Source organism: Taudactylus pleione, unplaced genomic scaffold, assembly GCF_031769625.1.
Source record: "Taudactylus pleione unplaced genomic scaffold, aTauple2 ptg000130l, whole genome shotgun sequence".
NCBI lineage: Eukaryota > Metazoa > Chordata > Amphibia > Anura > Myobatrachidae > Taudactylus > Taudactylus pleione.
The window spans coordinates 7,320,237-7,464,415 of NW_028284532.1; the positions used below are offsets into that span (position 1 = coordinate 7,320,237).

Sequence of the window (144,179 nt, forward strand, 5' to 3'; positions counted from 1 at the left end):
CAAGGTCCTGCTGCCCCAAAATTGTCGTTTATCATTCAATAGTCTCCCAATCGTTATCTTTATGGGATTATACTAACAGAAAATTTAAATTGGCCCCTAGCCTTCACCTGTTATCCTGATTCTCTATAACCCATATTTCCCTCCAGGTAGGAATAACTCCTCTTTACCTGAATAACATCACTAGAGATGCTAATTTTTCTCAATTCTCTCAGATTCAGAAAGACACAGCTCTCCCTTCTAGGTATTTTTTCCAATTTTTACAGCTCAGACATTTTCATTTTGAAGTGAAACATCTCCTCTAAGGTAGATCCCTTTCCACCTTCGAGGCTCTATATATGAGACATTCCTCAACTAAAGGTTTGATCTCTCTTTTGTCAACGCTGCTTGTAGAGGAGTCTTCTTCTCCAAATTGAACCTCATGAAAGGGCCTGGGAGATGGATCTGGGTACCGCTTTAGAAGATGAGGAGTGGGCTGAGGTCTGGGATAATGCTGCCTCTTGCTCTAACTGTGTCAGAATTAAGGAGAATACCTATAAGCTATTATATAGATTGCACTATGTGCCCTCCTGACTGCACAGATTATATCCTGACACACCAGATAGATGCTGGAGAGCATGTGCCAATGAGGGCACCTTTTTTCATATATGGAGGTCCTGTCCAAAGATAGCAAATCTTTGGAAGGAAGCAATTGGTCTTATAACTCGCATACTTAATGTGTCTATTCCCTACTATCCTAAATATCTCCCTCTAGACTTGCCTATGTTGACTAGGCATCAAAATAAATGAATGCACCACATAATTACTGCTACGACTTGCCAGTTGGCGGCTGACTGGAAACAATCAATGCAGTCTATCATATCCCGATTACGGTATTTCTGTCTAATGGAATTCATGACTAGTATTATTAATCGCTCTTCTAAATCATGGGACAAAGTATGGAGCCCTTGGTTAGCCTTTCAAAATACCCCTTCCCCTTTTGTCTTGTAATAGCCACCTATAATTAGTAATGTTTTATGTTTCTATCCTTAGAACCCACCCCAGAGGTTAATTTATCTTTTCTTCTCTCTTTCTCCTTGTTTTCCTTTTCTTTTTTTAGATTTGTCTTTCTCCTATATGACTTCACCTTTTGTCGTACAGTACATGCTGAAATATGTCTTTCTGATTTCAATGAGTGGTTGCCACCATTGACTTCAATGGTGGGAACTGCTAAGTTATAATAAGTTATCTAGTGGGTCCCACCTTTGAAGTCAATGGTGGGAACTGCTCATTGGCTGAGAAAGGCGGAGGCCCGCCTCTCTCTGCCAATGAACACTCAGTCCATGCATTTCTATGTGAAATGCTGTGGCTGAGTCCTCAATAGCAAGGTACCTTTTTTTTTTTTTCTTCCGAAAACATGGATGTCTACATGGACTGAAGAAGACCAAAACCAAGGGGAAGGTGAGTATGGATTTTTTTTACATGTGTCATGGATGTCACTTGACAAGTGGACATGAATGGCTACAGGGTTTATAGGTGAGTGTGAATGTGAGTGTGCATGTATGTTTTAATAAAATTATACTGTCACAGTGTGTGTGTCCTGTGTTTGTTTTAATATTTATTTTGCTGGTGAATTAGAGGTACCAGTGGGCTCTTAAGGCCCCGCATGCTGGTACTTGTGGTTCTCCAAGTATCAACATGCAGGGGAAGGCTTGCTGGGACCACTAGTTCTACTGTGAAAAACAATATTATTGAACCTATTTTTTAATACAATGAACCCAGCACCCACAATCCAGGGATGCTGCGCATAGCCCGGGGCTATCAGCCTAAGCCTGGGTGCCCCGGAGGGGGGAAACCATTTATTGAGGGGTCCCCACCTCCCCAGGGATCCCTGGCCTGGGCTGGCTAGCGATTAGGTGTGAATGCTTTGGCTGGGGAACCCGGTGAAAGCGTACCCCGGCTGTGGCATTACACCCCCGCTAGATAGTCTGTAGCTGGTTATGAAAACTACAGGGGACCCCTACTCATTTTGGGCTCTATTTATCAATCTTTTTTTTTACAAAAATAATGTGAAAAAGGGTGTTTTCACACCAGTTTAGTTTCACTGAAATGTATTAAATGGCAATGAGTACTTTCCATGAAAAACGACTCCAATCCCTTTAATTCACATTCCCATACTTGCAATGGGAAATGTGATCTGCCTGAAATCTACTAAGGAGGAATTGTGAAAAAATAACAGGTGAGAGCCCTGCTATAATATCGCCATCTGGAGATGGCATTAATCAGGGTTTAGGTGAAATTATCATACTACAATTCGCATTTGATTGTATATGTGGGCCTCTGTCCACTGTATTTCCACAAACTGGACCGGCTCAGATAAGCCTAGTTCTGGTTGTGCTTTTATGGGGGAACCTCACGTAATATTTTGTTTTTTCCATTTAAATATTTCTTTAAACGGACAGATCTGTGCATGTTTCCTGTAACTCAGACCTGCTCAGGATATATGCGCTAGTCTGAAGCATGTCTGTTTTTTTAACAGTTGAGTTTTAAGTCAGTAATAGTGTGGAAGTGAAACAATCACACTCTATTACAGTGCTTCTCAAACTCAGTCCTCAGGATCCCCCACAGGTCACGTTTTCCAGGTTACCTAGCAGGTGCACGGGTGTATTCATTACTCACTGACAAATTTTAAAAGATACACAGGTGGAGCTAATTATTTCACTTGTGATTCTGTGAGGAACCCTGGAAAACATGCTCTGTTTGGGGTCCTGAAGACCGAGTTTGAGAACCTGTGCTCTATTACATTGCCCTAGTTGTATCCTTACAATGGCAAAACATCTTGATGCCATTTTTTTGACTTGCAAGTTACGGGGGTGTGAGAAACAAGCAAGTTTACAAGTTCTTGCACCCTATTACATAAGGTGAGTTCTAAAACTGTGTGATTATAGCTCTATACTGGCACATTTTCAAAACTCGAACCCTATTACATCTCGCCCCTAGCATCCAAAATGGAATGGGATTGAAATACCGATGGCTCAACAGCCGCCGGTTCAAATCCCGACAGTGGAAGGCCGACAGTAGGAGATCCCGACGTCCGGAGGTAAGTATCCTAACCCTTCCCTCTTCCCCTAACCCTCCCTTAGGGGTGCCTAACCCTAACCTCCCCCCCTAATGCCTAACCCTAACCTCCCTCAAGGGGTACCTAAAGCTAACCCCCCCCTCCACGCTCCGTAAACCTAACCCTCCAGGGGGGGTTGCCTAGCCCTAACTTCCCCCGGTGGTGCCTGACCCAAACCCCCCCTTCCCCTAGTCTATCGCTAACATTCCCCGGGGGATGCCTAACCATAAGTCCCCCCCGGGGGTCCCTAACCATAAGTCCCCCCCGGGGGGTCCCTAGATCTAACCTCCCCATCCCCGGGCTAATTGTTATACTTACCCAGCACACGACGATTGGGATGGCGGGGGTTGGTCTTCCAGCGTTGGGATTATGATAGGCATCGGTATTTCGACACCTATCTTAAGTCCCGTGTCGGGCCGGTAGTGTCGGGATTTAGACCGGCAGCATTGCATCCGCCGGTCTATTAACTGCATGCCATTTAAAATGCCCAGCACATTATTAGAGAGGTAGTTCCTCCTGGAGGGTTTGAACATTTGCATACCTCGGATGCATTTGGGTTTTTGGACTTTAAACTGTGTGTTGCAAAGCTGTTTAATACATTCCTTAACTAAAGTCTATCTCACAATGGCAGTTTGCAAATGTACATACAATGAGGAATCATTTGATCTCACCCAGGGCCCCATTTAAGAATGAACCTAAACACCTGTGGCATATTTTGCTTAGTATTGCAGTGATACAAATGATACAAATATGCCACTGGTATTCAGCATTACTTATCTTGCCGGAAAGGTCCAGTGAGATCTTCCTCATCACCGGCGTCCTCTGCTTAGCTGCTCACAGCCTAACACTGCCAGCAACGAGCTTCTATGTCATGCGCATGTGTGACAGTCAGTCTGCGCTTTTGCATGACAGTTTCACTCGGAAAGGACCCAACAGTGCCTGGAAGGCTTCACTGAAGCTGGAAAAGCTGCTGCCGAGTCCCCATTGCCAACAATGGGGACCATATCGCTCTCGCCATATAAAGATGGCGAGAGTGATGCAGTGACAAACAGCAGTAATCTTAGATGACCGCTGTTTGTTAAATATTGAAACAATGACATAACCCCTTTAGCAAGTGCTAAAGGGGTTATGTATCGCTATTAAATGGGGCACTCAAACTGGAACTCAGTAAAGGTCTGGCTTTTCATCCTTATGGTAGATACAGCTTACACTGGAACAAGGGAACTTGGTGGTGGTACTATAGGTCTCAGGAACACTTTGTCTCTGGCAGCTTGTCCTTAAAGCTTCTGTACACATGGGCTTACTTACACTCATTAACCTGGTTCTCTCTCAACAAATGTCTCTTCTCCACCACCTGACTACTGAACAACATGTGAATGGCTACTTATTTATTATTATTTATTTATTATTTATTAACAGTTTCTTATATAGCGCAAAATATTCCGTTGCGCTTTACAATTGTATGCATTAATAGAACAAAACTGGGTAATAACAGACACATATATAGGTAGGAAGGCCCTGCTCGCAAGCTTACAATCTATAGGTCATCAATTAGAATGACACTTGCCAGCAAATAACTGACCAGTCAGTAGCCAGACATTTAAAAGAGATGAATTAGCATCACTGAAATATATGACTATTGATCAAGTGTCACCAAGACCCCAAGGCGTAGATACAAGCAGGGAATTATCAAGACTGGAGGCTCCCTGGATTGTTTGATTGGAGACACTGCAACGTTGTGTCTTTCTTGGGAATTGTTGAGCACCATGCCTGCTAGCTGGGAGTGTATTTTCATCACAGAAGGGATGAAGACATTCTTTTTTCTTCCCAACAGACACAAAATCCGTGAGGCAGAGGGAAGTGACTCAGCCGCTGCTTTCTTTGAACCCGGGGAGGGAGCATCCTTATCAGCGCCCGTGGCCATATTAGGACCGGTGCAGCGTTTCTCCTGACGCGGCTGCTGGGATTTTGCCGGTGGCGTAGAGGGGAAATATTTGTCCATCCCCAGACAGGTAAGTTAGGGACTATAGCGGGTGATGGGAGACCCAAATGGAGGATTTAAATATGATGAATGAATAAAGTTCAGAGTATGATTGCAGGAGGGTGGATATCACATACCTGAGAGATGAGAAAAGAAGATGGTTAGATCCAGATAAATGTAATTTGGTTTTTAACTGTTCATTTTGATACTTTATGCATAGGATACTTCATGCATGGGATGCCCAGCTCAATCGAGCCCAGCTCTCTACTTTCTTCCACTCTGTGCAGCGGGTTTGTTCTCTAACACCAAATGGTCATTTGTCAGTCTAAATAGTCTTCTCATACCATATACTAGAAAACTTTATAGGGATAAAGCTTGGATCTGTCTGGCAGGATGTTTAACTCCTTGCATGCCTTCCAACTGCACATAATGGTGGCACACACCTCCATCTCCTCCCCAGCTTCTCTTCTGCCAGCTCCTTCTTTCAATCAGCTCCCCAGGTGTACTCCTTCAGTCTGCTGCTGCACTGCTCTCCTCCTTTTCCCTCTCTGCACTGCACTTTGCCCCTAATCGTTGCAGGCTTTTCACTCCCATTGGCGAGCTCTCACCTGGCCTCTGCACTGCTCCATTGCACTCAAGGATGTGCAAGTCACAAAGCAGTCACCCCACTGCCACCAGGCACAGCTGCATAGGAGCAATCAAAGTGAAACTCCTACATTTGCACACAAATAACCTGTCTCTTCTCTGCTTTTGCAAGAGAAAGGGCTTATCACCACTTCCTTCTATTTAACATAAGGCATACCGCAGAGAAAACACGGAATTCTATTGTAGCCCCTTATTTTTGTTTGTTTCTGCTCTTCCACAGCCTGCTATGGAGACTGCCATGTATGCCTTATTTATCTATCAGCAGAAAGCTTCACCTACACTCTCCACACTTGTATGAGGGATCTGCGAAGATGGAGATACTTCTCTGGTTCCCCTCCAGTTTAAATGTCTATGCACATGGCTGTGCACCATATATTGCCTGAACTCCTTACCGGCAGCATTAGGTTTGCACATATTGTAATGCCTTAACTTTTTGCCAGGAGCCCGGCAGTATTAGACCAGGGCCATAACTAGGGGTGTGCAAGCAGCGCAATCGATCAGGGTGCAGGGCCTTGGTTGCAGCACCACCTCTACCCCAGAGCCCCAGCATCTGGACAGGGCCGTAGAGAACCAGCACGGGCCCTATTACTATAGGGGGGCATGGTCTAATTGTGGGAGGCATGGCCACGCCCCCTTCAAAAAATGTAATCAAAAAGCCAATTTGCAGTGCTGCGCAGTGGCGCTGTGCACTGATGAGGGAGCACGATCAGTGTGATCGTTCCCCCATACAGGTAGAGTAGAGGTGACTGCTGCTGCTGCTCAGTGACAGCAGTCTTCCTCCCCCTCCCCTGGAACAACACCCTGCAGTCAGTATCGCTGCTGCAGTGCCACCTGGAGCATGCTGTAGCTACAAGGAGCATCCCAAGTACGCTCTGGACAGTGCCGTACTTCCTGATTCTAGCATCCCCACCCCCTCAGCACAACATCATGTGCTCAGAGGGTGGGAGCGGCAGAGAGGACACTGCCACCCTGTTACAGCACTGTATTATACCCATTTTTCACCAAAAACCCTGATCTGATCTGTGTTTTCGGACATGGGAGCTCATTCAGACCTGCTCACTAGATGCATGCGCTTGCTCACAGCGTATGCAAATTGCACTAAGTGACGGCATGGCATGTGATTGCACGGCAAGGCATTAGCACGCCCACTATGTTTTGGTGTGCGATCACTTTGTGTATGTAGACGCCCACCAGCCTGTCTTAAAACGCCCACTAGTTTACATCATCTCCAGAAAGTGCTTGAAAACATTGGTACCTCAAGCACCATCGGATGCGATTGCAGCACTTAAGGTTGCCTTTAGCCTCCCGCAAGCACAGCGATCACTTCAGAGTGAAATCCCACCAAGTGACGTGTACTATGATGCTGCCTTTTAATTATGCACGCCTCTGAAACGGCATTGAGACACTCAGGCATGCCTGCGTTCGCACCTCCACTCCCCCGTTTCCAGTGGTCAGCCCATCACCACACACAAACAGCCTCTCCTGTCAATCATTCTACTGGGCAGTCTCTCACATAGGTTTCTATGTTCCCACGCATTTCAATCTCTCGCATTATTTTGCGCCTGCGCATTGCGATGCGTACGCATGCGCAGATAGCGACTATCAGACAGCTATGAGCATTCGCATCATAGTGAATGGGTCTGAATCAGCCCCATGGTTCCAACCCAGGTCAGGCCCCTTTTACACTCCACCTGGGTTAGAGCATCCGGGTTATTCCTGGGTCAGCCCCGTTCACACTGAACCCCGGTCTGCCCTGCTAAACTTGTGAGGTCATAAAAAGTGGGAGGTGACTGCTCCACAGCCACCAATCAGCTCATTTTAGGCATGATCCAGGTCGGATAACCTGGGTCATGCCATTTAAACTGTACCATTACACATGTTCATCCTGGGTCCAAGCCTGGTAGCTACCAGAGTTGGATTCCCAGGTCACTTGACCCATGTTATTTTCTAAGGACTCTTTTCCACTGAGCTGCTACCAGGGAAGACCCAGCAATTATCTGGGTTATTGCAGCAGTGGAAAAGTATTAGACTGCCAGTGAGGGGGAGAAAACCAAGAGGGATTGATTGATTGACTGATTGATTGATTGATAAATAGATTGGAGGCAAACTGCATTCTGTATTTCTGCAGTATGCAGCGATATAGAACATAACTGCTGTATCACCAAGGGCAAATAGGACCGTAAATGTTAGTGCAGCTGGTAACTTAGTCAGTGTATTACCATAGGGATAGCCCAGTGATTTGACCAAAATTAGTCACAGAGAATAGATCTCTCATACTGCTTTTATATCGAAATTCTGGGTCTGACCCGGAGGTTGGAACAGGGTTCCTATCCGGCTCAGACCCGGAATTTCCCCAGCGCCGACCCAGGATATAGCTGAGTTGGCACCGTTCACACCGGAGCCGGGTCTGCAGAGACTCGGCTTTTCCGACACTGAAGTGACCGCTTGGAGATGATGTCATCTCCAAGCACCACTGAAGCCGTCACTCGACCTGGCAATCCAACCCTTTCCCCTTTTACACCAAGGAGCTACCCGGGTTAACGCTGCAGTAACCCGGGTTTTAGCTCTGGTGTAAAAGGGGTATCAGATTATTAGACTGCACATTTGCCAGCTGCTGTGGAACTCTCTGTTGAACATGCATAAAACAGTAAAGGGAAAATCAGTGGCAAATACAAGATTTCTAGAGGGATGTTTCCAAATGCTTGGAAAAGTTAGCGTGGCCAATTCAGGAATTAGCACTTATCCACTTAACTGACGATTTTTTTCCCCAAAAAATGCTCCAAAATTGTCGGGTTTTTCTATGAGTGAATTAGGTGAGGAACATCCATTTTAACTTATCCAAAATGGTTTCATAAAATAAAAAAAGATTTGTAAAAAAAAATAGTTTTTTTAAAATAACTGAACATTGTAACCACCATCAGAACATCGGAAGCATTGCGACCATCGCGACATTCAATTAGACACCGGATACAGGAACCAGGTATGTCAGGGGCTTTAGGGGGGAGGTTAAACTTACTTTTCCCCAGCGGCTGCTCTGTTCTGCAGGCGCTGAGTTGGGGGTCCTGCTTTGACGACCAATCAGTAGTGACCAGCAGCACAGCAGACAGAGGGGAAGAGGGTGCTGGCAAGCAGAGGGACTGGAAGGTCCTTCTGACAGCAGCAGCTGCGGGAAGATTCTCTTCCTGCAGCCGCCCTCATGTTTATCTGTCTGGACGAAATTTTACATCCAATACAGATAAAGAGCTGCCTGGTGTGGACAGAAAATTACCTCTATGCCAGGCAAGTGGTTAACCAGATTTTATATGTGTCATACAAAGTGTATTGTGTGTCATAATTCCAGCATATACAGGACCAGCTATCACAGTTATACCCCTTTTACACCAGAGCTAAAACCCAGGTTATTGCAGGGTTAACCCAGGTAGCTCCTTGGTGTAAAAGGGGAAAGGGTTGGATTGCCAGGTCGAGTGACCCGGCAATCCCACCCAGGTAACTAGAGGGTTTAACACAGGAATAACCTGTGACACCCTGCAGTGTAAATGGCGCGATCCAGGTCACAGTGACCTGGATCATGCCGCATGTCTGCTGATTGGCCGGCCTCAGTGGCACTTGGAGATGACATCATCTCCAAGCGTCCACTTCCATACCGGAAAAGCCGGGTCTATGAAGATCCGGCTCCGGTGTGAACGGCGCCAGCTCAAGAAAATCCTGGGTTGGCGCAGCCTAAATTCCGGTTCTGATCCGGAATTGATTACATCATCCATTGATTGATTACATCATTAGTATGTAGGGCTGTTTCAGGAGACAAAATTTAACTGATATGTTATGAGGCATATTTAACAGTATAGAAAAATGAAGCATACGGTAGATATTTCTTTTTTATTCTTGGTCTTCTTTTTCTTTACCATAGAACTTATTTAAAGCAGCCTTACCAAATTACAGTCGATTAACGGCTCTTTTGACTAAAATGTTACAAATTATTTCTTTAGAGCAATATGAGTTATGGTCCAACTCCATACTGTATTTCCATACTAATTTTCTATATTGAAAAAATGTGCAGGTGCAATCTCATTGGTGGGAAGCACTCATTCTGATTCCCATTTGTTACATAGGAACCAGTGGCTGCCAGTGACAGCATGGTTCCTGTACAAGCAGAGCTTCCAAAGTGTAGTGCCCAAAAATAAACAGGACATCATTGTACTGCCAAGTGCACAAAGGCACCTCACAGCAGGACATGCAGTTATATCCTGTTGTGCAAAGGGGTTACAAAATTCAGAGGACTACGAGGTTGTTTGACATTCATGTGTCACCTCTGTCAATTTTAATCTTTCAATTGTATTATAAAAACACTTAAATCCGTCTATTTAACCCTAGAAAGCTAACCATGGGTCTGACGCACCCGGCCATTTCTAAATTTCCAATAAAGAACATTGAAGTTCGCTCAGTTAAGATGTTGTTACAGGACATTCTGCAAAAAAATGCACCAGTAGTTGGAAGCAATATAGTTGTACCAAATCCCAAGAGATGGTGAATGTGTCCATCGAAAAAAGACCAAAAGCAGATGCCCATGGACATTAAAAGAGAAAGTAAGATAACCAATAGTGGCGCTTTCTCTGCAAAACAAAAAATTACTGGTTGCCGCTGCCCCTAAAAAAGGATGTGTATAAACCTTCAAAACATATACAAATAACAGGGCTGCGCAATCCGAATTTAATGGTTATGTTATCAGAAAAATATATATCAACAAATAACATATGTCTGAAGACGCTTTTGGTATTTATATAAAAAATTCTGCAGTTTTAATATCACCAATACAAAATATGCAATAAAAATCTACAAAGAAAAAATATGCATGAATTAATCAGTAAATAATATACAGAACAAATGTAACAACAACAAAAAGGTTTGTTAAAAAACTTCTAGCTGCTGCTACAAAGTTGTCAAATGGCATATATTGTAACCAATTATGGCCCTCATTCAGAGCCGTACGCTCTGAGCAGAGCGCACGCTCTGCATGAGGGCCGGGCTCCATTTTCATGGAGCGTCCTCCTGGACGCTCGTATAGCTGTGGGTCACCACCCACAGGCTATACGAGCGTGCATTTTGATGGCCGCGATGGTCGTGACCATCGCGACCATCGAAATTGCGAGCCAGAGCCTGCGGTTGAGGTTTTCAACCGCAAGCTCCGGAGTGATTTTGGCTCTATCAGAGCCAAAATCACTCCCACTGACATCACTAGTGATGTCAGTGGGCCGGCTTCTGACGGGAGGCGTTCCCGTGGGAACGCCCCCGTCAGGGAGGCACGCCCCCGGCACGCCCACCAAAGGGGGCGTGCTGTCAATCAACATTGACAGCACGCCCCCTTTGATCGGACACAACGAGCGAAGGAAAGTCCTTCGCTCGTCGTGTCTGGCGCATGCGCACGACGGAGCTCCCTCCGTCGTGCGCATGCTCAGTGCAGACCATCGACCCACTTGCGAGCGGACAGCCGCTCGCGAGTGGGTCTGAATCAGGCCCTATGTCTCAGCTGTTATATGTTCAGCCTCATTCAATTCCACCAGTTTAATATAGTTAAAAAGAACTGTTTTTTTTTGTCCCTTTGGCGTACATATAGTGTGGTTGCCAAAACTTGGTATGTCAAAAAATGCAACAGTCTACAATAAAGGGCTGCACAGTGTAGATAGAAAATAGTCACTTCTATGGTGCAGTGTCCCGTGTGCAACTGGAGCAATAAAATGAAAACAATACCATTATTGGGCCCACAGCTTAGGCTGAGGTCCCTGGCTTAGGCTGATCGGCTTGGGGTGATAATGCTTTGGCTGGGGGGACCTGGTGATAGGGTCCCCTGGCTGTGGCATTACACCCCGGTCAGTTTTGGTCCAGAGCTGGTTTTAAATATAGGGGGAGCCCTACACAATTTTTTTTCTCCCGATTTTTAAAACCAGCTGGCCAGCAGCCAGGTGCTGGTTCCTAAAATACGGGAGAAACCTACTAGTTTTTCCCCCTGCATTACAGTATATTTCACTGATATGTGCAGTCTGCTTTCTCGGGAGGGAAACTTGGGCAGTAAACTCGGGGCTTTAACACAGACAGGATTGAAAAAATACACCATCATACAACACGATCCTGACCAACACGGGAGGTTGATAAATTCCAGATTTTTTTGTGTGAAAAAAAATGGCAGTTTTTGATCGATCCTATCTGTGTCTAAAAATGGATCAAATCGAGACCAACTCAAATCTTAGTAAATTTACTCCTAAGTGTCAATCTAGGTGATGAAATATACTAGAACATTGTTTACAGTAAATTTACAGATAAGAACATGTTGATGCTTGCAAGCAGATTTCATCCTAAACCCTTGAAAAAGGAACTCCCCTACTCACAAATGGTCAGAGTGGCACACATAACATCAGATCCAGAGCTTTTGCCAAAAGCATGTCACGGCTATAGGGCTTGTTAATTCAGGGCAGCACACACTTGCTTCTGAAGAAACTGAAGAGTATACCTTAGTGAAATGATTTGTATGTTTTACCGCCGGACCCCTGGCCGGTGGTTCAAATCCCGACAATGGCAGCCCGACAAGGATGAAAATCCTGATCATCCCTAGGTAAGTATTCACTAACATATTCTACCCCCTAACCCTAATCCTCACTTAGGGGTGCCTAACCCTAACCTTCCTCCCCAGTGCCTAACCCTAATCCCCCCTCTAAGTGCATAAACCTAACCCCCCCTTCCCCGCTGCCTAAACCTAAGAGTCCCCCCCAGGGGTGCCTAACCCTAACCCTCCCTCCACCTAGCCTGACCCTAACCTCCCGCGGGGGTACCTAACCCTAAATCCCCCCGGGAGCCCTAAACCTTTCCCCGCAGCTGTCGGCGCCCGGCATCACTTCGATCAGGATGCCGGGCGCCGGTCTCCCAGCGTCAGTAAAATGAAAGGCGTCTAAATTTAGATGCCTGTCATTTAACCCTCGGGATTAAGCAGTCGGGATGCCGGCTGCCGGGATTAGGACCGCCGGCTTCCCGACTGCATACCACACCACTGGAACGGTTGTATACTAATGTGCCTAAATTCATCCATATAAGCAGAAGAACTTTTTACTATCTAAGGAATACCAACAGTCAGCGATACTGTGAGGGCTCCTTGCTAACTAGGACTGTGTGGATTAACTTTCAATGAACTGGTAATATAATATAACCTTAAGTATAAATTTATATATCTGGATTGGCTTAATATATTTTTACCATCTCTACTCCATGCTGTATATGGCAGAATAAGATACTTTATTAGAATTTGATGGTATACAGTATATGCAATTTTTATTCATATTGTCCAAATGTTGTTATATGTATGGTTATATTTGATTATTCTTATTTTGCAACCATTGAGATACATGTTTTTATGTATATATGTTTTATGGTTAAAAAATTAAGTCTTAATATCAATCTGCACTATAGACTACTTATTAATACCTGTATGTATTAGCGCTGTTATATCTTGTTTTTTACACTGACCTTTGTGCTAGCTGCATTGGCTGGAGTGTAGATGAAATTGGGAGGCTTAACAATTTTATTCCTCATGCAGGTTAATACAGCAGTATGTCACAAACCCTAAGGGAAAACCCAGGGGGTTAGGGTGGCTAGGGAACAAGCAGCTGAGTGATAGTTCTAGGTCTCCCTATTGCAGCCAAACCCAGGTTTGGGCTGCCCAAAGGTGTGGAGTCTAACTCACTTGGTGGTCTTCACCATTGACCCCTCCAGTTGGGATATGGGTTTTGATGCACCAAGTGAGCAGGTCGCTAGCCCTCTGGACAGGTACAGTACCTGGGAGTGGCAGGAAGACCAGAACTATGTTAGAATGAATACTTGAACACGGGAGATCAGAGTGAACTGAATACTTGAGCACAGGAGATCAGGGTATGAAATGAATACTTGAACACAGAAGATCGGCAAATGAACTGAATACTTGAGCACAGGAGATCAGGGTATGAACTAAATACATGAGCACAGGAGATTAGGGTATGCACTGAATAATTGAACACAGGAGATCAGCAAATGAACTGAATAATTGAGCACAGGAGATCAGGGTATGAACTGAATACTTGAATACAAGAGATCAGCAAATGAACTGAATACTTGAATACAGGAGATTGGCAAATGACCTGAATACTTGAACACTGGAGGTCAGCAAAATAACTGAATACTTGAGCATAGGAGGTCAGCAAATGAACTGCAATCTTGAATACAGGAGATCAGCAAATGAACAGAATACTTGAACACAGGAGATCGGCAAATTAACTGAATACTTGAACACAGGAGATCAGCAATGAACTGAATACTTGACCGCAGGAGATCAAGGTGCTGACTTGCACAGAGAAACAGAGAAATGCGGATACAGGCATGTACTGAGAATTGCTAGAGATCCAGCTGAGGCCTAACTGGTAATCAGCATGAAAGCTGACACCACAGGAACACAGGGAGGTGGTTAGAGAGCTGAGCAGCACACTAAAAGACAGCACAAGGATTTACAAAAAACACTGGACTGGAGTACTGGAGAGCTGAAGTAACTCACTGGGAATTAGCATGAGAGCAAAGATAAGTAACACTGGTGGTCAGAGTGAGGGCTGAAACAACACACTGTAGATTCTTCATGGAAGACATCGGGGAGAAAAATAATCACTGTAACAGTGAAGTTGAACAGCAGTTTTCTGTTCCTGGAGTCAGACTAAAACCCCTGGGTAGCTGGTTACTGGATCAGAGGATCAGCTGAGTGACCACAGGACTACCGTTGGGAGAGACTAGTCAGGTGATAAGGACCAACATGGCTGTGCCCATGCTCTGCACCCTGGGAACCAGGACGCAAGCACGGAAGCCTTAGTATACACCAGAGTGAAAACTCAGTCATCATTTACTTCCACTCCCAGTAACCGAACACCCAAGCCCAAGGATGCCGGTGTGGAGGTGAGTAGCGGCCTATTCCAGGCCACATTCTGACACAGTATATTGGTAAATCTGGAGCAGACTGCAATAACACACTGGAGCCAGGTGCCTGAAGCACAACTGGAGCAGGCTGTTAGACATACTGGAACTGGGTGCTATAGTACAATGGAAACAGGCTGCAGAAACTTTAGAATTAAGTTCTGGGAGCACAATCGAAGCAGGTTGCAGGAGTGTATCAGAACTGAATGCAGGGAAACAATACTGCAGGAAATTGGAACAGGCTGGAGCAGAATTCTGCAAGCAATACTGATTAGGTAACTAGAACAGGTGCAGAATGCTGTGAAGCAAATACTGGGGCATTGGAACAGGTGCCAAATGCTTTGAAGCAAATACCGGAGCATGTAATTGGAACAGCTGCAGTATGCTGTGAAGAAAATATTGGATCAGGTAATTGGAATAGGTGCAGAATGCTGTGAAGCAATACTGAAGCAGGTAACTGGAACAGATTGCAGGAATGCAAAACAGGACCAGGAGCCAGAATACTGATCCTCAGGGAGAGATGTTGTACATGCAATATACTGTCAGCAGTTTCTGGTTTAAATAGTGTTCCCTTAGAAGTGAAAGACTGGCTGAATCATGTCACTGGAGTTGCTGGACACTGGTTTGTCAGGGGGGATCATGAGATACTGTCCAAGATGGAGACACCAATGATGCAGAACAGCAGGAACTGCACATTTGGGGATGAGTGACCACAGGTCCCAGGAATACTGCAGGCGGCCAGCAGAGACTCAAATGGCAGTAAGGGGACAATGCCGGACCCGGTAACAGGGACCCAGACCCAGATGTGTGACACAGCACTGGAAGAGATGTATAGTAAATTCAAGGAGATAGGATACATGTATGCAAGAGATCAAATAAGACATCACAAAATGCCTACAACTGGATTGACAACAGCTGTTGAATCCCAAGGTTTACGGACTGATTTTCACAAGCATATATTCAATTGGCACATACTGTAATCCAGACAGACCTGTATTTCATCCATAATATGCCAGCAGGTTCCAATGTTTTGTTATAAAAGAAGCTTTAAAATTTAGGATGTTGTGATGTACAGTACTCAGATGTCAGTCCAAATAACCCTGTGGGATGACTCGCACTTAAACTAGGAGCTATCCAATGTAACGGCTGCATTAAATGTCAGAACTTAATTACTGATGATATATTTTGTGATCCTCAAGCAGGCCTCTGTGAACGCAGCCGCTTGCATTGACACTCCCACAATACGCCCAGTAAACAGACCATGTTTACGTGCTCGACTAGCCACCACCCAGTCACCGTCCATTACTTGTCTGCCACCTTTCTAATACCGTCTGAATCAATCCCAACAGCACCTTTGTGCATTCACTCTGTGTAACGCACGTGCTGCAGGGTTTTCAGAAAATTTAGCGCATTCGCAGTTGCAAATAATCACCCCACTACATGAACATCAGCATTGCGTGCGGCTCTCAATCAGGCCCTACATGTCCTTATAATGTAGTTTATAATGGAAATCTGTAAGGTTGTGGAAGGAAAAGATTGCGTTGCACCGCTTCTCCATAGGCAAAGCTTATGCAGCCGTTAATTAAAGGAATCCTCTCATTGCATGACATTTTGTTAAATAGGGGACACAAACTCATGCACTTTAAGTTTATGCCCCTTGAACACATTCTACTTTTAAGTGAGGGGGAGATGGGAATAGAATACTTTTACAGAGAGAATCACAATAGATTCATAGGGATAAATGTAATAGGCAACGCGTTTGGTGCCATTCAGAACCCGCGGGGAAACTGCTGTCAACAGCGATTTCAATGTCAAATTGCTTCATTTACTAAAGGTCATTTTTATGCCTTAACAGAAACCCCCATCTATCCCCGGCAGTTTTTAAATGACAACCCAATGTGGTGTGTTCTATTCCACAGTGGTCTATATCGAGATCAATGTGGAATAGAAGCTAAACAATATACAAGCACTACACAGATTACTAATATCTATGCAGGCTTTGTTCTGTTTAAAAGTATAGAAATAGATAAAAACAAATAAAAAATTTTTTGGGGGGTCTCCCCCACACCAATACATAACCAGTCCTGGACCTTTGAGCCTTATTTGCTATTGAAAAATAGGGGGGGGGGAGGTGTGGGTTTCCCCCTATTTTCAAATAACCATGTCAGGTTGTGGCCATTACTCATCTCAGCGCCGGCTTTCCCTGACCACTCGAGCGGTCAGACGCCAGGTGCAGCTGCGAGTGACTCTGAGGTTTATGCCTGGGGTCTGCTAGGACATCCATGTGCTGCTCCTTTCATTCCTGCGGTTACCATTATGGACGCAGCCTACATCACCTGATTAACCCTTTACCCAACAGTAGCATTGGTTGCTGTCAGCTGACATAATCATCCATTGGAATACTACCATAGGGTATTTAGCCGGGCTGTGGACAACAATAAGTCACCTGTACAATATCATTACTTCCAGTGAATACTTGCTGTTGCAGCATTTCAGGTTCCAAGCTCATTTATTCTAGTGCTATATTCCAAGGGTAAATTTACTAAGATTCGATTTGGTCCCGATTTGTCCCATTTTTCAACTCGGATAGGATCGTTCAAACAAAAAAATCGAGAATTTACGAAGGTCCCAGTTTTGACAGGATCGTTTTGATTGATGGTGTATTTGGTCGCTCCCGTCCGTTTTGAAGTCCCAATTTCACCGGCCGAATTTCTCTCCCGAACAAGCAGCCTGCACATATCAGTGAAATATGTGCAGACTGCTTGTTTATTTATTTTTATTTTTAGGGTTAATTTTATTGAAAAAAAATTGATGTGGGGTCCCCCCCAAAAGCCTAACCAGCCCCGATCTTGTCAGCCAGTCCTGGTACCTAAAATTATGGGGAACAAAATGAGTAGGGTTCCACCGTAATTTAGGTACCAGCACCAGGCTGCAGGGCCAGTCCTGGTTTTAATTATAGGGGGAAAAATTGCGTAGGAGTCCCCCTAGAATTAAAACCAGCACCGAACCCTTTCTAGCAGGGGGCTGAAGCCACAGCAAGGGGAGCCCTTTCACCGGGCCCCCCAGCCACAGCATCAGTCCGGACTGCTAGTCAGCCCAGGCCAGGGATCTCTGGGGAGTTGAGGACCCTCAAAAAAGGGGTCCCCTCTCCAAGGCACCCCTAGCCTAGGCTGAAAGTCAATGGAGAGCCGCAGCTTACTAAAGTTTATTCTGCGGTTCCCACCATTGACTTCAATGGAAGAGCGGTGTATTGGATGAGAGAGGCGGGGGTTCACCTCTCTCAGCCAATTAATTCTCTGATACGGCTCTATAAAGGCAGAAGCTGCATCTGAGCGTTTTATTCAGGAGATACACTACCTTTCAAAAGTTTGGGGTCACTTCGAAATTTCCTTATTTTTGAAAGAAAATCACTGTTTTTTCAATGAAGATAACATTAAATGAATCAGAAATACACTCTATAGATTGTTAATGTGGTAAATGACTATACTAGCTGCAAATGTCTGTTTTGTAAAGGAATATCTATATAGGTGTATAGAGGCCCATTTCCAGCAACCATCACTCCAGTGTTCTAATGGTACATTGTTTGCTAAGTGCATTAGAAGACTAATGGATGATTAGAAAACCCTTGAAAACCCTTGTGCAGTAATGTTAGCACAGATGAAAATGGGTTTGCTCGTTAGAGAAACTATAAAACTGGCCTTCCTTTGAGCTAGTTGAGTATCTGGAGCATCACATTTGTGGGTTCGATTATACTCTCCAAATGGCCAGAAAAAGAGAACTTTCATGTGAAACTCGACAGTCTATTCTTGTTCTTAGAAATGAAGGAAATTCCATGCGAGAAATTGCCAAGAAACTGAACATTTCCTACAACGGTGTGTACTACTCCCTTCAGAGACCAGCACAAAGGCTATAACCAGAGTATAAAGAGAAGTGGGAGGCCCTGGTGCACAACTGTGCAAGAAGACAAGTACATTAGAGTCTCGAGTTTGAGAAATAGATGCTTCACAAGTCCTCAACTGGCAGCTTCATTAAATGGTACCTGCAAAAAGCCAGTGCCAATGTCTACAGTGAAGAGGCAACTCCGGGATGCTGGGCTTCTAGGCAGATTGACAAAGAAGAAGCCATATCTGAGACTGGCCAATAATAGAAAAATATTAATATGGGCAAAAGAACACAGATATTGGACAGAGGAAGATTGGAAAAAAGTGTTATGGACAAACTAATCGAAGTTTGAGGTGTTTGGATCACACAGAAGAACACTTGCGAGACGCAGTACAAGTGAAAAGATGCTGGAAGAGTGCCTGACGCCATATGTCAAGCATGGTGGAGGTAAAGTGATGGTCTGGGGCTGCTTTGGTGCTGGTAAAGTAGGAGATTTGCACAAGGTAAAAGGGATTTTGAATAAGGAAGGTTATCACTCCATTTTGCAATGCCATGCCATACCCTGTGGACAGCGCTTGATTGGAGCCAATATCCTCCTCCAACAGGACAATGACCCAAAGCACACCTCCAAATTATGCAAGAACTATTTAGGGAAGAAGCAGGCAGCTAGTATTCTGTCTGTAATGGAGTGGCCAGCGCAGTCACCAAATCTCAACCCCATTGAGCTGTTGTGGGAGCAGCTTGACCGTATGGTACGCAAGAAGTGCCCATCAAGCCAATCCAACTTGTGGGAGGTGATTCAGGAAGTGTGGGGTGAAATTTCTTCAGATTACCTCAACAAATTAACAGCTAGAATGCCAAAGGTCTGCAATGCTGTTGACGAAAGCAAAGTTTGAAGGACAAAATTATTATTTCAAATAAAAATCATTATTTCTAGCCTTGCCAATGTCTTGACTATATTTTCTATTAATTTTGCAACTCATTTGATAAATAAAAGTCAGTTTTCATGTAAAACACGAAATTGTCTGGGCAACCCCAAACTTTTGAACAGTAGTGTATCAACCATCCTGGTTGGTATCTGTTGCATGGATCGGGATTTTCATTCTTTTATTTTAAGAAGACCTTAGATGCCTACTTTGGACAAGGGGACCACTCCTGGTAATGTAGGTGAGTATGTGTGTGTGTATGTATGTAATAAAACTGTACTTTCACGGTGTGTTTTTTTTTTTTACACATTTCTTTACAGGTGAACTACAGGTACCAGTGACCCATTAATGTCCCGCATGCTGGTACTTGTGGTTCTCCAAGTACCAGCATGCGGGGATGCTTGCTGGGACCTGCAGTTCAACTGTAAAGACAATGTTGATACAGTACTTCTATTTTTTACACACCACATACATTATAAACACACCACCCACCGCCCAGGGTTGGTGGGGATAGTCCCGGTCTATTAGCCTAGGCCAGGGGTGCCCTGGAGAGGGGGATCCCTGGCCTGGGCTGACTAGCGGTCATGACTGATGCTGCAGCTGGGGGGCCCGATGAAAGGGCCCCCCTGGCTGTGGCATCAGTCCCCCGCTAGATAGGGTCCGGTGCTGGTTCTGGGAATTACAGAGGGACCCTATGCATTTTTTTCCCCTGTAATTCCAGAACCAGGACTGGTTCCCAGAGCCCAGTGCTGGTTGAAGTAAGTACAGTGGAACCCTACGCATTTTTTTTCCCTGTTCTTAGACAACCAGGACTGGCTATTAAAAGTCCAGGGTTGGTTCTGTTTTAGGGGTGGACCTCACGTAAATTTTTTCTTTAAAATTAACCCTTACAACACACTAGCCATTCATAAACATACACAAATCACACAAATTGTTGGAATGCAACTCGCAGCTCTGGAGGTGGTGCATTTAAAACTTCTGTTGAGTCCCCGATTTGAGTGTAAATGGCCGAATTGAGCAAAACAAAAAATGGTAAATTCCCGATTTAGCCAGAAATAAGTCAAAAGTACTTTCGAATTGAGCCGACGGTGATATAATTTCTATTGTTCAAAACGCCTGAATTTGCAGCATTAAACCACCCGATTTCAACCTGAAAAGTTGAACAAATCACCCGACTTTAATGATAGTAAATTCCCAATTTGCAAAAAAGTGATATTACCACCCGATAATGCAAATCTGGTCCAACACAAATCTTAGTAAATTTACTCCCTAGTGTTAATCAACGGTGTGTGTTATGTCATCCGAGTACTATCTGCTAAGTGTCATTATCCTGTGCCAGTTCTGCGTCTAGATCCACAGTGTGCATACTCATATCATAATCATATGAGTACTACTCAGTACATCATACAAGTGCCAGTTCTGCATTTATATCCACAGTGTACGTACTCAGGGCCTGACCAAAGCCCTCACCCAAATGGGATGCCACAGGACATGACATCATCACCCATCAAACAGGATACATAATATGTTCAAGAGAAAAAACTAGTAAATCCATAGAAAACAAATAGATAATGCAGCCAGAACACTGCCAAATACAGAAGCCACCTCCTAAAGAGATAATAGATATTGTGGTGCATGAGGGCTGATGACACTTCACTTCCTGTATATGTGTATATATATATATATATATATATATATACTTTGAGACTGATTTGCAGTTGGACATAAGTCAATTTTATGACAAGTCTCCCATATGGAGGAGTTTGCTGATTTCACAATCTCCCTTAACTTTATTAAAAATAGGAAATGAACTCTGAGATGGAGTTAAGGGCGGAGTTGTAAAGTGGGAGAGTTTTCTTGGGACAGGAGAGGGTGAAGATAGGGTGGGGGAGTGTCTAGTGAGGAGGAGATAAGGACAGTGAACAGTAGGACAGTCTCTTGGTAAGTATAACATTAAGAGTGGTTGGAAGATGAGGCAGTCTATTGAAAAAAAGATCAAAGGAGTATGTGAGGGAAAGCAGCTTGGAAGCAGCAGCATCCATGGGATTGTCCAGTAGAAGGTTGGAGGAGAAGTGGGAAAGCCAAGCAGCAAAATTATCCAACAGATGACTGCAAAAAGTAGGTGAAAAGGAAGAAATGGATAGACTAAACCTGAAAAGTTAGATGGATAGACAAAGCCTGAAAATAGGAGGGGTAAGACGGTGCAGCAAAGGGAGAAAAGGACTCTCATGTCCCCACCTTGTCTGTCCCAAGGATGAAGGGTGTAGGAGAGAAAGCTGCACTTACAGTAACTAAGAGGAGCAGGAGATGTGGTAGCAGACAGGGAGAGCCAACTTTCGGTAATAGTGAGGAAGATAACACAGTCATGAATGAAAGTCAGTTTGTTACAGTCCAATCTGGCATGCCAGAAGGTGCAGTAGAAATAGAGGAATGGTGGGTGTGATGAGGGGGGATGGAGAATAAGAATGAGGATAGCATGGTTAATGATGTTCTGGGAAAGTTCAGGGGAGTGGTGGGGTTAGTGAGAGGTGGAGAGAATGGGGATAGGACAGGAGGCAAGGGCAGAGTTGATAGGGGAATGGAGATGGACCACGGGAAAGTGATGATGTGAGCAAGGAGGTATGGGAGGCAGGAAGAGAGGGGAGGCATATTTGTTAATTATGGGTGAACTAATTATTTGCCGTGTCTAATTTTAATTAATACTCTTTTTGGGACAATACTAATTTATACTTTTTTTAAAAGGATATCATTAATCAGGAGTGAAGCTAGGCTTTCTGTCACCTTGGGCCAAGACTCAGCTTGGCGCCAAACAAATTTCCACTACAACCCCCATCCCCCCCACCCTGTGTAGATAGTAGTCACCCTCTAACTATATGACCATCATATAATACAGTATAATTCAGGGTGCATCATACACCACCATCTGAGGATTTTACTTAAGAGCGGTAGGGCTTCCCCAGTAAAATCCACCACCTCCAGTAAGCCCGCAGTCCATCCTCTGTGTTTTCTTCCCCTGCGACTGCCAATCCTGACTGCCATTAGCAGAAAGCACTTCCAATGAAATGTCACTTCTGCTTCTAGTACACCAGTGTTAGATCAATGCAGTCCCGAGTAGATACTCGCTCTCACATGTCCCTGCTGATGGAGATCAAAGAGAACAACCCCGACGACTACTGCAACGACCTGCGCATGGATGACGCCACCTTCCAAGAGTTGCTGAGTATGGAGACCCCCCACATCCGGAGGCAGGACACAAGGCTGCGGAGGGCAATCTCTGCTGAAGAGAGGCTGGTGGCTACCCTGAGGCTACAGGAAGGTCACTGGAAGACCTGAAGTTTGGGTCCCTCATCTCACCTCAGTCCTTGGGCATCATCATTCCGGAGACCTGCAAGGCTATCATTAAAGTGCTGCAGTACCAGTATTGCAAGGTAAGAAAAAAAATCACACTACACATTTATTTCTTGTGAAAGAAAAAAAGTTTTTTTTTCCGTGTTTTTTAAACTCTTTATATAACTGTGTTGTCAGCCAATAAAACTGCATTAATAAAACTGTGCCAACAACACTGCACAGAATTAAATAACATTTTTTGTGTTTTTTTTAATATATAAATTTTAAATTATGCATATAAAATGTAGAAAACACCATTATCACCAAATTTTATCAATCCCAATAGGTGCTGCTGTATGCTATGGTGGGTCAGACGCCAGATTGAACAGGCCAATACACACATGGCACAAGTACAAATTGTGGCCCCGGCTTCCATCTATCTGTACTTGCGCCATGTGTGTAGTGACCTTGTCCAATCAGCATCATCACCACCGTATAGCATACAGGACCTCATTCAGAGTCGGTTGAAGCGGCCGCATGGTCGTATGCGAAAAGGGGCCGTATATGCAAATGGTTCCCTCGCAAGTTGCGTCCCTAAGTTCGGATTGGTAGTTGGCCGACCAAGGGGAGGAAGCAGTCGGAAGACAAAAAATACGCCCCCTTCTCGTACGCATTGCACGTAATCTCCGGGCATATAAGGATTAATTGAGACCATCGGCAACCATCGAAACTGGTCGTAGAGCTTAAGGTTGACCATACCCTCTCTTAAGCTCTATGATCATGTCAGTGTAAAAACCTCCCATATCACATGTGCCATGATGCTACTTTGTTAATTATGCACTCCCATAAACCGTATGCACTCCCACAAAACGCCGTCCGCATAATTAGGCACGCCTGCGTTCGGATCTCCACTCCCCCGTTTTCAAGCACCTTCCCCTGTTACCACCCACAAACGCCTCAATCTGTCACTCAAACTACCGACCTGGCTGTGTTCAAGGAGAGAGAAATTTCTGATCGTATCGGCTAGTTTGCGCATGCGCATTGCGAACTGTACGCATGCGCAGTATAGCGTACATCGGTGGCGTACGACCGTGCGGCCGCTTCGACCGACTCTGAATGAGGTCCACAGTACCTATTGGGAGTGATAACGTTTTTTTTTTAGTACAGGCAAAAATAATACAAAAAAAAAACATTACATGTTAAAAAAATGGGGCATAGCATCTTCTGTCTCCAGCATGGAAGTGTAAACAGCCTGGTATATGTATGGGGTACTGGGTGGGGGAGTGGCCTCCAACTGGGCTGTGGGGGGACCTCACAGATGTGGTTGGGGCAGCTGAGCACATAAGTGGGTCTGTTATATATGTGGAATTATGCAGATTAGAATTAAGTGACCTTATTAAGAGCTCATATACCAGCCTCTGGAAATTATTTTTTTGTTGGGTCATCCATTTTACGCATTGCGCTATTGATATTAGCTGTGAAATCATCGATGTTGTCCGGCTGTTTTTGCAGGATACGTTCCGCCTGTTCCAGAATGATGTCCTCCTGCTCTGTGTAGTCCTGCTGCTGCTAATTTTTCCCCTGCCATTTTCTTTTTCTTTGGGGAAGTGCGGAAGATTATGGGGGGTTGAATGGTCGTTGGCAATGGGAATGAAGTATCCATCTTGCTGTCCCCCAACACACTGAAGTCCAGAGTACAAATCCGGCTCTTGGGTGGTAGTCTATATAGGGAAAAAATGGAGAAAAAAAATACTAGTCATGTTTGAACCAATTGTTTACTATTTTTCTAGTTTCCAAACATCATGGAGGAGTGGAAGAGCATTACTGAAGAGTTTGAACAACGTTGGAATTTCCCTAACTGCGGAGGAGCCATCGATGGAGAACATATACGTATCAACCCACCTGCCAACACCGGAACATATTACTACAACTACAGAGGCTTCTTCAGCATCGTTATGGCAGTGGTGAATGCCAACTACGAATTTGTGTTTGTGGATGTTGGCAAGAATGGCCGTGCTTTGGATGGTGGGTCCTTCAAACATATGGCATTCTACCAGAAACTCACCAACAAAACCCTCAACTTGCCATCACTGGACCAGACAAAGCACGGCCTAAATTACATTTTCCTCGCAGATGAGGCTTTTGCTTTGCATGAACATGTGATGAAGCCATTTCCACAGAGAGGCCTGACCAGTGAGGCCTGACCAGTGAGATCTACAGTTATCGTCTATCCCGGGCATGGGGCATTGTGGAAAATGCGTTTGGGATACTGAGTAACTGGTTCCGCATTTTCCACACCACCATAAACCTATGTGTGGACAAGATAGACTGGGTCGTGATGGCGTGCTGTGTGCTACATAACTTTCTGAGAAGGAAAACAACACAACGGGGACCAGTCTCAGCTAGACCTGAAGATGCAGGACATCTTCATGTGTAATAGATACAATGCCTGACCCCATTCTGGAGGAGATTGCCCAATTTACATCAGCGTTTGCACCTCCAATTCAAACCACATCAACTGCACGTGCCAAAGAAGTGAGGGAGGAGTATGTGGCCTATTTATATGGACCAGGTGCAGGTGGACTGTCTGTGAGATAACTGACTATAGTGGACAATTGGAATTGATGAACTGTCTCTACTTATCAAAACTTCCTCAGACGGTCCACTCACTTCAGCGGCCTCCTCTTCTCCCTCTCGCTCAGCCATCAGGACAACAGACTGGCGTTGTAGCTCCTGCTCGCTGATGAAGCTTATTAAGTTATAGTACCACAGCATTGGATGAAACACATCGTTGGTGCCCGCTCCGGACCTTTTGGACTCATCCACTTTTTTCTTCTCCTTTATGTACACTGTCCGCAAGTTCTGGATTTTCAGGCAGACTGTTTTGAGGGTTGCATCCACAATAAACTTTTTGGTGTACTCCAACAACACCTCCAAAGCTGCCAATATGTGAGACTTATTATGGTATTGTCTACAGCTTATCTGCCATAGACATTCTTTGGACTGTAGGATCTTGAGGAATCCAGTCACAAACTTTCGCTCGCTATCCATAGACATTCCTAGGAAGAAAAATATAAACAAATACATTTTTAGCTATAATTGTAAATTGTTTTGTGATTTTTAAAGTTGTTAATGTTAAATGTTTTAATGTTGTTTTAATGTGTTTTTTTTACAGGATTTTAATGTTTGCAATGGTATTTTAATATATATTTTTTTACAGGATTTTAATATGTTTGTTATGGTATTTTAATGATTTTTTAAAGGTTTTTAATATGTTTGTTTATGCTGATGTATTACATTTGTTTATGTTGTTGAAATGTATTTGTTTATGCTGTAAAAATATATTCGTTTATGTTGTTGCAATATATTTCTTCATGGTGTTATATTACAACACCATAAACAAATATATGACAGCACCATAAACCAATAAATTACATTTTTTTATGTTGTCGAAATGTATTTGTTTATGCTGTAAAATTATATTCGTTTATGTTGTTGCAATATATTTCTTCATGGTGTTATATCACAACACCATAAACAAATATAGGACAGCAACATAAACCAATATATTACATTTGTTTTATGTTGTTGAAATGTAATTGTTTATGCTGTTGAAATATATTTGTTTTAATATATTTGGAATATTTTCATATTTTCTAACTATTTATTAGGTGGCCCGTGACATTGGTGGGCAGTCAGTGGGTAGGTGGGTGGCTCCCATTGGTGGACAGGGTATATAATGCATTATCCAGCCACCACCCACCTCATTTCGGTGGGTGGTTGCTGGGTCATGCATTTATATGGTGGGTAGGTGGGTGGCTGGCACACATTGGTGGGTAGGTGGCTGACACACATTGGTGGACAAGGTGTATAATGCATGACCCAGCCACCGCCCGCCTCATTTTGGTGAGTGGTGGGTGAGTCATGCATTTATATGGTGGATAGATGGGTGGCTGGCACGCATTGGTGGGTAGGTGGCTGGCATACATTGGTGGGCAGGTGGGTTGCACACATTGGTGGACAGGGTGTATAATGCATGACCCAGCCACCACCCACCTCATTTCAGTGGGCAGTGGCTAGGTCATGCATTTATATGGTGGATAGGTGGGTGGCACATTGGTGGACAGTGGTGGTGCATTAACAGCAGCAATATACTCACCAAATAGATTTCCAGACTTGGGTGTGCAGGCTCAGTCACGTCCTTCCTTCTCCTTGCAATCACGATTCAGCACAAGATGGCGATTTGGGCATGTACAGGCTCCTGTCTGTCAAATTCTGCATAGTACGATGTATTGTGCGATAGATCGTGATTGAAAATACTCACAATCTGCCCAACACCGTGTACGAGATTGGCAAATCTGCCCTACAGCATGGCAGATCTGAAGATGTGATGTACGACTTGCAGGGACGCGCATCGTGATCGTGAGTGGACACTCACGATTTGGCCATATTTTACACAATTTGTCGTCACAATTTATCTAAATCGGGCAAATTGTGTAAAAAATCGCCAAAGGTGTAGGCACCTTTTACTGTATATGAGAAATGCGGTCAAACTTGCATTTGTGGGGTTTGACCGCATTTTTCCCATTGATGCATCTCGCCACCTGACTAAACTGTTGAATAGCTCATCTGCAGTCACACAGCAGTGTTCAGAGAAGCAGCAGCAGTCCCGTCATGCAAAGACTAACAAGGGAGACAAGGGCCACAAAATATTAAATATTATTTACATCAGAAATTATTATTTCCAATTTTATTAATCACATGGTTATGCCCTCATATGAAAAAAAAAAGAATAAACCTCACTTAAGAAATTTATATAATAATAGTGGCCCCCTTAAAATAAATTAGCTTTTCCTACTTAATAAAAAAATAATGATTGCACCAATAAGTAATATCAAATTTGCCTCCCCACTGTTCCAGCAATCTCGCTGATCAGAGCCAGGTCTAAAAATGTGTCTACTTGTGTGAGATTTTGTAAGCCTCAGCTTCATACATAGGGCCTGATTCAGAGATGGTCACAAATGCCGTCACAGCTGCGATCCCGCAGAAGATGTGCGAAAATATGCAAATGCAGCAGCAGCCAGGATTTGTATTGAGAGGCATCTCAGATCTGTGCAGAAAGGCACAACCATCGGATGCACATTGGTTGATCATCAAACTTCTGAGTAACTCTATGGTTAGGTTGACTGACCATCAGAAGTAAGAAGGAGTCATTTTTATTTTTACTACATATATGATTGCAGTCACCAGCTGTGACACTTCCCCAAAATGGACAAGACCAGCAGAGTACCTGCCCTCTTACCTGAGGGGCAGGCGCGTAACTACCGTGGGTGCAGGGGGTGCGGTTGCTATGGGGCCCGCAGCACCTCTGGGACCCGCCTTCCACAGCAGCCAGCTCACCTCAGCAGCAGTAATGTTGTTGCCTGGACATGGTGGAAAGTGTCCTCCCCACTCTGTGATTGGCTGGTCACATTCCTGGCAGAGGCTGCCCTGCTCCCTGGCTGGCTGTGTGCAGTGGAGTGCAGCAAGAGGCTGCCCTGTTTTGTGATTGGCTGGTCATGTTGCAGGAAGATGCCCCCTTGGCCTGTGGTTGGTTGCGCTATGCTGCCGGTCACCACGCGTGGCATGTTCTGTGTGTGGTGATGGCGGTGGAATAGCCGGAGATCCAGCAGGTGGAGCAGGAAAGGTCGCTGGACCTGGTGCTGCAGGCGGTGGTTGAGTGCCTCCTGCTGTGCGTGGGACAACTACTGGCCGGCCTCCTCAACTACCTGGAGTTGAGCGGCTGCGCGGAGCTGTGGGAGGTTCCGGCCGGCCAGGGCATCCTCTTCTACCTGTAGAGCCTCATCCTCTGCCGGAACACGCTGCTGAGCCCCCTCTCCCCCAGTTTGGGGCAGCTACTCGGCATGCGGAAGCTGGACCTTTCTGGGAACCAGCTAGAGGAGCTGCTGGCACAGGTGAGTCATCTGCTCAAGCTCTGCAGCCTGAAAGTTGGCCATGCTCAACCTGTCATAGAACCTGGTGGGGCAACGGGGTGCCTAGATAGACCTATGGGGGCGCCCGTAAATTTTGCTATGGGGCACCCATACCTCTGGTTACACCCCTGCTGAGGGGGGCTGCCGTTGCTGCTTGACAGGGTCACAGCATCTGCTCATTGAATCTGGCAGGGGCAGGCGCATGCGCATAAGCGGTGGTGGCACTGCGCATGCGCATAACACCAGCTTCTCTTCGTTGCATTGTTTGCAGCCACGAGATGCTCTGTAGGGCTGCCCGAAAGGCCACTGGAAGCCGCATTCTTGTGATCGCAGCCCGGACTGGCAGTCCCAGGGGGAGGAGACATGCCTGCGATTGTGTCGCCACCGCCCCCAGTTGCCACCCACATATGGTTCCTGCTTGTCAATCACTTTGAGAATAAATTCTCACTGCGACCATTGTCACATGACTATCGCTGCACATGTGCATTGAGACCTTTACGCATGAGCAGTAGAAAATGCCCATTTGCGAATATATTGGCATTGCGACCGTCTCTGAATCCAGCCCATAGAATGATTTCACAAAGAAAAAAGGGAAAGGATTTGCATTTTTTTCATGAAAAAAACAGACGTGCTTTAAAATCATGGATTATGCTGTAGTTTTGCCTTTACCACACATAAAACCTCCTAAAAATGGCCAGTTTTTTAGAATTGCACTTTAGTAAATCTCTGCTCTTGACTTATAATACTGCTATCTTCAGAAGGTGCAAAATGTTGCAACCCTGTCAATGCCCTCACAGAAATGTAATTTTCCATAAAACAGAATGCACAAATGAAACAATAGGCTCACCATGTTATGCAATGGTATTTGACCTGTGGCCAGGCCTACATTTATTTGCAGCTTAGTAATCACCTTTTTTTAAGTGATTTGTTTGGAAAATGTACCAGACGACAAACACATTTATGTGTATAAGCTCTAATTCTCTAGTGACCTGAAAACTAGTAGTGTGCATGATAGGAGCATACTTGTAACCCCTTCATTTACTGTGTACAATGTTTTTATTTCCTAGCTGAGAAAAGAAGAGCTGGAAGCAGTCATCCTTTGTATCTCTTACTTCATTACCTCCTGCTGTGACTTTTTGAACAGGACTGAAGATCAAAGAGAAATGGCTGAATCCAAAATAGACTGTCCCTCTAATGCTGGCCATAGACTAGTACGACCAGTATAAGATGTGATTCATAATACCTTTTCTCTTGAACTCCCCGGCAGCTCCCTGGCAGTCCCGGCCGCATGATTTGGTGCTTTTTTCACACACGATGACCATACGATCTGACGTACGATCACTCACCCCTATACAACTGGCCATGATATGATCGATCGTGTGCCTCACCAAAAACATGCTGTCATAATAGATTTAAATTATGCCACTCAGATGGTCAAAAGCATGATGCATTGCATGCGCAAAAACACGGCACAATCTGCACCATGGATAATATGGGCTGCACTTCTGATCATAAGATACGATAGAACAGCGACAGGAGCACCCATCGGATCATATTCTGACCTAAACACTTAACGATTTTCAAACAATTCATCGTACGATGCGTCTAAAATTGTGTAATCGTCCCGAAATCGCACTAGTGTATGGTTATCATATGACAGGGGTGAGCAAGCACTTTAGATGTATTTATTTATGCTTACAGTGAAGAGATACTCCTGGCTCAACTGAATAAGTAGTAATATTAGACCAGTGGTTCCCAACTGCGCTCCTCAAGTACCCTAACAGGTCATGTTTTCTGGATTGCTTTAATCATGCACAGGTGAGTTAAACTAGTTTGCTGGGTCAGTAATTATCCTAACTGCTTCCACAGACAGAAATCCACAAACATGACCTGTTGGGGGTACTTGAGGACTGCAGTTGAGAACCACTATATTAAACAACAACCTACCTACAGCAGAAGGTGCCAAAAGCGGTCCTCAAGGCTACCCAACAGGTCAGGTTTTAGAGATATCCATGGTTAGATGCAGGAGTTCTATGTTATGTTTTGTCCATCTTACTAATACCCCTTTTACACCGGAGCTAAAACTCGGATTATTGCAGTGTCAACCCGGGCAAACTCCTTGGTGTAAAAGGGGTGAGGGTTGGATCGCCGGGTCAAGTGACCCGGCAATCCAACCCTGGTAAATAGTAGGGTTTAACACGGGCGTAGCCCGTGAAACCCTGCTGTGTGTTCGGCACACTCCGGGTCTTGATGACCTGGAGTGAGCCACATGCCGGCCGAAGTCCGGCTTCAGTGGTACTTGGAGATGACGTCATCTCCAAGCATCCACTTTCACGTTGGAAAATCTGGGTTTATGCAGACCCAATTGCGGAGTGAGCGGCACCGACTTGGGAATATCCAGCGCCGGCTAAATTCCGGGTCTGATCCGGATAGGAACCCTGTTCCAACTGAGACCCGGAATTTTGGTGAAAAGGGGTAATATTAGACACGATTCAGTATCCCATTATATGGGGGGATCTCAGCTGGAAGTGGCAAGTTGTGTTCAATAACTTGATGCGATTTTCTGTTAGATTTCATCCAAATGTATAACCAAAGTAAATATCACCAGCTCTTATTCTTATGTGCTGGACTTCGTCATTTCTAACCCTGGTCTTATTTTTCCTCTGCCCATTATTTCTATTTACTGTGAATAATGTACAGCTGCTCGCACATGCACACACACACAACTTTATTATACATAATAAAAACACTCTAAATATAAAAGAAGCAATTAAATAATTTTCAAGCAATTACAATGAAAATATGATATTTGTATGATCACATTTCTATTAGATTGAGTCATTTTAGTTTAATGTGGTACACATGGGGTCTGATTCTGAGACGGACACAAGAACAAAAGGAAACGCTTCTCACGACTATCAGCATGGACAGCAAGAAGCAATCTCAGACTGCGCAAACACTGCACTATGGGAACGCACCTTCACGAGAACAGATGTTTTTCTCCGTACGTGGCCAGATCTCTCTGTTCAGGAAACATGCGTTTCTGGGTGGCAAGTGAATGGTTACCAATTATTATTACTATTATCCTTTATTTAGATGGCACCACAGGGGTTCCACAGCACCTCACAAAGTACATTAACAAATTAAAACAGTGACTTACAGTACAAGACAATACAGAATAAGAATGTAACACCCTGTGTTAAATAATTAATTATTTTACAAAACACTGAAGACCCACACACACACACACATATATACTATAAAGTTTATGTAATAATAACCTATGTGTGTTGAAATGTAATATATGATTGTGATTACGACAGGTTTATTAATACACCGTTATGGAAGGCAATAGTGATCCTGGACACCCTTGATATAATGAAAATGTATATGGGGTTGTTAAATCTATGAGTGAAGGCAATTCTCCTATATGGTTACTCATGACACCACACGGCCATATAGGTTATTATGGTGCCAAAGTTAGTAAGGATCCTGAAAGGTTCCAGAAATGGCATGCACTAAGTACAGAGGGGAGGGGCTTGAGTGGTACCCCAGAACCTGGGAGTACCTCATGTTGTGTACCCTTATATATGTGTTGCTGGACATTTGAATGTATTCATTGGTGACAGTGGACAAGGTAGCCAGCTTCAGGAGCTGGCGTGCAGCTGGAGAGACTGGACCTCCAATGCAATAGAGAAACAGTGCCCCGTGACCAGAGGGGCTTGTACTGACAGTTGGGCTGCAGTTGTTGTGTGCAGTTGGTAGGTGAGCGGTGAAGGGGAAGCTGCGCTGCAGAGGGCCGCTGATGGAGCTGCTGGAGAGTGCCGGGAGCTCAGTGAACTGAGTGCTGGCAGCCATTAGAGCCTTCTGACCCACCTCCCTTAGTGAGGAACAGCAGCCGGAGGTGTTCCTGGGGAGCCACAGTTTGATGACAGTGACTGGAGGCTGTATCGGACCCTGCAGGCACAGAAAGGAGTTGTGGTTATCGTGGGGGGTAAGACGCTTGGCCACACACACTCTTCTACAACTACCCGCTAACAGTGGCCCGCAGCTAGCTGGCAGCTACAGCCCTATGTATAGTGCCCAACAATAACTTCCCCAGACACCAGTGCAGAAAAGGAGTTATAATTAATAAGTGTCTACAGCCTGAAACTTTATTAGCTGCATAAGCCGCACAGAGTCTTAGACTTGGTCCTTGGGACTTGTGGGCAGGAGAGTCCCCGTAAGGAGCTGCAGGAGTTGCGTATAATAAATCCCATCTAAGCAGCTCTGTGTGCAGTAGGAGAGGCAGAGCCATCTAACTGTCACAGTAATCCATTTGTAGCAACAAGGTTGCAGAACTATTAACATTAACATTGTCGCAGAGTCTGTCAGCCTGGATTAAAAAGAGAAACAATTGCACTTAGGAGCAACACAGCTTTACATTAACCCACAGTGGAGCTATTTCTGCTTAAGCAGGATACAGTCAGACCTTCCAGCTAATAACCCGGGCAACGCAATGTACACTCAGGAATATTTAATACAGTATTAATTCATGAACTAATAGCTTCTGGCCAGTAAAGTTTAGGAAAATAATCTGCAAACTAAGAGACTAATTTAAGGACTGTTAGTTGTTGTCTTACTGTTTAGTTACAGAGTTTAAGATAATCTGTGGTAGGGAAAGTATTGCATACATTAACCTCTTAAAACCAACAGGAGAGGAATCCCTATAGATTGCGAGGGAGCTGTGTTCCTGAATAATAAAACCTGAATTGTTGTTGTTTTTCTCATGTGAACTGTAACTGTATCTGTTATCTTAATTGAACTTGTAACTTTTACTACAAAAGTGTAATCTTGCTCACCGTGTGCATCACTTATAAATTTATTGTAAAACTATTATCTGTTGACATTGCATGATCTTATCTTATTTACTTGTTTGTCTCATGTTAGCCCTTACCTCTCTGTATAAAAAGCAAGAACCTATCCTCGATATTATCTGAGACTTCTTCGTGGTACCATATTTTACTAGGGTGTTACACTTGTGGCAGGCTGAGGGGAAGGCCATAAATAGGAGAGAGCTAGTGTCAGTTGGCAGACTGGAGTTCCCCTTCGTGAGCCCTCTGATCTACGGCCGCAGCGCTGCGCTTAGGTAACCTAAGGAGGGCGGCAGTAGCGGTGAGACTGGACTAGAGGAGCCAGTGAGGTCTAAGTAAGGCAGGAAACCCCTGGTGAGGAGGGTACCTGCTGAGAGGAGAAGTAGCTGTGTGTGGTCCCGGCAATGGTCCGGACGGCATTCCGGAAGCGTGGCTGTGCCTGATAAGCAGTGGAAGCCCTCAGTCGGCTGAGAGGGGCGGGCTGCTGTGACACACCCCAGAGACTGAGAGGATCAGCTGGGGAGGAGGCGGGCTTTGTAGCAGTATCGCTTCACCAGCAGTCAGTGAGTTCCCAGCTTACAGGAGGTGGTGAGCCCTTTTTGAAGCATTATCATTCCTATTATTATTGCTGACCCCAGCACACCCAGCACCTAGTATTCTCCTCAAACAGAGGGGCATATATTAGTCAAACCAAGTACTGGTAACATCAGCATTAAAGAAGCCCCGAAGCCCAGTCTGCAATAATTTATACTTCAGTGAGGTAGAGAAATCACTTGTATTGGAGTAACATGAACCAGCAAACTACTGATATCTAAATAAATCACCCCTACTCTGGAAGTCAGTAAATGTGCATATGCATTTGTGTATCAACATAGTGCACCTATTAAATTTCCTCTGAGACTTAATTTGAGGGGAAACAAAGCTCATAGTCCAAAGTGAGAGAAACACAGAGCAGTTGGCATACAGGAGGATTGCCTTCATTTTAAAGTATTTTTGAGGAATGCCTTATTTAAATGCGTTGGAGGTATTTTTCTACAATAGGGAAGAAAGGTCAATCTATTAACCCATCATCCATGACTGTTCATCATATAATCCAAAATATTATAGCACATCAGGAACAGGAATTTTAACAGCTAGCAAAGTCATAAACTATGTGAGTACTATCAGATTCAAAACTCTTCGACCGTAGTTACCAGGAGAACATACTCTATAGTACAGTTTGCAGTCCAGGAGTTTATGCCAGCAAAACTGATATCGTTTTCTAAGTGACATATGTTAGTTGGTTATTTACATACCATCGTCAGTTCACTTTCAAAAGACTTTTAGTGTTGAGAACTCATTCAAGTGACCACCATCACACAGTGACATTATACGAGATACCCTACAAAGGAAAAGGAACATATCTTCCGCTGAATGTCTTTTAATTAGAGAACAGTATCTTTGTATTATTCTACAAAACCTGATTGCAGTGAAATACCAGTGTTAACATTGTATTCTCTATGTCGGTTTCACTATTGTATATTATTGTATGAGGTCTGTATACATTGTTATACTTAAAAGGAAAAAGAAAAAAACATACCATCTGTGTATTGATACTTATCTATCTTTTCTGAAGAATTGCGGTATACGAAGCAAACCCTGGAGGGAACAAAATCGAGAAAAGTGTGAGTTACTAACATTGCTGGGGAGATATACAAACACATGTTGGTTTTATATTTAGTACACTGCATTATCATTTGGGTTTTCCCAAGTAGACCCACACACATCATAAATACTTGGGTGGAGGCACTGATCAGAATGAGAGTCATACCATTTACTAGACATTGTGGGGTTGGTAACCTAGTGTCCCTTTCACAAGGGGAAATAAAAGGGGGTTACAAGAACATGGTATATAAACATTGCTGCAGCGATCATAACACTCAAAAAAGCAGTAGGGCGTCAGCTACCTAGTGTAAAGTGCCCTTGTGGAGAGTTATGAGTAGACGATCGTATGAGTGAGGGAAGGAAAAGCACATAAGGGTGGAGGACCCTGCTCGTGAGAGCTTACATTCAATAGGGGAGGGAGACAGACAGGGGTGACACAGATAGGGTAGACAGTCAGGAAGAAGCAAGTAAGCAGCAGGTTAGGATGAGAGCTGGAAGGCTTTGAAGTAGTGCATCTTGAGACCCCATTTGAAGATTTGTAGAGAGGTGGAGAGTTGGAGAGGGAGAGAGTACCAGAGGTAAGGAGCAGCACGGGCAAGATCATGGAGGCAGGAGTGGAAAGAAGTTATCAATAGGCAAGAGAGGTGGGATGCATTTGTAGGAAAGGGAGGGAGATTAGTGTGATGTAGATGAAGGTGTGGTGAAGTGATAGGGATAGGGATTGGACACAAGGAAAAGATCCATCTTATGGGAGTATCATGCTATTGTCATGGGCATGTAGACAGATTTCAGTGCTCATTTCAGGCATGCGTACAGAGCAGGGACACCATTTCTCAGACTGATCTTTTGCACTGGGCATGGAGTGGGTGTAAAAATGGGTGCACACCATAAGACAATGCGACCCAACAATTTGGCAACTGATGTAACAATGCATCACGCACAGGGGTGTATCTATAATGGGTGCACACCCTGCACATATATTACTTAAAACTTACCTCTCCGAGGTCCCGCATCAGGTGTCAGCGCTGTACAAAAAGCCAGAAAAATGGGCGCCGCAGCCATTTTACCATCGTTTTGCGCATGTGCAGTATACTCAGGGCACACTCTAGTGCCCAGAGTCTACTAATGCTCCAGTGGCCGGCCAGCCATGTCAGTCAGCTGCCGGCCACCGGAAAGAGAGGAGGGGGCCCCGGACGGGGAATGCACACGGGCCTCCTCCTCTCTAATGATGCCCCTGATCACGCACACTGTACTCATTACACAATCCATGGTACGATGGTATCATTTCATGCTGCATGTAACTAACTTGCATAGTCCATTACATCGCCCCATCGTACGTACAGGAAAGCAGAAGGGACGAAGTAATGAATGATGGATGGGAATGACGGGTGTGCACACTACATTATGTCCACGATATATCACTTTGATCCACACCAGAACAATCTATCTTACGATACATGATAAAGTGTTTGCCTAAGTTCTGAAACTAATGATGGCAATTAGGACTGTGGGCCTGATTCAGACCCGCTCGCGAGCGCTGAGTCCTCGCAAGCGGGTCGATGTTGGCCAAGTGCGCATGTGCACGAGGGAGCCGGCTCCGTCGTGCGCATGAGCGAGACCTGCATAGTGACGGGCAAGCCGTCACTATGGGTCTCGCTACAAAGGGGGCGTGCTGTCAATGTTGAGTGACAGCACACCCCCTTTGGTGGGCGTGCTGGGGGCGTTGCTGCCCAGAAGGAGGCGTTCCCATGGGAACACCTACCGTCTGGGGCCGGCCCCACTGACATCACAAGCGATAGAGCCAAAAGCACTCCAGGGCTTGCGGCAGTTGAGACACTCCCACAAGTGTCTCGTCGCAAGCCCGATGGTCTTGACCATCGCGACCATCTTTTTGGCCGCACGCTATAGCTGTGGGTGGTCACCCACAGCTATACGAGCGGCCAGGAGGCCGCTCTAAAAAAAGAGAGGGAGGGCACTGATTCAGAGCGAGCACTCTGAAAGAGCGTCCGGCTCTGAATCAGGCCCTGTGTCTGGAAATACAGTGCGTGGTGCATTACATACACATGAAGATGGCCAGATACTCCCATAGAAAGATACTTGCATAAACATATGGTAGTGACGCTGGCGGACGTCCATGTATACTGGCATTTTGTGTCAGACTCAGAATCAGAGTCTTAGACCTATTCTGGGGTGTAAACCAAGCCTCCCATGATTTAAGCCTGTACTCATCTCAACACCCATCAGAATGCATACACCGCCATCTCGAAGAGATGAAAATACAGACATCGGCATCCCAACCACCAGCATCCCAATGGTAAGTGTGCCGGTTAGGTTTGGGCCAGGGGATGGGGGGTTAGGTTTAGGGACCTCCCAGGGTGGGTTAGAGAGGTAACCACCAGGGAGGGTTAGGCTTCAGGGAGGGCGGGTTATGGTTAGGCACCATCTGGGAGGGGTTAGGGGGGGAGAGGGGGAGTGGCTGTCGATCTTTTGCCAGTCAATCATATGTATTCCATCTCAATTACTAGAGAGGGTTTATCTTAAACACACAGCCATGTTATAGCAATATTATAGCATACCTCTAAGGATACTGGATTTCAACCTCTATATGCACCTACTTATACCTTCGAAAAACACTCCCTGTAAACCTCTAAAATTTACGCTATTTGCGTACGCAGTCATACAGTAAAATAAAGACTTTAGATCTTGAACATGTGTTTCCAAAGCACAAAGTATTATTCAAGTAAAGTACAGTCAGTTACATGCTGTGATTTAAGTACAATTTAGTGCAAAGAATTATACAGACCCAAGATACAGTCATACATACGCACGCGCTCTGGACCAGATACCAGCATCAGCAAGAAACCTCCGTCAATCAGCAATCAGCAAGAAGACTCTAGACTGGGGTCACAACACACACATTTATACCCTTACAGAAACAGACAACACAATAGAAAGGTTTGTTGCTGATCCCATTGGTTCCCAGTGCGGATGCATCTGTTACAGGATATTTAACAGGTTGATTCAAATAGACACAGAACAGCCTCTAACAGCTTGTTGCCTCCTCTATTCCCCCTGCATGCAAATCTAGGCTGTTGGTTTCACAAAATACATTTTGGTGCTTTATATCTCTACGGTCCATAAGTTGTGAATACATGTTGCAAACTTCACACCAATGATACCGGGAAGCTGTTGAGAAAGTGCAGATCAGTATAATACCATACACGGCTTACTTATCATGTATTAAACCTTAGATACCAAAATAGTCTTTATTTCACAGCATTTGTAAAAAATGAATAAAACTTGGATCTTATACTTTAAAGCTATGGAACCTTTTATGTGAGTGTGCATTATGTAAGTATTAGGGGTTTGGGAAAAGACGCTAGTTAGGTTTATCTAATTTGGTGCAGATGTGCACGCATGCAGATAATAAAAAGCGTTCGCATGCAGGATATTGTGCATGCGCTAATGAGCGTCATGTTAGCAGCGCAACTGTGCGTAATGTGCGGTGTTTATGCATGAAATTCTATTTATGATGGATTTAATATATATATTATATAATTTCTTACTAACATTTTCAAACTGCAATGCAAATGTGTTATGGGCAGTGAGCTTCACTCTCAAACAGGGTGGAGACCCCCAGCTTTGAAGCTGGGGCCATTCTGTCTGATAGTGAGACTAAAACCTGTTTAGGATTCAGACAAATTCAATTGTGTGAAAAGGATGTAGGTGGAATGGCGCTAAATACACATATCAGAATGAAAACAATTTAATAATGATGAATAGTTTTATAGAATGCAAAAAATTGGTTGAACAGTGCTGTTAGGCAAACAATGTATTGTAACAATAAAAACTGATACAAGTAAAACAATGTCTCTACGACAGTGAGTAAATCAAGGAAAAAATATCCTAAAACAACTGCAACAATATAGACACAATATTGTAACTGTATGAATGTCCATGCGAATAGACAATGTCTCAGAAAATTATTTTTGTTTATGGATATTGATACCGGTAGACAGTCATGAATGGACCAAAAAGAATTGGGAGCACCCTATAATGACAACTGTCAACGACCTGAATGGTGAATAAGCCGCTCAAGAAAATAATGTCTCACGTATAGTGTGCTCACCTCTCGGTCACAGTATGTCGTTTTTCCAGGAGTGGATGCGGCACCAGTCTGGAGGGAGAAACAGACTGGCTCGCGGCTGGAGGTGCCGAGGGCATGATGGAAGTGCTGATGCACATGCGGGAGCACTGGAATGTGCTGTGACGATCCCAAGATGCGGCAGTGAGTGTTCGCCGGCGGTGAACAACCGGACTCGGCATTGAGGAGACTCTCTCCGGCGAGGGACAGCCAGGCTCCCCGCAATTTGTAGCTCTCTCCAGAGAGATGTGAGCGGCGTGTATGATGAGCTCACAATCCTGAGCCGCAGTAAGTGGTCCAATCCAGTGTAGGCTCAATCAGAACTGGAGGTGTGGAGAAATCCGGGCGGCGTGTATGATCGCTGGCTGGATGTGTCGAGTAATAGTAAAATATTGAAGCAGTTGGGTAAAATAGAAGTGGTCTCTGTATCCTTAACGCGTTTCACTGCATTAAGCAGCTTCTTCAAAAAGGCAGAATAAATGATTGTACCATGGGCGGCTATATATAGCCATTTTCATTAATGAACCACCTGTAATTAACACCTGTCAGGCATCAGTAACTAGTAGATGTATATAGGAATTGATCTAATTACTCACAATATAGATACTATATAGAAAAGCCATACATATCTAATAAAAATGCAAATATATATGTAACAATATATAGAAATACCACAACAGCACTGTATACAATCGCACTGTACACAATCAATAATAAAAACTAATATATAAAAGTAAATATAAATATAAATAACAAAATGTTTTGAAAACATAAGATCTTTTTGGCGTGTTACAATAAATAGACATATTGAATTAGTTAATATTAGACACATCAACTAATACCCATGAAAAATCATCATCATGAGAACCAGAGCGCAGCGGCAAACTCATAACTATAACATGATATAAACAACTGACATACACCATATACATACAAACACAAAACTAACTATTCTTACGGGGCACATATAGATAAACAAATAATAATTCAACATTAAAAGAAAATGCAATAATGGAATCGGTCTAATCATATTATAAGTCATAATTATCCCATAGAGTACTAATGGATAAACCCAATAAATAAAAATACTATATAGAAAAGACACAATACCAAATACTGGAAATTACCCAACATAGGACTGGATACACTAATGTCAAAACAGGAAGAAAAAAGATGGAAAAAGGAAAGGGACCTAAGTTGGTGCAGCTAGAATCTATATGGAATCCAAATCCAATGCAAACCAAAGGACAGGTGAGAACACTAAAATAAAGCATAATATAAAACAGGGCCATTATGCAAAAAGTGCTATAGACCAAACACAGTATATGGTGTCCAAAGGTAAATTAGATGAATTCTAGATCGATGTTTTCATTGAGGCCCTTAGGACTAAGGGTCTGCATTTTCAAGATCCAGGCTGCTTCTTGTTTGCACAGAACTCTAAATCTATTACCTCCTCTGGTCATATGTGGTATATGCTTTACACCGACCACTGTCAGACCATTAGGATCACCATTATGGTGGTCCAAAAAGTGCCTAGAGACACTATGCTTGATTGATTTGTTCACAATATTACGTCTATGTTCCAAAAAACGCTGTTTTAACGGGCGTATCGTGCGGCCGATGTAGAGCAAATTACATGGACATGATAGCATATAAATTACATAATGCGAAGTACAATTAATAAAATAATTTATATTAAATCTTTTTTGATCTACATAGGAAAATACAGATTTTGTCTTGTTCAAAATATGTGCACATGTTATACATTTGTTATGGTTACACTTATAGCAGCCTGTAATTTTAAGGCCACTCAAAGTCCTCTTGGAGAAAGTATTAGAAACTCCCATATCAGATTTAAAGAAACTTGGAGCCAGAATGTTGCCAAGATTTTTGGCTTTCTTAAAGACTAGTCGAGGTCTGGGGCCTAAGTGTGTTTTCAAAACAGGATCAGTCAACAACAATTTATAGTTATTTCTCATAATTCCAGAAATTTTATTCGCAGATAAATTATATCTGGAGATGAACATGGGTTCCCCTTCTTTATGTTCTTTTAATTTTTTAGTATGTCTTTTTTTATGTAAAGTATTGGTATCAAAAAACGTAGCCCTGTCTAATGATATAGATGTGTGTAATGCCTCATCTAAAATTTGTGAGGGATAATCTTTCTCAGAGAAATCTTTGATCAGCACTTGAGCTTGTTCCTTAAACTTATTAATAGATGTACAATTTCTATGAATCCAAAATAGTTGACTTTTAGGGACGTTATTCAACCATTTTCTTTTATGGTTACTAGAGTATGGTATAAAGCTACAGACGTCGACAGATTTCCTGTAGTTGGAAACATGAATACGATCATCTAAAATATCCAAAGAAATGTCCAAAAAATTAATGTGATGCTGGTGATAGGAGTGAGTGAAAGTGAGTTCATAAGTGTTGGTGTTCAAATACTTAAAAAACCTTTGTTATGGTTACAGCCTTGGGAGATTGGGAGATTGCGGGGAGCCCGGCTGTCCCTCGCCGGAGAGAGTCTCCTCAACGCCGAGTCCGGTTGTTCACCGCCGGCGAACACTCACTGCCGCATCTTGGGATCGTCACAGCACATTCCAGTGCTCCCGCATGTGCATCAGCAGTTCCATCAAGCCCTCGGTACCTCCAGCCGCGAGCCAGTCTGTTTCTCCCTCCAGCACACTTGATGAAAATGATAGCACAAGTCTAAAAATTCTTAATGAATTATTATTAGAAAATATGGATGGAGCTACCGATACATCTCAGGTTGAGATCCCTCTCTTTGACTTAGGGCTCCACCAGAAACATATATTTAAAGCTAAATCCAACTTTTTTCCTATACAACACAAGACCAGTGCGATTGAAACCTTTTACTATACTACGTTGGAACAATTTCATGTTTCCAACTACAGGAAATCTGTCGACGTCTGTAGCTTTATACCATACTCTAGTAACCATAAAAGAAAATGGTTGAATAACGTCCCTAACAGTCAACTATTTTGGATTCATAGAAATTGTACATCTATTAATAAGTTTAAGGAACAAGCTCAAGTGCTGATCAAAGATTTCTCTGAGAAAGATTATCCCTCACAAATTTTAGATGAGGCATTACACACATCTATATCATTAGACAGGGCTACGTTTTTTGATACCAATACTTTACATAAAAAAAGACATACTAAAAAATTAAAAGAACATAAAGAAGGGGAACCCATGTTCATCTCCAGATATAATTTATCTGCGAATAAAATTTCTGGAATTATGAGAAATAACTATAAATTGTTATTGACTGATCCTGTTTTGAAAACACACTTAGGCCCCAGACCTCGACTAGTCTTTAAGAAAGCCAAAAATCTTGGCAACATTCTGGCTCCAAGTTTCTTTAAATCTGATATGGGAGTTTCTAATACTTTCTCCAAGAGGACTTTGAGTGGCCTTAAAATTACAGGCTGCTATAAGTGTAACCATAACAAATGTATAACATGTGCACATATTTTGAACAAGACAAAATCTGTATTTTCCTATGTAGCTCAAAAAAGATTTAATATAAATTATTTTATTAATTGTACTTCGCATTATGTAATTTATATGCTATCATGTCCATGTAATTTGCTCTACATCGGCCACACGATACGCCCGTTAAAACAGCGTTTTTTGGAACATAGACGTAATATTGTGAACAAATCAATCAAGCATAGTGTCTCTAGGCACTTTTTGGACCACCATAATGGTGATCCTAATGGTCTGACAGTGGTCGGTGTAGAGCAAATACCACATATGACCAGAGGAGGTAATAGATTTAGAGTTCTGTGCAAACAAGAAGCAGCCTGGATCTTGAAAATGCAGACCCTTAGTCCTAAGGGCCTCAATGAAAACATCGATCTAGAATTCATCTAATTTACCTTTGGACACCATATACTGTGTTTGGTCTATAGCACTTTTTGCATAATGGCCCTGTTTTATATTATGCTTTATTTTAGTGTTCTCACCAGTCCTTTGGTTTGCATTGGATCTAGATTCCATATAGATTCTAGCTGCACCAACTTAGGTCCCTTTCCTTTTTCCATCTTTTTTCTTCCTGTTTTGACATTAGTGTATCCAGTCCTATGTTGGGTCATTTCCAGTATTTGGTATTGTGTCTTTTCTATATAGTATTTTTATTTATTGGGTTTATCCATTAGTACTCTATGGGATAATTATGACTTATAATATGATTAGACCGATTCCATTATTGCATTTTCTTTTAATGTTGAATTATTATTTGTTTATCTATATGTGCCCCGTAAGAATAGTTAGTTTTGTGTTTGTATGTATATGGTGTATGTCAGTTGTTTATGTCATGTTATAGTTATGAGTTTGCCGCTGCTCTCTGGTTCTCATGATGATGATTTTTCATGGGTATAAGTTGATGTGTCTAATATTAACTAATTCAGAGGGCCAAATGTAATAGGGTGTCAGTTTAGAAAATGTGAGAGTTCATCAGTAAACTCTCACATTGGTTGAGTTTTATCTTCAAAATGGGAAAACATCTGAATGAGATTTTAAATCTTGAGAGTTTTTTAAGTCTAAAAAAACATGCAAGTTCGCTCTGTTACTTTGTTTTTGGACTCTATTACATTGGAAAAATTTAAAAAGTGTCAGAAACTCTCACTTTTCTAAACTCTCACCCTATTACATTTGGTCCAATATGTCTATTTATTGTAACACGCCAAAAAGATCTTATGTTTTCAAAACATTTTATGTTATTTATATTTATATTTACTATTATATATTAGTTTTTATTATTGATTGTGTACAGTGCGATTGTATACAGTGCTGTTGTGGTATTTCTATATATTGTTACGTATATATTTGCATTTTTATTAGATATGTATGGCTTTTCTATATAGTATCTGTATTGTGAGTAATTAGATCAATTCCTATATACATCTACTAGTTACTGATGCCTGACAGGTGTTAATTACAGGTGGTTCATTAATGAAAATGGCTATATATAGCCGCCCATGGTACAATCATTTATTCTGCCTTTTTGAAGAAGCTGCTTAATGCAGTGAAACGTGTTAAGGCTACAGAGACCACTTTTTTTTATCCAACTGCTTCAATATTTTACTATTACTCGACACATCCAGCCAGCGATCATACACGCCGCCCGGATTTCTCCACACCTCCAGTTCTGATTGAGCCTACACTGGATTGGACCACTTACTGCGGCTCAGGATTGTGAGCTCATCATACACGCCGCTCACATCTCTCTGGAGAGAGCTACAGATTGCGGGGAGCCCGGCTGTCCCTCGCCAGAGAGAGTCTCCTCAACACCGAGTCCGGTTGTTCACCGCCGGCGAACACTCACTGCCGCATCTTGGGATCTTCACAGCACATTCCAGTGCTCCCGCATGTGCATCAGCACTTCCATCAAGCCCTCGGCACCTCCAGCCGCGAGCCAGTCTGTTTCTCCCTCCAGACTGGTGCCGCATCCACTCATGGAAAAACTACATACTGTGACCGAGAGGTGAGCACACTATACGTGAGACATTATTTTCTTGAGCGGCTTATTCACCATTCAGGTCGTTGACAGTTGTCATTATAGGGTGCTCCCAATTCTTTTTGGTCCATTCATGACTGTCTACCGGTATCAATATCCATAAACAAAAATAATTTTCTGAGACATTGTCTATTCGCATGGACATTCATGCAGTTACAATATTGTGTCTATATTGTTGCAGTTGTTTTAGGATATTTTTTCCTTCATTTACTCACTGTCGTAGAGACATTGTTTTACTTGTATAAGTTTTTATTGTTACAATACATTGTTTGCCTAACAGCACTGTTCAACCAATTTTTTGCATTCTATAAAACTATTCATCATTATTAAATTGTTTTCATTCTGATATGTGTATTTAGCGCCATTCCACCTACATCCTTTTCTTACAGTTCCTTGGCATTGTATTGTGCCAATTGGGATTGGTGGCTTACTCCAAGGTGGAGGGCAGCTTTTTACACATTTGTTATTTATCTTCATTACTGAACTACATCCCCTCGTGGCGCTTTGTTTTTCTGTATAAATTCAATTGTGTAGATCAATGTCTGGATTATATTACAATTGCCACAGCTCATACACTCTATATGTAAAATGCTCACAGTATTCTGGTGTATTGTTAGTTGTTTTCCTAGTATACTGTGTTTGTTATGGTATCAAGGTTGTCCCCAGAATGGGCTTTGTGTACATCATGGCATGATTTCTGGAAGGATTACTAAAAAGTGTTCTAATGCTAATAAGTCATTTTTTATGTATGTTAAACACTGTCGGTATATGTTTGGGGAAGATTGTTACTCTGTGGTTTTGACAAAATTACGTTGTGTGATCTATTTCTAAGATGGAGTCTTGTCGCCATTCGTGAGATGGCATCGCGCAGATTCCGATTGTAAACAGATTCTGTCTCAGCTGATTATCCGGCTTTGACAGTTCCACCCTTTGATAGCCAATCAGACGCTATCACAAACTATTTTGAATCTGTTTAGCCATGCATGAGAATATACCGTTTAATGTTACTATGGTATGACACAGTTTGGTAATTTGAACCATTTAGATAATGCGTCTCCAAGAAGGGTAAAACAACCCTTATACACCATCTGCGGATCCTCAAGGGATCCTTGGCAGGATGTGGGAACTCATCTAGCCTATAAAGGAAGTTTGGAAAGGAGATTAGGACTACGTTACCTAAGATGACCTAATATAACCTAAATGATATATTTATGCACAACTATTCATATTCAGATTACATTGTCATACATTACATTATAACTCAGGATTGTAATACAGTTCTTCCTTATTATTGGTATCCATATCTCACAAACAATTTACTGTACTAAAATTGGCCAGACACTCCCCTGATTTGGTATAACACTCCTCCTCTCGGTTCCACTCCATTAACAGTAGCATCAGCTTCCATCTCTTCTATCTATCCTCTGTCACAGGAACTGGAAATCCCCAGACAAACCAAGATGACGGAAACTCTGGAAAAAGAATACAAAAATGAACACAGCAGAACAATCCCTTGCTGCGACACTGATCTACAGTTTTCTTTCAGCTCAGGTTTCTCACTGTCACCTTTTTAATCCTCCCGGCACAAGCTCACGATCGACAGGTCCACATTATCGGCCTTGTCTCCGCCTTGTATCTCCACCAGTTGTTTAACCTCCCTATAGTGAGTGGAATGGACCCACGTATCTTTCCTGGCCACCCTTTGAGGATGTGGTACTTTGTCAACAACGTCAGATACTGACCTTTCCACCGATCAGTCAGGCAACCTGAACATAAGAAATTATTGGATCATAACGGGTTCTCCAGGTTTAACATCATGAGAGTTTGCTTCAGTCATGTTAGTTAATAAAACTTTCAATTCCTGTTGTTCTTACTCATCTTCGTGAGACACTGCACAGTAACCTCATTATCATATTTTCACATGAGGCTGCCTGTTAAACAGTATCTCAAAGGGGGACAGGTAGACAGATGGTCTGGGATGGTCTTGATATTAATACCCATCACATTACACAGGTTTTAAAAGACATTACTTGTGAAATGAGTATCCCTCCTACATTCAATTATTCTAGGGATACTGTATTTGTACACAAATTCCTGCAATTTAAATTCTGTTATCAATATCTACTGCTCTAAATATTGCCTGGGCCCCTGGATTGGACAGTATTCCGAGTATTTGACCTCAGCCTGGCATGGCTGCCGTTTGTCCTTAGTGACCTTGTGTCCTGTGTGTGAGAGATAAATATCATGATGACAATGTAATATCATTTAAACATGACCTAAATACAACAATAAATTGTCCACATTTTACATTAGAACAGATCCATTGGCAGGTTGAAAAGATTGTAAACAGTCATATAAGGCCTGGGAGAAGATACTGGGGTTGTCTATGAACCCATGGGACACTCGTGTCCATGTGTATTGTACACCTCCCCCTACGTGGGAAAAGAAATATACTGACAGTCAGGGTGTTAGGGCACAGGGAAGAAAGGATTGTTGTGGGAGTAGAGCAAGAGGGAAAGGTGGTGGGTATGGGTAAGGATATTGAGGGAAACGTTATTGTGGGGGGTATGGAGTTTGTGGGTAGTATGGGACTTGTGGCTGTGTGTGATAAGTGGGGTAGGGCTGTGTGTGCAGTGGTCTGGGATTGGTGAGGACGTGTAACTGTTCAGGTGCAGGTGCAGGTGTGGGTGCAGGTGTGTCTTCTGGCTGTGATGTTACCGTCATTCCTTCTAGAGCTTAAATACTGACAGCCATTAGTTTCTCACTCTGGATCTCTCTCTTCTTTGAGATGTTTTTGTCATGTTCTATGGCGGATTCTATGAGTGTATCTATTGTGACTCCCCTCCAGCCAGGCTGTGAGGTCTGAACCCGGGTCTTTAGGTCTTCTTTAAGGCCATCCATGAGTATAATGACAATCATTCCCCTGTGGTGAGTGCTATCTTAATATCTTCTAACCCAGTGTACTGGGTGATAGCCTGCAGAGCCCGGTCGCAATAGTCTTCTGCAGATTCACGCTCTTTTTGTTTTATAGTGAAAATGTTGTTCCAGTTAACTGCTACTGGAAAATATACACCCAATTGAGTTATAATACGGGTAATGTTACCTTGGTTCACTTGGTCTGTTAAGGGAACGTCACCATCCAATACACAATCCGTGATAAATTTTGTCACGTCGATATTGTGTGGTAGACAAGCCCTTAACACCACACGCCAATCTTTGTTAGTTGGCTCGTGAGAACTACCCAAATTTCTCAAAAATCTTTGACATTTGGCTAATTCCTTTTTTGGATCGGGGAAATCATTCATGATTGAATTTAGTTCCGCTCTTGTCCAAAGACAAAGCATTACCACTTCCCTCATGGGCACTACTCCATTCGCATCCGCATTTCCATTCGGAACAGTTATTGTCCGAATGGGATGCAGACCGGCAGCGCTGCTACCTTTGACCTTATTACCTGGCTGGGGGTTTAGTCTGTTGCTGCAACATATAGTATTAACAACTTCCTCTACGGGGCCAGAAGGTGTTAGCACTTCCCGTGCTGTTACTGACGGAGATGGCGGCACCACTCGTGATTGTCGTGGTGCAGCATCTAACATGTGTACAGCATGGGAAATGGCAGACATTACAACAGGCTCATCATCCACATCTTAAACATTTTCTTTATGGTGACTTAAGAGAGGGTACAAACTACTTGTTAAATTTTTATGGGTTTTTTCGACAACTGTACCTGCACCCCCATCCACATAAGGTGGTGGTGGTGCGCGTGAACTGCTGGCAATACCTTCCGCAATGCTACCATGCTGTATGTGCATGCCATTTTGCGGCTCGCACGCATTGCAATCTAGCACCGCAGGTGTATTTTCTGGCAATGTGTTTGCAATGCTAGTTTGTGTCGCTTGCACATTTTTAAGCCATGCATCCTCTTCATGCTGCCACAATTTTAAGCATTCATAATATTTTACTTTTTTCACTCAAGAATGCACCAAACAGATGTGGACTCGGACATTATTCAATATCTCCTTATCAAAACTACCAATTCTGGGAAACGGGCTAACACTCTTCCCCGTCATATTAAACCATAAATCACACACCTGGTTGCATTGGCACTGTACTTAATATGCATAATATGTCGTGCCGACCCCAGTGGCGTTTCCAACAGCAGCAAATCATTTAACATCTCTACCGTTTGCTTGGCCTCCATCCTGGGAGAACCCTAAGTTTTTCAATAAAGATTTAAATTGGGGAAAGAAAGTCTAGATACTCTCACTTACCTATGGAAGTTATTTCTAGATGCTCCCGCTCACCTATGGAAGTTATTTCTAGATGCTCCCGCTCACCTATGGAAGTTATTTCTAGATGCTCCCGCTCACCTATTATCTCTCAGTTTACAATCACAAGTTTCCAGTGCGGCTCAATTACAATGCTCCAGTAACCAAACCTAATTACTAAACACTGCAATCACACTGAGAGCCGGTCCCTACAACAAAGACAACATGTACACCTGCTGATATGTATAGAACGGTTGCTACTACCGAGCAGCTAGGCTAACTCCTGCACCTAGCCCTTAAGGATCATACAATACACTTAACATTTAGGACCCTTGTTACCCCCTAAACAAATACTCACAATCACACACTCTTTTCCTGTGCAGAAAAATACACGTTAACCCAGTTATTGGCAACAATTGAAAAATGTAAACTCAACGGCTTTGTTTAAACCTCGTGGCAGCACTACCAGAAGTACGTATACGCTATTGTGCGACTAGTCGCATACACAATAATGCGACTACTACACAACTGTATGACTTAACGTTAGCTGCGTATGCAAGAGTGCATCTCTATTACGAGCGCAAAAATGCGACTCAGCCGCGTGCGCAATACTGTTGCGCCTTTTTAGCGTAAAATACTATCAAGAAAGGAAAAACAAACTTTTTCCTTTCTTGTCCCTGGATTCTAGTCAGCGTACCTTGGCTCACATGATAATGGATAGCGATCTCTCAGCATAGAGTGGTTGCAGGGAATACTGCGTGTGGCCACTGTCCACCCTTTGGTGAGATATCGATAACCGTATTTTATCGTGTGAACAGGTAAGTGACCTCACACTATGAGCCCCCATCTAAGGATACTGGATTTCAACCTCTATACGCACCTACCTATACCTTCTAAACCCTGCCTATAAACCTCTAAAATTGACGCTATTTGCATACGCAGTCATATAGTAAAATAAAGACTTTAGACCTTGAACATGTGTTTCCAAAGCACAAAGTATTATTCAGGTACAGTACAGTCAGTTACATGCTGTTATCTAAGTACAATTTAGCGCAAAGAATTATACAGACCCAAGATACAGTCATACATACGCACGCGCTCTGGACCAGATACCGACATCAGCAAGAAACCTCTGTCAATCAGCAATCAGCAAGAAGACTCCAGACTGGGGTCACAACACACACATTTATACCCTTACAGAAACAGACAACACAATAGAGAGGTTTGTTGCTGATCCCATTGGTTCCCAGTGCGGGTGCATCTGTTACAGGATATTTAGCAGGTTGAATCAAATGGACACAGAACAGCCTCTAACAGCTTTTTGCCTCCTCTATTCCCCCTGCATGCAAATCTAGGCTGTTGGTTTCACAAAATACATTTTGGTGCTTTATATCTCTACGGTCCATAAGTTGAGAATGCATGTTGCAATCTTCACACCGATGATACCGGGAAGCTGTTGAGAAAGTGCAGATCAGTATAATACCATACACGGCTTACTTATCATGTATTAAACCTTAGATACCTAAATAGTCTTTATTTCACAGCATTTGTAATAAGTGAATAAAACTTGGATCTTATACATTAAAGCTATGGAACCTTTTATGTGAGTGTGCATTATGTAAGTATTAGGGGTTTGGGAAAAGACACTAGTTAGGTTTATCTGATTTGGGGCAGATGTGCACGCATGTAGCTAATAAACAGCGTTCGCATGCAGGATATTGTGCATTCGCTAATGTGCATCATGTTAGCAGTGCAACTGTACGTAATGTGCGGTGTTTATGCATGAGATTCTATTTATGATGGATTTAATATATATATACATTTCTTACTAACATTTTCAAACTGCAATGCAAGCGTGTTATGGGCAGTGAGCTTCACTTTCAAACAGGGTGGAGACCCCCAGCTGTGAAGCTGGGGCCATTCTGTCTGATAGTGAGACTAAAACCTGTTAGGATTCAGACAAATTCAATTGTGTAGATCAATGTCTGGGTTATATTACAATTGCCACAGCTCATACACTCTATATGTAAAATGCTCACAGTATTCTGGTGTATTGTTAGTTGTTTTCCTAGTATACTGTGTTTGTTATGGTATCAAGGTTGTCCCCAGAATGGGCTTTGTGTACATCAGGGCATGATTTCTGGAAGGATTACTAAAAAGTGTTCTAATGCTAATAAGTCATTTTTTATGTATGCTAAACACTGTCGGTATGTGTTTGGGGAAGAGTGTTACTCTGTGGTTTTGACAAAATGGCGTTGTGTGATCTATTTCTAAGATGGAGTCTTGTCACCATTCGTGAGATGGCGTCGTGCAGATTCTGATTGTAAACAGATTCTGTCTCAGCTGATTATCCGGCTTTGACACCTCACTAAAGGCTCTATTTACTACAATCCGCATTGGTAATGCAGATTGTAGTGTGATATTACCGAGTGAATTCGCATTGCGAATTCAGGCAATATCACAGGGATTTACTACAAATCACTTGCAGGGACAGAGCTTGCAAGAAAGCTCTGTCCCTGCGCATCCCCTCCACACACTAGTCACCGTATTTTTGCAAAAAAATTCCATGACAAGTGCCCTGCGCATGCGCCGACCAGCCACCACTGCTACTCCCCCGGCGCTAAACCCTGCCCCCATTGCCAAGCTCCGCCCCCCAAGATCGCGGATCCCACACAACCCCCCCTCTCCCTTAATTACACTTACCTGCATGATCCGGGCTCCGGTGATGTCCTCCGGTCAACTGATATCCCATACTGCACTGGGACCCGGTCACCTGATGACCAGGCCACAGTGCAATATGGGAGACCAGCTGACTGGAGGGAGGACATCACCGGAGCCCCGAACTCCGGTCCCTGGAGTCAGGTAAGTAAATCTTTTTTCACTATTTTTTATTAGTATTTTTGCAGTGTATCAGCATCACACAGCTGATCACTGGGGCCGGCTCCGGGCTCTCCCCGTCAGAGCGGAGCAGTAGTCCGGTAAGGTGGCGTTATTATCACAGGGCTTTCCCTGGTATTTTTGCACAATTTATTTTTAATAACTTTGGCCAGATCACATTTCCCATTACAATTATGTGAAATGCGATCTGCTTACTAAAAATAAATGATACTTAGGGGTTGGAGTAGAATTTTATGAAGTCTACTCCAATTGCCCTGTAATAACTATAGCAGATACTAAAATAATGTGAAAAGGGTGTGAAAACACCCTTTTTCATTTTATTTTAGTAAAAATAATGTTAATAAATACAGCCCTAAGCCTGACCCAAACATGAATAACTAGTGGAATACTTCTTTAAGTGTGAACTAATGGAGACTACACAATCATTGTAAAAATGTTGCTGCTAAATCAGGAACTTAAAGTGGCAATTGCCATTTGAAGAGTGTTACACATTAAATACAATTCTGGATAATGCATGCATATAAAAGAGAAATATATTTCTCCCAAAATATTGATTGTGGTCTGCAAATACAGTCCTAATATGTTCCATGTTCAAAATTCTGTGCTCTTTGAAATATCTAGTAAAATATTTGTACTGCAGAATAGGGTAATTATCACAGCTTGAAAACTCAAGCCAACGTGTTAATCACACGTGTAAGCTATAGAAAGAATGAAAATAAATAAGCCCAGTCTCTTTATGTGCGCCATAGGAGAAAGGAAAGACTTATTTATTCAGGGATTCTTTTTAGTTACATTAATGGTAACTGGACAAAGGGACCAATCCACTTGGTGGCTCAGAGAATCTTAGAAGGTGTTTGCCTTTGCATAAGAGGATATCCTGGGTAGCAAGAACCTCAGCGATAATTGCAGCTTCAGGATACACAGGATCATTTCCTGCGAGTGCTGCTACAAAGTGTAAAATAGCCCATGTCACTTGCTGCAGAGAATCTCCGCAAAGAGCTGGGAATAGGAGCTAACCAGATCATAGGCAACTTCTACAGATTATTTCAGGTAAGAAATGACTTCAATCACATCCTGGAAATTACACACTACACATAACTGTAACCCTTATATAAAGAATGTAAGATTGTTAGGCAACAGGTGGAAATATATGGTGCAATCCTCATTGTGTATATATATATATATATATATATATAATATATATATAGTATATACTGTAATTGTGTTAGAGGTGCCAAGTTATATACCTATGTCATTCAGAGACCCATCGCTTTTCTTTTTTTTAATAATGGTGTATATGTTACCAGATGACTAAACTCTGGAAATATGCAAACTATTGTACAGTAACACATACCCATTCATCTAAATATGTAACTTAAATTGTCCAAAAACAGGTTTCTATTCATCCCTTACTTCCCAAGTCCTTAGAATTGTAAATGAATTGTGTTACTGCTATAACTTTGTGTAGCAATTTCTTTTCTGCCTGTAAATCTGAGTTTTGGTAATAAATGATGACATTTTGCACTGTAAATACAGTGTTTGTGTGTGTGTTTTATTTTAGGTAATTTCTGTGTTTGCTTGTGCTAAAAAAATTGCGTAAGCACCGCAAAGTACTAGAATGCACATTGGTGTCTAAACATGCAGCTCATGAAAGTTTATGTTGCTCTTTGTGTAGTTTTTATGTGTCTGCACCAAGACTAGTGCCATTTGCTGTGTTTTTTTAATGTTTGGAATGTCCTAATTTTGTTTATTGTTGAATTATTTTAATAATTTTAATCACAGCTACTACCGTTCCATCTGCAGCATTTGCACACTGCCGTTTTATGTCGGTTACAAACCTGCAAATGCAACAAACTAGAAATTAATATGTTAAACTGTCTATTTTAATCTTGTCTCAAGATAGTTTGCAACTCACTACAGTAATAAAAAGGGGGGAAGAATGTATTTTATTCATTTAAATCTCTATACTTTCTATATAATATTTCACAACAAAGAGAAAAAGTGAAAGGGGTTAGGGTTCAATACATTTGTAATGGCCACCTATAGATCACCTATGACCTAACATGCTCTGCCAAACTGTAGCTGAGCAACACATGGAAACCATGGGATGTAGTTAAGATGCCGGCGGTTGAAATCCTGGCGCCAGAATCCCGACCCACAGCTTGAATACCGGCGCCGGAATCCTGACATCATTTGAGATGCCGACGCCGGAATCCTGACAGCCGGCATCCCGAATGTAAGCATAGTGGGGTGGGTTAGGTTTACGGCGTGAGGGGGGAGGGTTAGGGTTAGGCTGCGGGCAGGGGGGGTTAGGTTTAGGCACCACTAGGGGGGGAGGTTATGGTTAGATACAGGAAGGGAGGGTTAGGGGGTGAAGGGGGGACGGTTAGTAAGGAGAAGGAGAGAGAACCCCTGTTGGGATTCTGAGCATCGGGATGCCGCTGTAGGTCTCACGTATGTATTACGGAAACCACAGGCTGCCCATCCTATCCTATGAACAGTGCTATGGAATCCTTGTGGCAACTTATAAATAAAATATAGTAAGAGAATTAGTGCAGAAATGAGTTATGGCCCCTCAGAGCAAAGTGATATAACAAGCATGCTACAAAGAGACACAGTTTTCACAATTAATCTGAGACATCAGCCATATTATTAGTGCATATTTTACATATTGTATTATCTTTTTGTGGCACGTGAAGCTTACATATTTATGTATAACTCCCAATAGTTCTGTGTACAGACTGTGAGTCCACTATTCTTTCATCTGGTAAATACTTCAATGAGTTTCCACTGCTCTCTAAACAACTCAGATAAAGGGCCTGACCTCTCATTGGGGAAAGCTTTGTAAAAGTAACCCTCTATGCACCTAGCAGATATCAATCAACATGGAACATTTTTATCTTCCTTTTGAAATTTTATTAACAGTTCTATGGAATACTTTACATCCGTCATACCAATAGTTAGTGTTGATGCTTATATGGGGGGAAGACAAAAATTCAATATGATATATCTAGGCATTACGCTACACCACAATAATGGTACACAGTGTATTTTATTTAGTGGGGGGAATTCAATTCCTGGAAAAGTGCCTCTGGATGGTCGGGCAAAGGCACTTTGTGACCAGTGACTTGATTCATTTTTCCTCACTCTATAGCGGTGCGCCAGAAAACTATGAAGATTATGTACTTGATTGTTTGCAGACGAATATTGCAGCAATGCCCAGCAGGACATTGCTCCAAAATTTCTTCCCTTCTAAGTTTAGCAAGAATATATTTATAGTACATGTGACCAATGGGGAGATGTTTCAATGATAAAATGGCAGCAGGTAGTGTCATGGGGAAATGTATCAAGCATTGGAGTAGTTGCCCAAAGCAACCAATCAGCTAATGCCATTTAAAAGACTGCTGTATAAATGACAGTTAGAAGCTGATTGGTTGCTTTAGGCAATATCTCCACTTTGTCTCTCTCCAAGCTTTGATACATTTCCCCCATGCCACTACTTGCTGCAAAATTCTTATTGGAAGAGAGGTTGCTGGAATTTTGGATGTTCATTTTCAGATTGTTTGTATTTTGTGCCCAGGGTAGGCAACATGTGGCACTCCAGTTGCCGTGGAACTATATATCCCAGCATGCCCTACCAAAATTATAGCATCCCCTAACAGAAAAACTGGCATGTTGGGATATGTAGTTCTACAGTAGATGGAGTGCCACATGCTGTCTTCCCCTGTTATATGCAAGTGAGTGTGTCTGCATGTGATCAGTATATAAATGTGGGACTGTGAGCCTGATTCAGAGATGTACGCTTTTCTGATACTTACGCAGTTTAGTGATAATCAGCAAGCAGTGCATGCATCTGAGGCGCACGCCGCAAGTCCATTACCGTAGTCGCTCACAGCGCCTATTTTCACGCAGAGTTATTGACAGTTGGGTATTGTTTGAGGGAGGTAACAGGGAAGTGGCTGCAAAAACTGAGATGTGTCACGACCGTTTTTTGAGGCAGGTGATCGCCTGTGCTGTGATCCAGTACACAGATATCATGGCTCCTCCATGGCTTCAGCTTGACCTTAGGGCTACTCAGAAGTCCGATAATCGAAGAGTGCAACCTCGGCTGCGTCTTTGTATGCCATCGCTTGGATTTGCAAAGCCACAGATGGGCTTCTCAATATGGTACATATCCCGGCGGCTGCAAAACTTTCATATTCTCGCACAGTTGCTGCATACAAAGACGCAGCAGCGATGGCGCACAGCATATGCTGTAAGGTACATTACCGTAGTTGCTCGCAGCAACAATTTACTCACAGTGTGATTGAGAGTCAGGGAGAATTTAGGGGAGGTATTGTGGAGTGGCAGCAAAGAAGGTAGACGTGTTGCCATCATTTTGGGGACGTGTCACAGACTGCAACTGCGATCTCGTATGCAAAAATATGGCTCAGTTCCCACGGCTATTCTGCAGGGCCATAGGCTCACTTGGGGGTCTATTTACTAAGCTGTGTTATTAGATAAAGTGAACATAGGTAAGGTACCAGCCAAACAGCGACAAACTATAATTTTTCAAACACAGCCTGTGACATGGCAGTTAGGAGCTGATTGGCTGGTACCATACCTCTGAAAACGTTATCTTCTAACACAGCTTAGTAAATAGACCCAGAGCTGCAACAACTGAATGATCTGCGAGCGATGCTGCTTTTTGTGCACAAATGTTGCAACAATTTCCGTACATGCTTGGATTTCAAAGCCGCAGGTGGGCGTCTCAGTCCATGTCCCGGCGGCTGCGACAGTTGCACATTTTTGCATAGCGGCTGCGTACAAATATACAGCAGCAATGGCATTATCGTTCAACTCTAAATTAGGCCCTATATTAGTATTTCTCCACACGACATGATGCCACCAAATCCCACAGCTTCCTTTACCTTTATGTTTTCAGGGAAAATGTGGTGGGTTGATGGCAAAAGGGCATGTAGAGGAATGTATAAATGAAAGATAAAAAAATATTCAGGGCCGGCGCCACCATTAGGCAGCATTACGCCACTGGAGGGCGCCGCTAAATCTCATACTAAAAAATTATAGCTGTCTCTAAGAGACATCCTTCTTTTTGTATTGCGCAAGCCTTGTGGCGGCCCCAGGTCTAACTAGCCACTTATGCGGCTGTCAGTCACCTCACCGCCGGCACTGCACTGGTCACTGCCAGTGCTTGGACTCCTATCCCCTTCCACATCCCCCGGGCTGCCTGTCAGTATGCTTATTTGCAAGTGTGGGTGCCCGTTCCCTGGCCTGCTCTCTCTCATTCCCTAAGCTCCTCCTCTTCCTTACAGAGAGACGAGGAGCAGGACTGGCTGGGGCTGAGAAGAATCAGACTGAGACTTCATTAGTAACTCTAGTATTGTACAGCAAATGTTTGTTTGAAAGCCATATGTGGAGGGTTACAGGAGCATAATAAAGTTACTTGTATAGAGGGGGACAGATGCATAATGTCATGTGTATAGAGGGGGACAGATGCATAATGTTATGTGTACAGAGGGAGACATGTGCATAATGTTAAGAGTACAGAGGGGGCAAGTTGCATAATATTATATGTACAGAGCAGGAGTGTATCTATAATGGGTGCAAGAGGGTGTGGTGCACACGGACCCCTGGGTCCAGGGGGGCCCACACCGCACACCCTGCACCTATTAACTCTTTATAGTTACCTGTCCGATGTCTCAAGTAGTGCTGCTCTACATTGCTGGACCAGCGCTGCAGAGCAGCAAAAGTCACTGGGAAAATGGCGGTGGACATTTTCCCAGTAACTTGCACATGCGTAGTACTGCTGTCCCCAGGAAAACGGCGCAGGCGCCATTACCCCGGAGACCCGAGCATTGAAAGTAGATTCTGGCACTAAGCAGTACCACAAGAGAGAGGAAGAGGCCCACACTGAGTCTGCACACGGGCTCCCTCCTCTCTTAAAACGCCCCTGGTAGAGAGGGAGACAGGTGCATAATGGTACATGTACAGAGGGGGACAGATGCATAATGTTACGTGTACAGAGGGGGACAGGTGCATAATGTTATGTGTACAGAGGGGGACAGATGCATAATGTTATGTGTACAGAGGGGGACAGGTGCATAATGTTATGTATGCAGAGGGAGACAGGAGCAACATGTTATGTATGCAGAGGGAGACAGGAGCATAATGTTACGGGTACAGAAAGGGACAGATGCATAGTTATGTGTACAGAGGGGGGTAGGTGCATAATGTTATGTGTACAGAGGGGGACAGATGCATAGGTATGTGTACAGAGGGGGGCAGGTGCATAATGTTATGTGTACAGAGGGGGCAGGTGCATAATGTTATGTATACAGAGGGAGACAGGAGCATAATGTTATGTATACAGAGGGAGACAGGTGCATAATGTTATGTGTACAGAGGGGGACAGGTGTGTAATGTTATGCATGCAGAGGGAGACAGGAGCATAATGTTAGGAGTACAGACAGGGACAGATGCATAGTTATGTGTACAGAGGGGGACAGGTGCATAATGTTATGTATACAGAGGGAGACAGGTGCATAATGTTATGTGTACAGAGGGGGACAGGTGTGTAATGTTATGCATGCAGAGGGAGACAGGAGCATAATGTTATGAGTACAGACAGGGACAGATGCATGGTTATGTGTACAGAGGGGGACAGGTGCATAATGTTATGTATACAGAGGGGGACAGGTGCATAATGTTATGTATGCAGAGGGAGACAGGAGCATAATGTTATGGGTACAGACAGGGACAGATGCATAGTTATGTGTACAAAGGGGGACAGGTGCATAATGTTATGTGTACGGAGGGGGACAGGTGCATAATGTTATGTATACAGAGGGAGACAGGTGCATAATGGTATGTATACAGAGGTGCATAATGGTATGTGTACAGGGGTATATTTACCAAAGTGCTGGTTTTTAGAAATGGAGATAGTGCCCATAGCAACCAATCAGATTCTAGCTATTATATTCTAGAAGGTGATAGATAAATGTGAAGTAGAATCTGATTGGTTGCTATGGGCAACATCTCCACTTCTAAAAATATACCCCATAATGTTATGTATACAGAGGGGGTGGAGCTGGAGTGGATTTTTTTCAATGTACAGTATTTCATGTGTATCTGGCACCAGACCACACTAACAACTGTACACTTTTTGTGACAATATTTTAAAAGAGCTTTGCCTAGGGGGCCTAGAAACCTTGCATCGACCCTGAAAACATTCCTATGCCACTCCTGAGCTAGACTGTCATATGCACTTTGCCTAATTTGTCTATATGGCAAAATTAACACTGTAGTTTTCTGTTTCCTTGTATTCATATAATAACATGTGAAAATGGTCCCACTGACCCTTTTTGTGAAAAATATGATACCAATGATGCTGGTAATTTGATGCAATCTTCGAAACTGAAGAGGTTGTGATGCTAATATTGCAACCGGTTTGTCAACTGAAATTTACTTTATGCATTAAGCTTGAGTCAAAGCAGAACTGTGTCATTCCGTTGGTTTTATCGTATGTTTAATGGGGATATACAAGGCTGCATAGACACAAGTGTACTGTACGTCACTGTTTCCCTGAGACGGAATGTGCTCTGCATGTGAAGTGATGATCTGTTGTACCTTATCTGGGAGATCCAGAGGCTCTTCCGTGTTGTATACAGGCTGTAGTTTAGGATGAAGCCTGAATGATAGCTGAATGCAATATCCTGAGGTATCGCCATTAGCCAACAAAGAGTGCCCTGAAGACGAGGTAACTCATATGCACTCATTACATTGTGAAATCTTTTTTTGACTTAGCAGGGGTGTGAGGGGTTAGAGAGAACAGCTTTCGGTTTGGGTATTCTGTACATGTAAATTTGTCTTGGACAATGTTTCTTTATTGGGTCTAAAGTTGTACCTTAATGGGCTCTAACTTTACTTTGCTTACATTAGAAAGACATATGCAGATCTCTGCAGGTTTCTAGCAAGCTCTGGTTATTCATCCTTAAGGCCCCTACACACGGAACGATGTAGGCAACAATATGATCTCGTTAACGATTTTCCTTGAACTCCTGAACGCTCTTGAACACTGGACAAACTATATTATGCATACACATGGAACGATTCTACAAACGATCAAACGATATAGATGGGTTAGGAACAACTACAAATCGTTAACGATATTTTGGCAGCAAACAACCTCACAATGTATCTTCTGTCTCCCCGTCGGCTGGCACAAAATGGTTGTAGGGGAGTGGCCAGGAAAAGTGACAACAAATCGTTAGTTGTCCGTGAAATCGTTTGTCGTGCGTACACACGGAATGATGTGTGTCAAATCATAAAAGACAGGTCGTGATCTTTCTGCATGTTCAAAAGGTCGCAGACCCCGACCAGCGGGAGCGTGCATCGGCATTGTTATCGTGCCTACACACGGCAGATTTTAAACGATTTGTCATTCCAATCGGTCGAAAACGGCAATATTTTTTTAAATATTGTACCTTGCGTAGCCACCTTTACTGTTTGTACTACCCACAATTGAGAGAGTAATGAAACAATTAAAGGGAAATACCACAATCACATAATTTTATTGGCCATACAAATTAATATTTTTGAGTAGCCCTTAAACAGAGCATTACGTTTGCTGTGTAGATACCCTTTTTTAGTAAACAGACAACAGTTTGTATGTAAGCAAACTGGCCTGGACAGTAACGTATAAAAGTCTTATCTTTCCCACAATCTAACACAATGTGCCAAATGTAATAAACAGGGTGAGAGTTTAGAGAAAGTGAGCTTAGCAGTAACCTCTCACATTGGTCGTGTTTTATCTTCAAAATGGGAAAATATCTGGATGAGATTTTAAATTGTGAGTTTTTTGAGTCAGAAAAACATGAGAATTTGCTCTGTTGCTTTGTTCTCAGACTCTATTACATTGGCCAAGTTTAAAAAGTGTGAGAAAACTGTCACATTTTCTAAACTCTCACCCTATTACATTTGGCCCATAATCCCCTTAGGTACTGTACTGTATGTGACAGTGTATGGCAGGCTTGTAATGCGGCCCGCATACCTCTCAAGTGTCCCGGATTCAGCGGGACATTCACGATATGTCCCGCTGTTCCGGGATTGCTCACTGTAGTCCCGGCGACCCCAGACCACGCCCCCACGCTCTCCTTCATTCACTGTGCCGCCAGCGTAATCACCAGTGGTGGGCTGGGCCGGGGGGCAGGGTGCTATGTGCCCCCCGGGCCACAGTGTCATGCGGGCCGCGGGCCGGTGCAGTCTGTGTCACTGTGACACAGACTGCACCGCGTGTGTAGCGCTGACCGGACGGAGTCCGGACAGCGCTACACAGCACAAACACACAGCCGCCGGAGCCGGCAGCTTTGTGTTTGCTGTAATCAGCAGCCGCTGAGAGTCTGTCAGACATACAGGGAAGGCACAGAGACTGTGAGAGACTTTGTTAGCTGATTAGCTGCACCCACGGTAGAGAGGGTTGAAGAAGTGAGTTAGATACCCTGAACGGGGCTAGGCTGTTTATTATCTTCTATTCCTTTGTGTTGTACCTATTTTCCCGTGCTGGAAGTAAAGCACCATCTCATTTGTTTTACTTGAAAGCTGTGTGTGTGGACTGTCATTAGGCACCTAAACACTGCACCAATACACCCTCTGCCGAGCTAATTACCCCGTTATCATATATGGTGGAGAATGTGGGCATAAAGAATCTACGCACAAAGGTCTACACAAGACAGCTCTGCAAAGGGAAAAAAATGGATTACAGTAAGTAAGTGGACAAAAGGAGGCTCACTACACCTTCATGATGGAAGGCTCGTCAAGATGGTGAGTGAAGAAAGATCTGTTGAAGTATTTAGTGGAAAAGTTGTATGCATGCCTTCAAATCATGGTTTAAAGGTGTGCAAATTCATTGAAATGACCAGTTATGCAGTGTATACTGTGTCTGTGAAGAGAAATGTGCACTTCCTCGGCATTGGAAGGGTTAAAAGAAATTGTGTGGTTTATCCTGGTGAATTGCTCATGCTTATTAAGTCAAGGTGTGGTACTGAGGGAGCAGAGGCTCCTATTGAAAAGCTATTGAGACTGTTTTGATACATGCTGGTAATTGTAGTGCCACATGAAGAAAAATGTTTTGCTGTGTTAAAAATACTTGTGAAGACAAAGTGTGATACAGTGAAAACAAAAACAAGTTGTTACTGTGTATTTTTTGTGCCAAGAATCATGGGGAACAAAAAAAAATATTCTACTAAGTTTAATTCTCAATCTAGAGAGATGGAAAACCCGGGCTGGAGTTTACAGTCTGAATGTGAAGAAAGTCAGTTACATGGAAGGGATTTAAAGCTGTTTGAAATCCTCTGTGGTGAATCCTTTCAAATTGATAGGGTAAACAATGTTATTACATTGCAAGAGACATTTACAAAGCAGAATAAATATGTCAGTGTGTGTGGTCAGTGTATGGTGCAAGGTCCATCCAGAGAGGACTATGCCAGCATGGAAAGAGTTGACTCTGTGTGAAGTTTGGTGTGAAACACTTATGCGCTATTGCGACCAGATAAGCGACTTGGAGGACAAGTCTACAAAAGAGAAGCTTTTGCATGCGCAAATTGAAAAGATGTTACAGAGTTGTCGTCTTTAAAAATGGCATTTGAGCAGGAAGAAATAAAAAAATGTGAAGTTCTTAAAGAGACAGACCTCAAATTAGCAGTTATGTCTGAACGCCTTGAGGAGGCTAAAATGTTCCAATGTGTTACAAAGTATGAGAATGATGTGCTCCTAGCAGAGAATGATGTATTACAGTAAGATATTGTTGAAATGCAGCAAAAATGTGTGGTACTTCAGCAGGAAGTATAAGAGTTGAAAGAATGTGTCAGAGACATCAGAGTGATGTAGAGCGCACGCAAGTGAAAGTGGTGGATCTGACTCTGGTGTAAAAAGAAAAAGACTCTTTAATTGTGTCCACTCAAGTAAAGCTTAAAGATTGTGAATTGGAGGGAAATTCTCTGGCGGAAAAGTTTTGTGAAGTAAAAGTGAAGTATCTCCAGATGCTGCAGATTCGCGCTCAGTGGGAAAACTGACCCACTTATTAACAGATGGTGATCGCATGACCTGTGAAGCAAAGGTACAGGATGTACAGAAGTCTATGGAGATAGTGATGGCTTCAAAGGATGAGACTCTCTTGTTGCCAAGTGTTCAGTGTGGTGAGAAGGTGACTCAATCACACAGTTTTGCAGGGCAAAGCAGAACCTTGGAGAAAGTTAATTCTGGGAGTCTCGAAAAGAAAAATACACATGTATGTGAAACAATGCCTTCATGCAAGCAGGATGTAATTTGCAGTGCTGCTGGATTTGTCTATGAGGAAGTGGAGTGGTCTCACATGATAAAGCTTGAAGCAAATAGTCCAGCTAAAGTGAATTGGAAAATAGAGACCTCTGTGGAGAGTGAACTTCAACCTGTGCTGGTGGAACATGTTGAAATTGTTCATTATATTTTCAAGGCTCAATAATTGGGAGCACAAGAAAATCCAAGAGATCTATGCCTTAATGAAATGGCAGATAGCCATCAAAGCCGTAAGATAAATTATGTGGATCAATGGAGTAAATATTCAAGTATCCTACATGGACACGGGAGTCCGGAATCTGAGGGTGACTGTGCCAGTACATTGTCAGTTGACATAAAGCTAAGGTCCAGAAGTTGTGATGCTGGTGACTCTCAGGATAATGTTAGCTCCTCTTCTTTCAAGGGGCCATCGGTGAAATATACCAATAGCCAATACAGGACTTTAAGGCTGAAGGTTAAAGATGTGCATTTAATAGCTTTAAGTGGCAAGAGTAAAGATGAAGTATGTCGCTTTGGAAAAAGTTACTTCAAGTTCTTAATACCTGTTGCAGTACCCATTGGTGAGCCTCAAGTACTGCATAAAGAAAGCAAGTACCACCATTTGTACCATAAAGTTAGGAAAAATGTAAGGAGAAAAATTACCTCCGGAACTTGGAGGATGCAGCCCCCAGAAATGACCAGAGTTGGGATGATCTTGGAACTGGTGGATGGTTCTGAGAATAATGAAGAGGGACTTCGTCATGAGAATGCCTCGTCCCATGTCGCTGAATCCAGGGGTTTCAAGATGGGGAGGGGGATATGTGGCAGTAATACCAGAGAGCCCAGTGAAGCTGAGCGAGCCATTGGGGGCCAAGAGGCATGTGTCTGGACCTTGCAGGAGGCAAGGGGGGACCACAAACTCTCAGACTGTGACATTGAGGCAGCTGGGCTGCAGACTGAGGAAGCCAGGGCCGACTGTATACATATACAGGGAAGCACATAGACTGTGAGAGACTTTGCTAGCAGATTAGCTGCACCCATGGTAGAGAGGGTTGCAGAAGTGAGTTAGACAACCTGAACAGGGGCTAGGCTGTTTATTATTTTCTATTCCTTTGTGTTGTACCTATTTTCCCCTGCTGGAAGTAAAGCACCATCTAATTTGTTTTACTTGAAAGCTGTGTGTGTGGGCCCTCATTAGGCACCTAAACACTGCACCAATCCACCCTCTGCCGAATTAATTACCTCGTTATCACTATATATATATATATATATATATATATATATACAAATGTACCCACTCTCTAGAAGTATTGTGGACAACGGTCTGTGGTAGCTGCATGTAATAATATTTAGGGCTCTATTTACTGCAATCCGCATTTGTAAAGCAGATTGTAGTATGATATTACTGACTGAATTCGCATTGCGAATTCAGGCAATATCACAGGGATTTACTACAAATCCCTTGCAGGGACAGAGCTTGCGAGAAAGCTCTGTCCCTGTGAATCCCCTTCGGAGCCTTATCACGGTATTTTCATAAAAAATACAGTGACAATTGCCCCGTGTATGCGCTGACCGGCTGCCGCTGCTACCCCCCCTGTCGCCAATCCCTGCCCCTGACATTAAGCCCTACCCCCCGTGATTGTGGACCCCCCGGACCACACAGCTGATTAATGGGGCCGGCTCCAGGCTCTGCTCTGCATGTTAGAACAGAGCAGGAGTCCCGTAACTGGGGGAGACCCTGGATAATGCCACCTCCAGGTGGCGTTATTATCACAGGGCTTTCCCCGGTATATTTTCTTATTTTATTTTTAGTAACTTTGGTCAGATCACATTTCCCACTACAATTATGGGAAATGCAATCTGCTTACTAAAAATAAGTGATAAATAGGCGTGGAGTAGAATTTTACGAATTCTACTCCAATTGCCCTTTAGTAACTGTAGGTGATACTAAAATAATGTGAAAAAGGTGTGAAAACACCCTTTTTCACTTTATTTTAGTAAAATAATGTTAATAAATAGAGCCCTTAATCCACTCACATAAAAAAACTGTATATTCAATTTAAGTACATAGGTAACTGATTTAATGTCACAGACACAAAGGGCCTGCTTCAGAGGTGCATGCAATCCACACGCAATGCTGATGTTCGCTTAGTTGAGCATTTATTTTTAACTGTGTGTGTGCAAAAAGTTCTGAAAATCTCTAAGGCATGTGTTTACACAGAGTGTATGCACTAAGGTGCTGTTGCGATCAGGACATATGGTATCAGAAATGGAGCAACAAAGTGATGGGCTTTCTTGTGGAAGGTGGCCTGAACTGAATGGAAAAAAATTCATTCTGAAGAAAATCTAGAATTGGTGGAACGATAGCAGAATCAGGGTTCAATAGTTCATTTTCACTGAAAAATATTTTTTCCCAAATACTATAATAAATAGAGGAATAATTTAATTGTGTAGCTTTATGAACTACCTCAATTACCTTTCTTAGAGACTCTTTTGTATAGGCAATGATAACTTAGTTCCTTTGCACCTCAAATATAGGGCATGTGGATTGGGAGGCAGAATTGTTGCCCAATACAGAATTTCTGACTGAGGCAACAGACATATTGGGCCAAATGTAATAGGGTGAGAGTTTAGAAAAGTGAGAGTTTCTGACACTTTTTAAACTTTACCAATGTAATAGAGTCCAAAAACAAAGTAACAGAGCGAACTTGCATGTTTTTTTAGACTTAAAAAACTCTCACGATTTAAAATCTCATTCGGATGTTTTCACATTTTGAAGATAAAACTCAACCAATGTGAGAGTTTACTGCTAAACTCTCACATTTTCTAAACTCTCACCCTATTACATTTGGCCCCAAGACTGCTTTAGAAGCATTCCCCATGCGACTACATGCCACGGATGGCATGGCCAACATAGAAGCACCACTATAACTTCTAGTGCTTCTCTGTTGAATTTCCATAGCGTGCCGGCAATGAGGCTAAATCAGAGTCACTGTAGTTGCATGCAGCAGTGGATGACTGACTACTTTATGCTAATCTTAGGATCCGTGGTGGCCAGCACGGCATATCACAACCTACTCAGGTCCCGCTGGTTGCTAGGAGGTCTGAAGGCCAGCGTCAGTAACCACTTTGCATGCTAGTCCCAGTAATTGCTAGGAGACCAAGATGCAATGTATGTGAGCAGAGGCTGCACAGGAAGATCTGCTGCTAGTGTTTAATTGCTGGGATACTCTATAGTTGCTCTCCTATGTGCAGCAGCTCACCTGTAACTTATTTCACTTGGAGGGGGTTGGTTATAATTGATATTTGGTGATTGGTCTATGTGTGTGTGTTAACAGGCAGCCAGACTTTCACCTCTTTGTCAGTTATAGCTTCATGCCTTGGTGTAAACTAGCTGATCCAAATACCTGGTGCTCTGTAATGCTGGTATCATGAATTCTTGTCATCTATTATAGTTTGATCTATGGTCTCCTGCTCCCTGCATCACCTATTGTTAAGCATCACCGTACTTAATATTGGAAAGTGTCATTTGTTTGCAGTTAACATTATCAAGCTACCTGTTGTTATACAGCTCCTGCTGTTATTTTCAAAAACCACAAGTTTAATTATACAGTCTCATTGTACTCAGATTGGAGGAACTTGATAGGAGTGCCGTAGAGGTGAGAAACATTTTAAAATACAATACTAAAAGCAACAGATCTTATTATCAAAAGGATTAGGAAAAGCTTTGGACAAGGAAGCCATTATGGTTCTATTATGGTTTCACTAGCATGAAAGCAAAAAAAAGGGCATTTAGGAAATACAATCAGACTCAAAATAATGAAGACAAAGGGCTCGATTCAATTCAGCACTATGCTGAATAGCCCCGGCAGGCACCTCCTGTAGCTATTCAATTCAGTGCGCTGTTTGGTCCGACTAAAGGATTTCTTCTCCCTGAGGATGACCCCCCTGAGGGTGCAAGGAGAAATCCAACAAAAGTGCCAGCCGTGAGGCTGTTTTACGATTAAGCGTGGCACTAACAGCCTCGCAGCCAGCACTTTAGTCGGGCAATGCCGGTTCTTGAGACTAAACACCCAGGTTAAGTCATGAGAACCGGCATTCTCCGACTTAAATGCCAACTGTCGGACCCAACAGAGCGCTAAATTGAATAGCTCCGGGAGGTCCTTCCCAGGGCTATTCAGCATCACACTTAATTGAATCGAGCCCATATACTTTTTTTAAGAATATAATTGAAAGGAGAAAATCAAATGGAAGAATAATAAGACTTAAGACAGAGAGTGAGAGCCAGGTTGAGGGAGACAAGGCAATAGCAGATCATCTAAATCAATATTTTTGCACAGTATTCATTACAGAAGGGGATGGGAAAAGGCAACAACTGAGTTGCAATACATTCATACTAAGAAGGTAGAAGAAATACATTTACAGAGGAGAGGGTCTTAACAGAACTCTCAAAACGAAAAGTGGAGAAATTAATGGGGCCAGATGGGATACATCCAACGATACTAAAAGAGCTTAAAGAGGTGCAGGCAACACCATTAACAGAATGATTAAACCAGTCACTAGCTACAGATGTAAATCCTGAGGACTGGAAAAGAGCAAATTTAGTCCCACTGCACAGAAGTGGAAGCAAGGAAGAGGCAACTAGCTACCGACCAGTGAGCCTTACATCAGTAGTAAGGAAAATAATGGAAACACTATTAAAAGAATGAGTTGTGGAATATCTTAAATCCAGCAATTTACAGGATCCCAATCAGCATGGATTTATTGGGGGGATCATGCCAAAAAATCATATTGAGAGCAAGAGGGGGCCATAGATGTAGCTTATCTAGACTTTAGTAAGGCTTTTGACACAGTTCCACATCACAGACTGCTAAATAAACTTAAAAATGTTGGATTGGATTCTAAGATGGTTGAATGGATAAGAACTTGGTTACAGTGTAGGAAATAGAGAGTTGTAGTAAATGGAGTCTACTCGTAGAAGGAAAATTTACCAGTGGAGTACCCCAGGGGTCTGCACTTGGACAAGTGCTTTTTACTATCTTTGTTGGTGACATTGCAAATGCTATTAAAGGAAAAGTATGCCTTTTTGCAAATGACACAAAGATAGGTAACAGGGTAGACACACCAGGAGGGGTAAAACAAATAATTGAGGAAAAATGCAGACTAGAGGAATGGTCAAAACATAGCAACTATAGTTTAATGCTAAAAAATGAAAAATCATACACGTGGGTCTCAAAAACCCAAAGGCTGAATATAGTATCAAGGGTACTATAAAGGAAACTACAGAGGAGGAAAGGGATTTAGGATTCACTATTTCAGATGACCTGAAAGCAGGTAAGCAATGTAAGAAAGCATTGAGAAAGGCAAGTCAGGTGCTTGGTTGCATGGGGAGAGGAACCAGTAGCAGGAAGATATAAGTAATAATACCCCTGTATAGGTTACTGATACGGCCTCATGTTGAATACTGTTCAGTTCTGGAGGCCATATCTCTAGAAGGATATAAATAGATTAGAGACTTTAAAAAGAAGGGCAACTAAAATGGTGAATGGCCTACAATACAAAACTTACCAGAAAAGACTAAAAGATCTTAATATTTATAGTTTAAGCAGAGAAGGGAAAGGATGGACATGATAGAAATGTTCAAATATATCAAGGATTTTAATAAGGTACAGGATGGAGACATTCTGCAAAAGGAAAGTACTAGAACATGAGGCCAAGCACTGAAACTGGAGGAAGGTAGGTTCAAAGAGAATCTGTGGAAAAAGGGTAGTGGCTAAATGGATAATCTCCCATCAGGGGTGGTAAAGACTAAGACAGTAGAGCAATTTAAACATGATTGGGATAGGCACAAGAATTTTCTAACAAAGGACTAAGGATCAAATAGGATTGAGGTTACTAAAAGGTTAAAAAAAAAGGGGCAGACTAGATGGCCCAAGTGGTTCATATCTGCCATCAAATTCTATATTGTATTCTACTAATCCATCTTTAACCGTGTGATCACCAGATTATTGTATAAACCTCTACTACTCTGAGTTTAAGATCTGGTGGCATCTCTGTACCAGTAAGAGCGTCTCTCTCTAGGGCGGTTGTTATAGGCAGTAGACCTCTGTAGTGTGGTTCTAGAGGTTTTATGCAATTGTTCAGGTGTATCATAACAGCTAATGTTAATATCTGTTCAACTAATGCGCCGGTTCGTGCATGTGCAAGTGGAAACCCGTGGCACCCATTGATTTTACATTGGTCACTACATCCATCATCATTAGTATCTGCACTTGCAACATCCCCATTCTAGCTGCAAGAAATCTGTCAAAAAACAAGTTTTCCTTCCCTGTATGCAAAACTCAAAGTTGCATGGGGATTTTGATACACTCCCAGTAGCGCTAGCGTTAAAAGCCAAGGCTGGTTATAGCAAAATAAGGTAGTGGTGTGGCAGAACAAAAAGCTTGTGTTCCCCCCAAAAAATTGCTATTACTACCTTGTAGGCCCTGCCAGATTGCTCAACTAGCCTTAGGCCAGTCAGCATCCAGTGTCCACAGGCACCTTCAATCCAGCTGTAAAAAGAAAAAAATTAAGCAACACTAATCCATACGGTGAAAAAGAAAAATAGTAATGAAAGTGCTAGTAGTAGAAATTTTGAGGGGACCCTACACTCTTTGTCCTCCAGCTTTAGGCTTACAGTGTAAACCTCATGCATATCACCACTTTTCCACCTCCAAATCATCAGCTATTACATCCAGCGATTTGGTGCCCAAACTAGCCTGAAAACTGCTGGACTCTTTGGTGCTGATTTTGAGTTGGGAGCAAAGCAAAAAAATCAAGTAACTTCACACCTGGGCAACCCATTCTGCAATGCAAGGTATGAAAATTATTTTTGCATGGTACATACTGGATGCTTTTTACAAGTAGCCCACAAATGCTGGGCAACTGTATTTTTGCACTGCAATTTAGATTTGAGTTTGGATACACCACTTTCAAATCTAAATCTCTCTGCACATTTGAAATCAGCCCCAGGGGCAAAAGCAGAAATTTTTACAGAGGGGGTTGGGTTTCCGTACACACATTTATAATATATATACAGTATACTGTGTGTGTGTGTGTATATATATATATATATATATATATATAATACTTACACACACATACATATACATACACATACATATGTCACACATACCTTACACACACACCTACTGTATGTCATACATACATTACACACACACACTTACCTTGCAGCAGCTGCGGGTTGTAGAACCGATAAGGATGGGACCTGGCAGGCTGGCACCATGACATTAGGCCCCTCCCCCTAGCGGCAAAATGCCACAATTCGCGGGTCAATCGGGAGGGGGCAGAGCCAAATGATGCAATTCTAATGGAATCACGTCATATTGGCTTCGCCTCCTCCCGATTGACCCGCGAATCGCAGCATTTTGCCGCAAGGGGGAGAGGCTTAAGAAAGATGGTGCCTGCTCTCCAGTCTGTCAGGGGGGGCTTCTGGGTACTCAGAACCCCCCTTCCCCTGCGTGCGCTAGTGAGCCCCAACTGCAGGGCAACATGGTTTTGCAAAGTTGCTTGTTTTTTTATTTGCTCCCAACTTAGAATAAATCCTTCTGTCTATTTGTAAGAACAGGCATTGTAGTTGTTGAAAAAGAAATTTAAAAATACACAGTGTTAATGGAAAAAGTGTGTTATGTCACTGTCATGAATCGTGGTCTTAGCCGCCCATACAGGGTTAAATGTTCATTCATTGCTGTGTCTAAAACCTCCAACAGACTATCCCAGTGATTACTGCTCACCTGGCTGCTCACCTAGTCAGCCTGACCGATTCAGCTCACCTGTCTGCACTAGAATTTTTTTGTTTTTCATCTTTACATGTTCATTATCACTGGAGTATACACCTCCTATTTATCACATTGAGGATTTATTGTGAAGAGGTTCTCCAGTTCTCATATATTGGGATATCGCATAAGATAAATTATATAATATTATTATATTTATAAGCGTGAAGCGGTATTCTCCAATTCTTCTTTCTGTGTATTTTATTGTCTGGTGAGGGTAACATCAGGGAGATATATACTACTTCTTTAGCAGCTTAGATAGCGCAATTATTGGCTAATATCATATTTTACAATTTTCGAGCCTGACCGATTACCTGTTATCACTCCCTATATATTTCCAGGCCTAGGAAAGACTCATTGTCTGAAGAACTGTGGCCCCGATTCAGACCCGCTCGCTAGATGCGTATGCAAATTCGGCAAGGCAGGCAATCGCACGGGAAGGCATAAGCACGCCCACTATGTCTTGGCGTGCGATCGCATTGTGTATGCAGACGCCCACCAGCCTGTCTTAAGACGTCCACTTGCAACCATTGGTCGAGTACCATCGGAGGCGAACGCAGGGCTTGTGGTTAACCATACCCTACCGCAAGCACTGCGAGCACTTCAGTGTAAAATCCAGCCAGGTGACATGTACTATGATGCTGTGTCTTAATTATGCATGCCTCTGAAACGGCGTTAAGCAGCTTGGGCACGCCTGAGTTCGCACCTCCACTCCCCCATTTTCATCGACCAACCCTTGTCACCACCCACAAACGGCTACTTCTGTCACTCATTCAGCGGGGCTGTCTATGCTCAGCGAGCGAACGCTTCCCGATCGCTCACACCAGTTTGCGCACGTGAATTGCGATGAGTACGCATGAGCAGATTACAAACAATCGGCTGGCTGCTTGCGAACGCTTCTTAGCAAGCGGGTCTGAATCGGGCCCTGTGTACTTTGCTGAAACTCAACCATAACCCACTTGTACCATCGCTGTTTGCCAATCAGCGCTGCGGCTTCCATGACGCATACAGATAACCAATGGGACTGTTTACCATTGCCGCTGTGTACCATCTCAGCGCCGCAGCTTCCACACCACACACAGATCGCTTGCTGTTGTCTGCATTCCATCTACCGCTGTGTATCATCTCTCAGCACCGTGGCTTCAACGCTGCGCACAGACCGCTTCTAACTCCAGCTCCAGTTCTGCCAGTGTACCTACCATCTGCTGTTGCCACACATCTTATCATCTGTGTCGATTTCACTCTGCGTTGTGTGGGCATCATCTGGATGGTGTTGCAAGCATCACTACACTCTGTGGCTATAATAGGTTACTGCATAATCTAGGTTGACTAATTTGGTTATCATGTACTGTGTGCTCTTGTCTTGGGATGACAGTCAGCGTTGGAGTTCTAGGTCTGGAGTGCATGATCGGGTCACAGTCTTTTAGCATCGAGGTGTTCAGTACTGTGTGTGCCTGAAGTGTCTCTCTATCCTGAATTCCCCTTCCCTATGGTACAGGTCTTGCGTCGGAGCTATACCAGGGAAATAGCTTAATTAGTTCTTCCCTGGTTACATAAGACTCCGATTCCTGGCTTGGTTCCCAGGCCAGACTGTCAGTACTATACTGTTTTGAGTTCAGGTTCTTCTTGTCACTGAAGTAATTCTCTGGCCTGACTGGTCCTCGGACTGCCTGGTGGCTTGGGTTCCTGTTCCAATTCTAGCATTTTTGCATTGCTCCAGTCCGTGATACCTTGGCGTATATTTACTAAAGTGAGAGTTTTTAGAAATAGAGATGTTGCCCATAGCAACTAATCAGATTCTACTTAAGATTTAACTAGCACCTTCTAGAAGATGAAAGCTAGAATCTGATTGGTTCTTATGGGCAACAGCTCCACTTCTGAAAACTCTCACTTTAGTAAATTTACCCCCTAGTGTCTTTAGCCTGCCATTACCTGTATTTCTATGAGTCATGGCATCTTGAAGCCTCCCCATTTCCTGCACTCCTCAGTTAATACCCTGGGCCCCATACCAGATCTACAGAATACCAGAATCGTGACAGTTTGTTCAGACCCTATGGATCCGGGCGAGGGATTACTCCCAAGGGCAGAAATCATGTCTGAACTGGCCGAATGAGTAACCAGACAGGAGATAGTGAAGTATCAGATTACCCAATATCTCCACCAGTTATCTGAACAGATAAAAAAAAATCAGAATCCAGTGGCTGGGATTGTCACTACTGTTTCCCAATCCAGACTCCGGTTACCTACCCCTAACAAGTTTGATGGTAACCCAATGTTGCATTCACTTTGAGTTACAAGCTGCTAAATTTCCTACTGAAAGAATCAAGACTGCCTATGTTATTTCTGTCTCTCTTCAGCAGAATCTTCAACGAGTTAGGTAGATCTTCTTTAGCTGCAGCTGACATCTTACGGCTGAGACAGAAACATCTTACAGTGGGTCAGTATGTCATCAAGTTTAGAACACTTGCCTCTGAACTCTCTTGGAACAACGAGGCTTTGATGGCAGTTTTTTGGCAAGGACTATCTGATCGTATTATGGATGAATTAGTCTCCAGAGACTTACCATCAGACCTGGATAATTATTTACCATGTGTAACCGAGTGGACATTCACTTCAGAGAAAGACAGTTGGAAAGAATAAGTTGGCACAACCCAAATTCCAGTCAGTTCTTCGGGAGAGCTCAACATTGTCTTCCCCTGTCGAACCTATGCAACTTGACAAAGCCCGTCTTTCACCCAGAGAACATGAACGATGGTTAAAAGAGAGATTATGTATCTATTGTGCCAACCCTGGTCATTTTTTACAGAATAGTCCTCATAAGTTGGGAAACACTTTGGGGGTCATTCAGACCCGCTCGCGAGCAAAGGACGCTCGCAAGTGGATCGATGTTGCCCCACTGCGCATGCACACGACGGAGGGAGCTCCGACGTGCGCATGCTCGAGACCCGGATAGCGTCGGGCTCTCCGTCGCTCCGGGTCTCGCACCAAAGGGGGCGTGCTGTCGATGTTGATTGACAGCACGCTCCCTTTGGTGGGCGTGCCGGGGGCGTGGCTGCCAGACGGAGGATGTCAGTGGGAGTGATTTTGGCTCTGATTGAGCCAAAATCACTCCTGGGCTTGCGGCAGCGAGACACTACTGCAGGGTCTCGTCGCAAGCCCGATGGTCGCGATGGTCAAAGACCATCGCGACCATCTTTTTGGCCGCTTTGCATATGCTGTGGGTGGTCACCCACAGCTATGCGAGCGGCCAGGAGGCCGCTCCATTTTCAGGTAGGAGGGCACTGATTCAGAGCGAGTGCTCTGGTCAGAGCGTTCAGCTCTGAATCAGGCCCTTTGTCCTAGCTAATGACGGGGAGGTCTGTATAGGAGTATCTCTTCATGCTCCCCAAAATGAAAACTGTGCTATATCTGCACAAATCAACCATCCACTAGTGTCTCATTTCATTTTAGCTCTAGTGGATTCAGGAGCTGCAGGAAATTTTATTTCTGCCAAACGTGATCAGTAATGGGAACTGCAGAAGTTAGCAGTTCCCATTACTTTGTCTGCTGTGGATGGTTGTCATATTCCTGGAGGCCGTATAATGTTCCAAACCTGTGACCTTGGGTGTGGGAGTATTGCACTCTGAACTAAGGAGCTCATTCAGACCCTCTCACTATGATGCAAATGCTTGTAGCTGACCGATAGTTGCGATCTGTGCATGTGTACGCATTGCATTGCGCGTGCACGAACCACTGCGAGAGATCGGGAAGCATATGCTCTCCCAGCATAGCCAGCCCAGCTGAATGAGTGACAGGTCACGCCATTTGTGGGTGGTGACAGGAGCAGGCCACTAAAAATGGGGCAGTGGAGGTGCGAACACCGGCATGCCTGAGCATCCCAATGCCGTTACAGAGGCGTGCATAATTAACAGGCAGCATCATTGTCCACGTCACCTGGTTGAAATACACACTGAAGTGATTGCAGTGCTTGCGGCAGGGTATGGTCAGCCTTAAGCGCTGCGATCGCATCCAATGGTGCTCGATGTACCAATGTTTACAAGCACTTCCAGGAGATGACATGCGCAAATGGGCATTTTAAGAATGGCTGGTGGGCTTCTGCATACACATATTGATTGCACGCCAAGACATAGTGGCTGTGCTAATGCTTTGCCGTGCGCTGGATTTGCATACACATCGAGCGAGCGTATGCATCTAGCGAGAGGGTCTGAATGAGCTCCTAATTTCCTTCCTAGTGATTCCAGAGTCTACAAGTCCAGTTGTTATTGGATATCCATTGATAAAATGCCACAACCCACACATCGACTGGTCTCCACCCCATATTCTTGCCTGGGGCCCCAACTGTACCGAGACTTATTTACAGACTGTTGTTCCTTACTGTGTCACAACAGTAAAGGTGGCATGGGAATTACTTGTTCCTACCAGACAATTTGCAGATGTGTTCAGCTAACAGGCGGCAGAGACTTTACCACCACATTGACCTTGGGATTGTCCAATCGATCTAATCCCAGGTAAAATTCCTCTTCATGGAAGGGTCTATCCATGATCCATTCCTGAGATCCAAGCCATGGCGGATTATGTAAAAGAGTACTTGGAATGTGGCCTTATTCGGCCCTCCTCATCTCCAGCTGGGACAGGGTTATTTTTGTGAAAAAGAAAGACCTTGCATCGACTATCGGGGCCTAAATGATATGACTATTAAGAACTGATACCCATTGCCACTCATCACCTGTAATGAATCCTAAGAAGAATCTCTTCTGCAGAAGGCAAGAGTTCTGAGGATTATTATTATTGCAATGGGATCAACCAAAGGATAGTGCAGTTGTAACTCTAGACCGTAGATGCTAGACAAAGGTGGAGATCTGCGGTCACGTAGCAGCCTTGAGGGCTGGAGGTGCTTGGCATAGATGGTGACCTGATGGTCACAGAGCAGCCTTGAGGGCTGGAGATACTTGGCAAGATGGTGACCTGATGGTCATGGAGCAGCCTTGAGGGCTGGATATACTTGACAAGATGGTGACTTAATCAGAGCAGCCTGAACGGCTAGGGATGTTCCAAGATGCAGAGCAGCGGAGATAACCTTTTGTGTACAATAAAGTCATACTCAGACGCTGCACTGCGGTTAATGTCGCCGGGATGGTGCGGCAATTGTGGTGACTGAAGACACAGAGCAGCAGAGATTGCTGTGATGTTTAGACTTAGTCCACTCAGACGCTGCACTGTGGTTAATGCCGCCGGGAAGTGATCAGGCAACTGGGAGATGATGTGTACACACACTGCGGAGGTAGTTGTGGTGTAAGGCTGGAGACCCTTGGACGCAGCAGTGCGCACTGTGCCGCCGGAATATGACACAGCACTTGGAATGCTGGAGGCACTCTGCAGCGGAGACAGCTGAAATGTTATGCTGGAACCTCAGATGCTGCAGTGCAGTTAATGCCGCTGGGATGTAACACAACAGGAGACTCGACAGACTCAAGACTGGAGATGCTAACAAACGCAATGAGAGATACCAACACCGGCACCCGAGCAACGCACTCCCAGGACAGAGAAAGGAGGAAGAACCAATCCAGTCCCGGCAGGGATGACGTACAGCCGCATGAGTTGACAGCATGGCATCTGTCTCCCGGCAACAGGCCTAAGAGAATCGCAGGAGCACCATTGTCCAACAAGACGCGGCGGCAACTTGTAACATCACCAAATTATTCAATCTTTTCAAGGCAGCCTCTGTTTTCACAAAATTAGATCTTCGTGGAGCAAATAACCTGATATGGATAAGAAAGGGTGATGAATGGAAAACCGCATATAATACCAGGTATGGTTATTACGAATACCTTGTAATGCCATTTGGACTATGTAAAGAGTCTGCAGTATTTAAAAACGATGTCAATTAAATATTCCGTGACCTTTTGTACAAGACTCTTGTGTATATAGATTATATACTCATATTTTCCAGATATTCAAACTCATCATTCCCACATGAAGGAGGTTCTTTAGTGACTTCGGCAAAATCAGTTGTATTGCAAGAGAGAGAAATGCACCTTTGGAGTAACATTCATTCCCTTCCTTGGCACTGGACTCACCATGGACAATGAGAAAGTGCAGGCCATTCTAAACTGGCCTCAAACTACCACCTTTGGTGCCATTCAGTGTTTCCTAGGATTCGCCAATTATTACCGGAAATTCATTTGAGGTTATTCCACTGTGGTTGCACCCATCACGGCATTAACCCATAAAGGTGCCAAGCCAGCCAAATGGCACATAGAGGCACAGCTAGCCTTTCAACAAGTCAAGCAAGCTTTTATTTCAGATCCTATTCTGAGACAACCTGAGATTGACAACCCGTTTTTACTGAAAGTTGATGCCTCCTCTGTCGGAGTTGGAGCAGTTCTGTCACAAAAGTATGATGATCTATGGCACACCTGTGGATTCTTTTCCCGGAAATTCATCCCAGCTGAACAGAATTATGCCATAGGCGATCAAGAGTTGCTAGCTATCAAACTCCCTTTAGAAGAATGGCAACATCTTTTACGGTGCCCACTACCCTATTACAGTTCTTCCTGATCACAATAACTTATTGTATTTGAAAACTGTCCAATGCATGGATCCAAGGCAAGCTAGTTGGGCATTATTCTTTTAACCTTTTAATTTACGAGTCACTTTTCGGCCTGGTTTCAAGAATTGTAAAGCTGATGCTCTGTCATGTTCTATGATGGAAGAAGTGGTTTCTGTGTCCCTTGAACCAGAACACATCATTAATCCTCTCAGCATAGCAGTCAGAAAACCAACAGATTCTCCACCCTCTCTGTAAAACTTTTGTTGCAGAAAATCCTCGACTCAAACTCCTTCAATGGGCTCATTGCACTAAATTTGCAGGACATGCTGGGGTACGTAAAACTTATACCTTCATTTCCAGAAGTTGTTGGTGGCCCTCACTTCGTCAAGATGTCCAGCAATTTATATCCGCCTGTGCCATCTGTGCCCAACGTAAAAGCTCTCGACTGGGTTCTTCAGGCAAACTACTACCATTGCCAATTCCTCATCAACTTTGGACTCATATCTATGGATTTTGTTACAGACTTACCCAGTTCTGATGGATACACTACTTTTTAGGTCATAGTAGACATATTTTCTAAAATGGCACATTTTGTTCCTCTCCATGGTCTTCCTTCTTCTCCTGTTTTAGCTAAATTGTTTGTCAAAGAGATCTTCCATCTTCATGGGTGTCCAGAAGATATCGTGTCAGACCGAGTATGCAATTCATTGCCCAGTTCTGGCGGTCTTTGTGTCAAGCTCTCCAAATATAATTTTACTTTTCCTCTGCTTATCACCCACAGTCTAATGGACAAACAGAGAGAATTAACCAGGATTTGGAGACCTTTCTGAGAATGTTCATTTCATCTTCACAAGACGACTCGCTTCAATTACTCCCATGGGCAGAATTAGCACATAATCCTCACAACTATGAATCATCTAACTCTATTTCTTTTTTTTACAGTTTTTGGTCTGCACCCCAGAGTTCCGTTATTCACAACACTCTCTGCCAGTGCAGTTTCTGCTTCTGAACAAAGTATTCAACAATTCTCAGATATTTGGCTTTGTGTGGGAGAAGCTTTACTCAAAACTTCTAAACGGTACAAAATCCAAGCAGACAAAAATGCCGAATTATTCCCAGCATGAAAATTAGAGATAGGGCCGTATTCAATTAGTTTTGCGTATGAAATTAAGTTTAGCATACTGGACTTTCGCCTACGTCGAGTATTTTAGCTGCGGAAACTTATTACGCGTGTACCCGCGATTCACCCTATTCAATTTCAAAAAATGCAAAAACTGTGACACTCGAAGTCAGAACAGACAAAAAGTGGTGTCAGAATCGGATAAATCAGCCTGAACCCCCCAAAAAGATGCAGAAACATTGGGGATCAATGTAGTAGTGCCCGATTAGCCGTAATACAACTGTTTGGGGTACTTAAGTTTGCACAATTGCCACTAATTAGCGTAATAGCACAAGTGGTGAAGAATAGCATAAAGCAGTATTTTGGGGGGAAAATAAGTTGTGTTATAAAAGCACCTGCAATCCCAAAAACACTTGACCCCTTCTTAGTGCACCCCCAGAACCTTATTTTGCTAGTTTGCTAACTTGTCCCCCCACTTTGTGCTTTTTGCCCCCAAATTCAAAGTACTTTTTTGGGGTGTTAAGTTTTTTGGGGATTTTTTTGACGCAATTGTCCATTGGGGGGCTGTCCTAAGGGTTCTGAGTGGTTTCCCCACCTTTGTACTCCCCAAAACAAATGTTGCATTTCTTATCTCCTGCTATTCAGAGGCAAATATTTTTGGCCTATTACATTGCATTGACTTTCTGCGTATTCAAAAAGCGGATGGAATAGAATATAGATATAAGTTTCCGCCTGGCGAAAAGTCGCAATCGGTGATACATTTTTCGCGGATCTCGACTTTTCGCTTTTAATTGAATATGGCCCATAGTGTCAGACTGACTACCCGCAACCTTCAATTGAGCGTACCATCCATGAAATTTGCACCTCGATTTATTGGCCCATTTCCAATCATTCAAGTCATTAATCCTTGTTCCATATTTCCATATTAATCCTCGTTCCATACTCGTTCCATATTTCTCTGCTTAAACCTCTGGTCCTGAATCAATTTTACTCTCCTAAATCAACATCACCTGCAGTTCAAATGGAACAAGATGAGGAATATGAAGTCAAAAAGATTGTGGACTCGTGATTTTGAAAAAATAACTTGTATTATCTAGTGAATTGGAAGGGATATAGGAGCTCATTCAGAGTCGGTCGTGAGCGCTGAGCGCTCACAACCGACTCAATGTTGCCCCACAGTGCATGCGCACGACGGAGCCCGCTCCGTCGTGCGCACGCGCGAGACCCGGCTAACGACGGGCACTCCGTCCTTAGGGGTCTCCTAGCAGATGGGGCGAGCTATCGATGTTGAGTGACAGCTCGCCCCGTTTGCTGGGCGGGCTGGCCAAACGGAGGGGTTCCAGCCGGAACGCTTGCCGTTTGGGGGTGGCCCCACTGACATCATTGGTGATGTCAGTGGGGAACTTCCTGCTCGAACAGAGCAGGAAGCTCCCTGGGGCTTACGTGTGCCCAGACACTGCACTAGGGTCTGGTCGTAAGCCCTGATGGTCGCGAAGGTCTTGACCATCGCGACCATCACCCATGTCGGTCGTTAGAGCTGTGTGTGTTAACCCACAGCTTAATGATGGACAAGGAGGCGGCCGTTCAGGATGCAAGCAGCCGCCCTGATTCAGAGTGACCGCTTGCATCCATGACCACCTCTGAATGAGGCCAATGGTCCTGAAGAGAGATCTTGGATGAGAGCTTCAGACGTTCATGCTCCTAATCTCATCAGTAAATTTAATCGCAAGTATCCGGCTAAGCCCCATCCTAAGTATTCGGTGACCATTAGTAAAGGAAGTGGTGCTGTCACAAATTGTGGTCTTAGGCGCCCATATAGGGTTAAACATTCATTCATTGCTGTATCTAAAACCTCCAACAGACTTTCCCAGTGACTACTGCTCACCTGGATGCTCACCTGGTCAGCCTGATCAATTACCTGTTACTACTCCCTATATATTTCTAGGCCTGTGAAAGACTCATTGCCTGAACAACTGTGGGCCTGATTCAGACTCGCTCGCGAGCGCTGAGCACTCGCAAGTGGGTCGATGGTGCCCTAGTGCACATGCGCACGACGGAGGGAGCTCCGTCATGCGCATGCGTGAGACCCGCATAGCAACGGCCAAGCCGTCATTATGGGTCTCGCGCCAGAGGGGGCGTGCTGTTCATGTTGAGTGACAGCACGCCCCCTTTGGTGGGCGTGCCTGGGGCGTGGCTGCCCAGACGGAGGCGTTCCCAGGGGAACGCCTACCATCTGGGGCCGGCCCCACTGACATCACTAGTGATGTCAGTGGGAGTGTTTTTGGCTCTGATATAGCCAAAGCACTCCTGGGCTTGCGGCAGCGAGACCCTAGCGCAGGGTCTCGTCGCAAGCCCGATGGTCGCGATGGTCTTGACCACCGCGATCATCTTTTTGGCCACTCGCATAAGCTGTGGGTGGTCACCCACAGCTATGCGAGTGGCCAGGAGGCCGCTCCAATTTTAGGTAGGAGGGCCCTGATTCAGAGCGAGCGCTCTTGTCAGAGCGTCCGGTTCTGAATCAGGCCCTATGGTCCTTCCTGAGGATCGTTCCAGGCTCAGTGTCTCCTGTGTTTCCAGAGTTTTCTTATGTGTATACTTTCCTTGCTGAAATTCAACCATTAACCACTTGTACCATTGCTGTTTGCCTCTCAGCGCTGCGACTTCCATGCCGCATACAGATAACCATCAGGACTGTTTACCATCGCCGCTGTATACCATCTCAGCACTGCGGGTTCCACGCTGCACAGAGACCGCTTGCTGTTGTCTGCATTCCATCTACCACTGTGTATCCTCTCTCAGCACCGCGGCTTCCATGCTGCGCACAGACTGATCATCGTTGCCTGCATTCTATCTACCGCTGTGTACCATCTATCAGCACTGCACACAGACCACTTCCAACTCCAGTTCCATTTCTGCCAGTGTACCTGCGGTGCATACCATCTGCTGTTGCCATACATCTTATCACCTGCGTGGATGCCACCCTGCATTGTGTGGGCATCATCTGGACTGTGTTGCAAGTATCACTACACTCTATGGCTATAGTGGGTTACTGCATAATCTAGGTTGACCATTTTGGTTATCCTGTACTGTATGCTCTTGTCTTTGGCTGACAGTCAGCATTGGGGTTCCAGGTCTGGAGGGCATGATCGGGTCACAGTCTTTTAGCATCAAGGTGTTCAGTACAGTGTGTGCCTGAAGTGTCTCTCTATCCTGAGTTCCCCTTCCGGCTCATGGTACAGGTCTTGCATCAAAGCTGTACCAAGGATATAGCTTCATTAGTTTTCTCTGGCTACATACGACTCTGATTCCTGGCTTGGTTCCCAGGTCCAGACTGTCAGTACTATACTGTTTTGAGTTCAGGTTCTTATTGTCACTGGAGTAGTTATCTGGCCTGATTGGTCCTCGGACCATTAGGTGAGAGGCTGCCTGGTGGCTTGGGTACCTGTTCCAATTCTAATATTGCATTGCTCCGGTCCGTGATTCCTAGTGTCTCTAGCCTGCCAGTACCTGTATTTTCTATGAGTCGTGGTATCTTGAAACCTCCCCATTTTCTGCAGTCCTCAGTTAATACCCTGGGCCCCGTGCCAGATCTTCAGAATACCGGAACAGTGACAGTCACATATACATAAATTAATGAATGGAAACAAGACTTGCCGGCTAAGGTATAAAAATTATATAAACAGGTTTTTTATATTAATAAAAGTGATAGTTAAAAAGCACAATGTAATAAAATTAATACAATTTAGAGAATTATAGCACAATTTGTGTGTCCATTTTAATACGCATACATTAGTCCACCAGTCAATAGAAAAGAGTCCACTGACTCTTATGTTTGGATGAATCGGGGCTAGTATTGCACCATATAGAGAAAACTCCAGCATATAAATGAAGGGGATATTACCAGGCTTCACAAGGGGAAGTCCCAATTAGTAAGCTGCTCCTTTTCACAGTTGTAGGTGTCTCCTGGAATCCTTGTTTGTTTCTGTGTCCAGTAGTGAGGCTGGAGTGATTGACAGTATCAGGCAGTTTCAATAGGTGTGTCATGATCCCGGCATCTACCTACCAGGTCCGCAGCTGCACGGGACACGCTGTGTGTGGTCCTGGCAGCTTGTTTCCTCTCCTTCCAGTGAGCAGCAATGGCTCCCATAGGGCCATGCAGGCCACTCTGTATACTCTTAAAAGGCCAGGCACGTTGGGGGGTGACGTCACTCGGGTGCCAAATTCTAGCCGCCTCCTATATAAGGAAGTTCTTGAGGACACTCTGGTGCCAAAGTGTAGGCTCCCAACTTTACTCCAACCCTCCTCTATCCGTGATTGTTCATGCTTGTTCCTGACCTTGGCTTGTCCGTGACCCGATTCTGTCTTCTCCCTGGTACTGATTAGTATTCCGGTTCTGACCTTGGCTTCGTTCCTGACCTTTATATTGTCTGAATTCTGGTACCATCTTGTCTGTCTGGTTCTGACCCGGCTTGTCGACTTTGTTTATATACCTCCTTCGTACACCCTTGCATTTAGAGTACATCAGCAACTGTATTAGGGAACCAAGCTTGAGGGCCGCGACCTGCATGTCGGATGCAGCTAAGTCCATATCACCTTGCGGGGGTGGCTGGTGAATACCGCCGGCAGGTTAGACACCGTGCCTTAGTATGAGGACTCACCAATCCTGAAATACAGGCTAGCATCTGCTATCTATTTGTGAGTTGTTACAAGGTGCAGTGCATGCAATCCTCATAGTATGCAGGAGAAAGTGAAAAACGGAAAATTAGTATCTCCTTGGTTCCACCCATGGCTTCATAAGGGGTATGAGTTGTTGAAAAGGATAAAAGCAGTAGAACCAAAAAGAACAATTAGTATACAGTATATGAAACTCTTCACCACGCAGAAAAATGCTATTCAGTTTATATAGCATTTTCCATGCACCGTAAACCTGTGGTTAATGCGCTAACCTGTTTATTCCGCGTAAAGGGCCTGATTCAGAGATGGACGCTAATACGATCACATAAGCAACGCAGCTGCGAAAATATGCTAATGTGTGAAAAGATCACCCGAGTATAAAGATGCCGACTGCTGCCTTCTTACCTGCAAGCGGTGATGCATACCTACGTAAATATCGGTAACATATACGCATATTGAGAGGCCATCTTGCCCTGACCCGCCAAAGACTCGGCAGCTCTCCTCAAACGCAGGGAACTCTCATCCTGCGTATGCAATTGCAGTGCCTAATTTATGCACGCCCATAAAATGGCGTTCTATAGTACAGTCGCACCTGCGTTTTTCTGACCACTCCCCTGTTGCCACCCCCAACGCACTCCACCTGTCACTCACTTTGCGATGGATACCTATGTGTGTCCGTAATCGCAATGCCATCACTGCATCCGCGCAATGCGGCTTCTATAAATGTGCAATGGCAAACAATCCCTCGATCTGCGTCCGTAATCAGCATTGCATTCATTTCTGAATCAGGCCTAAAGTGCGAAATCAATGGGTTTCCCCCGGGATGCCTATTCTCGCTGAAGCTGCGAGGAAAAGTCCACCTCTGTAAATAACGCAGGGGATCCTGGTGCGGCTAATTGTATTCCCCACTAAGCATAACCTAGAAAATGGATTTGGGGGCATAATGGTGCTCCTATTAGGTCTAGCGCTGAGCGTATCCTGGTTACACCTAAAATAACAACCTGGGAGAAAAACAGATAAAAATAATGTGGAAACCCTCAAGGCGCTTACACCTTCTTAAATAACAATTTACAATATTAGAGGAAGCAACTTCTCTGAGGGGTCTATTCATTATGTTAATGATCGGGGTCTGAGCGGAGGGCCAGATTAAGGCTTGTGGGGGCCCTAGGGCAACTAAGTTGTGGGGGCCCCCATCAAGCCACATGGAACCTACTCCCCTCCCCTGCCACATGTTAAACACTCACACACACATATAATATATATGTAGCAAACATATATATTTTATATAACATACACAATAACACACACACATATACAGTACACACACACACATAAATTCATACACACTAACACATATACATACACAGTATACACACACTAATACATACACACACTAACACATACACAGCATACACACACTAACACATACACAGCATACACACACTAACACATACTGTAGATATGATAACATACACATATGTACACATAAACACATACACACACATACAGTATATACATATACACACACTAACACATACTGTATATACAATAACACACAAACACATACATATTCTGTATATAAATAATGAAACAGTACACATACAGTACACTTACATTCTATGCAGCTGCTGCTCACTTCATTATGCCTCGCTTGTCGTGTTGACTCCGCACCCATTTCGGCAATGGTGGAAGGGGAAATTGGTCAGTCAGGGGGGGTTTATAGGTACTTAGAATCCCCCCTGCATGCTCTAGTGGTGGGGGCCCCTCTGTGTGTCGGGGTCCCGGGACGACCGCCCTGTCGCCAGGGCCGGATTAAGGGGGGGGCGACAGGGGCGGTTGTCCTGGGTCCCCACACACAGGGGGCCCGCACTAGCAGCGGTGCAGCCGGTGGCTTCACCCGCTGCTAGTGTCCCCGCTGCTTGTGTAGTGCAGACCGCGCAGTAAGCGCGCCCACACTACAGAGTGACAAACACACAGCCGCCACCGGCAACTGTGTGTTTGTTACAGCAGCCAATGAGAGTCACACAGACTCTCATTGGCTGCTGCTTCAACGGAGGGAGCTGGCTGGAGCTCACTTATGAGCTCCGACTTCCGGCTCCCCCCCGGGTGATGATGGGAGGGACGTCATGACGCTGACGTCTCTCCCATACTGCAGGAGAAGAGGAGCTGGAGCGGACAGCGGCGGTCGCGTCAGGAGCAGGGTTTCAGGTAAGTTGTGGGTTTTTTTTGTGTGTGTGTAAGGGGCCCTGCATAGGGGGGGTCACTTCATGGGGGCAATGCATAGGACAACTACTGGCGGCACTGAATAGGGGTGGGCTACTACTGGGGGCAGTGTATAGGGGGGGGACTACTTCTGGGGGCAATGCATAAGGGAGGACTACTGGGGGCACTATATAAGGGGCACTGCATGGGGGGGACCACTACTGGGTCTGGGGGCACTACTAGGGGCACTGTATAGGGGGACCACTACTGGGGCATTATATAAGGGGCACTGCATAGGGGGGACCACTACTGGGTCTGGGGGCACTGCATAGGGGGACCACTACTGGGGGCACTGCATAAGGGGCATTACTACAGGAGATGGTGGTATATAGGGGCCCCCACAAGTTTGTTGCCCAGGGGCCCCCACAGACCTTAATCCGGCCCTGCCTGTCGCCCTCCCCTTAATCCGACCCTGCTGAGCGGACCCCAATAATGAACATTCTTACTTGCGGCAAGCGCCAGAGCAATTCATCATTGAAAAATATCTGTTTCCTCAAACGTAGAGCAGTGAAATTTAGCACTGCCGAGTCTGACTAGATTTGTGTACACGCAGATGCACAAGCCCCGGCGTCCGGCGGAAGGAGCCGGACATGGGTGGAGGGATCCGAAAGGATCCCTCTTCGCAACCCAGGACTCCTTCCCATAGGAGTATGTGCCACGTACGGGAGATGGTAAATGCCCTAAAGTCAAGGTCCGAAAATGTTGCATTTTTGGAGCTTATTGAATTTAAGTCCCCATACTAGTGTATGGGGACATCGGGCCAGACCATGAGAGAAAGGTAAGCAGGAGATACCTGTGATCTGTGATATCTCCTTACCTTTTTGGTGAGTGGCCCCAAAACTTAATTGACATTTTCACCTGCTTTTGTAGAAATGAAGTGATAATGAATAGATCCCTTAGATTTCACAAGGATTTTGGCTGAGGTGATTCAGCAATCTAAAGAAGGGAAAAATACAATAGTGTAATACGATAATAAATGTGACAAGTAATACAAGTCCATTATTTGCAAATAGTGATATGTAAATCGGGGAGTATTCCTCTTTTGGTATTGTGCTTACAGTAGACTCTTAGGGAAGTTTGTTTAATCTATTATTGTATATTGCTATTTATTTTATCTGTATAACATAAAACATAGTATGAAGACCATAGAAACTTTATTGATATAAATCAGTTATAAATATGTATGGGGCCTTATGTAATAGCCTGCAAGATGCAAGCACTAGTACAATTCCGGGCGGATTAGACTGTGCTTTTAAAGCTACAATAAAAGGATCTGCACTGATGTGATATAAATTACTCGCATTCAAAAAAGATAATATAATAAATCATATAAAAAATATTTATATTTTTAAAGCCTTAATAAAATTAAAGGCAAAACCAACCTGACTGTCCTTTAAATTATTTACACTAGCTACCTCGCTGGAATCATGTCCGTACTGTATCTCACAGATTATTACATAAGGACTATAATGAGATTTCTGTAAAGGTACTATTTGCAAAATAAGACTTTTTATAATCAGGGCCGGTGCAAGGGTTCTTGACACCCTAGGCATAGCTTCAGCCTAGCGCCCCCCATCTTCCCTTGGATAGCTACACAAGCCATTATACAATGCCCCCAGTAGTGGTCCCCTCTATACAGTGCCCCCAGTAGTGGTCCCCCTATGCAGTGCCCCCAGTGGTGCCCCTTATACAGTGGCCCCCATAGTACCCCTTATACAGTGCCCCAGTAGTCCCCCTATACAGTGCCCCCAGTAGTGGTCCCCCCTATGCAATGCCCTCAGTAGTGCCCCTTATACAGTGCCCCCAGTAGTGCCCCTTATACAGTGCCCTCAATAGTGGTCCCCTCTATGCAGTGACCCCAGTAGTCCCTCTTATACAGTGCCCTCAGTAATGCCTCTTATACAGTGCCCCCAGTAGTGGTCCCCCCTATGCAATGCCCCCAGTAGTGCCCCTTATACAGTGCCTCCAGTAGTGCCCCCTATGCAATGCCCCCAGTAGTGCCCCTTATACAGTGCCTCCAGTAGTGCCCCATACACAGTGCCCACAGTAGTGGTCCCTCTTATGCAGTGCCCCTTATACAGTGCCCCCAGTAGTGGTCCCCCCTATACAGTGTCCCTTATACAGTGCCCCCAATTTTGGTCCGCCCTATGCAGTGCCCCCTGTAGTGGTCTCCCCTATGCAGTGCCCCCAGTAGTGGTCTCAACTGTGGAGTGCCCCCAGTAGTGGTCTCCCCTATGCTGTGCCCCTGTAACAAATAGCACAAAACCAACTTGTATCCCCGATCCTGCACCCGCCACAGTCCGCTCCTCCATCCTCCCGCTCTGCGCTATGGGAGAGATGGCACAACGTCTCTCCCATCACCTACTGCGGAAGCCGGAAAGGCAGAGCTCATGAGTGAGCTCCAGCTCAGCTGTGGCAGTGGGCACAGCAGCCAATGAGAGTCTGTCTGACTCTCAGTGACTGCTAAAACAAACACACAGCCGCCGGGTAGTATGGGTGTACTGCTCAGCGCCGGTGTGTTTGTTACTGGGACTACGGACTTGTTTTTTTTCTGGACCCAGAGGTGCCCTCCGCTCTAGGCAGCTGCTAAGCTAAGCTGCTTAATGGTAGTGCCCTGTTTATAGTACTGTACTATATATCATAGTTACCACTGCAGGCTTTGATATCATGTGAAACAGGAGGAGGAGAAGTGAGAGACTGAACATTGTTCATGAATAATACAAAATCCCAATAAGCCTAACTAGAACATGTTTCTAATCTATTTTCATTATATTTCAGACACGTCTATCCTAATCTGCAATGGCTGAAGAGATGAGTTTGGATTCAGAGGACCAATATGAGGAGATTCACAATTGGACAGAGCTTATGTACTACTTAAATAATTCATTTTCTCTCTGTGAGGTTGACTTGGATGAAGGTGTAAAGCAGGTTTTCCTCTTCATTTTCTATCTTGTTATATTTGTTTTCGGTCTGGCTGGAAATCTGCTAGTGATATGGGTCAACTGGCAATCAAGAAGAAGCAAAAGTTCTATTAATCTGTACATTTTAAACATGGCGGTGGCTGACCTGGGCGTGGTTCTTTCCTTGCCTTTCTGGATGCTAGAGGCAATGTTGGAATATACTTGGCTTTGGGGTGGGTTCCTTTGCAGATTTACACATTATTTCTACTTTGCCAATATGTTTAGCAGTATATTCTTTCTTACCGCTCTAAGTGTGGAGCGCTACATGACTTTGACCTCTTCTTCAGTTTTTTGGCGACAAAACCAGCAACGGATCCGTAAGGCTCTTTGTATTGGGATCTGGGTGCTGTCTGCCATATTTCCAATACCAGATGTTATTCATATGCAGTTGGTGGATGGTACAGAACCTGTGTGTATGTTCATGGCACCATTTGAGACCTATGATGAATGGGCTCTAGCTGTTACTCTAATGACAACCATTATTGGGTTCATAATTCCTTTCTCTATAATTCTTGTTTACAATCTGATGACTGCCTACCACCTTAAGAAATCCGGAAGACCAGAAAGCAGGAGACATTGTCGGCTTATCTATGCTTACATATTGACGTTCCTGCTCAGTTGGCTTCCCTACCATGCTACTGTGATTACTCTAACTCTGCATGGGACCTACATCTTTGTCAATTGTCATTTGGTCCACGTTCTATACTTTTTCTACGAGATTATTGACTGCACTTCTTTGTTTCATTGCATGGCTAATCCAGTCCTTTACAACTTCCTGAGCAAGGACTTCAAGGGCAAAGTTATCAATGCAGTGGTTAAGTACATACCAAAGGAGAAAAGGGTTGGTGCCAACCCTGAAGAACGATCTACATCCATCACGGATCATTCTGTTGTAATAACTAAAGAGCCAGCCCCATTGGCAAATATTCCTGCCCTTACTATTCCATTAGAGAAAGAGGTTTAATGAAAAAAACATTCTTAAGCAGAAAAAAGGTATAACAATAAAGGCTTCTGCGTCTTTCTCTAACATATTGTATTCATGTTCATTGAAAGGTCATTTGACTGTCATCAGAATATACTGTATATTCAATGTTCCTATCACAATCCACCTCATGTGAATTTTAAATTGTCTTGGAACATGTGATAACTATAAAAAAAATGTATCGCAATCTACGTCAGGTGAATAAAAATGTTGAAATTGCAATTAAAAGAGCACTAAGGAAATACCGAAAACCAGGCAACACCGAGACCAACTTGCCACCTGGCACCAAAACTGGACAGATCTGGACCTTTGCACTTGGGCTGAGTGGTCTTACCACAATGTGGAACTATTACTGCAGTCAGCAGATGACCGTACTCAAAGGTCAACAGTTTTCACCCGTCAGATGGATATTTTGAATATGCCTGGAAATTATCCAATCAATTTTGATAGGATAATTTGTGTGCATGCTGATTATTAGAAGCTACAAATGCACCTGTAAAGCAATGGTGCCCATACTGCAAATTTGTCTTCAGTTTCAGCTCAGGTAAGAGGAATAATAAAAATCACAAACCAGGCTTGGATCAACATGTGTACAACTAACTTTCAATAGATCTTACCCAGTGCTCGAAATGAGAATTTAGAAGTGGGGGTATGGAAATTTTAATCAAACCCCCCACCCAAAGCTTTAGGGAATTTGGTAATATTTTAGATGCTTTTAGCAGTATGTAGTAGGATATGTTGAAAAAACGTTGCTCATCTCTCTTTTCTTTCCTGTTTCCTTTGTCTGTCACTCTTATGTGCCCATATAATCATCCTAGATAACCCTCTAAAGCTGGCCACACACTAGACCAACTTACATCCAACCAGCCAACTTGTTGATTGGTTGGAATGAAAATCTGGTAAGGAATGAAAGCAAATGACAATCAGCAATTTGCTCCCAAATGCCGGGAAATGGACAAAAACTGTTGTTTGAGCAAATTGTTTAGATCAAACAATTAACAAAACTTGTCTAACGACCATTTTCATCTGTTTTCTGGCATTTAGGAGCAAATTACTGATCATCATTTACTCCCATATGTTACCAGATTTTCATTCCAACCAATCAACAAGTTGGCTGGTTGGATGTAAGTTGGTCTAGTGTGTGGCCAGCTTAACTCTCCACATGCTCTCCTGTGTGTCTGATCACGTGTGTCTTTCTTCTTTTCTTGCCCCCTGCTACAATTTGAGCTCCTGCTTTCATCTGGACCCCTGCACCTATCACTGCCTGCTTACCTCTCTAGCTTCCTGCACCTCTCACTGTCTGCTCTCCTCTCTCCCCCCTGCACCTCTCACTGCCTGCTTCCCTCTCTAACCCCCTGCACCTCTCACGGCCTGCTTCCATCTCTCACTCCCTGTCAGTGGCATCACAAGGGGGGTGCGGGTCGCACCTGGGTGTCTCTCTTGCTGCGGGGTAACACCAAAGTGCAGACTCCTCAGTGACAGAAGCAGGGTGTTGCGCTGTGCAGCACTCGGCTCCTGACACAGTGAGGGAGCCGGCACTGCACGCAGACTGGTCCCCGGGGGCAGAAAAAAGGGGGGTTTAAACCTCCTATTGTTCCTCAGCACGCGCAGTCCGCATTCCCGGGACCCCCAGAGTGGCTAAAATGGGGTTTGGCTGCTAGACCACACCCCCAGTCTGAGGCCATGCCTTCTTTTTGCTGGAGTGCGGCTTTGCCGTGTGCACTACAACACTCCCCACACCGGTTGTCACCACGGGGAGGGACGTCACTGACCCCTGTTATTTCCATTACCTGATTCCCTCTCTCACCCCCTGCACCTCTCACTAATTCCCCTTTTACACCAAAATCCCGGGTCCGACCCTGGAATTTGAACACTGGTCAATCCTGGATCGAACTCGGCTTCAGACCCCGTTTACACTGCAACTTGACCCGGGTTATTCCCGGGTTTGCCCCATTCACACTGAACCCGGGTAATCCCTGCTTTTCTCTAAAGAAGTCATTAAAAATGGTCTGTTTTAAGGTCTGACAAAGATGGTCACAAAAGGCAACAAAAGAGAGGGGTGGGGACTGATTACAGCATTGCTACAGGTTGCTGTTCTGACTGTGGCAGGCTGTGTATCAGCCTGCATTTGTGGCTGCTGGTCAGGCTGTGGTGCAGGTTGCTGTTCTGACTGTGGCAGGCTGTGTATCAGCCTGCATTTGTGGCTTCTGGTCAGGCTGTGGTGCAGGCTGCAGTTCTGGCTGTGGCAGGCTGTGTATCAGCCTGCATTTGTGGCTTCTGGTCAGGCTGTGGTGCAGGTTGCTGTTCTGGCTGTGGCAGGCTGTGTATCAGCCTGCGTTTGTGGCTGCTGGTCAGGCTGTGGTGCAGGCTGCAGTTCTGGCTGTGGCAGGCTGTGTGCCTGCCTGCTTTTGTGGCTGCTGGTCAGGCTGCTGTAGTGCAGGAGGTTAGGCAGGCAAGCGATGGCTTCATGTGCATCTCTCTGCAGGGCACTGACAAATTACATCATCTGCCAGTGCCCCAGAGGCTCCAATCAGCATCTTTCAGAGCTAGCCGGGTCAAATAAGCAGGGTAGCACCCATTCACACTACCGCATGACACGGGAACAACCTGTGTTCAACCCGAGTAAGTAATTTTTCTGGGAGCCGTTCACACAGAGCATCGACCTGGGTCGACCCGGCAATAACCCGGGTTATTCGGTTGGTGTAAAAGGGGTATAACTGACTCCCTCTCTAACCTCCTGCACCTCTCAATGCCCACTCTCCTCCCTCCCCCACTGCACTTCTCACTGCCTGCTTCCCTCTCTCATCCCCTGGACCTCTCATTCCATGTAGCAACAGTGGCGGCATTGTATGGAGTTGTGTTCTACTGGGACACATCTCTGATTGGTGTTGGGACAGAGCATCAGATCTTGGCGACAGTCTAAAATTGTCTGGAACTGGCCACGAGTGAATGCCAGCTTGTGGACTGGTGGTCAATCAAAAGAAGCAGCAGCCTTTAGAGTTTAGCGCTGGCTGTGAGCCAAATGTGGCTTGCGGACCGGCAGCCAATGAAAAGTAGCCGCTGCTTCTGAATGGCTGCTGGTCAACGAGCACAATTGGCTCGCGGCCAGTACCAAATTCAAAATGCCGCCGCTGGTCCGCAAGCTTGAATTGGCTCTCAGCCAGTGCCAAGCAAGTTTAAACTTTCGCCGCATCTACCGTGGTGCCGGAACCCAATGCTCCGTCCCAACGCTGATCAGAGATGTTTCCCAAGCAAGACACATCTCCACACAATGCCAGTGCTGTTGCGGTGCTGAGTTTCCATGCTCAGTCCCAGCACTGGGAAACTTCTTGACACTGTGCTCCGGCAAATATGAAGTGGTGGTACAGAATGTCATACCGCTGTAAACAATCCCACTTCCAGCACTGATCCTACCACATTCTCAAATGCAAAAACACCATTACACATAAATATTAACCTTGTTATAATTAGTTTAGAAGTGTCATCTTGGATTAAGGACACTCCAGAAAGGATTAGCGGATAACAGAAACAGAAAGTAAATTTGTAAATACTGAGCATTTTGTAACAAATAACTAAATGTTTGTATCATATATGTAAGAATGTATTTTCATTAAAATATGAAAATAACTTTGAACTACTGTATGGCCTTGGTCCAAAAAAACTTCTTATTAACTATAGTTTTGTTTTGTATAACTCCTTAAATGAATGACTTGTTGACACCGGGAAGCGCGACTTTGGCACTCCAGATTTTGTCCCATGAAATTCCAGAACAGATGGAGAGTGGAAGGAACCGTTTGCACACGTTAGAGCAGAATGAACTGATGTATCATAACATTTACAAACTTTATTATTTTTAAGGTGGTCACATGGCATAAAGTTAAACCTTTTTATTAGTTCCAATTGAAGCTAAACTTTGAGAATTTATTTTAAAAGCACTAGAACAGCAGATCCATTACTGTAGGTAAGGGCTCTTCAAAATCACCATCATAGACAGTTTTATTTGTTTTAATTATAAATGATCCATTTTTATTATTTTTAAATGAAGTGCTGTGATCTCCCCCTATTAGATTGTGAAATGAAAACTTCTCACTTCGTAATAAATAACTACTTGTCTGGGTATTCCACTTTAAAGGTATTAGAAAGACTTCAGATCAGTCCTAACTCTGTTTAGATTGATGTATGTCAAGTTGGCCAACATGGTGACATTCAGAGATCCGACACAGGGGTGACTTGTAGAAACGCGACTCTTATTACTATATTGACACCACAGTAGCATCACCATGGTCTGTTTGTTAGTTTAGGGCAGGGATGGGGAACCTCAGGCCCGGGTGCCGTATAAGGCCCCCGGAATCATTTGGTCTGGCCTCGGAGCTTTCTTCTGCTAGCCTCATCTGGCTAGCAGGGTGCCTAAAATGGTACCCTGCAGCCAGAATCTATGCAGCAATGCCTTAGGACTCTTCAGACAGTCACACTGCTTCCCTTCTCAGATGCTCCGGGCATTGCTGTAATCACCGGTGACTTTGGCCCCGCCCCCGTTTGACATTACATGGAGGGGGCGTGGCCTACACCAGGCCCGCAAATAATATTATATATATCAAAATGGCCCTCAGCAGAAAAAAGGTTCCCCACCCCTGGTTTAGGGTATAAGGTTTTACTCTAACAAACTTGTCAGTTTTCTGGATTCAACCGTTAAACAAAAAAAGAAGGGCTCGTTGCTAGGGCACTCTTTATGGATATACATATATTAAAATTTAACTTTATTATGTATCATTAAAATGAAAGGTACCCATATACAGTAATTCATGCCACAGGTGTTATACGTTAATCATCTGTAGCAGAGAGAAAAAAGAGAACAATTTCTCTATAATCTGGAGAGATCTCCTGGCGTAATATTATTCAATCAATATTCCACAAAGTTGGATTGACTAAATTATAATGGCTATTCACAAGTATATCAGTTATCCAGCTATATGGTAACAGTATATAGATGCTCGGCCATGTGCACTTAAATCCCAGTTATCCTTTTTTAACCTACAGCACCTGGAATTCCCAAGTGGTCTCCCATCCAAGTACTAACCAGGCCTATTACTGTTTAGCTTCCAAGTTTAAAAGCAGTTTGGGCAAATCAAGTAATGTATGGCTGTAGGTGTAGGTCATTTGTGGGAAGGGTGTTCACACCAGCACACGGTCAGAGCCTAAAGTGGTAAATGTAGGACTGCTACAGTGAGTAGTCCATTTTATTAATAAAATTATATCGTTTCACAAAAAGTTATGCAATGGGCATACTTTGAAGTTACACGTAAAAGTAATATTTCTTACTGTTGCTAAATCATATATTTCATACGTGTAACCTTATATCAAGGAATGAGTGTCACACAAAATCACTAGCCTTATATCAAGGAATGAGTGTCACACAAAATCACTAGCCTTATATCAAGGAATGAGTGTCACACAAAATCACTAGCCTTATATCAAGGAATGAGTGTCACACAAAATCACTAGCCTTATATCAAGGAATGAGTGTCACACAAAATCACTAGCCTTATATCAAGGAATGAGTGTCACACAAAATCACTAGCCTTATATCAAGGAATGAGTGTCACACAAAATCACTAGCCTTATATCAAGGAATGAGTGTCACACAAAATCACTAGCCTTATATCAAGGAATGAGTGTCACACAAAATCACTAGCCTTATATCAAGGAATGAGTGTCACACAAAATCACTAGCCTTATATCAAGGAATGAGTGTCACACAAAATCACTAGCCTTATATCAAGGAATGAGTGTCACACAAAATCACTAGCCTTATATCAAGGAATGAGTGTCACACAAAATCACTAGCCTTATTATATCAAGGAATGAGTGTCACACAAAATCACTAGCCTTATATCAAGGAATGAGTGTCACACAAAATCACTAGCCTTATATCAAGGAATGAGTGTCACACAAAATCACTAGCCTTATATCAAGGAATGAGTGTCACACAAAATCACTAGCCTTATATCAAGGAATGAGTGTCACACAAAATCACTAGCCTTATATCAAGGAATGAGTGTCACACAAAATCACTAGCCTTATATCAAGGAATGAGTGTCACACAAAATCACTAGCCTTATATCAAGGAATGAGTGTCACACAAAATCACTAGCCTTATATCAAGGAATGAGTGTCACACAAAATCACTAGCCTTATATCAAGGAATGAGTGTCACACAAAATCACTAGCCTTATATCAAGGAATGAGTGTCACACAAAATCACTAGCCTTATATCAAGGAATGAGTGTCACACAAAATCACTAGCCTTATATCAAGGAATGAGTGTCACACAAAATCACTAGCCTTATATCTAGGGATGAGCGGGTTCGGTTCCCTGAGAACCGAACCCACCCGAACTTCGGGGATCCGGGGCGATCCGAGCCCAAGCTCGGATCTCCCTGTCTGCCCCGGATCCCTCTCCCGAGGCAAAACCTCGAGATCTGCTGTCGGATCTCGAGGTTTTGCCTCGAGCGGCCATTTAAAAAAAAATGCCTTTGCCTTTAATGGGCAAAGTGCTGATTGGCTGACAGAGCCGTCTGTCACGGCTCTCAGCCAATCAGCATTATGGTGCTCATTTGCATGTAGCACGGACTCGTGAGATCCGTGCTACATGCATCTGTGTGATTGACAGTGACACAGAGCACAGATGGGTCAGTGAGACCCGTCTGTGCTGCTGTGTATTTCAATGACACAGATGCACGCACGGACCAGGAGATCCGTGCTACTTGCATCTGTGTCATTGACACAGAGCACTAACGGGTCCGTGAGACCCGTCTGTGCTGCTGTGGTAAATAAAAAAAAAAAAACCTGTGTAAAAAGAGAAAAAAATGGCGTGCCCCCCCCCCAAAAAAAGAGCAACCAGCCCCGGGCATTAGTTACCCAGTGCTGGGTGTGCTTAAATACAGGGGACAAACGACATAGGGGTCCCCTGTACTTAAACACAACCAGCACCGGGCTAGTCAGAACCAGAGCTGGTTGCCAAAATACGGGGGACAAACGACATAGGGGTCCCCCGTATTCTGCGCAACCAGCTCTGGGCTCTGATCCGGTCCTGGTTCTGGAAATACAGGGGAAAAAAATGAGTAGGGTTCCCCTGTATGTTCCAGAACCAGCACTGGACTTTTTCTAGCGGGGGGCTGATGCCACAGCCAGGGGAGCCCTTTCACCGGCCCCCCCAGCCGCAGCATCAGCCCTGACCGCTAGTCAGCCCAGGCCGGGGATCCCTGGAGAGCTGGGGACCCCCCCAATAAAGGGGTCACCCTCTCCAGGGCACCCCAGGCCCAGGCTGATAGCCCGGGGCTATCCCCGCCACCCCTGGTGGCGGTGGGTGGCGGGTTGATTGTGTGGTGTGGTGTAAATAAAGAATATCAAACATTGTCTTTACAAGTAGAACTGCAAGTCCCAGCAAGCCTGCCCCGCATGCTGGTACTTGGAGAACCACAAGTACCAGCATGCAGGGCATTAAGGGCCCACTAGTACCTGTAGTTCACCTGTAAAAAAATGTTTAAAAAAAACACAGGACACACACACCGTGACAGTATAAGTTTATTAAACATACATACATACACACACACACACACACATGTACACATACTCACCTATGTAACCCTGTAGCATCGGTCCACTTGTCCGGTAAAGTATCCATAGGGGACCTGTGAAAAAAAACATACTCACCATCTCCTATGCGAGGTTCTGTCCTCTTCGTTCCAAAGTAGGCATCCCCGGACTTGGCAAAAAAAAAAAAACGAAAACGCGATCCACGAACTTAGTACCGTTCTATAGAACGGTACTTCCCGAATGAGAGCTTAGCGGCGGGGTATCACCATGGAAACCCCGCTGCTAAGCGTTCATTGGCTGAGAGAGGCCATCTCCCGTCTCTCTCAGCCAATGAACGGCTCCCTCCATTGTAGTCAATGCTGGGAGCCGCAAGGTTATTAAAGTTTACCCTGCGGTTCCCACCATTGACTACAATGGAGGGAGCCGTTCATTGGCTGAGAGACGGGAGATGACCTCTCTCAGCCAATGAACGCTTAGCAGCGGGGTTTCCATGGTGATACCCCGCCGCTAAGCTCTCATTCGGGAAGTACCGTTCTATAGAACGGTACTAAGTTCGTGGATCGCGTTTTCGTTTTTTTTTTGCCAAGTCCGGGGATGCCTACTTTGGAACGAAGAGGACAGAACCTCGCATAGGAGATGGTGAGTATGTTTTTTTTCACAGGTCCCCTAGGGATACTTTACCGGACAAGTGGACCGATGCTACAGGTTACATAGGTGAGTATGTGTACATGTGTGTGTGTGTATGTATGTTTAATAAACTTATACTGTCACGGTGTGTGTGTCCTGTGTTTTTTTAAACATTTTTTTTACAGGTGAACTACAGGTACTAGTGGGCCCTTAATGCCCTGCATGCTGGTACTTGTGGTTCTCCAAGTACCAGCATGCGGGGCAGGCTAGCTGGGACTTGCAGTTCTACTTGTAAAGACAATGTTTGATATTCTTTATTTACACCACACCACACAATCAACCCGCCACCCACCGCCACCAGGGGTGGCGGGGATAGCCCCGGGCTATCAGCCTGGGCCTGGGGTGCCCTGGAGAGGGTGACCCCTTTATTGGGGGGGTCCCCAGCTCTCCAGGGATCCCCGGCCTGGGCTGACTAGCGGTCAGGGTTGATGCTGCGGCTGGGGGGCCCGGTGAAAGGGCTCCCCTGGCTGTGGCATCAGCCCCCCGCTAGAAAAAGTCCAGTGCTGGTTCTGGAACATACAGGGGAACCCTACTCATTTTTTGTCCCCTATATTTCCAGAACCAGGACCGGATCAGAGCCCAGAGCTGGTTGCGCAGAATACAGGGGACCCCTACGTCGTTTGTCCCCCGTATTTTGGCAACCAGCGCTGGTTCTGACTAGCCCGGTGCTGGTTGTGCTTAAGTACAGGGGACCCCTACGTCGTTTGTCCCCTGTATTTAAGCACACCCAGCACTGGGTTACTAATGCCCGGGGCTGGTTGCTCTTTTTTGGGGGGGTGCACGCCATTTTTTTCTTTTTTTACACAGGTTTTTTTTTTTTTTTTTACCACAGCAGCACAGACGGGTCTCACGGACCTGTCATTGCTCTGTGCCAATCACACAGATGCATGTAGCACGGATCTCCCGGGTTCGTGCTACATGCAAATGGGCACCATAACGCTGATTGGCTTCCTGTCTGCCACTGCAGTGCCACTCCTAGATGGGCCACGTGTTTGTGCCGCCCCCTTGTGTCGCTTAGCATAGTCATCCAGCTTCCTCGGTACAACCTTTTGGCCTAAAAACAATATTGTGAGGTGTGAGGTGTTCAGAATAGAGTGGAAATGAGTGGAAATTAATGTTATTGGGGTTATTAATAGCGTAGGAACAAAAAAAGGCCCATTTATGTGATTTTAGCGTTTTTTTTTTATTTTTTAAGAAAAAATCCAGATCCAAAACACAAAACCCAGAACCCAAAACACGGAAGGGTGGTTTTGGCAAAACCAATCCAGATCCAAAACACGAAGAAAGATCCAGATCCAAAACCAAAACACAAAACACGAAAAGTGTCCGGTGCACACCCCTACTTATATCAAGGAATGAGTGTCACACAAAATCACTAGCCTTATATCAAGGAATGAGTGTCACACAAAATCACTAGCCTTATATCAAGGAATGAGTGTCACACAAAATCACTAGCCTTATATCAAGGAATGAGTGTCACACAAAATCACTAGCCTTATATCAAGGAATGAGTGTCACACAAAATCACTAGCCTTATATCAAGGAATGAGTGTCACACAAAATCACTAGCCTTATATCAAGGAATGAGTGTCACACAAAATCACTAGCCTTATATCAAGGAATGAGTGTCACACAAAATCACTAGCCTTATATCAAGGAATGAGTGTCACACAAAATCACTAGCCTTATATCAAGGAATGAGTGTCACACAAAATCACTAGCCTTATATCAAGGCATGAGTGTCACACAAAATCACTAGCCTTATATCAAGGCATGAGTGTCACACAAAATCACTAGCCTTATATCAAGGAATGAGTGTCACACAAAATCACTAGCCTTATATCAAGGCATGAGTGTCACACAAAATCACTAGCCTTATATCAAGGAATGAGTGTCACACAAAATCACTAGCCTTATATCAAGGCATGAGTGTCACACAAAATCACTAGCCTTATATCAAGGAATGAGTGTCACACAAAATCACTAACAATATGCCCAAAGTAACACTGTTTCCACATATATTACATCATGCCTAATTAGTGATCATAATAAACTTTCCATTTCCTGTGAGTGAAGTATTTTTTTGTATATCCACCAAGGTCACTTAATATCGTATGTCCCTGATTGTTTAAAGTACATTGGCCCTCATTCAGAGCCGCTCGTTAACAGCAGTACGCTCGTTGCGTTCCGATGTTGACTAACGGCGCATGCGTCGGTGTAACACTGCGCATGTGCGTACGGCAGATTGCGAGTTTTTTTGGACTCGTTCCTAAAATAGCGTACAGGAAGTGACATGTCAAATGTGATTGACAGAACAGGGCGTTTTAGGGTGTTGACGAGGGTGGAGATGGAAAAACGCAGGCGTGGCGAGGCGTTTTTGGGGCGTACATACATTAGCAGATGCGAGCGTAAAATGTGTACGGACCGACTCCTACGTCACTGGATGATCCTCTTTCCCTTCCAAATGCTCGCACAGCTTAGGGTCTGGATTACTCGACCACATTGGCGATGGCCTTCTCCTCCGTCCCGGGACTCCATGATGTTGTTGCAATTAATCGCGGGAGGGCAGAAAAGCAATTAGTGTTGGATTGAGAACCGGCTTAGTATGTGTTTTGAAATCAGTTTTTTGGGATAGCACAAAACCGTACGCAGGTGGAACTCAGAGCTGCTAATGTCAGGATGACACAATCAATTTGCGTACATTTGTGGGGGTTTATTTTGCCCGCAATTTGGTGGTTAGGGCCTATTGTAACAATAATGTCATCATGCTTTCAGTTTCGCACCATTTTATTTGTGCCTCTTGAATTTGCCTCGTTATATGAATTTTTAAACGTTCCTTAAAGAGCCCTTTTTTTTTTTTTTTTTGAGCGAGTTTTTGCCTTTTGGCCCAGGATTAAATGTAACCCATTTGTACAATAATTTCACAATCCAATGTCATTTTTTAATTTCCAATTTATTGCTCAAACAAAAAAACAAAATGTAAAAATTTTGGGGACATCTTTTTTGCCCAAAGATATGTTCCAAAATCAAACAAATTGGCCCAACATAACTGTTGACATAAACAAGGAGAGGGAAGTTTTGACCAGAAAGGAATATGAGCCAAGCACAGAAGGATTGTGGGAAAAGTCACCATTGCTGTCACCGTTTTTTCACCCGTTTGGATGGGGGAGGGAGGGCGCCAGACCGGGTCCGGGATGTCATCGGGCTGGCCTGTCCAGAGGCAGATGTTGTGGCCTCTGGACTAGGCACAGGGCTAGGCACATTTGGAGGATTGGCTGATGTTGTGCCAGAGGTGGAGGATCCTGATGTTCCGGCAGGAAGGGAGGTCGGCTCCACCATGTGCTGGCGAACGAGCTGCTCCAGGGCATTGGCGATGCGGATGTTGGCCCTGGTATTTTCCGCCAGGGCCTGACCAATGGTCACGTTGGCCGCAGCATTTTGCTCCAGGGCCTCAGCCACCCGTAGCAGACTGGCGTCCATCCTCTGCAGAATCTCCGTATGGGAATCCGATTTGAAATTGAGTTCTGTGAGGAGGGCCACTGCCTGCGAGGGGCATTGCCCTGGACTGGCTTCTGCAGGGTCCTCAGCCGGATGTACTGGTTCCTCCCCTGCAGAGCCAGCAGAAATTCGGCGGCCAAGGCTCCCCTCTGGAGCAGACTCATCCGCCTGTGTCTCTGTTAGGAAAAAAGAGAAAAGCCTCACATTACAATCTACATATTGGCACAATAACATTTCAGAGTTGATGACATCCAAAGATTTACCTGGGACAACATGAGGAGCCGCAAAGTCTGGCATGTCCGTATCCATGTTGGACACGCCAAACACCTCCACAGGCTGCACACACCCCTGTGCCAGCTCTTCTAAATCCGTCAACTCCAATGACACAGGGGTGGGACCCCCACCTGTCCCCCTTGCATGCCTAGCCCTGTCCGCGAATTTTTGCTTTAGGCGATATTTGAAGTCGCCCCATCTGTGGGGAAAAATGGAAGCCATTATCCTTTGGTTTAAAATGGAGTTTGTTTTTAGGGGGGGCAAGGGTTTACTTACCGCCGTTTGACATCCCGGGCTAGTGGGACATAATCACCCACCCTATTGACAGCAACGGCTACCTCTTCCCACATTCTCCACTTCTGGCTTAGACTCATATTCCTGTCTGCCTGTGGCAGGATGTCCACACACTTCTGGATCAAAACCTCCATCTCCTTTCTTGTGAAATGTGGCTGCCTTTTTTTTTGGCCGCTTTTGCCGGAATACTGGGCCCAGCAGCCTCTTCCATGTCATCCTCCTCACCTATTTGTGTAAATTTTCAGAATTCACAAAATCACAACTTGCCTAATCTTATGTTTCAAATTAATCATTGATACAAAATGCATGAAAGACTTACCGCCTGACTCTTGGGCATTGTTTCCCTGGTCTGTCGCCATGTCTGAGGTCCAAACAAGAAATACACCAGAATTTTAATGTGTTTTCGTGACGTATTTATACATGCGTCCTTATTTTGCGGCCGCATCATTGATTGTGCGGCCCTATGATCCCTCCTTAATTTGTGTGGGAAACGAAACACTATTTATGGCTTGGGGCGTCTCGAGTCGAGGTGGCGTTTTTGGATTGTTGGAGGTTACCTTGGCTGGAGTTTATTGATTGCGTAGAAAGGAGTTGGCGGTTGGAGATTCGTTTGTTGGTTAGATTTGCGTTTTTATTTTCCGTTCTCTTTGTTGGTTTATATTTTGGGGAAGTCTAACTTTTGTTCAATTGTTGTTTCATTGTGTTTCTTATTTTTTGTAAATTTTGGATCCATAATTTCTTCTATTTTAGATTTTGATTATTTTTGAACCAAAAGACCTTTTGATTTGGACTCTTATATATTTGCTCTTGGTAAGTCCATTTTTTATCTTGTATTTGCAAACTAATTAGTGCATTTTTAGTAGTTACTCTTGTGATTTGTATTAGCGAACTAATTAGTGCATTTTTAGTAGTTACTCTTGTGACTTGTATTAGCGAACTAATTAGCGCATTTTTAGTAGTTACTCTTGTGACTTGTATTAGCGAACTAATTAGCGCATTTTTAGTAGTTACTCTTGTGACTTGTATTAGCGAACTAATTAGCGCATTTTTAGTAGTTACTCTTGTGACTTGTATTAGCGAACTAATTAGCGCATTTTTAACTGCTTAATAATCATTTTAACTTTTTTGTGTTTTCTCTTTCGCTTTTTGTGCCAACATTTCAACCCATTTTGATGTACTGTGTGAAATGTCGTTTTGCTGTTTTGCAAAATGGGTGTTTTGCATATGTTCACTTTGGTCTAGCACAAAATTTATAAACAAAAATCCACAGAGTGAAATGTGTCAAATAATTTTGGTGTTTTTTTTCAGTTTGGACGTATCATGACAATACCCCGGCATGTAAGCAGCAATGGATGGTATCATCAAGCTAAGTTGTTTTTAATTTTCTTTTGTGGTGGGTCCAAAGCCTTACATTCCAATCTTGCCATTTCAGGTTGATCTTGGGCGGATTGTTCTGGCCATGCTCCGGGAAGCCGACCAACCTCAATCTCGTCCCAGGCGTAGGCATCGTAGGCATGCAAGGCCCCAGATATTTCGAACGCGTGTCACCCATTTTGGAATGCCCGATGATGAGGTTTTAAGACGCTACCGTCTACCTCCCAAAATCATCATAGACACTCTCTCATTAATAGAAAGTGATCTTGAGCGGCAAATTGACAGTCCAACAGCAATACCACCACTTACGCAATTTATGGCGGTGTTACATTTCTGTGCCTCAGGATCGTTTCAAACAACAGTGGGAATAGTGGCGGGCATCTCCCAATCCTCCTTTTCCAGGATCCTGAGGGCAGTGATGGAGGCACTTTTCAAGCACCTCCATCATTTTATTCAAATGCCTTTGGATATGGGTGTCCTTAGTGTGGCCAAGGCCAATTTTTACCAAATAGCTGCCTTCCCACACATCATAGGGGTTGTGGATGGTACTCACATACCACTTCAGCCTCCAGCACGGCTGGAGGCCATATTTCGAAACAGGAAACACTATCACTCCCTGAATGTAATGGTGGTATGTGATGCCTCCCTCCAGATCCTGTCCCTGAATGCTAAATTACCCAGAAGTGCACATGACTCCTTCGTCATCCGGCAATCAGGGATATGGCACAAATTAACCAACCTACAAGCTGGTGATGCGTGGCTTCTGGGTAAGTGGAGACCTTTAGTACATAACAATGTTAAGCTTGATACACAGTGTTCCTGATGTTGTCTATTCTTTTCCATAGGAGACAGTGGATATCCTTGCATGTCCTGGCTGCTCACTCCTTATTTGGCTCCCACACCAGGCCCACAAAGTGCGTATAATTCCGCACTTACAGCCACCAGGCAAGTGGTGGAGCACTGTATCGGCCTTTTAAAAGGCCGATTCCGATGCCTCCACCGCTCTGGTGGCATGCTCATGTATTTGCCGGATATGGTGTCGAAAATTGTGGTCCTGTGTGGGATATTTCACAACATCGCCATAAGGAGTGGTGTCCCAATGAAGCCAGAGGATGCCTTACCTGAGGATGGCCCCCCCGAGGTTGGTTGGAGGTCAGTATGTGGGGGGGCCATACGCGATGATGTGGTGGCCAGATTTTTTAGGTAAGTTTTAACAAAACAACAGTGTTTATACCTAATGTGTTTGTGTTTGTTTGCGAACATCTAATTTTGTTTTCTTTTTTTCACCATCTTCTGTTTGTTCACATAATCTTTGGCACTACAACGCTCACTACTTCATGCTACCCTTACCAAACCTGGATCTGGTCATTTTGGGAATATATTCTGGAACCCATATCGCAACGCCATGTTTGTGGAATCATGTTGGCATGGTCCTTCGTCAACCAGTTCTTGATTTGTTTATGTTTGTTTTTTTTTTATTGGTATGTGTTGTATTTGAGATTATCACTGTGTGTTTTTTTTGTGAGTGACCACTTTGATTTCTCAGTTATATTGTGAATAAATGTTTGGAGAGTGAAATGTTCTTCCTTTTTTTGGACGTTACCAGCAAGTGTAACCAGGTTAACACACCTTACATTTGACTAAGGGGTAATCCAGTACTGACACCAGTTGAGCAAAAATGAAATATGTTTTCAGGTTCCCAACCCACACCAAAAGGAAGCCTGTCCAATCATTTGGCTTTGTAAGATTCGCCTAAGCAGCTTGCACACCAACTAGGAACCTGTAAAATGTAGAAATATCTAATTGACACTACACACAAAAAGGGAAATGACATTGTTACTGTTATGTGTTTCTTGTGGGTGTTTTAAATACAAATACAAAACACAATCTAACTTAAAAAAAATGGAAATCCTTGCAGGAACAGTCTACTTATGTCAGGGTAAACTATCTTTGGTTTTGAAAAAACGAATGAGGCAGAACGTATATTAGAAATAAACAATTTATTTTGAAAACGAAAAAAAACAAAAACAAACTACTGCCGAAGGATGCCAGACAGCCGGTCAAGGGCCACAAGCACCCCAATTAGATGTTGGCGCATGTGTGCCACACATTCTTCGACCTCTTGCCGACGCCTCTGTTCCTCTGTGGGTGAGAAAAGTGTGTGGCTTAATAAAACAATAGGGAATCCACATTAAAAAAACAAAAACACAACGAAATCACTCCTAAACCAAAAAAAAAAAAAAAAAGGGGTGCTGCAAAAATTACAAGGCCTATGTAGAAATTCCCACAGGTGTGATATGTGTATGTTGAAATCAGCAGGAAGAGGTAAAGGCAAACTGCTAAATCACCAAAAAACAACACAAAAAGCACGAATAAAGGAACGACACATGATTACATACAAACAGTTTGTGCTTAAAAAAAACACGAAAAAGAAAAACATACCGGTAGCCAAAACGGCAGCTCCGGAAGTCCCTCCATCTTCATCCTCGGAGGAGCCTTCATTCCCCAAAGAACGGGGCGGGGTTATCACGGACTCCGGGGAGGGGGTAATTGGAAGAGGGGTGGTTGGAGGAGAGGGGGAAGTGGGATGGAGGGGAAGGAGGCCCGACAGTTCCGGGAGAGGGTCTTGGAAGGCTGGGGAGGAGGGGGGAATAGGGGAATTATTTGGGGTGGAGTGTTGGCTGGGGGTTGGTGAGAGTGGGCGGGACCGCCGTCTGGCCGGACGGTGACGGCGTAGTCTTGGCTGTCCCCCTAAAAGATGTCAAACAAATTGTGGTTAGTTTCTGGCCAAATCCTGGCCAAAAAACATTTTAAAATCACCCACCACCAACAAAAAACATGCAAATATGAGTAGAATGAATAAATCAGAAATAGAGGGAAAACATGGCCATGCAGATATGAGGAGAATGAATAAATAGGACAGACATGAAAACATGCCCACGCAGATATGAGGAGAATGAATAAATAGGACAGACATGAAAACATGCACACGCAGATATGAGGAGAATGAATAAATAGGACAGACATGAAAACATGCACACGCAGTTTGCCCCACAAAGACAAACATGAAAACCACAATACATAACACTTACTTTCCTCTATCTGCATGCGAAAGCATGCCAGCAAGCGGGGCGTTCGCCGTTGCAGGTCAGACCACCTGCGCTCCAGCTGGCCGATGTTGCGGCGTGAGCCGAAGGAGCGCAGGCGGGCCCGTGCCTCCGCATACGCGGAACGCTTCTGCCGGTTGGTGATGGGTGGAGGCTGGCTGGTGATACGCCGATCCATCACCTCCGTTAGCACCAGCAGCTCGCGCCTGGTGAATGCGGAGGCTCTCATGATGGCAATGGTGTTTTTCATAAAAATCATTTTTGATAAAGTGTGCAAAAAATTTCTGATTGGCTAATGTATTTTGGAAATTAACAGGAGCAATTTTATTGGTTAGTGTATGAGTCATGTGTTCGACAGGGCCAGAAATCTCTGGAGAGTTATGATAGGCTTGATGCAGTGACATGCGTAAGCAAATTTAAATATAGAAATGAACCCCGGGAAATATGCGGGGATCCACAGCAATAGAACAATTGTTTAATTGTGGCTAACATGTTTTTTGAGCAATAAAAGCGAATGTTTAAGCCGTACGTATTCTGCGGGTAAACACAAACACGGACAAGAGTAAAGTTTCTTGCATTGTGTTGAAAAAAAAAAAACAATTAAGCTAATTGATACATTGATTGGCATGATACGATTGATGGAGGTAGGCAGAATAAAGGAGCAGGTAATCGACATCTGACAAGGCCACTTCCGGTTTATACTTGTGCGTGCGTTCCCTTCAAGCCATTTCGGGGATGTACGCTCGCTATTTCGCACGCTCGTTAGTTAGAGGAGGGGTCGTCTGAGTTTGGGGAGGAATTTTAGATACGAACGAAAATACGAGCGAGCCATTGAATTTAAATATTTTTGTACGTACGCCTAACGTACGTGCGCCCGCTTGCGAGTGGGTCTGAATCAGGCCCATAGTTCTGTAGTATAATTCACTTTTGTTTACCATGATTGATTGACAGTGGCGGACATTTTCCGGCGTTCTGTGCATGCGCTGTAAACTCTGGGCACTAGAGTGTGCCCGGAGTCTACAGCTCATGCGCAGAACACCGGAAAAATGGCTGCGGCAGCCATTTTCAGGTGTTCTCAGCAGCGATGACACCGACCGAGGTACCACGGACAGGTAAGTTTAAAATAATATGGGTGCAGGGTGTGCGGTGTGGGGCCCCCCTGGACCCAGGGCCCCGTGTGCCCCGCACACACTGCACCCATTATAGATACACCACTGTCAGTACTCTATAACTCATTTCCCATAAGTCACTCTATTCTACAGGCTATGAGAATGTTATTTGCATACTGTTTGTAGGGAGAAAATTCTAATTCACTAAATTGTCTCATATAGATAGCTTTACATGCTGAGCAGAACATTCACTTGTACACTGAAGAGTCTTAAGAAGAACAAAACAGTCTGTCTGTAGGTGGAAGCTGTTTGTCAGCACAAGCCCATGTCACACTCTAAAACCCCAGTAGCCAAAGCAATAGCTCTCATTTCTGCTGTGCAAATGGAATTTTCCTGATGTTTATTCTCCTGAAAGGGATTTTATTAGAGATGAGCGGGTTCGGATCTAAGAGATCCGAACCCACCCGAATTATATGATGTCTTCTGCACTTAAATTATCTATATAGGCGAAAGTAGACATTTGGTAATGGGTGGTCCCAGTTCCAACCCATTACCAAAACTTATGTTACTTTGGAAGTTTGGCACAGTGTTTTCTGATCATTATTTAGGCAGCAAATATTTCTAATGTTATTCCTATTAGTGTTCATGCCAGACCAGGGGTAGCGCAGGGAACTGATGTGCATTCCGAGTCTTCATGTGTGCACATGCTCCTGGAAAGAGGGCGTGGCTGCCCGGGGGCGGCATGTCCATGTGACACGTCCCCAATTCGTCACTCTTGAGGGCAGAGAAACTGAGGTGGAGTTACAAGAAGGGTGAAGGCAGAGCACTGAGGTGAAGTTACGAGGAGGGTGAGGGTAGGGACACTGAGGTGAAGTTACAGGGAGGGTGGGAGCAGAAACACTGAGGGGGAGTTACAAGGAGGGTGAGAGCAGGGATACTGAGGTGTACATACAGAGAGGGTAAAGGCAGAGGCACTGAGCTAAAGTTACAGGGAGAGTAAGGGCAGGGACACTGAGGGGAAGTCACTAGGAGGGTGAGGATAGGGACAGGGCTGGTTGAGGGCATGGACACTGAGAGGAATCCTACATGTGATATGAATACATAAAGAGCGTTGGTGCCCCTTCCACAAGGGAAACTGGGAGAGCGCGTGCTGAAAAAAGTATGATCTCACTGGGAAGTCTGCAGTGCTACATACATTCTAATTTTTCTACTACAAGGACATAAACACAAGGTCAATTTAGTCATATGCCAAAAAACCTACCTTCATGAAATAGTGATATATACCCACCTTCTCCACCCCATATTCTACACCATATGCCCACCTTTTCTCCACAATAAGTTATATTTTGTATACCCACCTTCTTCTCCCATATTCTACAATATGTATGCCCACTTTCTCCCCCTCCCCTATTCTACACTGTGTATGTCTATTTTCTCCCCATCCCCTATTCTACACTGTGCATGACCACTTTCCCCCCCTAGAAATAGGTTCACTGTAATAATAAATCCCCAATTTTAGAAGAAAAAAATGCTATGGGTAGAGGGCACTGACTTTTTCACTGTGGAGGGTCCCTGGTGTCACATACACTCGCTCCTTCTCCTCACCTCGCAGGCTTCATTCAATACCTGCCCCCTTTCTTCCTGCAGCCTGCATATCCAGTGTTTGTACACTAAGCCTGCACTGGTTGTCACTGCATGGCTGGTCAGTGGCCAGGCACAGGGCATGCTCTCAGAATCACGGCCAGAGGCCCCTCCCTCCCCACTCGCGGCCGGACCTTACCCCCACTCGCGGTCGGACCCACACCCCCGCCTCACTTGCGGTCGACTCTCCCTCACTCACAGATAAATGACTAATCCTATTGATGACGAGTGCCGACTCAGGGGAGGCAGAGAAAGAAGTTCCTCCCGGTCAGGCGCGGAGGTAACACGTTCCTGACCAGGGCGGGTGCCCATTAATTACATTAAAAAAATGGGGAATTGGCAGTGGAGGATAATGGGTAGTCTGGTGCATCCCCGGACCACCCCCATAGGTATGTGTAGGAAGATGCACTATGCTAGTCTAACGTATGTATGTATGTATGTATGTATGTATGTATGTATGTATGGGAGATGTGCGCATAGATTAAGAATACCAGATAAGAATATTTGTTGTAAAATAAAGCAGATTCACATGGAACTTGAAGATAATGTTTCCATAGTACATAACAGCGATGATAATTTCCTCTGTATAGTCCAGAAATCAGCAGCGGACCCTCCCAGCTGCTCAAACATGCCCCACTGCCCGCCTCCTCTGTAGTCCGGCCGCACAGAGTGAGGTTTAAATAGGCTTTTACATTTTACTGTGGTGCCAGAGTAATGTCAGTGATCAGCTGGCCATTACTTTAAGAACACTTCGGAGAGCACTGGCAACATATAATGGAGATGTGGAGCCTAGAGTAAAAACAGAGCCTGCCAGAGTGAGCAGAGCCCAATAAAGAGCAATGTCAGTGGGGCAGTCACTGCAGGGTATGAGAAAATAGCCTCAATTTAAACCTTTACATAAAAAATTGGATACATAAATAAATCACATATCAACAAATACCATTAACGTGAAGCCATGTAGCATAATCAGGCAAATTGATTAATATCTATATAAATATATCAATTAGAGATGTGCAGTTCGGTTTTACTAAGATACGAATACACCCGAACTTAGGGTTTCCGAGACAAATCGAGTCGCAGTTCGGAATAACTTTGGGGTACTCAATGAAACCGAGTCCCAGCTCGGTTCTGCAGTCAGTTTGGAACTCAGATTTAAAAACCAAACTCGGGTTTTGGATTGCATGTAAACAGGTCCAAATTTCATGATTTTAGCTGCTTTATTGATTTAAAAAAAATTATCAATTTTTTATCGATTTTTATACATTTTTAAGGAATTTACAGTTGTACCAAAACGAATCCGAACCAAAACACTTAATGGTGGTTTTGCTAAAACCAAAACACGATGATGAATTAGAACCAAAACACGGGGTCCACGCACATCTCTAATATCAATGCAGATAGATATAATGCATTGTAGTTCTGTGTGACACAGTCCAATACTGCTGGTGAGATAATCCTGATTCCTTAATGCAATTTTTCCAAAATAGCCAACTCTTTTTAACAAAGGCGTTGGTAGGGTACTAGAATTGGGCAACAGACTAGGAGCATCTAGATGGGATCTATCTGGACTCCCCCTGGACACTTGGAGAGATCCTCCACTCTGGAGCCTACAAATTGCCCTCTCCTCTATAGCCTCTCTCCCTTCTATAATAGCATTCTCATCTAAGGCAGCACTCTCTTTTTGACAATTGTCTACTCTATAGTAATCCTCTCCTTTGCTATGGCAGCTATCTTCTTGATAATCACACTCCACTCTCTGGCAATGTTCTCTTCTATAGCAGCTGTCTCTTGTCTCCCTGCATGAGCCTTACTTTCCTAAAGCAGCACCCTACTTTACATCAGCTCTCTCTCTCTTATGCCCGTTTATCCTTCCACAGCGGCACTCTGCTCTATCCCCGCTCCTCCATCCTTGGCCACAAGCCTGTGCTTCTCCTCTCTCATTCATATTAAAATGCTCACGGGTCTATTTACTAAGCAGTGTTAGGAGACAGAGTGAAAAGTGATAAGTCTGTGATAAGGTGCCAGCCAATCAGTTCCCAACTGTCATTTTTCAAACACAGCCTGTGAGATGGCAGTTAGGAGCAGATTGGCTGGCACCTTATCATAGACTTATCACTTTTCACTCTGTCTCCTAACACTGCTTAGTAATTAGACCCCTCAGTCACTTTATTACTAAATTCCCCAGCATGCCCAAGAAGCTTGGGAGGACGCCTCTGACACCCACTCCCAAGTCTCAGCCTTTCAATGTTGGAGAGTTCTGGCAAATATTGACATCCAAACCAAATCAATGCCAAAGTACGGAGGACTAAACTTAATGAACTGAACATCCATACATTTAATTGTAAACATCTTCACTAATTGAAGCAGATAACTATTGAAGAGAGGCATGTATATAACCTATACATAAGGCTTCTATTAAACAAAATGATGGTGATAGATCTACAGTTAATTACAAAGTTCCATTTTGCTCAAAAAAAGATTGTCTTGGCAGATTACACAATAATTATTTGCTACCAATCAGCCAGTCATCAGACAACACCCTACACTGAAACACTATATTTTAATTACTGCTTTCAGTAAATGTACAGTATAGTATATATATGAGCTTTTGTGTTACACAGACTTCCTATGCAATAACAATGGGTCAAAAGTCTGGGAACTTCTACGTACATTCAGTGCAATCTCAAATATGTTCTGAATAAATAATGTCAAGCAGAGCACGCATTCCATAACCAAGTTTATACAGTGGTAACAAGCAATGGTCTCTTATAGCTAAATCTTATAGCAAGAATATAATGTATCCAGCCTACTGTACAGGTCACTTATAAGCACACATGATAGGCACTGGCATTGCAAAATCCCCTAGGTTTGCACCAGAGTTCCTGATTTGTTCACACATTCCAGATAGAAGCAGACAAATCTTCAGGGATGTACTGTGTTATAATTTTCCTCCTTTATTACTCTTGTCACTGTTCGGAGTGCCATAGTGGAACATACTGGAAGAGCAAAGTGGGATAGTGATAAAGTGATGCAAAATGTAAGTGCAAAATGGCAGCACAGATGGTGTAATGGTTAGCATTACTGCCTCACAGCACTGAGGTCCTAACTGTGCGGAGTTTGTATATTGTCCATGTGCTTGCGTGGGTTTCCCTCGGATGCTCCAGTTTCCTCCCACACTCCAAAAATATACTGGTAGGTTAAATGACTCCAAACAAAAATTCACCCTAGTGTGTATGTGTGTGCGCATGTGATAGGGAATATAGAGTGTAAGCTCCACTGGGGCAGGGACTGATGTGAATGGCCAAATATTCTCTGTAAAGCGCTGCGGAATACGTGTGCGCTATATAAATAAATGGTAATAAATAAATAAGTACAATAGCAGGATGAAATTGGCCTTGCTCCTCCACACTGCAATGAACGCCGATAAAAAAGGATCACTCTCCGTGCCTTTACCATATTTCAATGGAATGGGTACGGGATGCCGGCGCTCGAGATCCCTGATGGTCAAAATCAGGACGTCGGCATCCTGACAGGGTTAGGATACTGACACCAGTCAGTAGGTATACTAACCCTCCCTTTCTCCATAACCTAACCCTCCCTCCCCGATGCCTGAACCTAACCTCTCCCCCTAGTGTCTAAACCTAACCTCCCCGCACCCCAAACCTAACCCTCCTTCCTTAGTGCGTAACCCTAACCCTCCCCCTAGTGCCTAACCCTAACCTTCCCCCCAACCTCGCTACTTACCTTTGGGATGCCGGTGGTCGGATGCCAGTGCCGGGATTCTAACAGGTGTCGGAATTCCGGCACCGGTATTCTAAGCGCCGGCATACTGAACATATCCCATTTCAATAAACACACTCACAATTACTATTGCAGCTAGATGTCGTCTGCAAAATCAAACTATGATTTATACAACAAAGAATTGTTGGTCATATTATATACCTTCTTTGTATCATGACATACTCATCCAATAATAGTTTTGGCAGATCATTGGAAATCATTACATCAGCCAAGAGATTATTTGTTAAATACGAAGAATTTAAAGATTCTCCGCACAGACACTTATAGTATGAATTGTATCCTTCCCCAATTATATGTTTAGATTTAATATATTCAAATTAGATAAGGGAGGTGCACCCAGGAACAGACTTACATATGTACATAAGAAAAAAGAAAAAGTGTTCCAACGAGGGTCACTCACGGATTATCAGCATATGAAATCATCCCATAATGGAATTATATTACGGTGACCCAAAAGGCCAGCGTGTCAGGTGGTTTTATTGTTGTGATCCACACGTTAGCCTCTATAATATTATTAATGATGTGATAGTAATGTTTAAGACTGATCCTATATGCCGTGAAAGAGCAGATCACACTAAAAACGAGTATACTGTGTATGAATGAGATCTGACATTTGAAACTCTGGCTACAATGTTGCTTAAACATGTGTAACAGCAATTGATCATAGCGTATCTATTATAAAACCTGCGGAAATCCCATGCAGGATTAACAGGGGTATTCAATATGAAACGTTAACTTCACTGTCGAAGTTAACGTTTCATATCGGAGTTTTTTCTGCGTTAAGGTATGGTGCGCGCTCCCGCTTATCCCTGTATTCAATATAAAATTAACGAAAATGGGAAACTCCGAAGTTGGATTTGCGTAAAGTTACGAATTTTTCCTTACAATTATTTTAAAGACTCCCCTAAAGTAGTAAAAACATGGGGTCACTGTAATGTAAATATGTGGACAAACAGAAGCGCAAACTTAACCACCACCACATAACTGAGCCTAAGGATGACAGGTAAGTACAATTTACTTCACTTTACTACTTTCCTAGATTTTTTCTAAATTTCTCAATAACAAACTTTTGGCTTAGGGGGTTCCATGAAAACAATGCTGATACTCTAGGGCGCCGCAGTTCAAAAAGTTTGGGAACCACTGCAATAGACCAAAAACAGGATTGTTTATTCACAATCCACTTTATTCATGGTTTTTAATTTGCTTGTGTGTGTGAATTACATATTTTAATGAATATGTTTATCTTACCCCATGATGCTTCCATTTGGAACACTGTTCTTCTTTCTCTTTGAGTTTGATACGGTTAGGTTTCGGGGTACAACATGCACAATTATCTATTGTATTGCTATCACATCTTATTTACAGAAAATGCTGTTAATAATGATATACTGTCTGATGAGGGTACTGAACAATTGAATTTCTGGTGTAGATACTATGTATTTGTTGTGTAATTGAATTTTCATTATGCATGCTGATAAAATGAAAACATGCAAACGCTTCTATACCGAATCATTCACAATTTAGCCAGGGGACTTAGCAGCGGAACTTACATATACAGTAAGTATATATATATATATATATATAAAACTGAATAGCTTCTAGGATTTAACCCAGCATCTAAAAGCTCGCTGTGAGTTCAGCGGCTAATTGAATTCCTCCATTGGACTCATGGTTATGTAAACGTGAGTCATGCAGACCTGCGAATATTGCAAATGTACTTATTGGGAGGTGTTTCTTTTATAATTAAGTAATTACTATAAAAGTTGTGATGGATGGATGGATATAGATCAGAATACCTGCGCCGGAATCCCGACAGCAGTCTGAATCCTGACCGCCAGCATCCTGACGGTAAGTATTAGGATTAGGGGGAAGGTTAGGTTTAGGGTTAGGGGGAGAGTTAGGCTGTGGGGGGAAGGGGAAGGCTGTGAGAGGGGAGGGTTAGGGTGCGGGAAAGGTGGATTAGGGTTGGGAGGAGGATTAGGGGTTAGGGTTAGGCTACTTACCTTCAGGCAACGGGATTCTGACTGCTGGCATCCCGTACTCAACCTAGATAGATAGGTAGATAGATAAATAGATAGATAGAAGAAATAAACCATATCATAACTCAGCCAATAGTTGAGTTCATTAGTGAAACAATATGTTCTCCAGAAACTGACCATGAGTTTTTGTAATCTATGACACTTCCCTAGTTTTAAAGTCTCTCTCTGGAAACATTGTGTGTTTTAATCAGTGAACTGATTAGATGAAACCTTATGATCATTTCAGCAATCAGTTGCATTTCACTCATAGTTCATTCATTTCACCATGTGCTGTGACCCATGTCTCTATGTCTCTCTTTGACCCTGTTGTGTTTCAGGAGACATGCTGTGAAAACATAAGAACAAGCTTCCCATGTATTGTTTGGCTCTCACAGACATCCACAACATTTCCTGTTCAGTTCTGAAACCTTGCCAGAATCTGGCAGTGGAGCTATGTAGAGTATGCTAAAGCCTCAGCACAACATGAGCAGGTTGGGGCTAGCGTAGTTTGGATAAGTTCCGTTATGGGGAAAGCTTGCCTCCACTAAACATACCAACATTGCAGTAGTTTAGATTAATTTAGCAAATACTCTCATAGCTGAGAAATTACTTACATTTGACATTGATACTTGAAGTTTCTGTATGAAAACACATTATTTTACCATGTACATTACCATTTATGACATATGACAAGTGAGGCAAAGAAATGTTTTTGCTGAATGTGAACAGAAGTGACTGAGATCCAACCAGAAATCAACTCATGGCTAGGAAAGAACACTACACCACAGGGGAAAAGCTGACAAGCACACCATACCCACACAATGCCCTAAATAATTAACATCAGCTCCATGTAGAGTTTTGTATGAGCAGCACTTAGCTCAAGTAAAGGTCTGTAATATAACATTTAGATAAATAAAATATACTGACCTTTGGTGCGAGGTTAAATCAGTATGGAATTCCTTTGAACCAATAGGGTAGATCAGTGGTTCTCCTTCCTACTAAAGAGCAATGGGTAATTTAGAGTGACATCAACAATGCTGCAAGAGAGAGCTCAGCTCTTGATCTTTGTAGCCTTCATATGGACCACTGGACCAAAGCTAGTCAAAAAAAGATTTGAGCATTACACCTGGCAATTCTCAGGTCCATTTAGAAATAAAGGGTATACATGGCCTTCTCTTAATTTTGCCTGGTGACTGTCTGAATCATTACTATAAAGCACTATGTAAAATGCTGGACCTCCATCAGGTTGGATGATGGTTGTTGTTGGGAAGCAAAATGTTGCCAGATGCTCAATTGGATTGAGATCTGGGGATAAATTTACTAAAGGTCGGTTTTGAATCGATTATGAAACTGACTCAAATAGGCCGATTTTTAAGCTGTATTTGACTTTTCAAAATCAGATATATACCAAGTGTCGATTTTGTGTTCTTTTTGAAAATCGCTGTCAATAAGATTCCGTTTTAAATGTCTAAAGTGTGTTATAACAGTTCCATTTCAATGCGCAAGCAAATAGATGCGATACCAAATAAAAACAGACTTCTACTTTCTAGTGATTTCCTATAGGCCAAAACATACCACATGCAAAGTAAGTCCCACAGACACCTTATAAAAATGCTGGGACATGCCCAAGCTTACTGAGGGTGTAATTTTTGGTGTGAGGAGCAAGGCGTTGCAGTAGATAGCAGTTCATTTTGGCAGGTGAGAGCAAATTTCAGTGTTGAATGTTATCTAACAGTGTGTAGTGTTCTTTTAGTTATAAGTTTGGTTCTTTTGGTTTCTGTGTTTTATTAAGGTCTTGTCTGTGCGTGTGTGTGTGTGGCTGGGGAGTGTTTGTGAGTAGTGCTAGTGTAGTTTTTGTTGTAAACTGGTTTGTTTGTCATTGTTTAGAATATTAAATGTTGAGATAGATGGTGACAAGAGGCGGGTGAGAAAGATGGAATGGGGGGGGGGTACTACTTAATATACACTGAAGTGCCAAAAATCATGGGATAGCAGTTTGTAAAGGTATTGGCATATGGTGTCTTAGTACTCTGTTGTCTTGGAAATGCCTAGACCTGCATCAGTTGTAATCTGACATCTCATGAGTCAATTTGAACATCAGCTAGGCTGCTCATGGCAAGGCGACGTGAATTATCCGAATTCAAATGGGGTATGATATGTGGCCGACGGATCGGACATTCCATTTCTGAAGTTGTGAGGACATTCAACATTCCTTGATCTACAGTGTCACATATGTACCGGGAATACCTCATGGAAGGCATTACCACCCCCTGCGGACAGCACAGGGGCTGACCACGGGTGCTTAATGAGCGTGACCAGCGGAGTCTGGTCAGAATTGTCTGTGGTAACACACAAGAGGCACTGGCTCATTTCACATACACATTCAATGCAGGAGGTACCAGGTGCATATCCAACAGGTCAGTGCAGCGTTCTTTAGATTCCATGGGATATAGCAGCAGGAGACCCACCAGAGTGCCCCTGTTAACATCATGACACAAGACACAGCACCTCACCTGGGTTTGTGACGTTACTTATTGGACTGGCAAAATGTGGCATGGTCGGATGAGTCACAGTTTCAGTTGATTGATGGTAGGGTTTAGGTATGGAGCAGACCCCATGAGGTCACTTACCCCAGTTGTCAACAAGGCACCATGCAGGCTGCTGGTGGCTCCATAATGGTGTGGGGAGTATTCACATGGTTTGGGTTGGGTCCACTGGTCCACCTGAACATGTCATTGACCCGTAACCGTTGTGTTGCATTGCTTGATGACCATGCAGCCCTTCATGTACTGCATGTACCCCTTACAAAGATGGAATATTCCAGCAGGATAATGTCCACTGTTCCAAGATGTCTAGAATAGGTTAGAGTAGCAGTTGGGGAAGTTTCGAAGAATTGTGTGGCCACCACATTCGCTCTATATGAACCCAATCGAGCATTTATGGGACGTAGTGGAGAGGAGCATTCGCACCCAAAATCCTGCACCTACAAGTATCAGGGAGCTGTGGAAAGCTATCTAGATGGCATGGGTAAACATTTCTCCAGAGGTCTTCTGTCCACTTGTCTAATCGATGCGACATGGACTTGCAGCACTTCGCAGGCTAGAGGGGTTCCTACATGCAGGATCAGTGTAAGGTTTCTCGGTACCCTAGGCAAAACTCCAGTCTAATTCATGTTGCCTGTCGACAATTTGAACCAGGTTGACATACTAATGTCGACATGGTTACTTTCAACATTCTAACTGGATACCCTAATGTTGTGGTGTAAAAAGCAGAGTAATATGGGATTTCTATGGTGCAGTGACATCTCCCATTAGACCAATGCATCCGCTGGGAATTTTACAAAGTGCAACACTGTGTGATGAGGAAATAACCAGTATACAGTGTACAAGATAATATGATAGATGGGCAGATTCTTATAGGGTTAAGGGACAGTTTAGGACACATCATAAGAAACTGTGTCTATCTTAATGAATGTCCAATACAAAGTCTACTGTGACTTTATTCTGGATCTTATTTAAAATATGTTATCTAATTCTTAATAGGACTTTCTATGCATAAAGCCTACACAGCTTATGGGAGAGAGTAGTTATATCCCTTTTCCACCTAAATTCCGGGTCTGACCCGGAGTTGGAACAAAAGTTCTTATCCGGATCAGACCCGGAATTTTGCCGGCGCCGACTTGGGATATTCCCGTGTCAGCGCCGCTCACACCGCAGTCGGGTCTGCATAGACCCGGCTTTTGCGGAGTGAAAGTGGTCGCTTGGAGATGACGTCATCTCCAAGCGCCACTGAAGCCGGACCAATCGGCCGGCTAGCAGCGCACTCCAGGTCATCGTGACCCGGAGTGCGCTGTTCTCACAGCAGGGTTTCACGGGCTACGCCCGTGTTAAACCCTGCTAGTTACCTGGCTTGGATTGCCGGGTCACTCGACCCGGCGATCCAACTCTCTCCCCTTTTACACCAGGGAGCTGCCAGGGTTAACCCTTCAAAAACCCGGGTTTTAGCTGCGGTGTAAAAGGGGTATTAGCTACAATTCATCTCAGACTCCCTTACGCTTGTCTTGGCCCCACCACTGCTTGAGACCTAGTTACCTGATCATCACTTCCCTTCAAGAGAGACATTACAACAGTCTTGTTCCCCCCTGCAGCTGTCTCTTTTGCCAGTGTTCATTAGGTTTGGGAGGCTGAACATATTTTATCTGTTAATGATGAACAGATATCATGATGGACAATGTGCAGTTGCAGGAACGCAAGTGACGAAGAACACAGGGAGAACCCAGAGGAACAGGAAGGATCTTCATCCAATAACTGGCATCAGAGGACCACCCTTTCCTCCACCACTCTCCAGATTCCGCCCCTATAACACAATGCCCCCTTGCTGCTGGAGCTGGGAGTCTGTGCAGTGATCACTAATGTCACTGGCCAGCCAGTATCTTTAATGTTTGTTTAGAACAATGCTGAGCAGCACCTCTCACATTCAGCCCCATGATTAAAGTACCAACATTGCTGGCAGGTGGCTCCCCCACATCTCTGGCCGCATTTGTAACTCATGCCCAAGATGATCTGCCCTGCTCCCTGCCCATCTCTAGACAAGGGGTGGTCTTCTATAATTTGCTATTATAAGAGATGGATCTCTCTTATTGTGTTTCACAGGTCCTATCTATCCCACCTCCTCACCTTAGAGAGCACAGTATTCCACAATCCATTCTTATGTCTCTTACATGTCTTTGGGCACACTGTAGCCAGGTTTTGGTGTGATTTATTTCAACAAGGGCTTTTTACTTGCCACCCAACCCAGCTTCATGAAGCTTGTGTACCATTGTTGTCCGATGCACAGTTACTCCCATCTCTGTCATGGAAGACTGGAATTTTTTATGGTTGTCACTAGCCTCTTGTTGGCCTCCTTTACTACAAATATTCTCACTTGGACACTCAGTAATGGAGGGCAGTCTGTTCTAGACAGATACACATTTGTTCAATAGTTTCTACAATTTTTTTTTATAATGGACTGAACTGGGCTTCAGGGTATATTCGGGGTATATTCAGTGCCATGGACACATTCTTTGTACGCTTTTCTTAATTGGTGCTTCTCAATTAACCTCTGCTGCTTGGAATGTTATTTCGTCTTCATTTTATAGTCTTTGATTGGAAAAGCACTAACTACCCGGGGAGCTTCAAGAGACATCTATACTCATACTGCAATCATTTCACACATCTTATCTGCACATAGGACTCCAATAACATGATTGTGTGGCTTGTGAAGAAAGCTGGTTACTTCAGAGACAATGTAGAATGGATATAGCAAGGGTATGACTACTAACTCAATCAATTATTTTCAGTTATTTCTTCCTAATTGATTTTAACATATGGTTGAACTAATAAGATTTTTTTACACATTGAGTACTATGTTGTTAGGGAAAATTGATTTCAATCAAATAAATCAAGGTTTGGTGATGTAATACAGCAAATTGTGAAAAAGCCCAAATGGGATGAATACAATTTATAGCCACTGTATTTTAACATATTATAATGTGTTTATTATGTTAGGTCCATATTTATCAGTGACCATGTCAACCAGAGCCGTAGCTAGACTTTTTGGTGCCCTGTGCCAGAAAGAGCATTGGCGCCCCCCCCCTCATTTTTCAAAGGGACATAATGCACCCAAAAAAGGGCCATGGCTTCATGGGGAAGGGCCAGGGAGGAGATAGGGGAGGCCAGGAGATGCTGGTGATGAAATAAATGGAAGCTACAAGCAAGAATGATAATAAACAGAAATTTGACAGGCCCAAACAGCGCCCCCTGACCTGTGGTGCCCTGTGCGATGGCACCGGCCGCACTACCCTAGCTACGGCCCTGATGTCGACATTCATCTCTACATGGATGCCATGTCAACATGATAGAATGTTGTCCTCACAACCCTGGCGGTCCAACGGTCACTTACCTGTCATGGCAGTTGCAGTGGCTATACCATCTTCTTCAGGGTTGTGACCAGCAGTTCCGACGGAGACCTGTGCAGAGCGGCATTACAGGTAAGTATACTGGCCCTATCCTTATAGTCCCCATAGTGCCTATCCCTAACTGCAATCCTCCCCCTGCTCCTGCAGCCTAACCCTAACCTTCCTGCCAATGTCTAGCCCTAACCGTCGGCATTCTCGGTGTCGACATTTTGCATGGTGACATTTCAGATGTTAACATTGTGAGGATGTCGACACGGTACATGTCAACATGTTGAACCATGTCGACATTGTGGTGTCCACATTATGACTGTCAACCATGTGACCAGATCCATATGTATTCTAAAACTATTTTCTCCATATATTTATACAGTAATCCACTCCATTTTCTTACTGTAAGGTATTTGTTACATGTATGTGCCATATACAGAAACTGTTAATACATTTAACTAAATACCACTTTACCTCACTTGCTGCAAGGGGTTTTCACAATACATAAGCTATTGTGAGCTATTGTTCATATGGATAAAAAATAAGAAGAAACAACTTATAGGTAAGGCGCAAAATAAGGCAGCATGGAATTTGTCAGAAACAAGTCACCCTAACTTGTCACAATAGCATAAAAACAATAATATGACAAAAAAGTCCTTGCGCCAAATATTCAATCCAGTAGATTATTCCATCTGTAAAGGAATCAGCAGTAATAGAATCTTCTTAAGTAGAATACTCCAACCAAGCACATATGAAATAAACAGATGGCAATATATTAGAGAAAAAGATCAATTTATGTAAACTTCAAAGGGAGTAGGTCAAATATGAATGTCCTTTTAAATCCTTCTGTGTAGAATAAATTACAGGACCACCAATATAACGTGCCCTCCTATTATAGAGAATGCTCACATGAATAATACCTATAGAGGTTAAGTATTAATCCCATCAAGGTTTCTTTAACCATCACATAGATAAAATAATGAAACAGACAGCAAGATGCTCACATTGATTCTTACTTGAGAAAAACTGTAGTGAATCTCATAAGGGTTTCTTTATCCTCCATTAAGAGCAGTATCTCTCAGAGAAAAAAAGAAAACTTCACATGGTGTAGTATTTTAAAACTACATTTAATAGACAAACAGTATTAAAAATGGGGGTAAAACCTCCGTACCAGATAGATGGTATAAACAGGCACAACGGATAGACACAACAGACAGCGATGGGACCCGGATATTCCACTGTCGCAAGTATAAGCCAAAATCCAGTTATAAATCAGGTACCAGGTAGACCTCCAATGGAGGAGTGACATTGGAGGTCTACATCGGCCGGCTGTATGCGAACGCAGCATTGTGAACCAACCTGAATCAGGCTCTTATTTCGATGTGGATTGGTGCTGTGCACATGCGTGAGCTGATAAGTTTGATGTATTATTAGGACTGAGCATAGGTAAGCAGTAATATTGTGCGTGAGCAGTAAAGAATTTGTGTATTTTTGGTCTGCTCATGTGTGAGCCAGTAAGGCTGCAAATGTACAGCAAGATTTATCAAGTATGCAAAGACATGATGGGCTGTGAATGGAGCTGGCCTTATGTTTTGATTAATAGATGAGAGAAGCGAATCTGCTGGAGAACAGCCATTTTTATCTTTTATAAGTAGACCCCACAGAGTGGTCCAGCTGTTCACGCTGTCGAAGCCGGATAATTGGCTGAGACAGGATCGTTTTAAAATTAGATCGGGGCGACGCCATTTTGCGAATGGCAATGAGACACCATTTTGCGACTGGACGCCATTTTAGTGAAACTCGCCATTATAAGTACGTACGGCAATGCTATTATTTAGCTTCGTGCGATTCCCACACAATAGAAAGAAGTTAAAGGTCCTCACCATACAAATACAGACAGTCATTAAAACATATAAAATGATTATCCCTGCAAAACACGTATAATTGTGTACTCCACAAAACACAGTCGCACAACGCTACCTAGCGTCTTTTCCCAATTCCCCAATACTTACACACTAATATCCAAGTTTTATGCAGTAATTATTAATGTTGTATAATAAAGGTTATTTGATATCTAAGGTTTAGTACATGGTAAGCAGACCGTGTTTGGTGTTGTACTGATCCACTGTGTCTCCACAGATTTCCGGTATCATCGGTGAGAAGATTGCAACATGCGTCTGCAAACTATGGACTAAAGAGAGTTAGAACATTAAAATGTACTCTGTAATGTTAGCAGCTTAGATTAGCATGCAGCGGAAAAAAAGGACACAAAGGGTTGTTAGAGGCTGTTTGTGTCCATTCGAATTGACCTATGAACTATCCTGTAACAGAAGCACCTTTAAGAAGAACCAATGGAATCATGTCAAACTTGTCTATTGTATTGCCTATCCCTGTAAGAGTATATCTGTGCGCTCTCTGACCCCAGTCTTGAGTCTTCTTACTGTGCTGTTGATGGAGGTTTCTAATGCTGATGCCGGTATCTGGGCCCAGAGTGCGTATATAACAACTGTACCTTGGGTCTGTATGATTTATTTGCGCTAATTGTCTATAGATCACAGCGTATAACCATCTGTTTTTATATTGAATAATAACTTTTTGTGCTTTGGAACCACACTCAAAGTCTGAAAGCATTTATTTACTGTGCTACTCATTACGCTAAATAGCGACAATTTTAGAAGGTATAGGCAGGATTTTAGAAGGTAGAGGTTTTAATTCGGTATCCATAACATGCACTATGGACCTGATTCAGACCCGGTCGTTAAGTTGCGCTCACTCGCTCTGAGCGATTTTTGACCACCTGCGCATGCGTATAATTCGCAGTGCGCAATCCAGTCTTTGCAATCTAATTTTGGTTGCTCGTAAGCCATTATCAGGTCGCTACTTTGAGTGACAGATAGCACCGTTTGTGGGTGGTAACAGGGGAAGGTGCTTGTGAACGGGGGAGTGGATGTGCGAGCGCAGGTGTGTCAGGCCACCAAAACAGTTTAAAGGGCGTGCATAATTAGCAACGTAGCGTCAATATACACGTCACCTGCATGTATTTCAGCTAGCACTGATCGCTGTGCTTGCGGCGGGTTAAGGCAACCTCAAGGGCTGCAAGCAGCTCCAATTAATCCTACAATTCCCAGAGATGATGTGTGTTGCAAGTGGAAAAGGGGCGTCTTTAAACACTAGCGAGTGCTCATTGCCGTAGCTCGCTAAGACATAGAGGGCGTCCTTACGCGATGCAGTGAGAGCGCTTAATTTAAATATCTGGTCTCTTTTTGCCTGTGAGCGAACGCATCTTGCGAGTGGGTCTGACTGAGCTCCTATGTACAGTACCAGACATTCAGCTAGTATGTGTGTGTAACCTAAGACACAGGGCCTGATTCACTACGGATTGCAATTCTGCTTAAACGCACGCACCGCAGTTGCGAATATCAGCAGTGCTAATTAAATGTGTGCATTCACATTGCGAACGCAGCCTGAAAATTACTCACATCCATATACTAGGGCAACATTGAGAAACTATCTGTAACATCGGACCAATATTCACCATACATGCCTACCCTCCCGGTTTTCAAAGGATGCTCCCGATTTTTCGGGTAACCCCCCGGCCCAGAAAGGTAGGCATTTCTCCCGTATTTTGCCCACTTCCTAGTAGGGATGTGCAGGCTCGGATAGGTTCGAGTTTGCACGTGGAGTTCGGATTTTTCCCTCCAAAAAAACGGAACTCAGAACGAGGCAAAACGTCATCTTACATGGACGAACATCATCATTCCTGGTCTTTTGTCCAGGAATGATGATGTTCGTCCATGTAAGATGACGTTTTGCCTCGTTCTGAGTTCCGTTTTTTTGGAGGGAAAAATCCGAACTCCACGTGCAAACTCGAACCTATCCGAGCCTGCACATCCCTACTTCCTAGTGAAGTGGGCAGAATGAGGAGAGTGCCTGTGGCGATCGCGGGTCTCTGTGTAGGGGGCGAGGCCTAAGACGTGATCTACATGAATCACGTCATTTGGCCCCACCCCCTATGTAAATTCTAGCCAATTGCGGGAATTTTACCAGAAGGGGTGGGGCTTAATACTACAAAATGTCAGGCCCCACCCCCGTTGTCATCCTCCTGCTTCTCTTACCAGGGCTTCTCCCGAGAAGAGATATTAAAAGGTAGGCAAGTATGATATGCACATTTGCACAAGCACTGGCCTTACTCAGAAATTGCTACCAGCCACTCATGCTATCACTGCTTTAGCATCTTATAGCCACGCCCCTTCAACGGTGTTGAAACGCACTGGCACGCCTGCGTTCGGCCGACCACCCACAAACGGCACTTCCTGTCAACCACTGTGCTCTGGGTCTGAGTAGCTTCAGCAATTGCAGTTCCCACAGCAATTGCTAGTTCGCACACGCACGCTACAATGCATACGCATGCACAGAGCGCAAACATCGACCGATTGCGTGCATATTAGCATCTGCGTTCCTTGCTAAATCAGGCCCTCAGTCTTTTGGGAGCAGATGAGACTGTATACAATCGGAAAGCCGGCTTCCTGACTGTCATCCCGGTGAGGGTGAAATGCCGGGCGTCTAGATGTAGACGCCTGTCATTTCCCCAACGCCGCGAGACCGGCGCCCGGCATCCCAATCGAAGGGATGCCGGGCGCCGCGAGCAGACAGCCGCAGGGGGGAGGGTTAGGTTTAGGGCACTCGGGGGGGACCGGGTTAGACATCCCTCCAGGAGGGTTAGGCACCCCCCAGGGGACTTAGGTTTAGGCAGCAGGGAAGGGGGGCGTTAGGGTTAGGCACTTGGGTGGAGGGTTCGGGTTAGGCACCCCTAAGGAGGGTTAGGGTTAGGGGGTTGTTAGTCAATACTTACCTATCGACGATATGGATTTCCAGTGCTGTCGGGCTTCCGCTGCCAGGAACTCTGCTGCGGTCGGCCAGGCGTTCCCGGGAATCGAACCGCCGGCCGATTCCGTTGAGACATTGCCAACCACTCATATGCATAGTAGGTGGCTTTGTCAAGCAATCAGACACAAATTAGTGGTTTTAAATGTTCACATAGTTTTCTTACATATGATTGACTGGAATATAGGTGACCAGAGAAAAGAAAAATAAAATGCAGAAGAAAAAAGGTGAAAAAAAGAGAGCATGATAACAAAAGAAAACAAAGATAAAGTGTTTTTAAAATAGGAGGTTGTGTACTGAGTATTTAACTTTTTAAGGCATATTTTCCTTATTTATATACAGTATATTTATTTATATTTACTAAAGTGCCCCCAGGGGGGCACTTTAGTAAATATAAATAAATATACTGTATATAAATGAGGAAAATATGCCTTAAAAAGTAGTGGTCCCCCCCGAAAGTATGCCTTAAAAAGTAGTGGTCCCCCCCTTGATGCAGAGCCCCCAGTAATGCAGACAAACACGAGTAAAAAAAAAAATACCTGAATCCCCGCCCCTGTTCCTGCCAGCATCCGCACAGCAGTCCTCCCGGGCTGGCACGCTATGCATTATGGGAGAGTCGTCATGATGTCTCTCCCATCATCCACTGCAGGAGCCGGAAGGCGGAACTCATGATTGAGCTCCAGCCCGACTCTTGCAGTGGGCGCAGAAGCCAATGAGGGTTATCTGACTCTCATTGGCTGCTGAAACACACACATCGCCGCCGCACTGGCGGCGAAGTTGTAAATGTGTAGTGAGACCGCACTCACTGCGGTCTGCACTACATAGGCTAACTAGGACAGGTCGGTACCATGGCCGGCGGTGCCCCCACGCTGACGGTCCCACGGCGACCAGGGCACAAGCCCCAGCATCCCTGCCCTAGTTACACCACTTGTTTGGTTGCTATGGGCAACATCTCCACTTCTGAAAATGTTGCTTTAGTATATATACTCCTAAGAGTAGAGAATGAAGGAAGAGGGTCCTGTTCATGATGGCTTACCATTAAAGAGAGAGGGGAGCAATCAGGAGGATGAAATGGGAGAGTTAGTAGTTGTGCAGTCAGAGGTGCTGAGCAGAGAGTTATGATGGCTGATAGACTTGAATGAAGTAGTGAGTCTAGAGCAGTGTTTCCCAACCTCGGTGCTCAAGGCACACTAACAGTCCAGGTTTTAGTGATATCTATGCCTAAGCACAGGTGGTTAATCAAAATAACTGCAAAACTAATTAACACACTTGTGCCCAAGTATGGCTATCCTTAAACCCTGTACTGTTAGTGTGCCTTAAGGACCGTGGTTGGGAACCCCTGGTCTAGAGGGATCGTTTGGCTGAAAGTCTGATAGAGCGATAGAGTTCCAGTGCCGAGGGGCAGTATGGGAGTAATCTTGAAAGCGGGAAGGAGAAGATATAACCAGAGTTGAGGTGAGGGGGTGGCCAGTGGATGAGCAGAGAGTGTGAACAGAAATGAGGTCAGAAATGTAGGGAGCAGTGCAACTGAAGGCTTTAAAGTGAGAATAAGGAGTTTAAACTGTTTTCTGTGGTGGATGGAGAGCCAGTGAAGCAATTTGCATAGAGGTGAGGTAAAAGAGAGCAGGGAAGGAGGTAAATGAGATGAGTGGCAGCAATGGAGAGAGTTGAGAGAGAGGAAGACCAGTTAGTAGATTGCAGTACTCCAGGTGGGAAATGACAAGTCTAAGGGCATATACAATTAGTCATGGGGTTTACCCCGCAGTTAATTGCCGTGCTGGTGGGGATTCAATTAGTGGGGATTCCACGCGCGGGTGTCCCCGAGACCCCGCGCCCGAGTCCCCGCTGTCGGACTTTACCTCGCACCTCATGTAGGGGCAAGGTAAAATCTGCGTGAGGCCGCCCTATTCGGCCTCGCGTGAGCAGGTAAAACACACAAGTTCCGCAGTTCTCGCAGAATCAGTGTGTTCCCACGCAGGAGTCCCGTTCTAATGTCGCGGGGAAATAGCTATTTCATTGAATATTGGGCCTTTTGGAACATACACACCAACCCACACTCAACAGGGTTGACAAAGGGAATCGTCTACTTCTGACCAAGTTGGCCGCAGCGACAGGAAAAATCATACTAACACAGTGGATTGACCCTAACCCACCCACTCTTTTATTATAACATCCTAGAATTACATATTTGTTTACAATGGACTGGACAGAGAGGTCCACTAATAAAGAAGGCCTCACTGAAAAGTTCTTTGGCACCTTATGTTCATACTTTATCCTCAGCAATTCAAGACTCCCTGCGGAGAAGCTTCCAACTCACTTCACTGTAGAACTTGGAAGTTCTTGACAAAGGCCCTCCCTTTTGACACCCACCTTAGCTTTAACCAGTCCATTATTTATATATGCGTTTCATTTTTCTGTGTACAACTGCTATCTAAATGGATCTCTTTACTACAAATATATATGAACATCTTGACATGATGTATATATTGTGTGTCCTATTTGTACCTTGGATAACTGTCATGTTCATTTGTATTGAATTTGTTGATTTCCTAAAAAACTATTTAAAAAAGACAAATTCATTCCTTCATCTGAGTAACATAACCAAAATCAAACATTTGATTCCTCCAAAAGATTTTTTCACACCCATACATGCATTTATGCCCTCACACTTCTTCTATTGCAATGCTTTCCACCAGGATCTCTCAGGAAAAAAAATTGCACCATTTTGAACTGGCATAAAATGAGCAATCAGCTAATCAGCCTGGTTGCTGCCATATAACGCCTGTAATATGATGATTTCAAGATAGAATTACTGACAATCAGGGTCCTAGATATTTCAAGCAGCATCTGATTCCTTATACTCCCACCGTAACTAAAATCTTCCAAAAACTATTTATGTCCTTGCTCAGAAATGTTCCCTTTCAGGTCTACAAATCAAAGCCGGGAGGTATATGGCATACACATGGCTAACAGAACCAAGTGACACCCAAATAAAGGACACTTTCAGGAGTGCTTCACTGTGGTTGTCACAAGATTATATTCAATGAAGGGGAGAGTGCATAGTTATTCCTCAACAATGGTTGTGAGTGGCATTTATTAAATTAATACAGTGGATCTAGAGTGTTATTCTACGTTTAAACTGCTTTGATATTGTTGTAATTGGATCTTGCTTGGTCATGGCTACACTGGTACTAAGTGACACAAGGATTTGCAAATTGAAGAATGAATGTACCCAGAGCATCTTTTGGGATTGCTTGGTTTTATGTGGCTGAGTTATTTGCAAAATTAAGACATGCAAGTGGGTGCAGAGAACATATTTTGAGCATTGAATCCCTTAAATATTACATTGATTTGAGAGCTGCAGGAAAATGGACATATCTTGCCTTGTGTCAACAGAACATACTGGTGCTGCAGCATGAAATGTTTTGTGGTACTCACTAGGCCTCAACATCAAACGTGAGACAGTCACCTAGCACACCTGTTGCAAAGCACCTAACAAAACAGCTGATAAAATGTGATCACAAAATTAATAATTTAAAAAAATGTGATCACATTTTATCATGCACCCCTTTTATATTGTTCCAATCTAGCTTGTCAGCTGTTTTCCTAGGTGCTTTGCAACAGGTGTGCTAGGTGACTGTCTCACATTTAAAAAGGTTGCTGTGAGTGTAAAACATTGATAGCATACCCTGAGTTTAACAGTAATGTGATAGCTATTTCCAGTGGGGTCCCTTGACAGGGGCTGCAAGCTTAAATGCATTGATCAATTTATGAACCAAAACCCCACTGTTTATTATTATTGTTAGTTATGGGGAGTGCAGAGCCCCAGTAATTTTTTTTTTAAATTATATATATATATATATATATATATATATATATATATATATATTAGGGGTGAGCGGGTTCGGATTTCTGAAATCCGAACCCCCCCGAGCCCCCCCGATCCGAGTCCGATCCGAGTCAGGCTCGACTTTTCCCGCCTGACTCGGATTCTGAAATCGAGGCAAAACGTCATCTTCCCGCCTTCCGAGTCTCGCGGGTTTTGGATCCTATATAAGGTACCCACGTCGGCGCCATTTTCTCACTCGGCTGTGGACAGTGAAGAGGGAGGGTGGGAGTTAGGGCTGTGTAGTGTAGTGTAGTGTAGTGCTGCTGTTGTCCACTACTTCAAAGTCCATAGGGGCTGGCTGTGTTGTGCTGTGCTGCTGTTGTTAATAGGGGCTGTGTCCTGTGTCCACTACTTCAAAGTCCATAGGGGCTGGCTGGACTGTGTTGTGCAGTCAGTTCTCCATAGGGGCTGTGTCCACTCCAAAGTCCTGTGCAGTGTCCCAGTCCTAAAGAGGTGCTGTAGTGTTGTCCAGGGGGTGCCCTGTCCATCAGGGGTGCTCCCCCCAAGTGCTAAAAATATAATATATTTTCTGTGTTTGTGAATTGTGTGCGCAGTAGCCGCACGTGCATCAACAAAGTAGTGCCAAGCGTGCGCCTGTGTCATAAGTAAAGGGCCGGCTGGCTTGACCGTTAAAGGGTGCTGTAACCCCCGAAAGTACACTCCAGTCCAAACCAAAAAAAAATTATTTTCTGTGTTTGTGAATTGTGTGCGCAGTAGCCGCACGTGCATCAACAAAGTAGTGCCAAGCGTGCGCCTGTGTCATAAGTAAAGGGCCGGCTGGCTTGACCGTTAAGGGTGCTGTAACCCCCGAAAGTACACTCCAGTCCAAACCAAAAAAAAAATTATTTTCTGTGTTTGTGAATTGTGTGCGCAGTAGCCGCACGTGCATTAACAAAGTAGTGCCAAGCGTGCGCCTGTGTCATAAGTAAAGGGCCGGCTGGCTTGACCGTTAAGGGTTCTGTAACCCCCAAAGTACACTCCAAACCAAAAAAATATATATTTTCTGTGTTTGTGACTTGTGTGCACTGTGGCTGCACGTGCATCAACAAAGGAGCAGCGCCAAGCGTGCGCCTGTGTCCCATAAGTAAAGAGCCGGCTGGCTCATTTCTTAAAGGGTGGTGTAACCCACAAAGTGCACTACTCTCCAGCAAAAATAAAAAAATATTTTCTGTGTTTGTGTGCGCTTTAGCCGCACGTATATATATCAATATAACATAAATGGAGGACCAAACTTTCTCTGATAAAAATAAAATAGGGAAAGATCAAGAACCACTTCCTACTAGTGCTGTTGCTGCTGCTGGGAGTTGTTCATCATCCCAGAGAGGAAGTAGGAACATCACTACTTTTACTAAACAATTGACCCTCCAACAGTCCCTAGCGATGAGGATGAAGTACGACAGCAGTCATCCTGAAGCAAAACGTATAACTGAGGCCTTGACTGCTATGTTGGTGTTAGACGTGCGTCCGGTATCCGACATTAGTGCAGTGGGATTTAGACAATTGATGGAGGTAGTGTGTCCTCGGTTCCAAATCCCGTCTAGATTCCACCTGCATCCTCAAAGCAGCAGCGACAAGCGTGCGTCTGTCTGTTAAAGGCTGGTGACACCCTCAAAGTGTGCTACACAAACAATTAAAATATTGTTCTTTTTTTTTCTGTCTTTGTGAAATGTGTGGGCTGTAGCCGCACCTGCATCCTTAAAGCAGCAGCGACAAGCGTGCGTCTGTCTGTTAAAGGGTGGTGACACCCTCAAAGTGTGCTACACAAACAATTAAAATATTGTTCTTTTTTTTTCTGTCTTTGTGAATTGTGTGGGCTGTAGCCGCACTTGCATCCTCAAAGCAGCAGCGACAAGCGTGCGTCTGTCTGTTAAAGGGTGTTGTAACTCTCAAAGTGCTCCAAAAAAATCAAAATTTTTTTTTTATGTGTTTGTGACTTGTGTGCGATGTAGCCACACTTGCATCCTCAAAGCAGCAGCGACAAGCGTGCGTCTGTCTGTTAAAGGGTGGTGACACCCTCAAAGTGTGCTACACAAACAATAAAAATATTCTTCTTCTTTTTTCTGTCTTTGTGAATTGTGTGGGCTGTAGCCGCACCTGCATCCTTAAAGCAGCAGCGACAAGCGTGCGTCTGTCTGTTAAAGGGTGGTGTAACTCACGAAGTGCTCCAAAAAATAAAAAACTATTTTTTTAATGTGTTTGTGACTTGTGTGCGATGTAGCCGCACTTGCATCCTCAAAGCAGCAGCGACAAGCGTGCGTCTGTCTGTTAAAGGGTGGTGACACCCTCAAAGTGTGCTACACAAACAATAAAAATATTCTTCTTTTTTCTGTCTTTGTGAATTGTGTGGGCTGTAGCCGCACCTGCATCCTTAAAGCAGCAGCGACAAGCGTGCGTCTGTCTGTTAAAGGGTGGTGACACCCTCAAAGTGTGCTACACAAACAATTAAAATATTGTTCTTTTTTCTGTCTTTGTGAATTGTGTGGGCTGTAGCCGCACCTGCATCCTTAAAGCAGCTGCGACAAGCGTGCGTCTGTCTGTTAAAGGGTGGTGACACCCTCAAAGTGTGCTACACAAACAATTAAAATATTGTTCTTTTTTTTTCGGTCTTTGTGAATTGTGTGGGCTGTAGCCGCACTTGCATCCTCAAAGCAGCAGCGACAAGCGTGCGTCTGTCTGTTAAAGGATTACATCGGTGACAGCATCCAAGTAGGCATGTCAGACAGTCCGTACCTGTACTGGCAGGAAAAAGAAGCAATTTGGAGGTCCCTGTACAAACTGGCTCTATTTTACCTGAGTTGCCCCCCCTCCAGTGTGTACTCCGAAAGAGTGTTTAGTGCAGCCGGGAACCTTGTTAGCGAAAGGCGTAGGAGGTTGCTTCCACAAAATGTGGAGAAGATGATGTTCATAAAATGAATGATCAACTCTTCCAGGGAGACCAGCCTCCAGAACGTACAGAGGGACCTGTGGTTCCAGCAGGGACGAATTAATACTCTGTGAGGATGAGGATGTACATAACACTGAAGAGGGTGAGGAATCTGTGGATGAGGAGGATGAGGACGACTTCTTGCCTCCGTAGAGCCAGTTTGTGCAGGGACAGATTAATTGCCAGCTTGTTTTGTGGGGGCCCAAACGAACCAATCATTTCAGCCACAGTTGTGTGGCAGACCCTGGCGCTGAAATGATTGGTTTGTTAAAGTGTGCATGTCCTGTTTATACAACATAAGGGTGGGTGGGAGGGCCCAAGGACAATTCCATCTTGCACCTCTTTTTTTTCTTTGCATTATGTACAGTTTGGGGCCTAGTTTTTCAATGCCATCCTGTCTGCCACTGCAGTTTCACGCCTAGATGGGTCACGTGTTTGTGCCGCCCACTCGTGTCGCTTAGCATAGTCATCCAGCTACCTCGGTGCAACCTTTTGGACATAAAAACACTATTGTGAGGTGTGAGGTATTCAGAATAGACTGGAAATGAGTGGAAATTAAGGTTATTGAGGTTAATAATAGCATAGGAGCAGAAAAACCTACAAATTCTGTGATTTTAGCTGTTTTTATGCTTTTTTTCAAAAAAATACAGATCCAAAACCCAGAACCCAAAACACGGAAGGGTGGTTTTGGCAAAACCAATCCAGATCCAAAACACGAAGAAAGATCCAGATCCAAAACACGAAAAGTGGCCGGTGCACACCCCTAATATATATATATATATAGACACACATACATACACACTAGTATCTAGTATATTGGACACCTCAGCCTCATCCCACCCTAAACTACAAATATGTCCACTTGCATCTTTGCCGCTAGTGCGGCAAATCACGCCATGCATGCTGTGAGTCGCGCTCCCGTTAACAGATACACACGCACAATCCATAGAATTGCATGGTGAGAATGCAGCGTGCGGCGTGGCGTACGCAGCCGTGGCAAATCGCATGGCATGATGCGTGCACACATTTGCAGCTCAAGCGGCAAGGATACATGAGGACACATCTGTGTGTCTGGCATTTCACCAACCACCGCTGTCCCCAGAGCTCCATAAGCCCGAACACACTCTCAATCTATAATACTCCCCCAATTCTCCATTGCTCCAAATGTTCCTATTCACCCTAGTCTCTGCATTACACATTCTCTCTCCGACATCCTGATCACCCTTCTAGATCTCCAAAAAAAACAAAATCCCACCCTTCATTTTAGAATGTAACCTCCCTTGTTTCACGCCTCTCCTTAGGCTCACTAACTCAGCCAATAGGTATGAACTGTAACTATGCCTACACAGTATGTGAACATTTTATGTTGTTACTTTGCTCATCCTGTTTTGTATCTTTGCTCCATATGATACAGCAAAAAATAGTAGTGCCTTATAAATAAGTGCAAATAATTATATTGTCTTTGCTACTTCCAGCAGGATTACATGCATGGTTACAAAGTACACATAATAGCAAGCTAGATCCATAATCATAACAATGAGTTCAGTGTACTCGAACGGCCTTCAGTCACCAGATCTCAATCCAATACAGCACCTTTGGAATGTGGTGAAACAAGAGATTTACAGCATGAATGTACAGCCAGGAAATAGGCAGCAACTGTGTGATGCTATCATGCCAACATGGCTCAATATCTACTTTACTTTTTTTTTTTTTTTTATCTGCTTTTCAGAGGGCATCATGCAGTAGGCAGTGTTTTTTGCAATTTTATTTTTTGTACTAGAAAGGTTTATCTAATAGACTAGCCACTGATTCTTCCATATGTATGTGTAAATAAACAGTATATCTATTAGAGAGAATAATGTTGCATATTACAGAGCTGAATAATATACATTAAATAACTTAAGTGTGCTTACTTTTACACCCACACAACTCTGCAGATATAAGAGACAGCAAAAAGTCACTGTGTGGAGTCGATTAATTCACAGGAGCAGATTGTGATTTCAAGTAATGTAAATGTCTATGCCAGAGGTTCCCAAACACGGTTCTCAAGGCTCCCAACAGTTGAAGTTTTAGAGATATCCATGGTTGAGCACACATGGTTAAATCATATTGATGCAGATGCTAAATAAGTCGCCTGTGCTCAACCTTGGATATCTGTAAACCCTAAACTGTTGGGGAGCCTTCAGGAAACTTCGGTCAATGCTTTCAGCTTTTTTTTTACCTGCATCACATAAAATCAGACTCTTCTTAATACATTGAATTCACTTGTTTTTAAAGAAGGGTCGGGAGCTTTCTTTAATATGAAATATATATTTTTGCAGTGGAACGATTGGTTAATATATTTGAAAAAATAAATTTTCGGTTTTAATTTACCTTTTAAGAATCACTGATCAAGTGCAAAATAATCTAGCGCTACATAAGTAATTGTCAATAAATAAGAGGGGCATGTATTTTTGAGGCCTTCATCGAAACCATTACACTACGTATAAAACACCGCACTGCCGTGTGATGGGGTCTCATGGAAAGACACCCAGGTTAGGTATTCCTGTGAGCGGCAATAATCATTTATTTGGTTCTTAGGGAGGAATTCAATTGTTTTTTTGGGCGTCTTAAATAACGGGCGTCTATCAGAGCAATTCAATGGTTTCTCCGATGGACGATCATTAGTTTTTAACGCACCTAGAAAAACCAGGTTTAGATGCTCAAACCAGTTAAACCTAACTAAGCTCCTAGTTCGGGCGCCCAAATTATGGACTTTGCACACATTTTTTCTCGCACCTCAGGAGGCTGCGAGTAAAAATGTGGGCGCCGCAGCTAATGGGCGTCTATCAGACAATTTAATTGCTCTGACAGACGCCCATTACTTAAGACACCCCAAAAATACCAAAATGAATTCCCCCCTAGGGTCATATTAACTGCAGACATGTAGTATGTATATATATATATATATATATATATATATATATATATATATACACACACACACACATACATACATATACGCACACATGTATACATACGCACACATCCACATCACAACAATCTGAATCACCTTAAAGATAGGTCCCTGTTAGGCACCAATGTATTTTGTCATTTCTCTGAATGAAAAGTGTATTTTTGTAAGGTAAGGCCATCAACAAGGATAGTAGAACTGTTGCAGCTTGGTGTGGTGGGACATACATAGTAATTATTTGTCTCTTTAGTTGAAAAAGTTTGCGATTACTCCTTCCCTTGAGGAGGTACATAGGGACTACAAATCTGGATAACGAGACTGCTCGGAACACTATCTCCTGTCTCCTGCAGGTTGTGGGACCGAGCAACCTAGAAATTAAAGAGTTGTAGGAATGGAATTCCCAAAATACAGTTACATGGGCTGCATCAATAAGTCGTGTGGGATGCTGGATAGTGCTTTAAGCACCATTTGTGCTGGCAAAGTCCATCAAATACAAATAAAGAAGCAGCATAAAGTAAGTCACTAACGGAGAATAACGGGAGACGCTGTAAAAAAAAAAAAAATGTAATTTTTTTTATTCTAAATTACAAACTCACATGGTGTTATACAAAAAGAAAAATCACAATCTAAAAATGTTTACAAAATATAAAAAACTTTACAGTGATCAATAAGTGTTTATTATTATTATTAATAATATTAACAAGTCAATGTCTACAGTAACCATTAAAAAAAAGTTAGAGGTAATCTAATTTCCCTAAAATGTCAGTTCACTGCATACAATCAGTTGGGCACACACAATTCTAATAATGTTATGTTAACAAATTGCTTTTAATGGGAAACTAACAAGACAAAAATAAAAATACATATGAGGAATTGTGCAAATTAACATCTGCAGGTTTCTGTAAAAATATCTTCTGACAATTGTGACCTCTGCTGGTCATAACAGATATAGGTTGTGTCACGTAAATTCAACAGGCGTACAAAACATACAGTTCTGGCACTCTTGTTTTAGGTACAGTATAAATAACCTGCTTTTTATTTTCACATTTGTCTGGGTTATTCATAAAAATGCAGCTGGAGCTCTGATGAAATTTTATTATTATAGGGGTGTCTGATTCTTCCCAACATATTAGATGTGGATGGTATTTTGCGGCTTATTAGCAATGGAATATGGCAGAACATTATTATTACACACTCATGGCCATCTCATACAGTATAAGGCACAGACCCTGTCAAGACAGTTGCCCATGGATTAGCACTGTTGTGAAACTTTACCTAAAGGACATTGTATGCAATGCTAAATCATCAAAACCCTATTTGCTTACTCATCACACTAAGCTCAATAAAAGGACCACTAAAAAGGCATTTAAGCAAGTAATATAGCAATTGCAAACTCACTATACAGCAACATGTTCATTAGTAGGTCTCAAGTGTAGCCATGAGCGGTTTGGTTTTGACTTGGTTCGTTAGCCAAATTAGCACAAGTTTGGATTTATCTTATTGGCTATCCAAAACACGTGAGAGCTGGACAGCCAATAAGATGCCGTTTTTGAGATTTTAATGTAACTGAGTAAAACAGAACTGCTCATCTCTACTCAAGTGTTCAACCAAGGAAGACAGCAGTGGGGACACTGTGTAATATAGAAAACTACATGTAAATTGAGGAAAATGTGCCAAGAATGGTGACAGCAGAGGTAGTCTACAGAAACAATAGTACAATATATTGTGATATTACCAAGAACTATATGTAGAAATGTGTCAAAGCACATATTTAATAATTGGTGCTTATAGTTTCTTCTTTTCCCTACAGTCTATATATGACAATATTGGTAAAACATTTCACTGGTAAAGGAGAACCAGTCTGATATTATATCCACATGGCACAGGGACAAAACAAAAAAACATACTTTCAATCCATGTAGTGCTAAAAATGTCACAGAACAAACAGGACGTAACAAATAGAAAAGATGAGAATACAAGAGGCACAAAGGTTAGGCTCACACTTAGGAAGATGCACAGTATCTGGGCTTAGATTGAGAATAAATTACATTAGGGCAAGTGTTTACATAACAAGCACACTTAATGGATCAAGGCATGTTCATTCAACAGTATGGAAAATCTACAACCTACTGTCATCCTGATTTCTAAATAGCAGGGGTGGCCAAACTGGTCCTCAAGGACCCCTAACAGTTAATATTTTCCAGGCCACCTGTGATCTGCAGAATGTGTCAAATGAATGCAGCGCATCTTGTGACCATTAGTAATGACTACAGCTTTGCATCAGCTAGGTGGTCTGGAAAACATGAACTGATAGGTGTTCTCGAGGACCGGGATGGCCACTGCTGCTTATTAGCACAATCATGTTCTATCAATGTAGTGTGAAAAGTGAAAGTACAATTGTAGTTCTATTTAATATGCATTAGGAGTGGTGCGATACATCATTTTCAGAACTTAAATCCCCCCCCAAAAAAATAAATATCTAGTGTTAAAAAACTTTAGTGAAGTATGATGCAAGTTATAAAAACTGAGAAATAAATTAAAAAAATTTAATATATTTAAAAAAAAAAATGTAAATAATGAAAACTGATTAAACAGATCTGCAAACAAGATGGAAACTTTCAATAGTTGCCTTTTTTTTGTGGCAGTCCGTCATTAATAAACTAGTGATGCAGTTAGGGTGAAGCTACTTATTAGCATTTTTTTCAAAATCCGTCTCTGAAAATTTTTTTTAGCCATTATAGAGAACAGAACACAGACAATATTGTTATGTATCATAGTGAAAAGCTATAGGCAGTAAACGTTTACATTAAAAATAACTCGTACAATATTCACCCTTTTTTTTATTATGTAATCCACTTTCACAAGATGGCCTATAGCAGTGGTTGCCAACCTTAATTGAGGTGTGAGCTACTTTAGTAAACTGAAACCTCCTGAAGAGCTACTAAAATTGTAGTAAAAAAATATGGCTAATAACCGAACAATTGAAGGTCATTTCATGAAAATTTAAAAAGAAATGTTTCATAGAAAACAATTAATTTAATTATTACAGTGATATTGTTGTAGTTTGTAAATTAAAACTTAATCACAGGCACATTTCACTGTTAATTACCGGCTCCAAGGAGGTCCGTGTAGTAGAGGAGCTTTATGTACTGTATAAGCAGGGCTGCTGTGTGATTTTCCAGCAGGGCTGAGAGTCGCTCGCTCCGCCGTAGACGAAGTGGGTGGAACCACAGGGAAGCACGTCAGGTGATTGTAGAGGCTGCGGCAATCACCTGCCGGGCTTCCCTGTGGCTCCACACATTGCGTCGATACCACGGGGAGCACTTCCTCCTAGTTTACTCTACAGTACTGCAACTAGGTGAGCTACCAAAATTAAGACCGCAAGCTACCGTTAGCTCACGAGCTACGGGTTGGAGACCACTGGCCTATAGTATATAGAATGAGACTTTGGCCTCGTATGTCCACTTCTCTGCGAACATTAAGTGTAGTAAGGGCTGTAGGTTTACTTAATATGTCAGCTCAGAAGTTTTTACTACACTCTACAGGTATTTGTATCTTCACAAGTGTGTGACCTATTTTATGGATTCTACTTGGGGGAATTAGTGCCACATTTTATGTATTAAACAAAAAGGTGCACTTTTGTTTCTTAAGAAGCCAGATGGGGCTTTGCATTTTTTTTTTGTTCTAAACAACAGGAAGGGGGGAGGGGGGGATTCAATTTGGCATAATAAACCACCAGGCATCACCGTGATGCCCCACTGCATGCATATTGGCCAATTATGATAGTGCAGACATTGAACATTCTCCCTCACACCGCAAGTGAAAACTTGTGATGCCGGCAGGACGCAATGTCTGGAATTGAATTCACCCCATAATGTTGTATAGACAGCACCGCACCAAATTTTTAAACATAAAATGCACTTGAATGCGTGATTGCACATATGGCCAAAGCTGTAGGTGTATAAAGCCATTCAAATGATAAATACAGGTTTGCTGTGGTTTAGATTTCCCACAGGGCAATGAGTAATGAGTTGCATTTCTAAATATGGACAAGTGAGCTGTGTCAGGATCAGGTTTCTTTTTTAATCCGGTGTGCAAGGGAAAAAGTCTCACCCCCGGCCTCAGTCTAAACTCTATGAATAAATACAGTAAATACCACAGTAAAGTGATCTATATACAGATGTGTCCTCACTTACTGGGCATACGAACACCATATGAAGCGAGACACCCGGTGTGACTGATATGCTCTGAGAGGAATAGCGTACCATAGTTTTCTTTACATTTTGCGCGTCGCATCGCAGATACAGCGAAAAGCCACTCACAGTGTACCAGAGAGGCTAGGCTGCGACTTGAACCACACACAAATCGGTTTTACATATGTACATAGTCGCAAATGAGGAAACAACGGAACTTGGTGTGAAGAAAATCAGAGGCTGCTCTCATCTGAGCCCTGTTTTACACAGACTAACACAGATATACAAAAGTCGCACACACAATTGATCAGTAAGCTAGCAATGTAGTTGCTCTCTCACTTTTATGGGTTTTAATTATGCGAATAAGATGCACATTTTGAGCAAAAAAGATGCTTGGAGTGGCCGAGTCGTATGGAATCTGGCGCACCCAGAGGCAACAGTAAGAAAGGACACATCTGTAGCGCTCTATATACTTAACACCTTAGTCAGTATTCATATAACAATGTTTTGCTGAAGTTGGATACAAAACTCTGGGTTTCCAGACTGCATATAGGACTTGCTAAACAGTTAATTAGACAATCTATTCAGAATGACAATGCTTTCTCTCCTTTACTTGTACATCAGTATGTGCCTGGAATTTCATTATATTATTGTGCCATACTACTTTTAGTAATATAAATGTTTGCTACACTAGCATGACTACAAAACTGTAACAGTCGTAATTTAAATCACCCATGTACCTGGCAAATTGTGTGTTTGAAATAAAATTAAATATATATACTTAAAACCAATGCTAGCAAAATCATTTACATGAATTATAACATTAGAAGAAAAATTCAGCTTTACTTACAGATGTGTCCAGCTACATCTTTGCTGCGTATGCAGAAAATGGCGCCAAGCATAGCGCGAGGCATGCACCTGCGAGCTGATATGCGCACTGCATTCACACCCGCACCTCCATAGCATTGCACGGTGCAATCGCAGTAGCAGGACACATCTGTATCTAGAAGGAATATTCTACAGATCACAAAAGCTAGGGTGTTTCAAACTGGTCAAAGTTGGCCAAAGCAGTATGATATTTCACAGTTGCCAACTTTCACAGGCAGGACTGCAGAAGATCCGTCCAGGTGGGTGGGCATCGTCGCGGTTGCACCCCACATCTTGGTTACAACATTACGGCTCTGTGGCAGGGCTACAGTGGTGTGATTCATTGCAAATTGTCATCACCCCCATTGCACTGCCCACTTCACGGGAGAATTTGTGAGTCTCCCGGATGTGGGCAACTATGTGGCATTTGCTGCTGCCAATATCCGAGATTCCGTCACTGTACGGTAGTAGTAGTAGTTGACCGCTATGTAAGAACTGTTTCAGATGTTCTCTACTCTAAAATGTCACCCATATTGAATGGATAAGCTCACTGCAGTGGTTAAAAGCTATGTCAGAATGTTCTATCTTTAAATCTATGTTTTGCAGATTCACTATTAAATGACTTTTGTGAGGATGAGTCTATCTAAATCTATAAGAACACAGTTAATATACTTACCCATTTCCATAAGATCTGTACACCCAGCGTTGACAGCCTTCTCTAGAGCAGGGGTATGCAACCTGTGGCATGCCTGACAGCAAAACTGTGGCAGGGCATGCAGTGTAGTTCCACAGCAGCTGGAGTGCCATAGGTGGCCTACTCCTGCAATACAGAATGCAAAGCTTATGGCTATGGTTCATCTTAACAAATTGACTGGTTGACACCTGACACCTAACCACACTGCCCAGCCACTATTACACTAAAACAGTAAGTGTACAGGCAATGTAGTGATAAAAGGCATTGTAGTATTGAGCGAGTGCTCTGTATATAGCACAGTGCGTTTTCAGTATGATATTTTAGCTGTAGGTGGACATTTATTTTATTTTCAAGGGTTTTGTGATCAGTCTATAAAAAAATATCCAAAACTGATAATATCAGCAACAGAGCCAAAATAGGAAGAAACGTATACATCCTTTGTGAGGACTCGCAGCAAACATCACCAAGCAAAATAAAGATCATCATACATGTACATATGCTAAGGTTTTTTCCCCCCTGACAGTAGGCACATAATGAGGTATTATATTATAACTGCAGGAACAATCACTTATTAATTTTATACTTTATAAGCTGCAACCAACAAGAATGAAGAACATTGCTGTGTCAGCAAGAAATTCAAAGTTAACACCCCGGCATTTCATGCAGAGAACCCCATGATATTGTACATCGCAATATGAAATCATACAGGTCTATTGTGTTCAGGACACTTGTTAATAAAAATAAAAAAAAGGAAAGGAAATTCCAGCAGTTTCAGGGGTAGTCATACTGGCACTTTATATCAGCTCCTTTTCAGCTAGAGAGCTGCCAGTTTTTCTAGCTTTTAAATGGTTTGTGCTGGTACATTGAAAGAAAATGTAACAAAAACTTAATGAGATTCAGAGTTGCACTCAAATCTGTTAGCAACTTCGCATGCAGGGGATCTGGGTGCAGGCATCTCACTTGTGGCTATATGGGAGCTCACATGTAGGTTTAGTTGAGTAAGTGTGGATCGACTAGCTGCAAGCTATACAGAGCTGTGCATACCCAGGGATCTGTTTGCTTTCAGATGGATCTCTGGCAACAGGTACAAGATTGGTGTAAATGCATTACTTCCATGAGTGGATTTATAGAGGCAGAGCGGCTGCATAGATAAAGTGCAACTCTGAATACAAGGCAAATAGATACATGACTGCAAAGTGGAAGAATTGGGTTTAAGTCTGAATTATCCCTACAGCGTCTTCAAAGCTCGATCACCCCCCAATCAATTCAAACATGAACTACATGCTGGCACCTATCAGACTAGAAAAGCACCAGTGTGACACCACCCTTAGGTGGAAGCAAACTGCACAGAAGTTACTGTTCTTTGTCCTAAATCAATCACTCTCTCAGAGCGTATAATGAGACTATAAAATTGTATGTGATGGGGGGGAGATTTATCAAATCCTGGGGGACGATTCAATTCAGCAGGAGTTGAATAGCACCCGGATGTTGGTCCCAGAGCTATTCAATTCAGCGCGCTGTTAGGTCGACAATGACTTCTTGTACCCTCCTGAGGGTGTGAAAAGAAATCCGACTAAAGTGCCGGCCGTGAAGCTGTTTTCTGTATTTGCGTGGCACTAACCCCCCCTTACGGCCGGCACTCTAGTGGGAGAATGCCGGTTCTTGCAACTAAACACCCAGGTTAAGTCGCAAGAACCAGCATTCTCCAGCTTCACTTGTAATCGTCGCACTAAACAGCGTGCTGAATTGAATAGCTCTTGGACCAACTTCCCGATGCTATTCAACTCACGCTGAATTGAATTGGGCCCTTGGAGAGAAAAAAAGTAGAAAAGTTACTCATTATTATTATCATCAGCTTTTGTTTATATGGCGCCACAAGTGTTCCGCAGCGCCTTACATAGCACATAAATAAGTGAACAAGAAACTAGTGACTTACAATACAATACAATGCAGGACAAGGACATGGTTTGCATACATTGCTGCATTATCGATCGTAACACTCAAATAAGCAGCTGGGCATAAGCAACCAAGTGTTAGGTGCCCTAGTGGGGAGTAAGGAGTAGGTGAAAGTATAAGTAAGGAGAAGCACAAGAAGGTAGAGGGCCCTGCTCATGAGAGCTTACATTCTAAAGGGGAGGGGCAGACAAACAGGCGTGACACAGATGGGGTAGACGGGGAGGAAGGAGCATGTAGCAGCCAATCAGCTGCTAGCTATAATTTTTCTGACACAACCTGTAAAATGACCGAAGCTGATTGGTTGGTACTTTATGTCTCTCCAAGATTTGATAAATCACCCCCAGGGTCTGATGAAATAGAAGTTTGAATTTCTATAAAATGTTAAAAAAACAAAAAAATTTTATTGTGCACTTTGGACACTTGCCCAAACATTGCTGCCAGTATTTTAAAAACCACTCCATGATTAAAGCGCTCATAAGACTTCTCCATTTTAGTCACTGTAATGATTGATCTCAATTTGAAGTGATTAGAAACTATGCTTTAAACATGGAGTAAAAAATGCCTGTAAGACTTCACCCTTTGGTTGGGGTATGCTGGCCAAGGAGTTACTGACTGAAACTGACCATATAG

The 144,179-nt window shown here is 43.6% G+C and overlaps 1 protein-coding gene and 1 pseudogene across 2 annotated transcripts; one reads left to right on the forward strand and one right to left on the reverse strand.

The window, feature by feature from the left end:
* The first annotated feature begins 53,136 nt into the window (after positions 1 to 53,136).
* Positions 53,137 to 90,691, forward strand: ACKR5 (atypical chemokine receptor 5). 2 transcript variants are annotated; one of them, XM_088473185.1, is made up of 2 exons: positions 53,137 to 53,205; positions 88,685 to 90,691. In XM_088473185.1, exon 2 carries the CDS (start codon positions 88,706 to 88,708, stop codon positions 89,828 to 89,830), a length of 1,125 nt encoding a protein of 374 aa, XP_088329311.1. In that variant the 5' UTR covers positions 53,137 to 53,205; positions 88,685 to 88,705; the 3' UTR covers positions 89,831 to 90,691. The 2 variants fall into 2 exon arrangements, with proteins under 2 accessions (XP_088329311.1, XP_088329312.1); XM_088473186.1 differs by lacking the exon at positions 53,137 to 53,205 and adding an exon at positions 59,813 to 59,911.
* A 4,185-nt stretch (positions 90,692 to 94,876) lies between these two features.
* LOC148523564 (5S ribosomal RNA) lies at positions 94,877 to 94,996 on the reverse strand (annotated as a pseudogene).
* Between the last annotated feature and the right edge of the window lie 49,183 nt (positions 94,997 to 144,179).

What these genes read in the sequence shown, in the direction of transcription:
- ACKR5 (XM_088473185.1), top strand. Translation starts at nt 88,706, where the DNA reads ATGGCTGAAGAGATGAGTTTGGATTCAGAGGACCAATATGAGGAGATT.